The sequence below is a fragment of the Balaenoptera physalus genome, assembly GCF_965194825.1.
Source record: "Balaenoptera physalus genome assembly, chromosome: 1".
Taxonomy (NCBI): domain Eukaryota; kingdom Metazoa; phylum Chordata; class Mammalia; order Artiodactyla; family Balaenopteridae; genus Balaenoptera; species Balaenoptera physalus.
This window is the reverse complement of record NC_138882.1, coordinates 36419156-36549243: the sequence shown is the minus strand read 5'-3', so window position 1 is coordinate 36549243 and position 130088 is coordinate 36419156. Positions and strand designations below refer to the sequence as shown.

Here is a 130088-nt window from a genome sequence, read left to right as displayed (position 1 = left end):
ATAAAGAATAAAAGAAGTGTAAATTCAGGCCTTACCATTCACCATCCATTCCCTCAGGGTTCTGCTATGGTGTATCTTTGAATAAAAAGCACAATTTGATAAGACTAATTAATAGCTTAAATTCGTTAGAATCCCAAACTTTTTATAGTAGAAATGTGATAAAAATTGTGTCAGAGATTCTCAACAAAATGTTAGCAAATTGAAGCCAAAAAAGTATAAAAACAATTATATACCATGACCAAACGGGATTTGTGTCAGGTATGTAAGGCTGGTTCAACATTTGAAAATTAATTAATATAATCCATCCAAGACAAAAAAGGAAAAAAAAAACATATAAATACATTCAGAAGAAACATTTGACAAAATCCAGGGTGCACTCATGAGAAGAACTCTCAGTAAACTAGGAATAGAGAGGGACTTTCTTAACTTGATAAATACGATCTACAAAAAAACCAATAGCTAACATCATACTTACTGGAGAGAAACTCAATGCTTTCCCACTAAGATTAAGCACAAGGCAAGGATGTCCTCCTTTATTATAACTTTTCAGTATTGTGCTGCAAGTCCTTGCTAATGCAATAAGGCAAGAAAAGGAAATAAACGGTATACAGATTGAGAAGGAAGACATGAAGTTGTCTTTGTTCACAGGTGACATGATCATCTATGTAGAAAATCTTAAAGAGTTGACACAAAACTCCTGTAACTAATAAGTGATTATAGGAAGGTTGCAGGATCCAAGGTTAATATACAAAAGGCAATTGCTTTCCTATATACCAATAATGAGCAAGTGGAATAGGTTTAAAAAAACCCCACACTATTTACATTAGCATTGCCAAAAATGTAATACTTCAGTATAAATCTAATAAAATAAGTACAACCTCTATAGGAGGAAAACTACAAAACCGTGATGAATGAAGTCAAAGAATAACTAAATAAGTGGAGAGATATTGCATGTTCATGAATAGGAAGACTCGGTATTATCAAAATGTCAGTTCTTTCCGACTTAATCTATAGAAATTCAGTGCGATCCCAATCAAAATCCCAGCAAGTTATTTTATGGATATTGGCAACCTGATTCTAAAGTCTATATGAAGAGGCAAGAGACCCAGATTAGCTGTGACCTCAATGAAGAAGGACAAAGTTGAAGGAATGACACTACCCAGCTTGAAGACTTATTATGAAGGTGCAGTAATCAAGACAGGGTTGTATTGGTGAAAGAACAAATAGATCAATGGAACAGAATAAAGAGCCCCAAAATAGACCCACATAAATACAGTCAACTGATCTTTGGCAAAAGAACAAAGGCAATACAATGGAGCAGAGATAGTCTTTTCATCAAATAGTGCTGAAACAACTGGATGTCCATAATAAAAAAAAAAAAAAAACTAAAAAAAAAACTAGACACAGACTTTATATCCTTCGTAAAAATTAAGTCAAAATGAACCACAGACGTAAATGTAAAACACAAAACTGTAAAACTCCCAGAAGATAACATAGGAGAAAACCTAGATGACCTTGGGTATGGCAATGACTTTTAAAATATAACACCAAAGGCACTATCCATGAAAGAAAGAATTGATAAGCTAGACTTCATTAAAATAGAAAATTTCTGCTCTATGAAAATCACTAAGAAGATAGTGAAAAGACAAGCCACAGAGCAGGAGAAAACGTTTGTAAAAGACACATCTTGTTAGGGTAAAATGGCAACTTGCAAGCTTCTTACATGTGCAACTGGTGTAATTTATTTTGGTATGTACTGTGAGGTACAGACTTTAGTTTTCAATGGGTGTGTACTTTTCTAGGCATCAATTTTAAAGATTATAACTTGACTTTATCACAATCAAACTTCCCAGACATACTTAGAACTATTTGTGGATATTCTTTTCTGTTTAATTTGTATATGTGTTCATTCATGTAGTAATGCTACAATGTTTGAATTGTAGTGGCTTTATACTTAAGTTATATAGCTGCCTGCTAATTAACAGATACTCAACTTCTAATACAATTTATGACTTGTACCTGAATGCCTCCAGATTATGTTCTTCATTCAGACTCTTTACTATTCACTCAATATAAATTCAGAGCTGATATACATTAAAAACTGAACTAAGGTGGCTAACATTTTTTAGTTTTCATCTATATTCCTAGATTTAAAATATGAGAGTTAGAGTCTGTCATACAGAGTGAAGTAAGTCAGAAAGAGAAAAACAAATACAGTATGCTAACACATATATACGGAATCTAAGGGAAAAAAAAAAAAAATAGAATGCAACATTTTTAAAAACCTCTAATGACTCACATTTTCTATCTCTAACTAAAACAGAATACCCTGTGGAATATCTTTGCATCATTTACACGGTTTCATTAATTCTGGCTGCTGAAGTTAATTTAAATTCACTCTGGTAAAATGAGAGCTCAGTATAAGTTTTAGCACACTCAGTGAGACTTACAAATAGTCATCTGCTAGGTGGTAAACAGTAAACAGTCTTGTTTATTGCAAATAATCTTAGCCAATAAATGTTATTTATGCTCCATTTAAGAATAAAGATGTTAATCTGAGATCACAAAACGATCTTTTTGTTAAATCTAGAAGCAATTCTGCTTTGATTAGTTGCAAATGCAAATATTACCCAACTTCTTTCTCTTTCTTTGATAGTTGTATAGAAATAAAGCTAAATATAAGAATGTAAGCCAAACCCACTACAAATAAAACTGCACTACAGGCCCAGTATCTTCAGTGATTTCTAGATGATTTCTATGCTCAAACCTTCATTCTATCCACTCTTCCTAAACAGAATTGGGTTTTTTTTGTTTTGGTTTTGAGTAACTTTTATTACACAAGGGATTCATATTCTTTATAGAGAAATCATGTAATCAAATAATCCAAAAATAGATTAAAAAGCAGCCAAAATTCTACCTCTCAGATATATTATCACTGTATCTATTTTATAGTATAGCTTTCATATATATATATTTTTAACATGTTTATTGGAGTATAATTGCTTTACCATGTTGTGTTAATCTCTGCTGTATAACAGTGCATCAGCTATACGTATATATATATATCCCCATATCCCCTCCTTTTTGCATCTCCCTCCCACCCTCCCTATCCCACCCCTCTAGGTGGTCACAAAGCCCCGAGCTGATCTCCCTGTGCTATTTGGCTGCTTCCCACTAGCTATCTAGTTTACATTGGTACTGTATATATGTCCATGCCACTCTCTCACTTCGTCCCAGCTTACCCTTCCCCCTCCCCATGTCCCTGAACAGAATTTTAAGAAGTTAGCCAAGATAAAATGAGAAACTGATTTAGACTTAGGTCCCAAATTTACAGCTTCAATGATTTAGGAAAATTTCTTGACAGCTATACTGAGCCTCAGTTTTCACATTTGTAAAAGGGTGAGGATTAAAAAAACTGATACTTCTGAAAATGCCTGTCATTCTGATTGGATATTTTTTAAATGTTAACTGAAATTTAAATGTATAAATTATAAAAAGAAGATGACAAAAAGGACTATTATCATTTTATTACCCAGATAAACCCTGGTGGTCCACTGATAGGAGAAGGGGCTTCTCTAAGTAGTTTTCTTCATCCTGATTTCTGGACACTCCCTTCTTTAATCTGCTTTTGGAGGCAGCGGGAGACATTTTGGCAAGTTTTATTCAATTTCTTTATGCCTTGATTTTAGGAAAGAAGAATAGTAGCTGTGCTGAGCTCTGCCAGGTCAGATAGAATTTTGGAGTACTCTTTATCTCTCTTGTAGACAGCCACTGTCATTTGGTAAGCCATAAGCCTTCCTTTGCTTTGACTGTGGTTAGTGTGTTTGCTGGATTTCTAAAATATATTTTTAGTGTTTACTTGTTTAGATTGAAAAGATTGGGCTATATTTTTAAAAGTTTATCCCTTCATTTTGGAAGGCCTTTTAAGTTGTGATATTGCACGCAAGAGAGCTAACGGAATTCTGGACTCCATATTTTTGTTTCTATCTTTTTTTTTTCTCAGACTTTGAACCAACAATGGCTAAGAATGAAAGGAACTCAGACACAAATATTTTTTTCCCTTGAAAAGCACAGAGAATATGGGAAAAAATGAAATTGGGAAATTGTTTTGCTCGCTTCCTCCTCCTTTTTGGTCAGTTACCTTAGTCATCCACCTCACTTTGTATTTCTAGCCTGGCTTCAGAAAGACCTGAATTTGATGAACTACACACTGTTGGAGTAGTGGATTGCTAGAAGGAACCAAGATCCAGACAACCTTCAATGGTGGCTTCATGGAATTATATTCAAGAAGGATGGTCCAGCCAATTTCCTCACTTCCATTGTGAAAGGAGTTCCCTATTCCTAAGAAAATGGACCTATGTCCGACTGACACAGAAGATGGAGATTTATCCCAGTGCATTTATACATGTATATATATTAAAATTATGTATATATATGTATATATATTTATATATATATAATGCCTAATGGAAATATCTCAGATGGTCTATTTTGTGTTTTTTCTTTAATTTTACTTATAAAATTGTGACCATTTTTTAACTCAAAAGAGGAGAACCTTAAAAATTAATTAAAAAGACATTCTCAGTAGTCTAAGGTTCAGAGTGACTTGGCAGAGAAAATTGCTGAATGGTTAGATAACAGTGCTGGTATGCTTGGCTATTGTAACACTTTACATTTGAGTTTCTCTTCCTTGAAATTACAAGAACTATATGGTACAAGAGAAAGATTGATAATTAGGAATATTCTGCTTTCTTTTTATATAGCCGATTGAAGAACATTTTGATTAATTATTTGGAGGTCATAGGAAGGAACCTTCATGATCTAACTTTTGAACAAGCAGTGTTGCAACACAAAGCTATGACTTCAAATTAAAAAGGAAATTTGAAATGACCTATTTCTTTTGGCATCTCAATCCAGATATCTGTCAGTAAAATGAGTCACTTTTCAGTCAAATGGGTGGTCAGCAATATAATTTTTTATTGGGAAGCTGAAAGACACCATTGCCAAACAGAGCATCTGCAGTGTTAACATCTATATTTGAGCATCTTTCGTTTTCCCAAGGGGTGCAGATGAGAAGAAGGAAGGCAGAGAAATGCACTTGAATAAAGCTTTTCAAGATGGATAGAACAGAGAGCATTCCCAGAGGCAGGTCAAGTTCAACCCAAGAACAACTCTCTCAGTGCTTTCACACTAGTTAAAATACAAGACCAGTAGTAACTCAGCTCTCAAATCAGTGCTGAAATCAAGCAGAAGGTTGTTAACATTGATATGGTTAACATACATCAAATAGGATTACTGAATTTTCTGAATCCAAAAGTTCTCCACAGTGTTGACATTTCCTTACTGAACTGCCAGGATTGTTTGGTTTCAAAGGCTGTTGGGCTCAAGACGCATTTTGTTTTAAATAATCCTTCATAAAAAGTTCAGCTTTCAGTCTAATATGATTGAAACCCAGCTTGAGTGTGTTTTATAATGCACTGAACTGAAAAGACTATGGGCATTGAATTATTCAAAATATGGTAGGCGAAGGAGTGATATGTGGGGAGGAGGTGATCAAAGAAATCAGTGAGACTTGATATGTCTTGTTATCTCATTTTATTTACCTTTTAGAACTCTTCTAAATATCAGAGGAAAGAAATCAATATCAATTTTCACCTGTCACGTTCCACACTTCAATTATTAATGAATGTCAAATTTGACCACAGTTTTCTGTACCACCTGCTCTGCAATAATATTTCTGAGCCTTTATTAAAAATGTAAAATTGTCATTGAATTTCCAAATATGATTCTGCAGTGGCTAATTCAGCTTGTTTTATTAATAAGCAACTTCTGATGAGTAATACTAATTTAATACGCCTGCATGTAAGGTTAAAGTGTAAATTATTCCTGCCAAAGGTGATGAGATATGACTGCGATGTGGTGGTAGGGCACTCACCTTCCTGAACAAACCCTGCGAGCACACAGTTCTTGGGAGAAACCAGTACTTCATATAGTAGCAAATCTGATATTATTTTGCATGTCTCCTGTAGCAGTGGAATGCATGCACACACACACACACACACACAAACACGATCATGGGTGAAAAAACACACATGCGCACCTTAGATGCTTGCATTAATTTCTGAATATAGTTCCCCAGAAAGAAAAAGCTTTACTGATTATTTGTATTTTTATAGTTTATTATTTTATCTATACTAAAACACTTCATGAATCACTTACTGTTTTGTTGTCCATGGAATCCTTTCAATTTTGAGATGCTAAATAGAAATCGAAATAATGATTATAGTCCTTGGTTACAGAGAACCCGGTGACTGGAGGTCAGAGCTGCCACGGAATTATTCCCTGCTCCAGAGACCATTAGAATATCACTGTGTACCCACTTAAGGATAGAATGCTGCTATTGAGAAACTAGCTCTCTTTTATTTATGTTAAAATGAGAGAACAGTAGGGGACCTTGGCTGTGTGAGTGTATGAGACTTTCTCTGTTATGTACAATAAGCCAAAAACGATACATGAAATAGCCTCGGGCCTTTTGTCTTTTGTACCCAGCTCTTTCCTGTATTGTTCCTGATCAATTACACTTAAATCAACAAGAGTTGCTTGAACATTTTGACAGTTATGTTCCCCATACCCTGAAGCATTTTTAAAGGGTTAATGAGATAAAGCTATTTCAAAAAATACTCCCTCCAAATTTTTTCAGGGTGGCATCAATGAAAGTAACTTAGAGGAAAGAAACTCCACCTTGAGTTCCCGGCCTACCACTCTAAGGCCAGGCAAGCATAAACCTTCATAGCAAAACCTAAGTTTGCTCCCAGTTGAGAATTTGGTTTCCATGGTCTTATATAAAAAGTATATGGAGACTTTAATTCTCTATAAACCCTTTCGAAAGAGTAAATACAGTTCATCATTCGTAAGAGATGATGAAAATTACAATTTTGTTGAATAGGTGGAATATATATTATATATAATATATATATTTATTTTTAATATATATATAAAATACATAAAGTTACTATTCAGAGTCCTAAAACATGGATTTTTCTTACTTACTAAGAATGAACAGTAACTTGATCTCTAAACACAATGAAGCACCTGGTCATAGCAGAATCATAACAAATATTTGATATCAGAATGAATTCACTGTTCAGGTGTAAAGAGGGAATACCTTCAGTTTTCCTCTTTCTTGTACCCGATTATTGCATCCTGGACAGAGGGGATTTTCTTGATTTTAATCTAAAGGAGAAATGTTCACTTTTGTTAAGATGGAAATTGACAACCTCAGTAGGCAGAGGCACTGTTTTTATTTGGCTGAATTCATGTTTCTAGAAATAATTCAAGGTGTAATAGGGTTTTCTCTGCCACTCCAAAATCTGAAAATGATAAGCATCTCACCCGAGTTTCAGGATGGCCCTATTCTGTGGAAAGGATATTCAAAATACCATGCTTCATCTATGTCTTCTTTGACTTATTCATCAATGGACAACTACTGAGTTAAGACAGTGTCTTATCCTTGCTTCATAAAAATAAAAAAACCCTACAAACACAAAAAAACTGTTAACGATGAAAACTTATTATGCCAGGCCTTAGTATGGCCTGATGTGAAAATTTAGTTTCAGAGGCTTTTCTGAATATACCAAGGAAAGAGGACCTAGGTGTATCTTATTCCCACAGGCCGCCAATAAATATTTGCTAAATGGAGAAAAAATTAATATATAGTATAGGAGAGAACCTGACAGATCCTTAACATTATTGAGTGATAGCAATGCCCAAACTCATCTGTGATCAAACACTATGAAGTATCCTCCTAAGGATAAACTGATTACAAATAAGAAGTGAAAATTCAATTATGGAGATACTTTCAGTTTCAGCTCTGATATGCAAAAAGCTTGGAAGTTGTCACTGTATCTTGTCCTTACAAGATAATGCTGTACAAAATGAAAATCAAGGACTTTTCTCAGACGTGATTAATAAAACATGTAACTATGAAAGAATTTTACAACTGTAATTATGTATGTGTATATATGTGTCTCTGAAAAATCTGTGTCAAAGAAAACTGAGGCTATCAGTATAAACTCATTTAACTTCTATCTCTTCTTACCTTTATTTCCTCACAAACTTACCAGTATCCATCCAACTCAAAGGATACAAGTGAGTTTTATATACTGTGCAAGGTTTTTTTCTTATTCATATGTCCTTGTTTCCCCAGTTCTCTAAATTATTATCGACATCTTCAGGATCTCCTTTATCGGTTCCTTCATTTCAACATATAAAATATAAGTCCTTCTCATTCTAAAAAATTCTTTTTTGCTCATTATTTTCTCTTTTCATCCAAACTCCTTCAGAGCAGCCTATTCCCACTGTCTTCACTAGCCCCACCTGGCCCCCACAGGCAGCCCTACACCCTCAATTTATTGCAATCTGGCTTTCTTGTCCACCACTTCACTGAACTGCTCTAAGGTCACTGGGGACCTAACTGCCCAAATCCAATGGACACTTACATTCTCTGAAGGATGACACTGTCATCTACTTCCTCCTTCTTGAAACTCTATCACCTCTCTCCTTCTCAGAATTCTTTCTCTGCTTATTACTTAAACGTTGTCAGTACTCACAATTCTCTGAAATCTCATCCATTTTCATGATTTTAATGACTGCTAAGTGCTGATGACATTCAAATTTTTATCTTTCCATGTCTTCACGTGCAGTTCCAGTTATCTACCAGTTTGTCTCCTGAATTCTACAGGTGCTTTAAAATTCAACATGTCCAGAACTAAAGTCTTTTCCCCAATTCAGTTCTTTATCCCCTATTTCCAAACTCAATGATACCACCACCCAACCTTAGTCACACAGATGGGGGTTCAGCCTCCGCCTCCTACTTCTTCCTTACTTCCCAAGATCAAGTCTTGCTTGTAATTTCCTAAATAAAATTAGAACTTCTTTCCTCCCTTCATCTATACCTTATTTCAGACCCCCTTCTATTACCTGGTCTAGAAGTTACCAAATTGCTGTTTGGTGGAACCAGTTGTTACACACTTCTATTAAAAAAGGACTCTAGAGTCAAATAACTTTGAGGATGGCTGTGTACCATACGCCTGCTGTGACGATCCAGAATGAACATTAGCCTACAGCAGCCCCGAGAAGCTGTACAGTAAAGAAACCTGATTACCTTTACTTAAGCTAGGTTCTCCCTTCTGCCGGCCTATAAACCTTTCAGTAGGGACAGGAGAGGAGGTGGCAGCATGAAAGTCCCACTCGAAAATAAAAAACTGCTCCTCAGAAGAGTGGGGCATAATTGTCTCCAGGCTTCTTCAAATTCCTCATCCATACTGACGTCAGTGGTCTAAAATGCCACCTGAACTTGTCCTTTCCATTCTTAGCTATTTTCTGAGGAAACCAGCTCCACGCACAGGGATGGCTAAGACCCGCTCTCCTCCTCCTCGCTGCCTCCTTTAGGGGCGCTTGCCACTGCCTGGTGACACTGCACTGATGCTCCAGAGCCTGTGCCTGTGGCTCCGTAACACACCCCTCGCACACTCACGGCTCTGGACTTCCACTGTCCTCTCTGCCTTGAGTGTCCTTGCCCTTCACCGGCTGACTCACCAGTTTTTCACGAGTCCTTTAAGACTTAGCTTAGGGACTGCCTCTTTCGATGACTTTTCTTTGCCTCACAGCTCCCCCTCTTCTTCCACAAACACTGACGAAACGCCCTGAATATGCCCGTCACAGCATGTCACGTGCAGGATGAGACATCTGCTGTGCGTCTTCCCCTCTCACTCCACTGCTAAAGGGCCAACGCTACATCTTGCTCATTGTTTCGCTCCTCTAACACTCAATCCATGACTAACGAGTTAACTAGTACTCTAGCAGTCCTCTTAGTAACAATTAGGCAGGACCTTTTAGAAGAAATCTGACACTCTAGCTTTTCTCTGATCTCACCTTTCAGTCTGATTGAACTAAAGACTTATCTGTGCATGTTTTACCAGGGAGACATAATTTAATCTAGAGATGTGTCATCACATACTCTTACATACTCTGCCGTTTAAAAATTCTGCTCAGATGGGGGAAGGAGACAGGTGTGCTTTCTGACAGCCCCACTGTTTTGTACTTCTACTGCTCACTGCTCACTGGCTTCTCTCCCAGTGCCTTCCTTAAACCCTTCTTCTCTTAACAAGGAAACATGATAACAAAGTAATTAAGAGCCTGGGTTCTGCCTATCCTTGAAACAGAAACATAACCAAGGACATAGAGAATAGACTGGTGGTTGCCAAGGGGGAGGGCGTGGGAGAGGGTTGGATTGGGAGTTTAGGATTAGCAGATGCAAACTGGTGTATATACAGGATGGATAAACAAAAAGGTCCTACATGTGACTTCCCTGGTTATGCAGTGGTTAAGAATATGCCGGCCAATACAGGGGACACGGGTTCGAGCCCTGGTCCGGGAAGATCCCACATGCCGCAGACCAACTAAGCCCGTGCACCACAACTACTGAGCCTGTGCTCTAGAGCCTGAGTCACAATTACTGAAGCCCGTGTGCCACAACTACTGAAGTCCATGCACCTAGAGCCCGTGCTCCGCAACAAGAGAAGCCACCACAATGAGAAGCCCACGCACCGCAAAGAAGAGTAGCCCCCGCTCACCGTAACTAGAGAAAACCCGCGTGTAGCAACGAAGACCCAATGCAGCCAAAAATAAAAAATTAAATAAATACATTTATTTTTAAAAAGTGGATGTATTTAAAGAAAACCAAAAAGGTCCTACTGTATAGCACAGGGAACTATATTCAGTATCCTGTGATAAACCGTAATGGAAAAGAATGTGAAAAAGAATGTATATAAATGTATAACTGAGTCACTTTCCTGTACAGCAGTAATTAACACAGCACTGTAATTCTACTATATGTCAATAAAAAATAAAATTTAAAAAAAGTGCCATAAAAATAATCACATAAGGGGGACTTCCCTGGTGGTCCAGCGGTTAAGACTTCGCCTTCCAATGGAGGGGGTGAGGGTTCGATCCCTGGTCAGGGAGCTAAGATCCCACATGCCTTGCGGCCAAAAAACCAAAACAAAAAACAGAAGCAATACTGTAACAAATTCAATAAAGACTTTAAAAATAGTCAACATCAAAAAAAATCTTTAAAAAAATCACATAAATCAGAAACAAATGAAACATAATAAAGTCCATACATTAGGGCTTCCCTGGTGGCACAGTTGTTGAGAATCTGCCTGCCAATGCAGGGGACACAGGTTCAATCCCTGGTCTGGGAAGATCCCACATGCCGCAGAGCAACTGGGCCCGTGAGCCACAATTACTGAGCCTGCGCGTCTGGAGCCTGTGCTCCGCAACAAGAGAGGCCGTGATAGTGAGAAGCCCGCGCACCGCAATGAAGAGTGGCCCCCGCTTGCCGCAACTAGAGGAAGCCTGTGCGCAGCAATGAAGACCCAACACAGCCATAAATAAATAAATAAATAAATAAAAAGTCCATACATTTAAAAAAAAAGAGCATGGGTTCTGGTCACATCCCAGTTTACCACTTACTTATAGCTGTGTAATTCTGGGTAACTCACATAATGTCTCCTCAGACTCCTCATCTATAAAATGGGGATGGTAATAGTTCCCTACCTCATAGTGTTGCTGTAATCCATAAACACGGTTAAGTGCCTTGGTAAATGTTTGATGCGCTCTGGTTATTGTGAATTAAAATATGTCAATGGCTTCTGGCCATATGATTCATAATAGTTTGACATTTAACCAAATGGTAAAACTATTCCATTTATTATTCCCATCTCTTTTTACCCCTTACCCTGTTTTGTTGTTTATGTTTTCTCCCACCACAGAGTGTTAGGTCCAGGAGAGTAAAGGCTTTATTTTGTTCACTGTTGAAAGCAATAGCACCCAGAAAAGTATGGTACATATGAAGCCCTCAGTAAAGACTAGCTGAATGAATGGTGCAAAATGTCACAAGGAAAAATACACCAAAACTTTCAATTTAATAAAAAGTATAGATAAATCTTTCTCTAATGGCTTCCAGTCAAGTATTTTAAAACACCATATGCTATAATAAAAACATAAGTAATTTATTAAAATTTGAAGGCAAAAACATAATTTTAAAAGATTTTAAAAGATTTAGACCTATGTTAGGTGTGATGGAGTATGGATGCTTTCTTGAAATTCACAATCAGATCCAAGAGTATCACTTTCAGAATGTTCTAGTAGATTGAGTTTACTTTTAGTTGTCTTTGATGAAACAGTCACTATTCTACTCTCTTTCTTAACAGAAATGTGTTTTTTTGAAGACTCACTTCTAATTGGTTCATTAAGCAAAGAATTATTTTGCCCAATTCCTTTGATTTTCTGCTTTACAGGTGAGTCAGAGCAGGAATGCAGGTCCTTCCCAGGTTGTTTCTTAGCAGAGTATTTTTTGGTTTATTCACCTGCTTTGCTCATTTTCTCTGAAGAAGACCTGCTATTTCTAGATAATTCCTCTTCTTTTCTTTGACTTCCAGTTCCAGAAATGACATCTGCTGAAGGAGAACATGTTCTAGCAATGAAATCTTCAAAAGACTCCTTCTGCTGCTCTGTGACTGGGACCCCCAGGTTGTCTTTGGAAGTTTCTAAGGCCTCCTGAGTATAGACTGGGACATGGAAGGAGTTGAGAGGCAAAGGAATCCCAGCATCACCTGTAATTTTCTGAAACTGGAGGGAAAGACAAAAGACAAGACAAAAATTCAGTGATGAACAAAGCCAACCATTAAAAAGTAGAGTTCAAAACTTCAATGTTATTCTGTGATCTTATTATTAACACAGTAATTGATTATTCCGAAGATTTCAGAGCCAGTTTTTTTCTAATTCTATCTTGCCAAGTGATTCTCAACTTAACCTAGCTATATATCCAAGGCTATGTCCGCTACATTTTCAGACTTTGGTGATTGGGGTAGTTATTACCCATTTCCTTTCCCTCACTAAAAATGAAACCCTACTCTGTAAGAAAATTAATTTCTTTTCTATCCTCCAGGCACATGTAAACAGTATATAGTTTGTGACCAGACTGTGTTCTCAAGCTGTCAGTTCCCAAGACCAGCCTGAGATTGGCTGAGGTGGGCGAAGGGTGCTCCAAGTAAGGCTAGAGGAAAAGCTGACATGTTTCCCCTCCCATTCCCATGACCAGGTGAGTCACTATAATATCTTACATATTAGCTATGTCAAGATTACTTATTTTAAAAATTCTATCAGTATGTGTACCTTCATTAGTGTTCCCTCATTGTAAGCTGACTGCATACAAATAGAAACCTAGATAAAATATGAATAGAATAGACATTTATTCAATTTAAAATTTGGAATATTTTCTGTAATGTTTTCTTTCTTCATTAAGGAGAGTTTGCTTTAACTCATAAATTTTCTAAAGAACTTCCAGTTTTCTTATGTACAACAATACAGTATCATGAAATGGGCCCACATTTACTAATCTCAGATTTGGAGAGGACTCCACAGTCTTCTAGCTCCCGGGCATGTGAACTATTAGAGACTGACCATTATTATTTTCTCTCTGACTTGGTCATTTCCTTTTTGCTAATCACTCTTAGAATCATTAAGTGCTGTCCTGTCCACTTACTTGGAGATTTTGCATTTGTACTGGGGTACTCTGCTTTGATTCTGATTTTTCTTCTTCAAGTGCCTTCTTTTCTTCTTTAGGTGGACTACTAACAGTAGAATTCATCTGGGGACGACCTAGTAAATGAAAATCTGACTGATCTATACCAGCCATTGTGGCCAGCTGCCCAAGCCTGGACCAGAGGAGGAAAGGAGAAAAGACAAAGGTTATTATAATCACATAAGAGCAGTTTAGATTTCCCCAGACCTACAATCATGAAATACTTCTAAAATCTTAAAAGCCAACATCCTACTCCAGACTACAAGCCTCTCTCTCCCCCAAATTCTCAGCCCTTTCCAGATTCATCCTCTAGGAGACATCCCACTGTCTCACTAGCAGCTTCAACAAGTACCACGCACCTCGTCCACTGCCTGTCACACCTCCATTCCCACACTTCTTTACCACCTTTCCTCCAGTTTCCAAGAATGTGTTTGTTCCTTCCTTCCCAACACCAATTCATCACTGACAAAACACCACTCCATCAACTATCAATCTCTACTTCCCTCTTTCAGCAAAATTGCTCCCGGTTGAGAACCACTGACCTATATCTTCCCTGAAGATTAATAATAATTTTTATGTCTAAGACAAAAATAACTTTAATTCAAACTTATCAAACAAGCAAAATAAATGAAAGATAGGAAAATTCTTATCCATTCCCGAAAATTTTCAATGAAAACTGCCTTCAATTTAGTCTTTACAAAAAACTATACCTACTAATTACTCTGTCTACAGGTTACTCTTTTATAATGGGCTCCCCACTCTACCAAAGCAGGCTCCCCTATTTGCATTTCTTAAAAAATTTAATTCCTCATTTTAAAACGTCAACTATATTACCTATAATTACACTAAATTTGGCTAAATATGGCCATGTAAGTGATGAAAATTGCTCCAGTTCCTCAGCAAACTACCGTTATAGTTGCAAAGAGAAGAACGCCATGAAGAGAAATGAACTAACCCAGCATCTTTAAGGAGATCCAAGAAAGCATGGAACTTCTGAAAAGAATTCTCAGTGCTGCCCAAAACACCTTCATCATCCAGGATCATGCTTGTCAATGAGTGGGCATGAAGGCCTTCAGACAAAGAGAAATTTATATTTCTTAACTGGGCATTTTCATGTTCCAGCTATAAAAGAAGACTGAAAATGTCTGACATGATTTTTTCTCATTGTCATCAAAAGTAGTTTTGTCTAGTTTCAAGGAACAAAACTAAAACACTCAAAATGTAATTAATCTGTAATTAACCTAACTCGCCACCAGTAAAGACAGAGACCATATCACATAATAACCAAAACCCCCAGGCACCCAACAAAGTTTCCTATATAACACTTAGGTGGTATATAAATAAACCAAAGTTACCATTTTATTAATGATCTTTCACAAAAGATCCCATTTCTAACTGGTTAAATTCATAATGGAGCCTCATTCCACATTAGAAAATTACCTGCTTTAAGTTTCCCTTAAATTAGAAAGTAAATTATAGAATCTGATTTGAACAAAACATATTACAACTCTGCTGAATGTTAAGAATTAACTTTAGTGAGCAAAATATCTAATGCTTACGTTTAAAAGTCCTAAATCATACCCAACCCAAATTATTAAATGTACGATCACCAATATTTTCTTTGGCTTCTTGAAAATATTCACTCCCGTGCACTCTTCCCCTTCCACTCATCACCTATGCACTTAAAACCCCCTATAAGCTCAACTCTAGTATTTCTCAGAAAGGCTGTTATGTTCATGATGCCCCTTTTGCCTTATATAAGCAGGTGCTCAACATTTATTGAATGAGTGTCTGCCAATTCAATGGATGCACTTTGAAAAATTCCTCCCTACATTCAACCTATGATAAAGTATATTTAGATGGAACTTTTTAGATTATGCCCTGCTTTCATGCACATTACCTAATGTAATTCTTATAGTATATATTTTTATCTTGCATTGCATTCGTACAAGTTTTCCAATATCTTAAATTTATTTAAATGATTCACTTTCCTAATTCATTGCCAGGAGAGTTTCATCATGTCTTTTATGCTACTGTATATACAGTATATGCACAAAAAGTGCTTTCTTGAATCAAAGAATCATGAACAGAAAATAAGCTACTGTCATATGAAAGCACACACATACACACACACACACACACACACAAAACGAGATTTTCACATTTTTAAAAACATGCTTTCTGGAATATAGATCATATAATCACTAAATACCGGTAAATGCAAAAGTCCATATGATACAACCAATTTGCAACATATTACAGTTTTAAAGTTTACAAACTATGCGTATATGGCTTAAAATCAAATCAAAATAAAACGAAAACACTCTCAAAAGTATAAGAAATTGTTTGCCTCATTGACTCATTTATCAGCCTTAAGTCTTATTACTCTTTCCTCCTTTAACTGCTTTAGGCACTCCTCCAGTTTTTCCTAAACAAACAGAGTAAATATTATAACTAATTCGTAGTATAATATCCAAAAGCCTTTCCAGCTATGGGACTCTTCAGGATTTAGGGGCAGAGCCAGAAGTGAACTCAGGTTTTAGTCTGCTACTGGTAATATCATACCATGCTAGTGAAATGAATTATCAAAATCTATCAAATTAGCATAGTAAAGATTTATTTAAATTCCACTTTTTCCAACATAAATTTGTGGCAGCCCACCATAAAAGGCATATGCGTATAACATAGCAAGTCAGAAATAAATAGTTAAGACCAAGAAAGAAAACTTCTATTTTTATTTGTGGGTCTCTTTATAGTAGGAAGTCCTATTAATGAACATGCTTAATATACCTGAATTGCATAATTGCAGATTCAAAAGCACTTTTTTAAAAAGTAATCACTTTTAAAGCAATTTACAGTCAAGCACTGTTCCTGGAGTTCCCTGGGCATTAAATAATCTAATCATCAAAACCCTAAGAGGGGGGCTTCCCTGGTGGCGCAGTGGTTGAGAATCCGCCTGCCAGTGCAGGGGACACGGGTTCGAGCCGTGGTCCGGGAAGATCCCACGTGCCGCGGAGCAACCAAGCCCGTGCGCCACGACCACTGAGCCTACACTCTAGAGCTCCCGTGTCACAACCACTGAAGCCTGCACACATAGAGCCCGTGCTCCGCAACAAGAGAAACCACCGCAATGAGGAGTCCGCACACCACTACGAAGAGTAGCCCCCACTCAACGCAACTAGAGAAAGCCCGTGCGCAGTATCAAACACCCAGCGCAGCCAAAAATAAATAAATAAAATTAATTTATTAAAAAAAAAAAAAACCTACGAGGAAAGAACAATCACTAGCTCCATGTTATTTTACAGATGAGGGAAACAGAGGCAGAGAAGTAGAGTAAGTAGAGCAGCACAGCCAAGGTGACACCACTAAGTAGCAGAGCCACACTGTGGACTCAGGAAACTGGGTGCCATTCCTGTTCACGGAGGTGGTAGTCTTCCCATTCACCAAGGTCAATCAAATAAAATGAACACTGATAAACTCTCTTAGGAGTTTTAGGAAATAAGGCACTTCGGTCCTTGAAGTGGGGACACTGCTTGCAATAGGCTGAATTCTAACAGAGCCCCTAAGACTCCTACTTACTAAAGTACACAAACCTTCCACTTAAACAATCAAACCCTAAATCTGGGTGCTGTAGTGAAGGGATTTTGCAGACGGAATTAAGATTCAAAATCAGTTGATTTTTTAAGATAGGGAGATTATTCTAGGTGAATGTGACCTACTCGGGCACCCCATGAAAAGGACTTGAACTCTTCCTGAATTGAAGTACAAAAGGGACAAGAGGGAGACTCTCCATTGCTGGCTCTGAAGAAGTCCAATGCTGTGGCAGGGAAGGCAAGTGAGAGGCCTCTAGGAGCTGAGACCGTCCCCCGACTGACAGCCAGCAAGGAAATGGGGACCTCTGTCCTGCAACTGCAGAATCTGAATTATGCCAACAAGCCGAAGAAGCTTGGAGGCATTCTTTCCCAGAGCCTCTGGATGCTAACACAGCCAGATTGACATCTTGATTTCAGCTCTGTGACCCACACAAACTATGGTGAACATCCAACATTTGGGGCTCAATGTTTACACTTAAATTTCACGTGCTTTAACACTCTCAGGAGGGAACCCACATGTTCCAGTGTGTATCTGAGCAGGAAATCCAGTCACGCTGTGCCTGGACTTCTGACCTGCAGAACTGTGAGCTAGTCAAATAGGTATTGTTTTCAGTCAGTGAGAGTGCAGTAAAAGCATTAATATTCTACTCAACCTCCAGGTTCATGGACAAAATAAATGATTGTCATTGTTTTGGGCCACTGTTTCGGGGTGGTTTCTTATGCAGCGATAAACAATCAGAATATCTATACTTATGAAAAGAGTAAGGTATATTTATACATTTTAACTGCTTTGAACAATCACTTAAAGAATGAGGAACTCTATTATATGCCATCATTGGGAGAGGAACTGGTATCACTTTCTGGAGAGTAGCTTTTGGTACCTAACAACAGTCCTACATCAGGAGTTTACCCTAAGAAAATCAAAGATGTGGGCAAAAATTTATCTACCAACATGATGTCATAAGATTGTTTATAACCAAACCCTAGAAGAAAGCTAAGAGCCTCCAAATTGGGATTGGTTTCAATAAAAATAGCTCACCGTATGAAGGAATGTGTTGTGAAGCCACTAAGAAAAGAATGACAAGAGGTCTCAACCAGAGTTAATGAATGGGCTTCAGGAGTTCTACATTCAAAATATATCTGTGCGTTTCTCCTGGGAGATGATGCATAAGCTTAATCAAATTCTCTGATGTAGAAGAGTATTTAGTGACATGGCAAAATATTTTTGATACTTTTTTAAGACAAAAGAGCAGATTAGGTGTGTGTACATGCAGAGGTGGCTTTTATTTCCTTCAATAAGTTGTTCACTGTTTTCAAAGATTTGCTCAATGAACATATATTTTTATATTCAGAACATGTTTAAAAAATTGAGAGTCTAAGAACTTCAAATTCTTTAATGTTTCATTACTAAAGCCAGTCAAGTTTTCAATGGGGAAAAAGGGAAAGAAATTGCAAAATTCCTCTACTTTTAGTATAATGGTTTAATCAATCTTCTAAAACTGATTTCAAAGAAATTCTAAGCAAATGAGCAAACAAACAAAAAACCCTCACCACAGTCAGAGGAAAGTAGACTAAAATTCCTGACTGGTTCTAAATAGCACATCAAAGTGCAATTACATGAAATAGTTTCTCCCTCTAATGGAGGGAATTAGAACACAGTGTGAAATTTTTGTGAAAATGTGTACCCTCCTCCTACAAAGTATTAATAATTCATGTCTCTTACATGGAAATATGGAACCAAAAAAGTTAGAAAGTAAAATTGCTTGATATTCTATTACTTAAGTAAGACTAATTATAAGACTTTGGAATAATTTTCCTTCCTGTCATCTGCTCTCCTTCCTCCCTTCTGTACACTGGCTAGGGTGATTTTTCTGGGACAAAGCTCCCATCATATTGGATATCAAATTTTATGTTCAACTTTTCTCCATTTAACATTGAAATCAATCATTTCTCATATAATCAGGGGATTCATAACCTTGATTTTTTTCTGTGGGCTACAATATATTCCACTGAGTGGGTTTACTGGTTAACCATTTTACACATTTAAATTCTTTCCAACTTTTCAATATTATAAGGCAAAATAACCGTTTTTATGCATGAAGGCTTTTTTCCATATTGAGAATAACATTCTTACAATAAATCCATAAAAATGAGTTTGAGATCAAAGCAAATGAATATTTTTAAGGCTGTGAGGTACCTATCTCCAAACTTCTTTCCAAAAGAGTTCTGAGATTTTATACTGCCATCAGCGATGTATCACTTGGTATATAACCTCTACTATAACTGTTGGCTTACTTCCTCACCTAGAGTGCAAGTTATTTGAAGATAGGGGGTGTATTTTATTAAGTGTTTATCCCCAGCACCTGTGCCTAGCACAACGTAGACAGTCAATAAATAATTGCTTAATAAGGAAAATCCCTGCCAATACAAGATGTACGTGTGTGAAAGACAGACTGTGTGTTTTTCTCTAACTGGATAGATGAAAACTTGTCATCTTGTTTAACGTGCAATTTTTTGGCTTATAATTAGTAATTAAATTTCTCTTTTAGATTATATTGTAAAAATTCAGATTCTCTGAGGCAAATGGGCCTGGCACTACCCATTAGCTATATAACCTTGGACAAGTTCTATAACTCTAGGCCTCAACTTCCTCATCTATAAAATGGAGATAAGCTCCCATATCACAGAGCTCTTGTGAGGATTACATGAGTTAAATCACATATAAAATTAGAAGAGTGCTTGGTACACAGCATATGTTCAATTAATGCTGAATGAATGAACATGTGAACACAAGCAGTAGTGAAGGGCTTAAAATAAAATAGTCTCATCCCACTCCCACATCCAGCACTCAAGAAGCAACCGATTCTGTATGCAGGTTTTTAATTGTAAAATACGATATGTGTACTGAGAAGTGCACAGGACAAAACTATCAACGTGACAAATCAAAAGAGAATACTTACATAACCACTACTCGAATCTGAAAGTACTGATACTTGTCAGCATCTCAAAAACCCCCCATATCGTTTTCTCATCACAAGCTCCTTCCCTCTTCCCGGTTAAACACCATCCTCATTTCTCGACAATCATTTCCTTTAACCTGCATGCATCCCTAACAAAAGAGTTTAGTTTTGTCAACATCTAACTTTATCTAGAGGATCATAGTATATGAAGTCTTTTCTATCTTATTTCTTTCACTCAACATTGGTTTAAAAAATTCATCCACATTGCAGCCTGTAGCTCTAGTTCATTCAATTTTATTGCTTGATAGTTTTCCCACTGTACGAATACACATAATTTATTTAATTTTTGACTCTTAATGGACGTTTGGTTTGTTTTCAGTTTGTGCTAATGCAAATCATGGACAGGAATCCTGCTGTACCGGTTATTCTGGTGCATTTACACAGGGCAGGGTGAGGGCTGCTGGGTCACAGGCTATTTATATACCTTCAGTTGATGGAGAGTGCTAAATGCTTTCCAAAATAGTTGTGTCGATTTATACTCCAGTATAAGCAGGGTAGAAGATTCCCATAGTACTCCAGGTCTACAATACTTGATACTACCAGACTTTATGTATTTGTCAATCTGATTGGCATGTAGTTTCATTGGTTTTGGCTCACTTTTCTCTTATTACTTAATGAAGTTGTACACTTTTCTGTGTTTACTGGCTGTTTGGATTTCTTTTTTTATGAGGTTGACGTCAACTATTGTTATTTTTTATTCTTATTTTTAAAATTATTATTTATTTATTTTTGGCTGTGTTGGGTCTTCGTTGCTGCGTGCAGGCTTTCTCTAGTTGTGGCGAGCGGGGGCTACTCTTCATTGCAGTGGCTTCTCTTGTCGTGGAGCACAGGATCTAGGCGTGTGGGTTTCAGTAGCTGTGGCACGTGGGCTCAGTAGTTGTGGCTCGCAGGCTCTAGAGCGCAGGCTCCGTACTTGTGGCGTACGGGCTTTGTTGCTCCGTGGCATGTGGGATCTTCCTGGACCAGGGCTCGAACCCGTGTTCCCTGCCTTGGCAGGCAGATTCTTAACCACTGCGCCACCAGGGAGGTCCAACTATTGTTATTTTGAATTCTTCTCCATTTCCAAGTAATACTCTTACATGATTATTTTCTGACTAAATTTGAGGCATTATCTGTTCACTTTCTAATTTACTAAGTAAGGGTTTAGTTCCTTTACACTCTTTCCTATGTCCACACTGCTCAGTAAAGTTATGTCATCATTAGTTATTCCACTGCTCATGATCTCTTTGACTTGTAGTGATATACTTAAAAACCTACACTGTTGATCCACTATAAACTCTCTCAACGTCACGCTTTGTAAAATGAGGACATTCATACCATCTTCCCTTTTTTCTACCTCCTGTCTACCTTCCAAACCTAGCTTTTACGTTGTCAAAGTTGAAATTTATATTCTGTTCTATGTGCAGTTAAGTCTTCTGTCATTTGAGAGTCAGTAGGGAGTAAGGTTTAAGAGAACAGGCAGAGAGCCTAAACTCAAAGCCTCGATCCAACCCTAAATTCCGTACAGCCTGGGCAAGGTCCTTCCCTGTCTTAGCATCCTTTTCTCAAAAGTGGGAATGATATTAGCACCAACCTCATAAGGCTATTCAGAGGATTAAATGAGTTAATATATGAAAAAACACTTAGAGCCTAATATATACTAAGTACGTACTAGTACACAATACATTTCAGTACATACCAAGTTAATACTAATACATACTAAGTATAGTTTAGGTTAGTTATTTGTTATTACAGGCAAGTTGACAATAAAAGCTGCAAACCAAGACAGTATTGCCATTATTACAATTAAATTAATATTGCCCACTGCAGATGTACTGTGACTCTGTGTACAGACTACACCTCGTTCCATACTGTGTCAGTGTCACTGCCCTTGTGCAGGGTGACCAAATACCCCAAGCCGCCTTGGGCTGTTCCAGTTTATACCTGTTGTCCTGATGTTACAGCATTAGAGCGCCTCCTTACACTATTGAAGTGTAAGGAGTTTGGACAAGTTCTGGTTTGGACAACAAATTAGATTGGTGGTCATTACCCCTGTGTGTCACTGAAAACGGGGGCATCTATAGTGTCAAGTTTAAGTGGATTCTTCTCTTCCTCACCAATAGTAGCTTAAAAATCAACCATAGTTTAGTTTGCTTCATGTTTATGTCAGTATAGCCTTTTCTCCTCTGGAGTTCAAGTTCCTTCTCCTCTTCCTCTCCCTCTTCCCTTCCAACAGTGCCTAATACCTAGTAAGTACAATATGCCTCAAGGTGTTTCTAAGCTCTCAATCATACAATCAATAGAAGCCTCTCCAATCTAGACTAGCTGCTCTCTTCACTGAATCCCCTATTACCTTCCTTCTTGGTTTATTGCCTTATTTTGCTGGATTATTTCTATAAATAGCTTAAGGTGTAGCACAGGAGGTAAATTTTTCAAATTTCTTTGTGTACAAAATATCTCATTCAGCCTCCACTTATGACTGATAGTTTGGCTGGATACAAAACCCTAGGGTGAAAATTATGTGCTGGAAAAGTTTGGAAGTATCTTTCTAATGCCTTCCAGCATCCATGGTTCTGATGACAACTATGATAAAGTCAGATTTTAACTTTTTTTTTTAGGTGACCAGTATTTTTCTCTCTGGAATGGATGTATCCTCTCAGTATTTTATTCTATTTTAATTTATTTTTTCAGTATTTTAAAGTTTCACAATGAAGGGTGCCTAGGTATGAGTCTATTCTTGTTCATCTTGCTCAAAACTTGAGTAACTATTTTCAATCTGAGGCCTGATGTCTACTTTCAGCTGTGGGGAATTTTGTTGCCCTTTGACAGCTTCCCTCCATTTTTTGTCTGGGTCTGGAGTTTCTAATAGTAACATGTTGGATCTCCCAGATGCAGCCTCTCTAACATATTGCTATCACATTTTCCATTGTGTCGTTCTTTTTTATATACTGAGAAATTTTTAAAATTCCTACTGAATTTGTTTCAGCAACCATATTTTCATTTCCAAGACACCTCTCTTGCTTTCTGACCATTCTCTTTTTAATTACCACCCTAGTCTTATTTTATAGTTGCTAGCTCTTTTTAAACCTCTCTCAGGATACTAATTAGGGTTTTTGCTTAAATTATTTTGTTCCCTAAATTGTCCCCGGTCCTACCAGGATATGTTTTCACTCTTTTTCCCCCTCTCTCATGTTGTAAGCTTTACTCAACTATCAGGCAAATGACAGTTATTTTCTATTTAAGAATGAGCGCAGAAAGCTCCCTGAAGTCAACGATTGATTGGCTTCTTATGCAGGAAGAAGTGGGGAGTGACTGTAATAGGATTCCCCCCAAACACTCTTTCCTAGGGTGTAAAAACTCACACTAGCTGCCCTAGTTCTCCCCAGTTTCACTGTTTTCAAAATGAAATCATCTCATTTCAGGAGCGTGAGGGCGGGGCTGGGAGTCCACTCCTCCAAACACAACCCTTCAATGAGCTCCCCTATTTCAGTCACACTTTTAACTAACTCCACCCTCTCTCCTACATGCGCACCTGAGCATGGGGCTACTTCTGCAGGTGGGGTCAGAATCCTCCTCAGTTGCAGGTGGTCCCTGTGCATATTCTAGGTGATGCTTTTCCTCTGTTCTACTGCTTCAGTTTCACACTCTTCCACTTGTCTTCCGTCTTTCAAAACTATGTTGAAATCTCTTGACTGTTGTTGGCTTATGTACTTAAACACTTTGATACCATCCTTGTAGTGTCTTGTCAAAACGGAGAAGAGCTGCAAGGGTTCTCAGTGCATTCTGAATCTGCTATTCTGTGGTCCCAGTGTTTAAAGTTCTTGGTCTTCCCCAGTCTATCACTGCTTTTAGAAATACAATCTCCTGTTCTACTCATGAAGGAAATGAATACAACACATCTAAAATGACAAGGAATGCGGCTTAGATGCTCTAGGGTCTTGTTGTACTCTGCAATTTACTAAGAAACCACTTATGTGCTACAAATTGTAGGTGCTCATTTATAAAACGAAAGGGGGTAACTCTACATGAACTATAGATTTCTCCTACTGTAACATTTCATAATTTTCTAAGTTTTCTTAAAATTTCTCTATATTATCATTAATTTTAATTAAAAACATAAAAATCTAACTTTCTCTTTTGAAAATCAAAGAGTAATTACCATAGTCCTACAATAATGGGATAATTAGTTCTGAAACCTGTCAAGTTTCATGTTTCATACGAAAAGAGAATCATATTAAATAATTTTAAAAAATTAAACATGGACTTTGTAGCACAAAGACAAGGTTCCCCCAAATGGTATTCCCTTATTTACTAGAAATGTTCAGCTCTGCATTAAAGTTGAAATAAAACAAATATATTATTTTTGAGGTGCAAAAGTTTCTTATGAAAATCAATTTTTCTTTTCTGTCCATACAAACAAAAGTATGGAATCACATTAGATGTCAGGTTTATTAGGGAATATAATGTAGCTTCTTGATGTTTTTTATTTTAGGAAAGGAGAATATTAACATCAAAACTTTTTTCAACCTTACTTTTATTTAAAATGAGGCCATATTTTCCTCTTATAAAAAGAGAGTTCAACGAGAACTGTCAATTTTCTCATTTGTAAAACAAGAGCACTGAATCAGCTGACTATATTCATTCAGAACTCAATTTCTTTATCTTATGATCACTAAGGTTCTCCCTAAATTGAATATCCTAAGGTTCTAAGGAAAGGAAACTATATTACTAACAACATGTTTTGATTTTTATTTCTTAGAGTTCAAATGTCCACCATTCACCTTGGTCTAAGCTTAAGGAACCATTCAAGGGGATACAATGCAGATGGGAGGAGAAAACAGAACCCTCACACAAACTGTGCAGTGTTGCAATCAGGCTTCCATTTGAAAAATAATCTCCTCTATAGCTTTAAAGTGATAACTTTGTACCTGCAATGCTTCTTGTTTCAAACTGATTTTCTCTTGCTCTTTCTGAACACTTTCTGAGGAATCTTCGACCTCTTCGATTTCTGAGGAGGAAGGACTCTCTACTGTCACAGTCACAGGAAATTCTGATGGACCTGAGTGTCACAAGAAGAAGATAGGAAACCACAGAGTTGTTAAACTGAAGTACAAAGAAAGAAGACAAGATTGTATAAAAGATAACACAAGCCAGATAACAAATATCCAAATATTAGAGGACATTTAACAAAAGTGATCTGAGGTATCATTATTTATAAATATCTCTCATTGCTCCTTAGTCTAAAACAGGCAATGACTAAGTAAAAGTACAGTAACTTATTTTTGCTATGTTACAGTACAGACCTCTGTTGTACATGGTTAGGATTAGTAATGGGAATTGCCCATATTATTTTATTAAGTTTCTTTCACAGAAGCCAAGTGAAGAGCCAAGGTAAACATTTTTTCTCAGATCAACTTTATACTGCAAATGAAAAATGTATTCTTTACCATCAGACGAAAACAGTCTGGAAGAAAATGTAGTTTTTTGGAGGAAAATACATCAGTAAAGGGACTGATGAATAATCAGAAAGTCAACATATCTAAGCTGTGAATAACAGACGTTAGAATTTTAAAAAATAAATCACATACACATACACAACTAAAACTGACCCATCAAAAATTTCATCTTCTCGTCACCCGTAAGCCAAAACTAGGGTAACAGTAATCCAATTCTCCTGTCAAGCGTCACTGCCACTGCAATGTTGTTCCATAGGACATTTCCAAACATTTAAAAACTGACCTGGCCACAACCCCATAAAAGTCTACAGATCATACAGAAGTGTGCTGGGATTATATAACTACGCAGAAGACAAGTCACTAGGACATCATTTTCACAACAAGCAGCAAACCTGCAGCATAGGAAATTCCCAACAGGAGAACGAGGCACACACCCCTCCCTCTGGGCATGCAAGGGCAGGACTGACACCCAAGGTGCTCTTCTCTCAATCTCAGCAGTGGTGCCTTTCACAGAGCAACTATGCAGTCTCCCAAGACCACTGGGAAGGAGAATCTGATACTGACAGTATTAGCTTGCCATGAGGCCATAAGCAAGGGAATGTGTGTGGCCTTGGTGAGAGAGCAGAGGTTTGGGAGATGTTGCTTTATATTGGCTTTCAGATCAGGAAGTTGTACATATAGCCTGCAAACAACATTTCTTGAAAACATATGAACATTCTTGAGTATGACAGCTCCATGTGAGGGGTCAGAAATGGCAGTCAAGTTCGTTTCACTGGGTAACAGCTGATTTGCGGACTGAAGAACACGCTTCCTTGTTTACAGACATAACCACAAGGCTGCCAGTTGTGTGTGAAATCCACACAACTACACAGTTGCATTGGGAGAGCAACCAGACAAGTTTTACATGGATTTATTTCAGAGAGGGAAATGCTTCTTGTAAGGCTCTGTCAGTTTAAAAAGCAAAAAGAATGACCACCCACCTTTCCCAATTCGACCCCTACATGTCATAAATATGATAGCTACATACCTGCACCTGATTACATACATCACGAGTTTGATGAATGGAAAGCCCCTAAAAGGATATCAACAAAACCAAGTTAGATCTTGATGTAAATACATCACCAGTTAAATCCAGTTAATACAACTATTTAGTATTATGTACAGTATCCATACAGAATTGTGTATAAAAATAAATAAGCTCAAAAGAAGGACCTGGAGGGCTCTGCTACAGAGAAAACTGAACAGAATTCAGCCGACTGGCTTGGTGATAACTCTCTGAACTGCTGAGAGACCCCTTCAGTTCCTATGTTCAGGATGGTTGAGATTTCAGTCTCCCTTCTTTAAATGGTGATATTAATCGTTCTCTAATTTACCACTCTGTGTGACGAGGATGGACCTGAGATTAAGTGTCTCACCAAGAAGATAGGAAACCACAGAGTTGTTAAACTCAAGTGCAAAGACTGGGGATTCAACACTATAGTTTATGCAACAGCAATTCACATTACCATTTGCAAAAAATTAGTTGGTTGTCCAACAGGGATTATAAACATCCATTTAACATGAGCTACTGAACAGATACTTTACACAGTAACTCCTTCAAGTACTATTTAAAATCAATTCTCTCTGTTTTCTTAAGCAATTGTTAACCTCCAATTTCATGAATACTACCAAGTAAGTCACTTGAAAATCATCTAGAGCAATCTATTTCACTTAGCAAGCCTCAAGCTATAATTCAACAATTTTATTTACTGTTCTATGACAAAAATTACTATGAACAGCTATCCCTTGGATAAGTAATCAGCTAAAGCTAGCTTGACTCACTAAATCTGATTTACTGAGTTAATAAGCCAGTTGATTTAGAATAGGTCTAATGCAGATTTCTCATCCATTCTGCATTAAACTACTTCCCATGTCTAAAATATCTTTTTCCCATTCGTACATATCCAAATTCCTACTTCTGTGCTGTAGGGCTTGGCTCAACTACACCTGCCTTTAGTGAAACTTTTCTCACCTGCACAATTGGAGATAATTTTAGTCTCCTCATGACTCCCACGGGGTTACCTCTGTTGTGACACTTGAGAAACAACTTGAAACTCCCAGTTACTTTTTGTTTTTCTTCCTTAGAGGGCTCATTAGGCAGAAGCCATGTGTGAGTTATCTTTTTTCCTCTGTAGAAATCACCAGAGACCGCCCACGTAATAGAAGTTCCAAAATAAAGAAATCTGAACGACTGTAAAGACAGGGAATGCAAACATATTACCTGTTGCTTTTTGCACATTCTGCAGTACGCCAGGGCAGGAAACCAGACACACCAAGTGGTAGAGGTTCAGGACCACAACATTCTTTACCAGCAGAGTGTTTCCTTCCATTACTTACAGGTTTCTTTGTGGCCAACCTTATGTTTGACAAAGCACGAAAGAAGGAATCAAGATGCACCAAAGGTCTACAGAGCAACTCTCAAACGTGTACAGTTTGAAAGGAATCAAACAGGCACTGTACAATGATGCCAAGGCCATTAAAAAAAGGATCGTTTTGTAAAAAGGTTTAACATAAGCCAGCATTTTTTAAAAATATAAGTTCTCTACAGTAACAAGTTATTTTAACTAAAAGAAAAGTATTGAGATGTGCAGAAATGGAAAAATAAATTTTTTAAATATCCCAAAGTATGATACATTTTATGTATCATACAGAAACACTCAAGTTTATTGAATCTTAGAACACCTTTGGCATTTCTGAATCTCAAGGATAGTGAAACACAGGTATACCCATGACTTCTGCCAAACAGAATCTTCAGAATTAGACCAAAATTTCAATTTAAGATGAATTTTTCTATGTAAAAACAATAAAAGTTATAAGACTGCAAGTTGCTGGGTGGTAGGTGAGTCAATGTTACTCTCCTATAAGCCTGTCAACCTTCACTGCTCCTTTGATTTCATATAGAAAACACACAAAAAACAAATGAAACCCACTGGATAAAAGAGTGAAATGTGGAGACTTATCCTATATTTCAGTAGTAAAGAGGCAAGTATCTTTATATGAAATATTTGGTTGCAAAAACTAGACCTATGTGTTAATATTTTATTTAGAACAAGCCATATATTAAAATTCACATTTAAATATTTAATTTGAATTTACTGAAAACAAACATCATAGGTTAAAATGGTTATATTTATCCTTCAAATCTACTATATTTCATATTATTTAATTTATTTATTTTAATAGATCTTTATTGGAGTATAATTGCTTCACAATTCTGCATTAGTTTCTGTTGCACAACAAAGCGAATCAGCCATATGCATACGCATGTCCCCATATCCCCTCCCTCTTGAACCTCCCTCCCACTCTCCCTATCCCAGCCCTCTATGTCATCGCAAAGCACCGAGCTGATCTCCCTGTGCTATGCTGCTGCTTTCTACTACATTTTAGCAGCATTAGGATGGAGTGTAAAATAGAGTGTATGTGTTAATATAGGATAACTATTTCATAGAGTGTAGCTTATTGATAATCACCACATGATCCTGTGTGATTTAACATGCCTCTTAAAAATATATAGGAGCTCAGTTCATTTTGTGCTATTTTATTTTGTTTTTTAACTTTATTACCCTCCCAAAAAAATGTCTGTATGCATGTGGTTTGTATGTGTATACCCTTCCTTTACTTTCAGAAACTAATGCAAATACATTTGTATTAAAATTTTTTTTAATTACACTTTTCGTGTTAGGAGATAAAAAAAATTTCTAATAAAAGTTCCCATCTTTTTTAGGCATACATAGTTACAATATAAATGTGACACAATTCACACCATTATCTTACCCCTATACTCACCTGGATCTAAGTATATACCCAGCTATTGATTTGGCTTACCTCTATGTCTCCAAATAACTGAGGCAAATACAAAAAATAGCCCAAGAAATAAAATTACTCTTAAAATAGCTCAATGAGCTTGTATACTTCAGTTACATTTCCACTTTTTTTAATCACGCTAAATAAAAAAAAATTTTTAATTGTTTTATTCTCATTCCATGATGCCGTATTATATACCACCAGGTACTAATATTACAGAATTCCTAATATGTTTTACATATACATGTTTTATTTATATATATTTCCATTTCTAATATTATAGCAAAAGGCAACTTAGCTATTGTAAGAATGCTTTACATATCATATAAATTTTTAATGATAATATGTAATTAGTGTAATACCACAAATCTTAACTTCTTTGTATGTACTATTTGATTATTAAAATATCACTGTCTTGAAATAACAATTGGCAGACAAATCATAAGCTTTTTTTTTGACTTCATAAACACTCTTAACAACTTCTATTTAATACACTATTGTCCAAGCAAGTTGATTAATGGAGAATCAAAAACATACATCTTTAAGAAGAAAAAGAAAAGTTGTATTTATGAAGATGTTTACAATAGTTTATTTTAGGTTATTTCCAATGTTTCACCAATTTAAAAACTGGACCAACTCAATGAAATCTTCTGAATCCAATGTTAAAAAGTATAACTATGAATCATAAAATTTAAATTTAGTATGAAAAGATAAGAATGGCAAATTATATTGAAGCTATGTGGAATTATGTTTATAGACAACAGGAAGAGAAAATAAAAATGTAAACAATGCTTGATAGGATAATGAGATTAGAGATGGTCTTTTAAATTTTTCATTGTTATGCTAATACAATACCTTTATAAAACCTAAAAATCTTGAAACTACACATTTTTAAAAAATTGTGGTAAAATACACAAAACAGAAAATTTATCATTTCAACCATTTTAAAGTGGACAGTTCAGTGATATTATGTCAACAAATTTTTAAAACTTTCAGATGGCACCTGAGTAAAATATGTGCTGTCCATTGGTGATTTTAATATATCTGGTATATAACTGAAGTCACCACAAAACTTTTTCTGGGAAATTAGCAGATCATAAACATAAAAAATTTATTTTGCTTTATATTAAACCTTATTGTTTTACTATTTCAAAATTCAAATTTACTCACAAGAAAGAGTCAATTTCATATTAGATTTGGTTTAACAAATGCTGCTCCTGCTATTCATTCTTATCACCAAAAAAAAAAAAAAGGACTACTTGTGACTTAACGATAATATATTCCAGAAAATTAAAAGTTAAGGTCTCTTAGAAACAATACAAACGTTATCAGGAAAAGTGAAGTATACCAAATTTATATATTCAGGAGAATGTGAAACTTATACCATTGATTGTTAGAGGGTTTTAAAACCTTTTTATTATATTTGGTAACAAAATTCTAGGCTTAGTTGTAAAATCCTGGGTTAACTATCATTTGGAAATTTAAATATACATTACAGTAAACATTTAGAAAATGTTTTTCTAAAATGTTCCATCTAGGTCAATAAACTTGTCTGTAGAAGTCTTTTATAAGGGTAATACATATTTCAAGTTTTTTTTATCATTGAGAGAAACAAGATATTATCTGATTCAAAAATTTAGGTAAGAATTCCTAAGAAAGAAGCAGGGAACAATGGGAAGGTTGGAACTGGGAAGAAATTTTGTTTCGTATAGCACAAAAGGTAATTCTTCATATAAAAAAAAAAATCATCCCTCAAAAGCACCACTACTAAAATTATCATCAAAGTGCACCCCAAGTTTCAATTGCAAAGTATTAGAAGTAATCATCAACCAGGAAATATTTTCAAAATAATGAACTTTTTATGAAATTCAAACAATAATGTTGGTTAATATGGTTAATATTAACATCTCTTTAAATTCATTTATTATATCTATATTCTATAAATTCTCATAAGTATCAAAATAATTCTAGGCCTCCTAATATGCATGCGGTTAATATTGGCTGTTTTAATTTTAGCACACCGGAAAACATAAGGGGTATAAGTTCTAGTAGCATTAAAAACAAGAAAGAGTTACCAATTCTAATAGTAACTTTTCCTTTTCAAACACTTCCCAAAATTATAGTTTTCTTTTTCTGTCTAGCAGCTTTGGATGGTTCCTTCACGATGGAGAAGTTATCCACTAGTATTGAGACAGAAATGATAAATATGCCATTTCAGTTACAGGTAATTTATGAGGGTTTGATATTAATTGGAAATTAAGATACTTTAAGTTAATAACAGGTTTTCAATCTGCATTTCTGGGAACCGAAATTAAAGCATCACACAATATTTTCAAAAACAGAAAAGCCATTTGATTTGACTAAAAACTTAGTTTTAAGATGGCAGAAAGTACCTTGATAATTTTCTTTAAGAAAGAAAGAAAAACAAGCCATTAAAGAGAAATTCTTCTGAGAGAACAAAAACATGTTATATACCTCTGACTTGGCACTCCTTCCATTCTGGAGACCTTTTTTGATAACTGCTTTCATCACAGAATGATCTAAAGTAAAATAAATTGAAATTAGAGTAATTATTTCCCAATGAGTGGCTATTTCCATTTAAAACCAAAAGCCAACTAATTATTGCTTTTCCCATAAAATTAAACATGAAATCTTCATTATGTAATTATACACTTATTTCCCCCTTTGTGTATTCTAATTTCTTCCTCAGAAATCTATGATGCCATCTTGCAGACTGCCCCCAGTGGCTACTATTTTGGCAGCAGCAAAGGTCAACTTTAAACATTTTGCATCTAAAGTGGCTTTGGATACCTCTGGATACAAAGTACAGTCTGAGAACTGTCCAGACACTTAGATACCTAAAGGGCATCTAAGATATCAAACCAAAGTCCTGATATTCCCTCAAAAGCTGCTCCTCCCATCAGCCCCCTTCTTCTAAGTGATACCACCCAGTTGCACACATAATCATCAATGACTTGTCTCCTTGTTACTATTTCCTTCATACCTCACATCTAATCTATCCACAATTCTTGTTAGCTACACTCTCAAAACACAACCTGAATTCAACCACTTTTCACTTGCTCCAAACTTCCAACCTAAGCTAAGCCATAAACATCTCTTATTTGGACCACTGTGACAGTCTCCTAACTGGTCTCCCTGTTTCTCTTCTTTAACCTTCCCCCCGCCCGAGTCTATTCTCTATAACAGGTCATCTTATTCAGATACTATTTGGATCATGCCTTTTTCCAGTTCAAAACCCTCTACTCATTTAGAATAATCCACATCTTTACTCTGGCCTTCAAGACTTTACAAGATCAGACCCCTGGCTAGCTCCTTGAACTCATGTCATACCACACTCTTCTTCACTCAGTACTCTGGCCACGTTGGCCTCCTTGCTTTTCCTTAAATACTCCACCCGCCTACATGCCTGCATACGCATTGCCTCCTTGTCCTGAAATGTGCTTACCCCAGATCTTCCATGGCTTGCTCCTCTCTTCATTCAGGTCTCTGTTCAAATGCCACTTCTCCAGTGAAGCTGTCCCCTAACAAACCTATCCAATGGAGTCCTACCTGCTCCCCCCCTCCACTCTCCTTACATTAAGATATCTTTGCCCTTCCTACTATCTAAAATTATATTACTTATCTGTTTACTCATTTCTATCTGAACTCCTTCACTAGAATGTAAGCTCCATGAGGGCAAGACTTTTGCCTGTCTGGGTCACTGCTTTATCCTAGTGCCTGAGCCGTATCTGGCACACAGAAGGTATTAAAAAAATTAGCTTGTGAAACTGACAAATGAATAAAGTACTCCTTGCAAGAAGTCACAGGTTGCACGAGAAGGAAATAATGCTCTTGGTGGAAGCAGGCTTAGTATCTAGGCTCACCTCTATTCAGAGTAGAGATAAGAACAATTTAAAGGTATAACTCCCTTTAATTAGTACATTATCTGCTAAAAACATAAGGGAAGTGCAACATTAGAAAAGTACAGTTGACGCTTGAACAACATGGGTTTGAACCTCGCGGGTCCATTGACACACGGATATTTTTCAATAACTATGTACTATCGTCCTACACGATCCAAGGTTGGTTGAATCCACAGATGCAGAACCACTGACTATAAACTTATACCCAGATTTTCAACTGCGTAGGGGTCGGCACCCCTGACCCCCATGTTGTTCAAGGGACAACTGTATACGATGAGGAAAGTTAAACACATGAAGTTTTAAAAACTGTCAATACGTGGACAAACTCTTTTTGTTTTGCTATGTGTTCATCAATTAAAAAAAAAAAAAAAAGTGACCACATACCAACAAGTGGATTTTTTCTTATATCCAGAATGACCAGAGTTCTGTTGGTTTCAAGGGCCTTTAGTAAAGCCTTTACTCCTTCACTGCTGAGGCCACACTGCTGCAGGTCAAGTGCTTTCGATGAAAGACAAAAGGTCACTTGCGAAGTCTATACAGATTTCACATATAGACAACACTCATTTTCTCACGTGTGGAAGAGCCCTGCACAAGACCAGCCATGGCAGGTTTGTAATTTTGGGTATGGAAAAAAACAGAAACGTATATGCACACACACAATGCATAATCCAATCTAAAACCTCTTTTTGGATGTGCAATGATAACCCTGCCTTTAGTACCAATAAATCATCCAACATATTTTACAATTATAGAACTGAAAAATAACTGTATATAACCTATAGCAAAAAAAATCACAAAATGAATCTCAGTTCATAATTAGGAAGGGCGGCAGTGGCATGTAAACCTCACAAGCAAAAACTGGTGGAGCTCAGAAATGCACTGCATTCTTTTGATCATGATCATGAGCTTCAAATCACACTTGAAACTAGTTAAAAGGGGAAAACGAAAGAGAAGAAATGTAATAACTGTTAGTTTAGTACAAAAAAGACAAGTCTAAGAGGATACAAATAATAACAAATTCTAAAAATGTGTGAATACACAATACATACTAAAAACCTATCATGAAAGTATGATGGTCAAGAACTCTCTCAGTAAAAGGTCAGACAAAAACTAGAACAAATGATCATGAATTCTAGTAGTTCTGAGGCGGAACAACCTACTCATTTAAACAAAAGGGATCATCACAAAAGCACAGGTATTAAAACATATTACATGAAAGGCAACTATCATGAGTCATTTTTAAAAGTGTTGTGTGGACCATCACATTAAAATAACTGGAGTCTTTCAACACCCAACGACACACAGAAATCGAAAGTCAGAAATATGGATCTGACAGGATAGGATACAACCATTACAAACTCTCACTACAGAAGAATGGACACAGGGTATAATTAACCAAGTAGCCAAATTAATACAAACAGCCAGTAAACCCACCAGTAAATCAAATGAATACAAAATAAAACAAAATGTGGTTATTCTCCTATCAGATTAAGCCAAGCCTTTAAAATGTGTACACCCTTTTGATCCAACAACTCTCTTTCTAAGTATTTAACCAAAAGAAATAGTCAGAGATATAGGCAAGGATACATATCAGAATACTATTTGGAACTGAAAAACTGGACATAGCTTATATACAAGAATGGATAAGCTATGTGTACTGTGGCATATTCATATAATGGAACATTGAACAGTCACAAAAAATCATGCAGTAGATGCAAATTTACTCACTTGCTAAGATGCTCACACTAAATTAACTGAAAAAAGTTATAACATTTGGAGTAATCCCACTTGCATGAAAAAGGGAGAGGTACTCACTTTTGTAGTTTTACACTTTTTTAAAAGTGCTACAAGCCAGTGTTTGTGTGAGGCAGGCTTCACATCCACTGTTGGGGTGGACTACAAATTGGCATAGCATTTCTGGATGGTAATTTGGCAATGTGTATCAAAAGTCTTAAAAAGGCAGAAGCAAGAAGAACTACAATCCTGCAGCCTGTTGAACAAAAACCACATTCACAGAAAGATAGAAAAGATGAAAAGGCAGAGGGCTACATACCAGATGAAGGAACAAGCTAAAACCCCAGAAAAACAACACAATGAAATGGAGATAGGCAACCTTCCAGAAAAAGAATTCAGAATAATGATAGTGAAGATGATCCAGGATCTCGGAAAAACAATAGAGGCAAAGATCGAGAAGATGCAAGAAATGTTTAACAAACACCTAGAAGAATTAAAGAATAAACAAACAGAGATGAACAATACAATAACTGAAATGAAAACAATACTAGAAGGAATCAACAGCAGAATAACTAAGGCAGAAGAACGAATAACTGACCTGGAAGACAGAATGGTGGAATTCACTGCTGCAGAAAAGACTAAAGAAAAAAGAATGAAAAGAAATGAAGACAGCCTAAGAGACCTCTGGGACAACATTAAATGCAACAACATTCGCATTAGGGGTCCCAGAAGGAGAAGAGAGAGAGAAAGGACCAGAGAAAATATTTGAAGAGATTATAGACGAAAACTTCCCTAGCATGGGAAAGGAAATAGCCACCCAAGTCCAGGAAGTGCAGCAAGTCCCATACAGGATAAACCCAAGGATTAAAACGCTGAGACACATAGTAATCAAACTGGCAAAAATTAAAGACAAAGAAAAATTACTGAAAGCAGCGAGGGAAAAACGATAAAAAACATACAAGGGAACTCCCTTAAGGTTAACAGCTGATTTCTCAGCAGAAACTCTACAAGCCAGAAGGGAGTGGCATGATATACTTAAAGTGATGAAAGGGAGGAACCTACAGCCAAGATTACTCTACCCGGCAAGGATCACATTCAGATTCGATGGAGAAATCAAAAGCTTTACAGACAAGCAAAAGCTTAGAGAATTCAGCACCACCAAACCAGCTCTACAACAAATGCTAAAGGAACTTCTCTAAGTGGGAAACATAAGAGAAGAAAAGGATCTACAAAAACAAACCCAAAACAATTAAGAAAATGGTCATAGGAACATACATATCGATAATTACCTTAAACGTGAATGGATTAAATGCTCCAACCAAAAGACACAGGCTTGCTGAATGGATACAAAAACAAGACACAAAAATATGCTGTTTACAAGAGACCCACTTCAGACCTAGGGACACATACAGACTGAAAGTGAGGGGATGGAAAAAGATAGTCCATGCAAATGAAAATCAAAAGAAAGCTGGAGTAGCTATACCCATATCACATAAAATAGACTTTAAAATAAAGAATGTTACAAGAGACAAGGAAGGACACTACATAATGATCAAGGGATCAATCCAAGAAGAAGATATAACAATTATAAATATATATGCACCCAACATAGGAGCACCTCAATACATAAGGTAACTGCTAACAGCTATAACAGAGGAAATCGACAGTAACACAATAATAGTGGGGGACTTTAACACCTCACTTACACCAATGGACAGATCATCCAAAATGAAAATAAATAAGGAAACAGAAGCTCTAAATGACACAATAGACCAGATAGATTTAACTGATATTTATAGGAGATTCCATCCCAAAACTGCAGATTAAACTTTCTTCTCAAGTGCGCACAGAACACTCTCCAGGATAGATCACATCTTGGGTCACAAATCAAGCCTCAGTAAAGTTAAGAAAATTGAAATCACATCAAGCATCTTTTCTGACCACAGCACTATGAGATTAGAAATCAATTACAGGGGGAAAAAAACGTAAAATACACAAACACATGGAGGCTAAACAATACGTTACTAAATAACCAAGAGATCACTGCAGAAATCAAAGAGGAAATCAAAAATTACCTAGAGACATATGGCAATGAAAACACGATGATCCAAAACCCACGGGATGCAGCAAAAGCAGTTCTAAGAGGGAAGTTTATAGCTATACAAGCCTACCTCAAGAAACAAGAAAAATCTGAAGTAAACAATCTAACCTTACACCTAAAGGAACTAGAGAAAGAAGAACAAACAAAACCCAAAGTTAGCAGGAGGAAAGAAATCATAAAGATCAGAGCAGAAATAAGTGAAATAGAAACAAAGAAAACAATAGCAAAGATCAATAAAACTAAAAGCTGGTTCTTTGAGAAGATAAACAAAATTGATAAACCATTAGCCAGACTCATCAAGAAAAAGAGGGAGAGGACTCAAATCAATAAAATTAGAAATGAAAAAGAAGAAGTTACAACAGACACTGCAGAAATACAAAGCATCCTAAGAGACTACTACAAGCGACTTTATGCCAATAAAATGGACAACCTGGAAGAAATGGACAAATTCTTAGAAAGGTATAACCTTCCAAGACTGAACCAGGAAGAAACAGAAAATATGAACAGACCAATCACAAGGAATGAAATTGAAACTGTGATTAAAAATCTTCCAACAAACAAAAGTCCAGGACCAGATGGCTTCACAGGTGAATTCTATCAAACATTTAGAGAAGGGCTAACACCCATCCTTCTCAAACTCTTCCAAAAAATTGCAGAGGAAGGAACACTCCCAAACTCATTCTATGAGGCCACCATCACCCTGATACCAAAATCAGACAAAGATACTACAAAAAAAGAAAATTACAGACCAATATCACTGATGAATATAAATGCAAAAATCCTCAACAAAATACTAGCAAACAGAATCCAACAACACATTAAAAGGATCATACACCATGATCAAGTGGGATTTATGCCAGGGATGCAAGGATTCTTCAATATACGCAAATCAATCAATGGGATACACCATATTAACAAATTGAAGAATAAAAACCATATGATCATCTCAATAGATGCAGAAAAAGGTTTTGACAAAATACAACACCCATTTATGATAAAAACTCTCCAGAAAGTGGGTATAGAGGGAACCTACCTCAACATAATAAAGGCCATATACGACAAACCCACAGCAAACATCATTCTCAATGGTGAAAAACTGAAAGCATTTCCTCTAAGATCAGGAACGAGACAAGGATGTCCACTCTCACCACTATTATTCAACATAGTTTTGGAAGTCCTAGCCACGGCAATCAGAGAAGAAAAAGAAATAAAAGGAATACAAATTGGAAAAGAAGAAGTAAAACTGTCACTGTTTGCAGATGACATGATACTATACATAGAGAATCCTAAAGATGCCACCAGAAAACTACTAGAGCTAATCAATGAATTTGGTAAAGTTGCACAATACAAAGTTAATGCACAGAAATCTCTTGCATTCCTATACAGTAATGATGAAAAATCTGAAAGAGCAATTATGGAAACACTCCCATTTACCATAGCAACCAAAAGAATAAAATACCTAGGAATAAACCTACCTAAGGAGACAAAAGACCTGTATGCAGAAAACTATAAGACACTGATGAAACAAATTAAAGATGATACCAACAGATGGAGAGATACACCATGTTCTTGGATTAGAAGAATCAATATCGTGAAAATGACTATACTACCCAAAGCAATCTACAGATTCAATGCAATCCCTATCAAATGACCAATGGCATTTTTTACAGAACTAAAACAAATAATCTTAAGATTCGTATGGAGACACAAAAGACCCCGAAGAGCCAAAGCAGTCTTGAGGGAAAAAAACAGAGCTGGAGGAATCAGACTCCCTGACTTCAGACTATACTACAAAGCTACAGTAATCAAGATAATATGGTACTGGCACAAAAACAGAAACATAGATCAATGAAACAAGATAGAAAGCCCAGAGATAAACCCACACACCTATGGTCAACTAATATATGACAAAGGAGGCAAAGATAGACAATGGAGAAAAGACAGTCTCTTCAATAAGCGGTGTTGGGAAAACTGGACAGCTACATGTAAAAGAATGAAATTAGAACACTCCCTAACACCATACACAAAAATAAACTCAAAATGGATTCGAGACCTAAATGTAAGACCGGACACTATAAAACTCTTAGAGGAAAACATAGGAAGAACACTCTTTGACATAAATCACAGCAAGATCTTTTTGGATCCACCTCCTAGAGTAATGGAAGTAAAAACAAAAATAAACAAATGGGACCTAATGAAACTTCAAAGCTTTTGCACAGCAAAGGAAACCATAAACAAGACGAAAAGACGACCCTCAGAATGGGAGAAAATATTCGCAAATGAATCAATGGACAAAGGATTAATCTCCAAAATAGATAAACAGCTCATGCAGCTCAATATTAAAGAAACAAACAACCCAATCCAAAAATGGGCAGAAGACCTAAATAGACATTTCTCCAAAGAGGACATACAGATGGCCAAGAAGCACATGAAAAGCGGCTCAACATCACTAATTATTAGAGAAATGCAAATCAAAACTACAATGAGGTATCACCTCACACCAGTTAGAATGGGCATCATCAGAAAATCTACAAACAACAAATGCTGGAGAGGGTGTGGAGAAAAGGGAACCCTCTTGCACTGTTGGTGGGGATGTAAATTGATACAGCCACTATGGAGAACAGTATGGAGGTTCCTTAAAAAACTAAATATAGAATTACCATATGATCCAGCAATCCCACTACTGCGCATTTACCCAGAGAAAACCATAATTCAAAAAGACACATGAACCCCAATGTTCATTGCAGTGTTATTTACAATAGCCAGGACATGGAAGCAACCTAAATGCCCATCGAGAGACGAATGGATAAAGAAGTTGTGGTACATATATTCAATGGAATATTACTCAGCCATACAACGGAACGAAATCGAGTCATTTGTTGAGACGTGGATTGATCTACAGACTGTCATACAGAGTGAAGTAAGTCAGAAAGAGAAAAACAAATATCGTATATTAACACATGCATGTGGAACCTAGAAAAATGGTACAGATGAGCTAGTTTGCAGGGCAGAAGTTGAGACACAGATGTAGAGAACAAACGTATGGACACCAAGGGGGGAAAACCGCGGTGGGGTGGGGATGGTGCTGTGCTGAATTGGGCGATTGGGATTGACATGTATACACTGATGTGTATAAAATTGATGCCTAATAAGAACTTGCAGTATTAAAAAAAAAAGTCTTAAAAATATGTCACACTTAGTCATTCCACTTCTAGGACCTTATTCTACAGAAGTAATCCCAATGGACACAGAGACGTATATAAAACGTATTCACATTGTTTCTGACAGGGAAAAGCAAACTGTCTAAATCTAATTGCAAAGAATTGATTAAACTATGGGACATCAATATGATGGAATACTACATGATACATCATTAAGTGAAAAAAGCAGGAATATGAAATAGCAAGTATACTACAATTCTATTTTTGTAATCCCTAAGTGTACAAATATATTTATAGAAAAATAAAAGACTGAAAGTGTATGTACCAAAATGAACAGTGATTATGTCTGGGTATTAAGATTATAGGTAATTGTTCTCTTGTTACTCTGTATTTTCTGTAAAGAATATATGCAACTCTTAGAGAAAGTTTAAAAGCAAAATAAAAGCTATCAGTAAAATAAGGCTTTAAAAAAATCCTATCACAATAGTATCATGCCAAAAGCTAAGCATATATCATATTAAAAATTCAATATTTTCAATTTTAGAATTTACCTCTAAGCCATAAATCCTCACTAAGAGATTCTGCTAAAGCACTTGCACCCAGGTCACCAATGAGCGTGCTGCAGTTCAGAGTGATGTGCCTCAAACCAGCCATACCGTCAAGATCAGGTCTCCTGGAATGAAGACTCTCAGCCCAGGTTTCTTCATGCCTTCTGGTAGTCTGATACTTCAAAGATTTAATGGGATGAAATTACGATGCTTGAATAAGGAAACAGGGTGTGCCTACTGAGTATGGTTTATTATGTCAGAGATTTACACACACACATATCAAGCATATATGCCAGGAGAATCAACCTGAGAAATTAAACAGTCAGTTCTGGTTTATGAGTCCAGTGACCCAGATTCTAGTCGGTCAGTGATTAGATTCCAGCCACTGGATGACCTGCTTTTGAACAGTTATGTAAAGTTGGACAACTCAATTACAGTCTATGAATTATTTTCCTTATCTTCTAAGTCAGGGAACTGGTTCTAAATTCTATCATTGCTGAGGCTCTAAATTTCATCATTCTGTCCTCCAATGGTCTCCAAACACCTGACTGGGCAACCCCTAAGAAAACTTTTTAATATGCATCTTATTTTTTAGCAAATTATATACATGAAGTTCTATACATATAATGTATGTACATTATAAACTACACAGATATTTTTTAAATGATACAAAGCTAAATAGGTTCTAATATTTTCTTTTCCTAACTCCTAAGGCATTATTTTATTTATTTTTAAAAAATATGTATTTATTTGTTTGTTTGGCTGCACCGGGTCTTTAGTTGCAGCATGCTGGATATTTAGTTGTGGCATATGGGCTCTTAGTTACAGCAGGCACGTGGGATCTAGTTCCTTGAGCAGGGATCGAACCCAGGCCCCCTTCATTGGGAGCGCAGAGTCTTAACTGCTGGACCGCCAGGGAAGTCCCAAGCATTATTTTAAAAACTATATTTACAAAATGGATCTCACATGCTACCTAGGGTATGCACACAAACTTTAGAGGCCTGGACTATGCAGAGCCAGTTTGATGTGCCTTGGGAAAATAATGGTTTGACATTTAACCACAAGTCTTGTCTTAAAGACATTCAATTCTTTATATTCATAAAATAAATTTGGGTAACAGGCAACACTGACTTTAAATGGAAAAAGTCTTATTACATTCTTGAAAATATAAAAGACTCAAAGTGCCTTTGATACTCTAAAAGGAAAATCATTAGTGTCATTTTTCTATTAACAATAACTTATAAAAGCTCCAAGCAGAAATAACACCAATCACTTACACAGTGCTTAGTATGTGCCAGGCACTATTTATACAAATGAGTTCATTTAAACCTCATAATGAGGCATAGACGTTAAGTGATTTGCCCATGGTCAAATGCTATGAAAAGGGAGAAAGGGAATTTGAACCTAGGCCATTTGGCTTTGGCACCCAAGTTCTTGACTGTTTTCTACCCCAGGGGTTAATGGACTTGCCCTGTATAGGCTCAAAGAATTTTTCAATTTTTCAAATCTAAATCTAAACATTTCCAGCTTTCTGGGCTTTACAGTTTCTGGTGTAACTACTCTGCCCCACTGGTGTAGGGTGAAAGTAGTCACAACTACCATGTAAACAATGGGTGCGACTATGTTCCAGAAACACTTTCTTTACAAAACCAGGCGACGGGCTGGATCTGGCCCACCAGCCATAGTTTACCTATCCCTGATCTGTACCATCAAACTATTAAAAAGGCTTTATGTCAAATTATTAAATAACTTTAGGCCTAAATACAGTCATTATAACCACTGTAAAGTTGTTAAGGCATTATTTTAAAAACTGTATTTACAAATTGCTGATGTAGTGATTTTTATGACTTTATTAATTACAGCAGCTAATAAACACTTGATTCATTTAAGTCTTGAAGACTATAATGGCATACTCTCTTCACAGTATCACAATCAAAGTTTTCAGTAACTAAAAATACATAAAAGTATTATTATGTATTATATATTAAATCTCTTATTTCTAAAATTAAGTGGACTATCTTTACTAAATGGTAGAATCCCAAACTGAAAACTGGTCATATTCTTTCAACAAAATGAAAGCTGCACTCACATGTATTAAAAGACAAAAATTAACTGCCAATTGTATCAATATGTTAATGTGCTTCAATCACATATGTTTTCATGGAAGTTTAAACATAAAATCACCTTTAAGATCTTGACCTTGTGATCTGCTCCCTGCCATTTCAGATTATAGCCCCTGACGTCTACTGTCTTAAGAGTGATAGAGTTCCTTATACCTTGACAAATAACTGAAAGGAAAAAAAAAAACCACACACACAATAAGATGAAGAGCCTATACATTTGTCAGTCTTAACTTATTTGCTTTTCTTAGGTCAATTGGAAGTTTATAGCCACATTCTTAAAATCATTAACTACAATCTTCCCAAACAGGTAATTGACAAACAGATGCATTCTAAAACTTGTCAGTAACAAAGTGTTATTCCACTTTACATCAACAGTTTAATTCTTTTTAGATACTAAAACTGAATACACTGAATACTGGAAACTTAATTCCCAACCACTCAGTAAAGTACTACGTACCTTTTGAGACATAGGAAAAAAAGGAAAAACCTAAAAAGCATAAGACTCTTCCTATTTTCATTTCCAATGATACATCCCAACCTTGATGATCAATCAGTGATTTAAATGTCAACTATAAACCCAGTATGTTATGAGGTGCTATGCAGTATATTAGAGCAATATGAGAGAGAGGACCTCAAACCCTCTCTTCCCTCAAATTGAAAGGCAGGCTTCCTGACCCCTCCAGGCCACTACTGGACACAGGGAACACACACTAATGTTCCAGGACCCCAACCAACAGTCACCTGCTTTGTGATTACTTCCATGACACACCCCCACTAACACCACTGACTTTGCTGCTCCTACGGGACATTACATATATTTCCTATTTTAACACATACCACAGTGCATTATAATTATGATTGCAGATAGATGTTCTAACAATTTAAAGAGAATGATGACTTTTTTGCTCTTTACATCTTGCTATTTCCCTTCTCATAATATTTCTTGAAGAGAAACCATAAAAATATAAACAAACACAAAAAACAGAAAATATACAAAATGTGCACTTTGCAGCTTAACACAAACTTAAGTAAAATTAATTCTGACAGTATCCAGCATGACAAACCTCCATGGTACAAATGAGAATGGACCAAGGTTTGAGCAGGTACAGGAGACAATCCAGGCATGAACAACACCAAGAAAAGGTAGACAGCAAGTAACATGGTGTGTAGGAAATCACGAGACCAGTCTGATGGGTAGGGTTTCAAGACTGAAACTCACTTTCTAAACCTCCATCTCCAATTGGACAATTCGCAAGACACAGGTGCCCCAAAGTGGCCGATTTATTCAGTCCCTTTAATGGGGAGGAACAGTTTAAAATTTTAACCGTTTAGTTTGACACAAACGCAACTATCAAATGTTGACAGGAGACAATGAAGGCTTACCTTTGTTAACGTAGTTTAGTCTCTCTCAGAACTAGCCCATTTAGCTCCAGGTTCCTTAGCACACCCGACGCACTTACACAGCATTTAAGAGCTTTACACAACTGGAAGATCACATCTTTATTTCTTATTGCAGGAACACGACTTCTGGAAACTTTATTTCTGTCAGAACCTAAAGCAAAATTATTGTAAAATGAGTGATTTAAACCATACATTTTATCACCGTTAAAGAGCATCTAAAAAGAAAAAACAGCATCTGCTGTGTGCTAAGGATTAGAAACGACCACTGCCCTTAAAGCCTCATTAAGGAGGGACATGTATAAACTCAAATTTTCAATCACATGAGATAAAGAACCATAACCTTTATGCACAGAGGTTCCTATGGAGGCAAAAAGTTATATCTAAGTGACGGCTTCATGATAACCCTGAAGTACAATCGAGAAAGATGAAGCTATGCAGAGTTGGAGGAGGAGGTGCATTAACTGCAGAGGGAGCACCTGTGCAAAGACACTCAAGCCTGACACCTGCTGCGCACTGTAAATACTGCAGGTGAGGATAACTAAACGCCAGGGGTCCAAGTGTGAGAAGGGACAGAAAATAGAGATGTTGGTCGAATCAAGCCTGGGAGACAGCATGGCTTGTATCCCACAGGTGATGAGCCCTGGGGCTACCACTGGCTGAGTAAGGGTGCCTCCGCTGATTAGAAAAAGGTGCCCCGCTGCTGAAGGACCAATTAGATAAAGGGAGTGATCACAAAAAGCTCTCCTTCCTCAGGGCCAAAGAGCCCCAGGAGGCTTGGCAGAGCACAGTTCAGACTACACGCCTCTGTGCAGAGCACACGCTGGGCGGCTAGTACGCACTAACTCTGTGTGGGCAAGTCATTAGCAGCATTATTTTAGGCGTATCTTTTCATGATAGAAGATCACTCAACCCGAGTAGGCAGATGAACTTAGAGGAACTGAGTCCAGGGGCCACGAAACCACCCAGGAGCTTCTGCCATAGTCCAGGCAAAATGTAATGTGGATGAAGAAGCAAATTTAGGAGGAGGCCAAAATCTACAAGCTAGACCCACTGGATGAAAGACATAAAGAAAGTTCAGTGAAGGAACTCTGAAGAGAATGGGCTCTGCCATAAATTTTTCTTACAATCAAGGTTAAATATTAGGCAAAATTAAGTACAGTGGCCTTTAAGTTCCCTTCCAGCTCTAATTTCTTTTGATTTCTAACTTATTACCCTGGTTAAGTAAAGTCCCTTCAGAGGTACAGAACAGTTCTTGCACCTGAATGGGATGCAAAGAATAATCTGACTTCTCTTCATCCGGGGATGAGTTGAACTGTCCTTGCAGAAGAGATAACACATGGCGAGAACCCCAGATCCTAGAGAAAGGCCAGGCACACAATAAGTATTCAGCTTTTTGAAAACAAATAACAATCATTTCCTCTCCTAGATCTTCACACCCTTTCTCTGCTGGCTACTTTCTTTCAGCTTATAAACATCCTCAATATACCCATTTAAAAAGCCCTCAGACCTATGATTCTTTGGATCTTCTTGTGGGTAACCTAAGTCTCTCCCATGCCGTCAAACACCTGTCCTCCCAAAAAGCCCAGATCTGTACCTTGGGCCCAGACCTGTCTACCAGGCCCCTCTAAAGCACTGAAGATGAAGTAAGATCCTCTCCCCCCGGCCAATCCCTTCGTACTGTGCTCTGTATCTCACAAAAAGATGCAGCTGTAAACTGTCACCCACACTTGCTGCCCTCCCTTTTCTAACTGGTCACCAGGCCACACCCATTCTCTCTCGGATCTGCAAAATCCAGTCCAACATTTTATAACTTAAGTGGGACCCTTAGATTACAATTCACCCTGCACCCAATCAAGTGCTTTCCACATGGAGGTCCGAGTGAGTCTCTAAACCAGAAGTCCATCTCACTGTTCTTTAGGGTTTCCCACAGCCTTCAGGATAAACATCTAAACTTATGACAGGATAAAGAAGGCCGCTTTCTGTTGGACCCCACTAGGTTTCCAGTATCAACTCTCATTTCTTTCCCAAACCCAGAGTTCCAGTCCTGTACCTTAGTATTGCCATATTTTCTTATATTTCTCAAACTTTGACACACACTGCTCCCTCCTGCCACCCCAGGAGCTTCTACATATCCTTAGAAAGGATGGCACCTCCTCCAAGAAGCCTACCCTGAACTTTCCCTTCCAAGATTCTGTGCTCTGCAAAGGGGAAAGGTGGGGGGAGGGATACATTAGGAGTTTGGGATTAACATATACACACGACTCTATATAAAATAGATAATCAACAAGGACCTACTGCATAGCACAAGGAACTCTACTCCATATCCTGTAACAACCTGTATGGGAAAAGAATCTGAAAAAGAATGGATATATGTATAACGGAATCACTTTGAATCACTTTGTGTACACCTGAAACTAACACAATATTGTAAATCAACTATACTCCAATATAAAATAAAAATTAAATTAAAAAAAAAAAGATTCTGTGCTCTGTAGCACCAGATCTCACTTCTTCCAGAGCACTGACTACTGTGCTTGCGTTTCCCTGCCGCCCAGTAGAAGGGGAGATTACCTAGGGCAGAAGCATCGTCTCCAGCAGCCCTTGGTTCTGACAACTCATTCAAGTGCCAGGATACTATACACACATAACCTGCTTAATTAATTCTAAGAACCCACAGAAAGAGTGGTTTTTCATGTCATTTTACAAGTGTGGGGATTGTAGTTCAAAAGTAACCTGCCCAGGCCACAGAGAGCATAAGCCCTGGAATTCAAACCCTAAGCTGCCTTCACACCAGTGCTCTTTCCACTATATGATACGACTATTGAAAAAAATATTTTTTTTCCCTGAGCCCTGTTTTAATGGAAAGGAAATGAAGCTGGGATATATCCATTTCCTAAACGCTTTGGCATGTACCAGGCAAAGTCGTTCAACAGACCAGGTAACATCTGTCAAACAATTAACGATGCTCCAAACTGCGCTAAGCGTTCTACATTGTAGAGTCTACAAGCATTAACAGAATGCGACCTTGTAACCACCACAGAGAGTGAGTCCTGTTCAGCCCATGCTACAGATGAGAACACTGAGACCTAGAAGACTTAAAGCACTTGGCCGGGGTCACCGAGCTGGCAGGAGTCCTAGGCCGCATGCCCCGTCTAGTGCACGCACACCCAGGCACTGGGCACCGGTTCTAGTGCCCACCCTCCACCTTGCACCATCTAAAACCCCGCTTTGCAGCACCCACACGAGAGCCCCCGGAAGCGGGAACTACAAACCCGTCTCGCCAAGCCGTGGCTGGAAGAAGCTCTGGATACAGATCGGGGGCAGAGGGTGCTCAGGGGCGGCGCCCCGTCCACCCCACGGAGGCGGTCGGCGTTGAAGTCCAGCAGGCCCTCCCTCAGGGAGGCGCGCACGGCGGGCAGAGGCACCGAATCCTGCAATGCGCACAGGTCCTCACAGTGCCAGAAAAAGTTGGCCGCGCTGTCGCGGCGCAGCTTCACTGAGTGATTATGGGCCGAGCGTGGCCTCGGGGACTCTGGCTGCAGACACGATGACCACACACGCCTGGAGATCCCAGCTGGCATCCCCGCCCCTCGGGCGGCCACCGCAGTCCAGGGAGTCACAATAAGGAGCAAAGTGGTAAAAGTCCTGCATTCTTCTTCTTGCATTATTTCAAAACCGGCATCGCTGGCGTCAGGCAGTCCGGTAATTGGGTCCGGCGGACCGGTAATTGGGTTCATTTGCCTCGGCCTTATCTGCCTGCCATCTGTTTCCTGAAATGCAAACAGCTACACAGGGTGATTGGCTACAAGAGAGGGCAGGGAGCTTAAGCACCAGATGCAGGATGTCATTTACATAGACAGCTAGGGAGTGATAGGAACAGAATGTAATTTAGCTTTGTGAAAGATAAACCTAGTTACAGACACTACAGATTAGTAACAGTTTAAATAAAACTAGGATCGATTAACCCTTTCAGGCCAGTTTATGTGTCTTCTCTAGCCTGTTCACTGTCCCCTTTACTTTCCTTATTTTCAGGAGAGGAAAAACTTCATTTCTATTTTTGCTGCAACACTATTATGCTTACTGAAATAAGTCAAACAAAGAAAGACAAATACGGTATGTTATCACTCGTATGTGGAATCTAAAAAATAAAGAATAAATGTAACAGAAAGGAAATGAACTCACAGATATAGACGTCAAAGCAGTGGTTACCAGTGGGTAGAGGAAAGGGGGGAGGGGCAAGATAGGGGTAAGGGAGGGGATTAAGAGGCACAAACTACTATGCATAAAATAAATAAGCTATAAGGATAACCAATGTTTTATAATAACTTTAAATGGAGTATAATCTATAAAAATATTGAATCACTGTGTTCTAATATATTATTACAGTATAATACTGTAAATCCACTACACTTCAATTTAAAAAATGATCACCACAGTATGTCTAGTTAACATCCATTACCATACATGGTAGAAATCTTTTTTTCTTGTGATGAGGACTTTTAAGATCTACTTTCTTAGCAACTTTTAAATATGCAATACGATATTATTAACTATAGCCACATCCCCAGGACTTATAACTGCCAGTTTGTACATATTGACCACCTTTACCCATTTCACCCACCCTCCACCCCCTGCCTCTGGTAACCACCAGTCTATGTATCTATGAGCTTTTTTTAAAATTCCATATAAAGTGAGATCATACAGGATTTTTCTTTCTCTGTCTGACATATTTTACCTAGAATAAGGTCCTCAAGGTCCATTCATGTCACAAATGGCAGGATTTGTTTCTTTCTCATGGCTGAATTTTATATATATATATATATATATATATATATATATATAAATAATTTGGCATATATATATGCCTAATGTCTTTTATCCATTTATCCATCAATGAACACAAGGGTTTCCAAGTCTTGGCTATTGTAAATAATGCTGCAATGAATATGGGGGTACAGATTTCATTTTGAATTAGTGTTTCTGTTTCCTTCATACAAATACCAAGTAGTGGAATTGCCGGATCGTATGATAGTTTTATTTTTAAGTTTTTGAGGACCTCCATACTGTTTTCCATAGTGGCTGCAACAATCTACATTCCTACCAACAGTGCACAAGGCTTCCCTTTTCTCCACACCCTTGCCAACACTTGTTAGTTCCTGTCTTTTTGATATTAGCCATTCTAACAGGTATGAGGTGACATCTCCTTGTGGTTTGATTTGCATTTCTCTGCTGATTAGTGATTTTAGGTGTCTTCTTAATTATCTGCTGGCCATCTCTGTATCTTCTTGGTAAAAAAGTCTATTCAGACTCTCTGCCCATTTCTTAGTTGGATATTTTTTCTATTTTTTTGGTATTAGTTCTTCATATAATTTGAATACTAACGCCTTATAGGATATATGATATGTAAAAATTTTCTCCCATTCGGTAGGTTGCCTTTTCATTTTGTTGTTGGTTTCCTTTGTTGTGTTTTTTAGTTGGATATAGCCCCACTTGTTTATTTTTGCTTTTGTTGCCTTTACTTGGATCAACGTCTTTGCATAAGTTCTGGAAACAACTCTTTCATAGTTTCCATGGATCGTTTTTAGGGGAGAGGGTGAGTGAGATGAACTACCAGTGAAAGGAGCGTCAGTGGGTCGAACTATAGCCTCTGTTACTGTAGGTGGCCTCAAGGCCACAACTGATAGTCATTGTCTCCCTCCTGTGCTATCCATTCTCAAGTCCCCTCATCCTTGGATATTATCTCTGCTAAAATGGATGGCTTACTTGGTGGGGTGACCCTCACCCTCGTCCCTGAGTGAGTGTTCTGAGCCCTGGTCATCATTTCTTTCTCAAACCATGGCTGCTGCACTTGACCATTTACTGTGTACTTGACCATTTACTGTCGAAATTGAGAAAGGCAGTACCAAGAAATACCCCACAGACTTCTGTTTTTAATCAATCATTTTCCAATTAAAAATTTTTTTCTTCCCACAAACATTTTTATCACCCCAAACAGAAACTCTGTACCCATTAAGAAGATACTACTTCGCTCTCTCTGCCAGGCCCTGGAGACCACCAATCTGCTTTCTTTCTCTATCGATTTACTTATTCTGGATATTTCAGATAAATGGAATCATGCAATGTATGACCTTCGTGTCTGGCATCTTTCACTTAGCATGATGTTTGCGAGAGTCATCCACACTGTAATATGTAGTAGTATTTCATTTTTTTAAAGAATGTTTTTGGCCGTGTAATTGTTTGATATTTAATTGCTCCATTCCTTTTTATGACTGAATTACTATTCCACTGTAGGTATATACCACAATTTGTTTATTCGTTCATCCATTGATGGACATTTCGGTTATTTCCATGATTTTTCTATTGTGAATAGTGTTGCTATAAACATGTGTGTATGCAGATTTGTTTGAGTGTTTGTTTTTAATGATTTAGGAGTGGAATTGCTGAGTCATATGGTATTTCTATGTTTATCCCAAAATACACACCCAAAGAAACTTCCGGAATGTCTGTCCTTGTCTCAGAATCAGCTTTTCAGGAAACATGACGTGCAACAGTATGGACAGTGTCCCATGAGAGCTTATTTGTGATGCCTGGGGGTCTGGAGTTGGAAAGGGCTTCCCTTAGGAAGTGGCAGCTAAACTGAGGGCAAATTCAATGTTTTTTCCTTCCTTCCTTCCTTTCTTCCCTCCTTCTTTCCTTCAGAGGGGTGACATAGATGTTTTACACAGTATATCCTTTTAAAACTTTTGCATTTGAACCCTGCACTTATTCATAAGACAAATAAATGATTATTTTAAGCAGGGTATTAGGGCTCAAATTATTAATATCATAGAACCATTATAGTGACAACATGGATTGGAAACAATTTATTAGGAAAAAATATGGAAACTTTTTTTATAACAATTTTGATAAATAAAAAAGTTGACAAATCAGAGTGCATAGAGAGAATCTTGGTTATTTGGGCAATTGTATCATAAAATGGATGGGCTCCACAAATTCTTTCATTTACTTGAAGAAAAGAGTGCTAAGTCAGTTTGGGCTGCTGTCACAAAGTACCATAAACGGAGCGGGGTGTGGGCTTGTAAACAACAAAAATGTATTTCTCAGTCCTGGAGGCTGGAAGTCTGAGATCTAGATCTAGGTGCCGGGATCATCACCTTCTGGTGAGGATTCTTTTCTGGGTTGCAGACTGTCCACTTCTCATTGTGTCCTCACAGGGCAGAGAGCAGAGAGAAAAAGCCAGCTCTCTCATGACTCTCACAAGGGTAAGAATCTCATCCTGAGGGCTCCATCCCGATGACCTCATGAAATCCCAAAAGACCCACCTTCTAATACCATCACATTGGAGGTAGGGTGTCAACATGTGAATGCTGGGGGGACCCAAATATTCCGTCTATAACAAGTACTAATGGGGAAATGAGAGCTTCTCTTGAGGATGTTAAGGGCTGCTACAAAGACCAACGGTACATGTGTTTCCAGACAGAACTACAATATAGAATAAGTTCTATAAGGCGTTCACAGAATAGATTCGTCTTTCTTCCCCAAAACAGTCCTTGGTATCCAGGGACCCATTCCTGGAAATTCACTCTTGCTCAAGGAAATCCATCCTCTCATTAAAAAAAAAATCTTATGAAGCTACATGAATGACACAAAGGATTTTCCCAGCTCTAAGATTCTGTGTGTAAAACCTGTTACTCTAAATTTACTTCCAAAACATAGACCCTCTGCGGTGTCTGCTCCTGTGGGGATGGTGGGACCTGCACTTGTGCCGCGGCCCCCAGGTGTGGCTTCCTCAAGTTTGGGGTGAAGCCCCAATCCCCTTGGGCTCTGCAGCGCTGCAGTGGGCTTGGGGGACGGAGCACAGTCTCTGGGGTTTCTCAGCAGGAGATGCCGGGCTGCCGCACAGGAACCCAGCGGCCCTGGGTGGGGCGCAGACTCGCCAGGCCTGGGTGTCCCTGCTGCGCACGGCTGCTGAGAACAGGGTCCACGATGAAGCTCTGCCTGGCAAACGGGGACTGTCGGCGGCTCCATCCTCCCCTTCCGTCGGCACAGCCCCATCGCAGCCCTCCTTTCCGACAGGCAAAGCCTGTGACCTGCGGCCAGACGGCTCCACACCCTCACGCCCCGGTGCTCGCCCCATGCCGGGAACAGGCACAATCCCTGGGCCGGCCTCTCTGGACGGCTCGAGCCGGACGGCTTCTTTGGCGCACCTGTCACCCACCCCGAGCCCAGGGGCCGGCAGGGAGGTCTGAGGGCCGCTCGGGCCTGGGCTGGGTGGAAGCACGGGCTTCGCGGCTGGGCCGGGCCCCTAGCCGCCTCCTGCCTCTGCACCCTGGCCCGGCATGGGCTTCCCGTGGCCCCGTCTCCTTCCCACCCCTGTCGCGCCTCTTGCCACCCGGGACGTGGGCTCCACCGGGAGCAGCACCGCGTCATGAGGGTGCGGGAGGGTGCCCGCCCTCAGGGCTTCACTGACACCTACAGGCTGTTTGGCCATATCCCAGACAGGCACCGGGCACCAGCAGGTCAGTGGAGCAGAGTCGGCCCGGGTCTCCTCCCCGCTGAGGAGGGGCGACCGGCACTGCGCACGAAGCGGTCCTGCCGGGAGGGAGACCAAGGCAGAGGGGGTCGGTGGGGAGCTTGACTCGCAGTCACTTCCAAGGGGACCCTGAGCCCCCAGAGCTGGGGGCTGACTGGCCTCAGCACTCCCACGAGGGGGTGGTCAGGAAGGAGGGACCCTGTCCCTGGGGCCCAGGGCACTCCCGGGTCAGGCGGAGTCGCCAAGTGTGTCGGGTGCCGTGGACAGCTGAGGCACATTTAGCCCAAAGGAAAGTTCCAGCGCATTGCAGAGAGCAGAGGAAATACACGGTGGTGAAAACTCACTGTTGCTAAGGGTTGAAACGAACCAATAATTCCTCCTGTTTCTCAGGGTGTTCCCTTTGGCTGTTAATGAAATGTATTTCCAAGGAAGGCAGGCATGTGGCTGAAAAGGCCAGCAGTGCCTCGGGGTCACAGCGAGACCCTCCCATCTCGCCCCCCTCGGCCATCCTGTGCTCTGGGAGCAGAGCTCTCAGCTACAAGTGAGACACAGTAGCTGCCATATCCGGATTCTAAGATTTTCTAAAGCCCTTTAAAGGCCCCCTTCTCTGAGTGGTGCTTGACCTGCTGGTGTTTGGGGCGGGAAGGTGGGCTGGGTGGAGGGTCTGAGCATCATCCTGAGGGAAGGGCTTTGGTGGCCTGTGTGAGCCTGAGACTGGGGGCCCAGTGCACGTGTCCGAGGGGAGGCTAGCGCTGACTCCAGCCGTGCCAAACCAGACATCGCCCTCCTTCTGGACAACCCCGCAAAGTCTGTTGCTCCCATTCCTGGCTGTGCTGCTTACACTTGCCCTCTGGGAAGGCCAGCCTGGCAGAGCTCACTTCTTGCCCTTTGGGGTGCTGGTAACTGAGTACCTAGCCTGGGTGCTGGAGGAGAAAATCCATAGATGGTGGAGGCCCAGTGCCTGCCCAGGGTGCTGCCCCTCTGCTGAGCTGAAACTTCTAATCAACGTCTTAATAAAACCAAAAGGGGGCTTCCCAGGTGGTGCAGTGGTTGAGAATCTGCCTGCCAATGCAGGGGACACGGGTTCGAGCCCTGGTCTGGGAAGGTCCCACATGCCACGGAACAACTAGGCCCGTGAGCCACAACTACTGAGCCTGCGCATCTGGAGCCTGTGCTCTGCAACAAGAGAGGCCGTGATAGTGAGAGGCCCACGCACTGCGATGAAGAGTGGCCCCCGCTTGTCGCAACTAGAGAAAGCCCTCGCACAGAAACGACGACCCAACACAGCCGAAAATAAAGAAATAAATTAATAAAAAAAACAAAAACAAAAACAATGATTTAAAAAAACCAAAAGGAACGTGATATTGTTCTACCACCTGTGCCCGACCAATGTCAGCCCTTTGTCATATGGGGCAGTGCTGTCTAATGGTAAAGCTTGCAGTATCAGATCCCTAATCCCTTCTCCTACCCCCTCCCATGGGGGTTCAGTGGGTACATCTGTATTTCATAGAACCTGAAACTCTGATTTTACAAAGGAGCTGGAGGTCTGGGGAAAGAACTGGTCTGATCTCAGTTAAGAATGCAACTTTATACCTGGACGATACTATTGCACTTTAGCACCTCATGTGTTTGAAAATGAGACCTTCACGAAGACCTCATGGGCAGGAGACGCAGGCAGGAGAGGGGACAGACTGAAGCTTTGTGACTGACTGATCAACTAGCAGAGGTCCAGCTGACTTCCAGGCCTACCGCTGATTTACTATCACCAGAGCCACATAACACACCTTCCACATAGGGAACCAGCAGAAAAATGAGTTTGAAGAGCATTTTAGTTAAATCCAAGGTCATTTTGATCTTTAGTGAAAGTCATTCTGTTCCTACACGCTCCCCACACCCTGACCCCCCTTCCTAGAACCAAATGGGTTCTGAGATTAAGGTGGAAGTGACAAACCTGGAGGTGACCAGGCTTTACTTTATCATCTCTTTCTTCTTCTTCCACATCTGTTCCTGGTCTTACTCTTCCTGGTTCTTCTGCAGGGAGCGGTCCAGCAACTGTGTCAAGCAAAATCACACACCCTAAGGATGACCTTCACAGACTCCTCCCATGGAGGCAGTTTTCAAAAGGTCTTCCTTCCTACCCCCTCCCCCCACCAAATCAATCTTCATCTCAGGAGCCCTGAAAGGCACATATTACCTCAACATTTAATATTTAATACATCCTTTAGATCTAGTTCTGATAACTTCCAGTTGCCCCCAATTCACTCTTTGTAAGACAATTCTACCTGAATCACAAGGTTAATAACCTGACTGCAAACCCAGCATCCTTAAGCTATCTATGGTCACCCTGGCAACTCACTATAAAGGTCTTCTTTTTAAAAGATTTCAGAAAAGTAATTTCAGTCATCAAGATTACATATTGCACAGAACAAAAAGCTTTATTATTCTTACCGTTCTCTGGATGTAACTTTACGTCTCTTTTCCTCCTATGTGAAGAGAAGGGAAAAAGAGAAAAACAATCTTTCAAAAGAAGATCAAAACCAAAAGCATGAGTCAAAGTATTAAATAAATATATTTGATGTGGTTAAAAACAGGCGTTGGGGGGTAATCTGGGTTTGGGGGAGATCTGGGCAACCTTCAGTCTGGTGTTGATGTCCCACCACCCTCAAAACAAAGAGAGGCCCAGAAGCTGGCCCAGCGCATGTCTGCGCACTAGAGGTCATCTAGTGATGCTACGTAAGTCAAAGATCCACCTCATGTCAGGAATTTGTTAATACTAGAAAAAAACCAAAGTAGTAATTTGGGATTCACAGCAGGAAGTGATGATGACAACCTAAACTGGACACCAGCTCTTCTCTGATGAACACCTTAGTACACTGCTTCCCTAAGTTCACAACACTTGCCAACTCCAGGATATCTGTATTTATGTATTTAAGAGGGATAAAAATATTGTGGTGATGAAACTGATCTACGTCTTGTTTGAGGTGGAGGTTACAAGAATGCATGTGTGCATACACGTGACTATACATGCACAGTGAATAAAGTCTGTAGATTACGCCGATGTCCATTTTCTGGTTTTGCTATTACAGTTATGTGAGACATCACCATTGGAGAAAGTTGGGTAAACTACACAGAACCCTTCTGTACTATATTATACGGAATTCAGCTGTATGTGTATACATAAAATTCTGCCTCCAGACTGCCTTTAGACTTGAGCTACAATATCAACTCTTCCCTGGGTCTGCCTCTCTTGGCCTGTCCTGCATATTTCAGACTCGCCAGCCTGAAGTCGTGTGACTCAGTTGCTTAAATTAATCTCATATACACAGACGTCACTGGGTCTGTTTCTCTGGAGAACCCTAAGATAGATTTTATACTAATATACTACAGTAATATATACATACATATAACCTGAAACAATACAGAAGAAACATAAATGCTCGCCTCCCGAAGGAAGGACAGGACGGAGAGGGGGGAGTACCACCCCTATGTACCAAACAGCCTTTTGTACTGCTGCCAGCCCGGTCGCCCCAGATTCAAGCAGATGTAATGGCGTGTGGCCCAGGCAGTGGCTACACAGCTAAGGATTTTAAGGCACAATGCAGCGAGATGCCAGGGCCACAGTCACACACGTGGAACATTCTAAAGCCAAGAGTGGTTGGTTGCAGGATTCCACACATGGGCCCCCGAGGGCACTCTGGAGGCCGTCGCAGACCCTCAGGTCCCACGTGAGGAGACAGCCCACTAGAACACAGCAGGCGGCCCTCCTCCCAGATCTCACCCGGGTCAGCCTCCCGGGACCCGGCCTCCTCTGCACAGCACGGGGCAGGCTCACAGAGGGAAGAGCGGCCCAAACCCAAAGGTCACACCAAACCCCACGGGAGAAGAGTAAAGCAAGGTGATGAGGGGAGAGGGGAGGGGTCCCTCGGGAAGCTGGCCATTCAGGATTTCCAGCCTCTTCCACAGGAAGCCAGCTCACGAAGCACCAATACCTGTCCTGGGTCACACTCAGAGGACTTGCCCCCTGACCCCACAGCCCCGCTTCCCAAGCCTCCTCAATTCTGACGATGCTGACACGGATCAGCACTGAGGAATGGGGGAGCGCACAGCTGGGGGGCTGCTGGGAACTCAGGACTGGCCCACCCCGAGGCCCTGCCCCAGCAGGCGCCACACTCACCGGATGGTCTCGCTGATTTCGTGAGCAGCATCGTGGGGTTTGTCCTGAAAGACAACAGGACAGGGTTCAGAGCCATCCCTCCCCGCTCCGGAGATTAGGGCTACAAGAGGAGGCGGATGCTGCAGCCGCCGGGACTCCCCGCCTCATTTCCCGACCCGCGGGACCCACCAGAGAGCTCCACCCCCAGCGCTGGGGCCATGTCCTGCCACGTGGGACACGCTGGCTCCGGGAGCGCCTGTTCCTGCAGCGCCCTGCCGCCCAGCGGGCTGCGGGGAAGGGACCGGGACGGACTCAAAGCCCCTGACTCTCCTTCCCCAGGACTTCCCCGGGCACTCCTGCAGCCTGGAAGCCACAGGCCTGCCTCTGAGTCCCTGAACCACCGCAGGCCTCGGTTTCCATCTATAAAATGGAGAAACACCACTCCTGCAACCATCGGGAGCAGGTGAGCAGCTATCCTCCCTCCCGGCCACAGTGGCGCTCTCCTGGCCTCACTGCGCCCGGCGGGCTGGCCTCGCCGCTTTCCCAGAGGAGCACGTCGGAGGTCGCTCCGGCCTTTCGCTGGGGTCTTGGCGGCCAGCTAACCCAAGACCCCGCAGAAACCAAGTGAGGACGACGCATCGTGTGGACGGTCTGTAACTCCAGACTGCACCTCCGCCCCGCCGGTGAAGGTTCCTATCGCGGTGAGGAGGGGCCTCGAAGAGGACGCACAGCGAGAGGAGGGGCCACGAAGAGCAAGGGCTGAAGCCGGAGGTGAGATGGTCAGGCCCAGAGCTGCCAGCCCTGCCCCGGGACAGCGACTGCCCCTCTCAGACCAGGCCACCATTTCCACGCTTCACAGTGGAGGACGGCAATGCGGGCAGAGCCCCTACGGGCCAGGACACGGATGCCCGGAGGGTCCCAGGACAGGGTCCCCCCGCCCTGGCGCAGCGGTCCTAACAGGTCAAACAACTCCGGAAACACCCTTTGTGTCCTAAGCCTCATCTTTGCAACAGCAGCCCTACTGAGATATAATTCACACAGAATGGGCCCCTGCTTCAAGTATACAGTTCAGTGGGTTTTAATACATTCAGAGCTGGGCAACCATCACCTCTATCTAGTTCCAGAACATCCCATCACCCCATTATCAGACGCGCCCCAATCCCCTCCCCAGCCCCTGACAACACTAATCCACTCTCTGTTTCTGTGGATTTGCCCGTTCTGGACGTTTGTAAATAGAATTACGATATGTGACCTTTTGCCCAGAATCTTATTTTTTAAGGCAAAGGAAGAAAACAATCTTCTATCGTTCTTAATAATATCCTCCAACTTACCAAGGACGGAGTAGTAAATATCCATTGAACTCATATTGCTTAGACAAGGCCGGGGGCGGGAGATGGAGCACGCGTGGTCCAGCACAGGACAGCCCTGCAGACCAGTGGTTCCTGACACACGGGAACCGACCCGCAGCATCAGCACCACTGCTGACCCAGAAACCCTGGGGAAGAACCTCTGATGGGAACAATCGGCCCCAAGGCCTCCTGGTAAACGGCAGAAAACAGTGAGGACAGCTGGGTTTGGAAAACACTCTGGCAGCTCCTCAAAGGTTAAACAGTTAGCAAATGACCCAGTAATTCCTCTTCTGAGTGTCTGCCCAAGAGAAATGAGACTATTCATCCACACAAAACCCTGAATATTGGGCTTCCCTGGTGGCACAGTGGTTAAGAATCCGCCTGCCAATGCAGGGGACACAGGTTCGAGCCCTAGTCTGGGAAGGTCCTACATGCCGCGGAGCAACGAAGCCCATGCGCCACAACTACAGAGCCCACGTGCTGCAACTACTGAAGCCCGTGTGCCTAGAGCCTGTGCTCCGCAACAAGAGAAGCCACCGCAATGAGAAGCCCACGCACTGCAACAAAAACTAGACCCCACTCACCACAACTAGAGAAAGCCTGCGTGTAGCAACAAAGACCCAATGCAGCCAAAAAAAAACCCACACCAAAAACCCGAATATTAATGTTCACAGAGGCGTGATTCACAACCGCCAAAAGGTGGAAACCACCCAAATGTCCATCAACAGATGAACGAATAAACAAATGTGTCCCTCCACACACTGAAATATTATCCATCCATGAAAAAGAGTGAAGCACTGACCCTCGCTACAACGTGGATGGACCCTGAGAACACGATGCTCAGTGAGAGAAGCCAGAAGGACAAGGACACACAGGGTGTGATTCCACTGATGGGAAACGTCCAGAACAGGCAAGTGCACAGAGACAAGTGGGCTCCTGGTTGTCAGGGGCTGGGGAGGGGGATAGGAGGGATGCTAATGGGGATGGGGTTTCCTCTCGGGGTGATGGAATGTTCTAAAATTGGTAGTAGTGACGACTGCACTCAACGAATACACTACAAAGCAGGGAACGGCACGCTTTAGGTGGATTAGGTGAGGAGTATGAGAATTACACCTCAAAACAGCTATCAACAACAACAAAAACAGGGACTTCCCTGGCTGTCCAGTGGTTAGGACTCTGAGCTTTCACTGCCGAGGGCCCAGGTTCAATCCCTGGTTGGGGAACTAAGAACCCATGAGCTGCACGACGTGACGAAAACAAACAAACAAAAAACAACAACAAAATCTACAGGAGGAAATGCGAGGTATTGTTAAAAGCACCTCCACCTCAGCAGGAAAATACTGAGCATCTAAGACACTCACGTGGCCGACAGACTCTGTTCCTGGTCCACAACATTCAGTGATTCCAGACAGACAGTCCTGGCAGCCCAGAATTCCCTGGGCTCCTGTACCCACTGAAAGCAGAGAAGACGCCACGCTGTCCCGCAGGGTCTGCTCAGAGACAAACGCACACAGCACAGTGTACAAGGCGCTGAGGTAGTCACAGCATGAGGAGGAGGGTCTAGAACTTTCCACCAATGCTCTCCCGCGTCACACTCCTCCTGAGGGGAGCCGGCCCCCGTGTACTGAGGAGCCTCAGCAGCCCTGCGGGGGCCCACGTGCAGAGGAGCCACGGGAGGGGCCTCCTGGAAGCCAGGCATCCCACCCGGTCCGGACTTCGGATGGGGCAGCCCCGGCTGAAGCCCCTACTGCAGCCTCCTGTGGGACCCTCGGCCGGAATACCCTGGCCTGCCTGCTCTTAATCCCTGCCCTCAGAAACCATGGGAGGTCATCAGTGTGCGTCGTCTCAAGCTGCTAAATTCATGTCTGCATTTAGGCCGATACACTACCTTGCGAGCATGGCCCGTAAGAACAAGTCTTAGAGCCACAGGAGGACGTGACAGTACCCAGGAGAGTCTCATTCCGGTCACCACTGTGGAGTTACAAAACAGCGTGCGCGCTCTGAAAGGACCCCGTGAGCACGCGCGTGTGCCTGAGCATGCGCCGCGTGGCAGGCCCGTGCCGGCTCGGGCTGCGCTCCCTCCCTCGGCGCCCCCAGGAGGCTGGACGCGCCCCAGAGATGCTCCTCCTGCAGGAGCGGCAGGGGCCCTCACGGCACGCGGGCCGCAGTCCTGGCTGAGCCACCGCGTCTCAGGCTGCATCACGCTGACCTGGGAAGACAGGGGCCTGGAATGTGGTCTCATCTGTGATGAGATGAACTCAAGCTTTCCCAAGCTTTACAACCAGAACGAAAGGAAGGAAACAGTTTACGACGTGCCTTCTACGATCTGAGGATGCTGCTTTAGGGACTGGCCAGCTTCCAGCGACCGTCCTGAGTCGTATGATTTAAGATGCCCTGATCACCATCGATGATTCAGAAGCTCTCACAGCTTCTCGGCTGTGGTCTCTTCTTCTGCTTCACAGGCTTTCCGAACAGAGCGACGCCAGAAGCCGACCCAGAAAGGTCCGACTGAGAACAGCCCTGAGGAAGCCCGCGCTTAGGAGCACCCGCACCTCCTCCCCCGGGGGAGCCCTGGAACTCCGGGGTTTGAGGCCAGCCCTGGGCTCGCTGCACGGGACGCCCGGCCTCCCCGTCCCAGCCACAGCCCCGGCCCGCTGCTGGCTGCTTGCTGAGTCAGTGACTCACCCAGGCTCTTCTCACTAACGGCGTCAGAGCCTCCGCAGGAAGCCGCGCACAGGCTTAGCGGAATGCTGCTCACCACAGAGCCGGCGGCCTCACTCCGGGATCCTGGGAAAACAACCGCAATAAGCACAACCGTTCCCACCTGAAAAAGCACCGTGTGCAGAAGCCGGAGGCTGTCATCAGGCCTGAGCCGCCACCAAGCCCGTCCCGTCCGCACGCTCCCCTCCCCGCGGGGCGGGGGAGTCTGGCTGTCCCACTAGGCAGGCCCCTGCCTCCTCCTTGACCGTGAAGACAGGTGTGGGAACAGGAACTCCACCCGGACGCCCACAGGCCTGGCTCTGCCCCCGCTCATCCCCGCAGGCCCTGCGCCCGGCGTGAGGAGCCTGGACAGGAGGCCTCCTGGGTGCTCGCTGCCAGGACATGGCCAACCCCTGAGCACGCAGGCTGGTTCACGGTGACAGGGGCACGACATCTGGAGACATCGTCCCTGGAGGACCCGGCGAGAGGCAGGGGGCAGAGACTAGGGAGGAGACAAGACGTGGACTCCGTCCTCCTCTTCCCGCTTGCAGCAGGAAGACGCCGGGACCCAGGGGGCCTCCGAGGCAGGGGCATCACACCGGGACAAGCATCAGAATCCCTGGTCAGAGCGGAGTTCTGGGGCCCACCCGCAAACTTTCAGAGTCAGCAGGTCTGGGTCCCAGGAACCCGCATTCCTAACCAGTTCCAGCTGGTGGGGAAGCTGCTGGCCCAGGGGCCCCTGGCCTGAAGCAAGCAGGGACCACACTCTCTATCACCATCTGCTGAGGGCACGAGTGCCCAGGAGGTGCCGAGGGGGAGCACCCTGGGCCTCTGCCCGCGGTCCCCGCTCCCCAGCAGGCTGCAGGGGGCACGGCCTGCGGGCTGGGGGTCGCTGTCTTCTTCCCCGAGGCTCTGCACACCTCCGGAGCCCTGGGGTGGGGGCCAAGGCAAGTGGGACAGAGCGGCCAGGGTGGGATGCACACACTGTTTCCCAAAGTGGAGAAGCACAGCGGGAAGAGTCAAAGGCAGGGGAGATGGAACACGGCAGGAGGTCTGCCGGGTGTCTCTCTGTCTCTCCCAGTGGCAGGGCTTTGAGAGCAGAGATCTGGCTGGAAGAGTGGAAAATCCACAGAAGGCTCTCCGTCTGGGAGGAAAGCCAGGCGGGTGAGCAGAGGGCCCTGAGGCCCAGCGAAGGCGCTCAGCCTCACCTCTCAGCCTGCGGCCCCGCTGGGGAGCACCCACTCACCAGGGGGAGGGAGCAGCGGGGGGAGGCGGAGGGCCAGCGCCTGTGGTGGGCCTGAGTATTCAAGAAGCAAACAGGTTTTCACTTGAAAATGAGTGCATCTCACACGGGGCGGGGGTGGCAGAGAGACTGGCTGTGGAGCATCACACGGGTCCCGTCCACAGTCCGCCCCGGACGTCCGCAGGCCCCCAGCAAGGGGGTGCTGCCTGGCCCCAGGACCGTACCGGAGGACAAGCCAGGCCAAGGAGGGGAACCGCCTGGTAAAGCGATGCAAAGGAGAGAGCCAGGAAGGAGGCTCTCCTCCCACCGCCGACCCGGCCCTCTCCCCGCAGGGCCAGGCGACAAACCAGGCTGGTCTCGGGACCGAGCCGCGTCGCAAAACCCTGCCCGCGAGACCGGCACTGCAAGGAACCGTCAACATGGGAAAACAGGAAGGGGCTGACGGGACTCCATGAGGCCAAAGTCCAGCTGGAGGAGGAAGAGAGAAGAGGGAGCGGGCCCGTGGCTCCCAGGGCATGGACACGGTGCAGGACACGGTGGGCCCGTGGCCCTGACCCGGGCGGGTGGGACCCGCTGTGCACACAGGGGCCCCGATGACCAGGGTCCAAGGAAGGAGACCCCACGAGGGAGAGGGGTCTAGAGCCTCACTGTGCCCACAGCGGCCCCTGGCCACCTGGACGAGGGGCAATGTTGTGCGCTGGCCCACTCCAGTGACATGTGCTGTGAGCACAAGATGCACGCAGATTTCTAAGACAGAGCGTGCGCGCGCACACACACAAAGTAAAAGTGCCCTCCATTAATTCTTTAAATGGCACGTTGAAAACTCGCTTACATACAATGCTATGAAAACGTACCTCGCCTCCTCCTTTTGACTCATCACGTGGCTCCCAGGAGGGCACGCACGTGGCTCGTGTGCCACCTCACCTAGCGCCACACCTGCGGGAGCGTTTCCAGACCTGACCCTGACCCTGAGCTCCACGCCTGGGTCCGCAGCTCACGGAAGCCAGTCTGTGCAGAGCCAGGACCAGCCGGGACATCCTGCTGTCCGGGCAGCCGTCCTTCTGCAAGATGGGCATGGGTGTGTCCACAGGAGGACGGGGCGCCATGGGGGCTCCAGGGGTGACAAGACCATTTCTGTTGCTTCAATCCAAACTAGCCCACCTGTAAGAGCCCAGGCCGCCCAGCCACCCAAGGAGCCACTGCAAGTGCTGAGCGCCTGATGCCGGGGTCCGCGTGGAGGGGCCGTCGTGGAGTGACCCCAGTGGGACGGGGTAACGCGACGACCAAAAGTTCACCACCAGAACTTTTCTCGCCCTCACCAAAGAAAATACTTTACTGCCACAGAGCAGTCCGGCCTGAGGCCGAGGCCGGGAAGGGAAGGGAGGGAAAGCCCAGGGACGGAGGAGGCCCTTCCGAGGGGGCACAGCTGGAGAAGGACTCGCCTGGCGCTCCCCGAGCGACAAGCGGCAGCACGGCCTCCACCCCGCGGTCTCAAAGGCCAAGGCGAGCCGCACCCTCAGCCTTCCAGCTGTCTCCCACTCCAGCAAGGGGTCCTGTTAGCACCGTATCAGTTCAACTTGCATCACCCCACCCCAGGACCAAGCCAAACGAACGCCTCTCCAGGGGCCTCGAGACCCCACGACCTGGGCCACACACACGGGAGCATCACTCAGCCACACAAAGAGGTGAAGCCCTGCCATGCACAACAATGTGGACGGACCCTGAGAACACGATGCTCAGTGAGAGAAGCCAGACACAGAAGGACACACAGCGTGTGATTCCATTGATGGGAAACGTCCAGAACAGGCAGATCCACAGACACAGAGAGGGGGTTCCTAGTGTCAGGGACTGGGGCAGGGCACTGCGGGCCCTTTGTGCTGATAGAATGTTCTGGAATTAGACAGAGGTGATGGCTGCACAGCTCTGTGAATATAGTAAAGGCCATTAAATTGTACACTTCATATGGGTGAGTTCTGTGGTGTGTGAATGCGATCTCAACAAAGCTGTTATTTAAAAAGACACAAAACCCACAAGACCCAGCGCGGCTCCTCCTCCCCTTGTCCCGCCCCTTCACCTGGTGTCTGTCCCAGACCAGGTGTGGGCCCAGCGTGTCCTGCGGCCCCAGCACCTGCTCCCCGGTGGGAGCCTCACCCAGCACGCAGGGTGAGCACAGAGCAGACGCCAGGGAGCCACCTGCACACCAGGGGAAACGTGAGCCACCACCACCACGCAACATGCAAATCCTTCCCGAGAGCTCCCCGCCCCGAGCCCCACGACTCCCGCCGTCCCCATGGGCACCACCCCGTGGTGGCCCCCCGCCCCCCAGCACACAGCCTGCAAAACCCCTTCCCCACCCGGGAAAAGACGCGTCAGGTTTTCAAAGGACCAGCGTTCTCAGAGGTAACCTCTCTCACACACCGGCTGCCTGTGCACCTGGTGTGAGTCTGACGTGCTTTGCGGGCATCGGCCGCACACCCCATGACTAACTGAGGGGATTCAAACGGAAGCCCCTCAGAGATGAGGAGGCAACGTCATCCAAGTTCAATACTCCGTGAAGCACACAGCCTCCGACCTCCCAACTGCAGCTCACGGGAACCTGTGACTCGGCAGCCCTGCCAGGCGCCATGGACAGGAAGAGGGCCCGGTCCCACACGGGGGCGCCGAGGAACAGAGCCCCGGGCTAGGCACCGCGACAGCGGCCGTGGGTGGGGAGAGAGAGTCCGGGAAGGAAGAGAAAGGCGGGCGGTGAGGGAGGCACTACAGAGCCACGCATGAGCTGTGGAGGACCACGGACAGACACCCGGCACGTCCTCTGTGAACAGCCTCGGCAGGAGACCCGGCTGGTGGGAACGGCAGGAACAGCTTGAAGGGACAGAGAAGATGCCAAAGAGGCCCCCAGGCAGCACCCTCAGTGGGAGGAAGGAAACAGGACTGTCATCCCACAGCCAGGGAGACAAGGCGCACGCACTGGGGAAGAGCGCCAGGACCACGAGACGTGCGCCGGGCCCGGGACCCAGGGATGCACAGACACAGCCAGTCGCACCCTACAGGTCCCCGAATTCAAAAGGGACACCAAACACTCTGTATCTTGATTGTACCAATACCAATGAAATCATTGCATCGGTGCGTAGCTTTGTAAGATGCCACCATCAGGAGAAACTGAGTAAAGAGAACGTGGGATGTGTCCGACTTATTTCTGACGGCTGTGCAAGAATCTATGATCATCTCAAAATAAAAAGTTTAATTTAATTAAGGAAAAAAGGACGCAGCTCCTAGAGGTAGACTGGGGGCGGGTCCCCTGCAGCTCTGCCGCCTCCTGCCTAGTGAATATCCAAAGGGCAGGCTGCCTCTGGCTCCTCCCACCAGGAACAGAGCATACAAGCGGCATTTGGATGTTAGGGACCGAAGCACGAAAGCTAACAGCCACGTACGTAAGGAATACCAGGCTTTTCTGGTGATCCCTTCCTCTTTAAAGAGGCTACTTCACCCATGGAAAGTCATCAAAGGGTTAACCTGCCTTCCACCTGAGCTTAGATTAGGCAGGACTCACACCAGCAGAGGTCAGATCAGAAAATATTTTCTGAGTCACAGGGAGGGATGACTCACTCCGCCGCCCACTTCAGCTACTACTCACAGTCGAGTGAAGGGCGTGACTGCTCAGCGGGCATTCATCAGAGACTCATGGGGTCTCAGGAGGAAGCCAGAAGCAGCAGGGGACAGTCACGCTGGGGCCGCTCCAAGCCCACAGCCTCAGTGAGTCACGGAGGGGAAGGACCGCTGCACGCCCTCGCTGGCTCCTGCCCTGCCATCAGGCAGCCGAAGATACCACCTGCTTCCTCCTGAGCTGAGACCCGGTTTTCCCACCAAAAGAAGGGCCATCCTGCTTTAGAAATGCCACCGTGAGCTATAAGTGGATATCTGGGAACTCTCAGTCACAGAAGGAACAAAACTCGCCCTGCACCCCGCCCTCCTATTTGTCAATTGCGCAAAAGCCCATTTTAGAGGCTGGACATTTCCGCGTACAGGCGGTTGTGGCTGTTTGCACTTCCTCCTGCGGGTTTCCCCTCCTCAGAGAAGCCACCCACACCTCCCCCAGGGGCAAATCTGGCAGCCCCACCCTCTGGGAACTCAGCTGATCCCATATACGGGGCACTACACCTCAGCTGAACTTCTGTGTTTATAGATCACCTACCGTCCTTAGTTCATAAGTTTCTTGAGAATAAGAATACTGTCACCCTCAGAATGGGAGAAAATATTTTCAAACCAATCAACAGACAAAGGATTAATCTCCAAAATAGATAAACAGCTCATGCAGCTCAATATTAAAGAAACAAACAACCCAATCCAAAAATGGGCAGAAGACCTAAATAGACATTTCTCCAAAGAAGACATACAGATGGCCAAGAAGCACATGAAAAGCGGCTCAACATCACTAATTATTAGAGAAATGCAAATCAAAACTACAATGAGGTATCACCTCACACCAGTTAGAATGGGCATCATCAGAAAATCTACAAACAACAAATGCTGGAGAGGGTGTGGAGAAAAGGGAACCCTCTTGCTCTGTTGGTGGGAATGTAAATTGATACAGCCACTATGGAGAACAGTATGGAGGTTCCTTAAAAAACTAAAAATAGAATTAACATATGATCCAGCAATCCCACTACTGGGCATATACCCAGAGAAAACCGTAATTCAAAAAGACACATGCACCCCAATGTTCACTGCAGCACTATTTACAATAGCCAGGTCATGGAAGCAACCTAAATGCCCATCGAGAGACGAATAGATAAAGAAGTTGTGGTACATATATACAATGGAATATTACTCAGCCATACAACGGAACAAAATTGAGTCATTTGTCGAGATGTGGATGGATCTAGAGACTGTCATACAGAGTGAAGTAAGTCAGAAAGAGAAAAACAAATATCGTATATTAATGCATGTATGTGGAACCTAGAAAAATGGTACAGATGAACCGGTATGCCGGGCAGAAGTAGAGACACAGATGTAGAGAACAAACGTATGGACACCAAGGGAGGAAAGCCACGGGGGAGTGGGATGGTGGTGTGCTGAATTGGGCGATTGGGATTGACATGTATACACTGATGTGTATAAAATTGATGACTAATAAGAACGTGCTGTATAAAATAATAAATAAAATAAAATTCAAAAATCAAAAAAAAAAAAAAGTATACTGTCTACTGTCCTCAGCGCCCCCTGGAACACTCACTGTAAATATCCAGGAGGTGCTTGCAGAATGAATGAATCAATGAACAAACAAGCTCACTCATTTCAAACGTGCGGTCACATGAGTAATCTGACCTTCTCAGAAGTTAAACTTCTGGAAGGAGCCCATTTTCTTAATGTATTCAGCATCGAGTCATCACAAAATATGAACTCTTATAAAGTACTGCCCCCTCACTTCCCATGAGAAAGCAAAATTCCTCAGCAGGGAAATGGGAGGGTAACAGACGTTACCCACAAAACTTTAGGAAGGCTGCGGCTCGCTGAGCACTTCACTAGGGCCCCTGACCGCCTGCCTGGTAGTAGGACAGACACACCAGGAATGGCTGCTGACCGGCAGAAAGAGCGCCCGGCCAGGCAGGCAGCACACCCCGCACCCTGCCAAGCGAGGTCCGGCCAGCAAGGGAAAGACACTCTCCACTTCAGAACCGCCCACCACTAGAAAGCCAGGTCCTGCCAAGGCCTGGGCACACAAGGCCTCCCTTACAAGGGTTACAAATCTGTGGCCTTGCTCTGCCTCGAATAAAAGACAGTGATGGGGACAACGTGACCATCTCCAGATGAACTTTCAACTTCGTTTCAAGTGCCTGGGTGCTGGGTCACAGTGGATTTCTAAACTCTTCCAATACTCAAAAATACCAATTTCTAAGATGCAGAAGGGTTGTTAAACATACACTTAGCACAGACCCTAGTCCCACTCCCGGGTATTTTCTCAAGTCAGGTAAAAACCCAAGTTCACGTGGAAACCTGCCCTGGGATGTTTACTGCAGGTTTATTCCTGATCCCCTCAAAACTGGAAACATCCCACAAGTCCTGCCACCCGCAGGTGAATGGACAAACGGAAAATGGAATACAACACAGCAAGAAAAAGGAGTGACTTCTCATACCCGCAACACAGGGATGACGGACTTCCCTGGTGGTCCAGTGGCTAAGACTCTGCGCTCCAAATGCAGGGGCCCGGGGTCCAACCCTGCTCAGGGAACTAGATCCCTCACGCCACAACTAAAACATACTGCACGCGGCCATGAAGATCCCATGTGCCACAACTAAGACAGCACAGCCAAGTAAATAACTAAATAAATAAATATTTAAAACAACAACAACAACAACAGCAACAAACAAACCAGGGATGAACCTCGCATAGGTTTTGCTGAGCCAAAGCAGGCAGAATCTAAAAGCTACATGCTGTTGTTCCGTTTATCTGACTTTCTGGAAAAGCCAAAACCTTAGGGACAGAGAGATTAGTGGCCAAGAGGCTAGAGGCGCGCTGGCGCCAAAAGGCAGCAAATGGGATGACGGGATTGCTCTGCCACCTGACGGCAATCATCTGTCAAAACTCCTACAACTGTGCACTACAAGTGAACTATGCTTCACGGCTACTAAGGATAAACAAATTATTACATTTTGAAAAATGTGCCGGCCAGCCAACCCATACATGACAAGTGCAGTAAGAGGGCTGGGGAGGCGAGGCAAGTGGATCAGCTGGAGTTCTGAAGGTTGTCCCCACTTTCAGTTTCCCACCCCTGGGATGTCTCCCCGCCCTGCCCAATGCTCAGGCCGCCCACCCGGGCCACCCAGAGTTACCCAACCGGAAAAGCCAGAACCCAGGCTCAACCGCGCCTCCGGGCACAGGAAGAGCAAAAATAGAAAGCGCCAGTGCGCAGTGGCGGGCTGGAAACCCTCCGACCTCGGAGAACTGCGGAGAACCGGGACCGGAGTCAACAACGGCTCCCAGGCGGTCCCAGCGTCCCGACCCCGCCCCCGGCCTCGACACGCTTTCCACAAACTGACACACACGGAGCCCGCGCGAGGGGTGGGTCGCGCGGGCTTCCCCGCCGGGGCCCCTGGAGGCCAGTCCCCTGAAAGCCGAGCGCACGAAAGGGCGCCCCAAAGGTGCCGGCCCAAGGCGCCCGCTGCGCTTTCCCTCCTGAAGGTGGGCTGTGGGGCCCAAACGTAAACCCTGAGACAAGAACACGCGCACCACGCCGCCACGGGGGACGAGATGCTGGGTGCCCACCTGCCCGGACACCCTGCATTTCTGGAATCACCGGACGCCTGTGTAAATTTCCGTTTGGCGTGTCATTTTCCAAAGGCCACTCAAGATCAGGGGACAGGATGCCTCCTCTCCAAGGGTCCAGCCAGTCCACCCACTAAAATTACGGGACACAATGCCTCCGTTCCAAGGGGCCTGCCAGCCCACCCATTCAAATTAGGGGAGACAACGCCTCCTCCCCAAGGGTCCAGCCAGCCCACCCACTCAAGATCAGAGGGACAAAATGCCTAACTAAAACAAAACAAAACAAAAACACAAAAAACTGGAGAGAGGGAGGAAAGGGTGTCCTCAAAAATAAAAAAACTAAGCACGTTGACAGCGCTAAGAATAAACTACCAGGAAAAAGAAACCCGACGTGTCAGATCATAAAGTACGGAAGGGCAAGCCCGCCGGCAGTCCAGGCCCAGGGGGACCGGGATCCCCAGCCCTACAGAGCCAACGGCAGCCCGGCTCGGGCGCCCCTCGGAAGCGCGGGGTCCCCGCGGCCAAGTCTGCGCCCCCGGCCGGCCCCGGCTCCCTTCTGCCCACTATGCGCGCGGGGGCTGGAAACGGCCGCGGAGAACTACGGCGGGGCGGAAAGGGGGGCTCCAAAGAGGGTCTGGCGACTCGAGTCGCTCCGTTTCTCGGTGGGCTCAGCGCGCGCCGTGGGGGAAGAGGGGCGGGAGTCCGGGAATAGGGGACGGGCGGCACTCACGTAGACTGGCAGCGGCCACGGGTAGACGGCGGGCTCGGCCCACACGGGCGACTCCAGCCTCAGCCCCAACTTCTCCCCCATGTTTTCGCGCACGCCCCCCGCACCAGGCTAGTCTGGCGGTTTGGGGAGGGGCGGGGCGCCGCCGGCGGGGGCGGGGCAGGAGGGGCAGGCGGGCGGGTGGGAGGCTGAGGGGAGGGGGCCTGGCCTGGGCCTCAGCCGCCGCCGCGGCGCTCCCGTCCAGCCCCCGGCTCCCTCTTTGTGCTCACAGGCCCGGGACCTCCAGCGCTGCCGCCAACTCGGGCCAGCGTGAGGCGAGCACAATGAGCCGGGGCCGGGCTGAACCACTCACTCATGGCGCGCGCGCCGCCCGCCCCGTGGACTCGCCCGCTCTCACGCACGCACGCAAGCACACACGCACGTCTTCAGCTGCCCCCTGCCACCCCCACCGGCCCGAAGTGGGGACCAGGGAAGACCCCCTCGGGGCCTGGGGTGGCAGGTTCGGCTCCCGCCCTTGACGTACCGTGACACCTCCCCCCCCAATAATAAGACTATAATTCCTCATTAAGTATGACAGCCGGAATCCCGGCTTCTGTTCACAAAAATGCCAAGTGTTTAGCCTATGCTAGGCACCAGACCCTGGACGCTCAGTACTGGAAAAAAAGGAAATGCCCTGCCCTCATGGCACTGCCATTTTAATTGGAATAGTAGTGACAATGGTCAAGGGAGAAAATAAAGTGTCATCATCGCCACGGGGATGGTTAATCTCATGTGCGCACTGCGTGGGGCCCCGGCAACCACAAACATTATTCCAGCTGTGGCCAGGAAGGTATTTTTCAGAAGAGATGAAAACTGAAATTGGTCCACTTTGCGTAAAGGAGATTGTCAATGCCGCGGCGTGGGTGGGCATCGTCCATCAGTTGAAGGACTGGAGAGAAAAATGAGGTTCCGTAGAAAGAGGGAACTGTTCCTCCAATGGCCTTGGGACATGAGCTCTTCCCAGTGTCTCCAGCCCAGAGTCCTGCCCTGACTTGCCTGCCTCACGGTCACATGAGTCAACTCCTTAAAACAAAACTATATATGTAAAAATACTGAATATATACAAGCCTATTAATTTGTATATGTGTGTATACATATTATATATATGTATACACATATGTTTATATGTGCGTGCGTTTGTAGTATATGTGTAAGTACTATATACAGTATACATACAAGCTTATATATTTGTGTGTATATATTGTATACATGTATGTATGTGTATATATATAGTATACATATTATAAATATGAACATGCTGTATATATACACACACCCATATATTGATATATGGGTGTGTGTATATATACAGTATATGTGCATTGTATGTATGTATGTATACAGTGTATATTTATATATAGGTGTGTATATATGTTGTATACCTGTATGTGTATATGTTTCTAGGTATTATATGTATATATGTATATACTATTATATACACACTTGCGTATGTATTTATATGTGTATGTACATGCACATATTTACATATAGGTGTGTATGTGTGTGTATACATTGTATATATGTATGTGTATATATCTTATATGTATGATATATGTATGTATATATACGATGAATTTATATATACAGTACATATATATTTTTATGTTATATGCTTTTATATGTAGGTGTATATGTGTGTCTATATGTATGTACGTGTATGTATTGCATATATTATATGTGTATGTATGTATACTATCTGTATACACACCTAAATATCTTTGTATGTGTGTATGTATGTATGATATATATGTACCTAGGTGTGTATATTGCATATGTTATACGTATGTGTACATACTGTATATATACAAACTATGCATTTTATATGTGTGTATGTATAGTGTATATGTATGTGTGTATTGTATATATTATGTGTATATGTGTGTATGCATACTGTATATATACAAACTATGCATTTTATATGTGTGTATATATGTATGTGTTTATTGTATATACTATATGTGTATATGTGTGTATGCATACTTCATATATACACAGCTGTATATTTTTGTATGCGTGTACATATGTACGTGTGTGTGTATATACACACACACACCCTATGGATTCTGTTTGTCTGGAGAACCCTCACTGATACGGACACATATGACAATTGAGCACCTGCTCTTTGCCAGCCAGGGAGCCAAAGGCTTGTCCTTTCGGTGTCTCCCTTAAGTGTCACAAGTCCCAGGAGGGAAGGTGATGCGGCTCCTACCAGTTGAGGTGCCTCAGGGTCAGTTAGGTGGACAGGGCGGGGGGCTGGAGCCTGGTGGAGCCCAGGTGGAGTTCTAGCAGCAGTACAGCCTAGCAGTCCCACTTCCCCGGGTGCTTCTCACAAAGACGCCGAGGGAGAGACGGGATCTGAAGGAGGGGATGAGGAAGCTTCCGTGGGTCCGCAAGCCCAGACCAAGGCTGACTCGTCAAGGGTGTTAGAGGTCAGGACTGTGGTTACCCTGGGGGTGGGCTTACACAGAGCCATTCACATTCTGAAAAAGTATCCATTCTGCTCTTGTTTGTATGTTTATCCCCCTCCCCCAAATCTTTTAAAAACAGATTCTCTTGGTTGCTGGGAACACACACGGGGAAGCTGTGTGTGAGGGGTTATGATCCAGGGGACAGGGAGGATAAGCCCCCCACTCGTAGGGCCGGGAGTGGCTCAGCTTTGTGAGCTGAGGATGGCCCACGAGGTCCCAGAGAGAAGGGTCCCTGCTCCGTCCCTGCTCTGTGCACCCCATTCCCAGCCTGAGAAGCCCAGAGCCACCCCCCACTCCACACACACACACCAGGGAGGAGAGCCAGTCACCCTGGCTTCCAGGCTCCGGCTCCAAGGCTCCCGGCACTAGGAGCTATTTTCAGCTTTCATGCTCTGTCTGTCTCTCGCCCGCTCCCTCCCTCCCTCCCTCCCTCCTCCGCTTCTTCCCCTCCCGCTCCGTCTGTCCTCCCCTCCACCCTGCATTTCTACACAGGATGGCTCACAGACAGCTGGTCCCCGTGCCCACTTGCCACCATTCGATGGATGTCAAAGCAAGCCCTGGGGATTTCCCTGGAGGTCCAGTGATTAAGACTCTGAGCTTCCACTGCAGGGGGCGCGGGTTCGATCCCTGATCAGGGAAATAAGATCACACATGCCGCACGGCACGGCCAAAATAAATAAATGAATAAAAAATAAAGTTATAGTGATGAAACAGCCCTAGTGGTGCAAGGATGGGACGTATAGCTCTATGGTATAGAATAAAGGTCCAGAAACACATATATAAGAACTTGATATGACAGAAAGTGGGGAAATTAAGGAGTTTTCAATAAATGGCATTAGGACAATTGCATATCCATGTAGGAAAAAGTAAATTAGAAAAAAAAAAAAAAGCAAGCCCTGGTCAGGTGTGACCTTGGGCCCAGGGCCATTGGCACACGTTGTCATGTGGGACGTTCTTCCTTAGACTCCTCCCTCCCTCCTGTGTCACTGTCACTTCCTCCAGAACCTTCCTGGACTCCCCTACACAAGCCCGGGGTGTGCCCTCACCCGCCCTGGATCACCAGAATTCCAATCCCGGCCCACCCTTCCCCGCCAGGTAAAGAACTGTGCATGGTCAATAAGACCGTAGAGGTCATTGGCCATTGCTATTGCAGCTGGAATTGTTACTGTGTTTAGATAGGGTGACCAACACCCGCCCCCAGTTTGCCCAGGACCGCTCAGGTTTGAGCGCTGGAACTCTGGGGAAACCCTTAGTCCCGGGGAACCCCAGAAGGCTGGTCAGCCTATTTAGGATGGATCTTTCACTTGATTTCCCAACCCCCGAGAGCCAGAAAGGGAATCTCCCCCCTCCTTCCATTGTAACCTTCATTCATTCATCCACTCATCCCTTTATTCAACTCCTTTATTCAGCAAGTATTCAGAAGAGTGTCTACACAGCAGACACTCTTCTAGGTGCTGGGGACATAACAGCATCCCTGTCCTCAAAGAGCTCACGTTCTAGCGAGGGCAGCAAACAGTAAACTGAGAAGGTGTGATTTATTACATGGGGATGATGTCTCAGAGACCACTGCAGGGCAGGGGAGGTGGGAGAGGAAAGGGGCAGTTCTAAATGCAGGCGCTGACGGGATTGGGGCAGACCTTGCCCTGTGCCAGGCTGGTTGCTTCAACACAGCTGTCCTCGCCCAGGGCCATCCCGCCCCCGCCTCACCCAGTTCTTCCGTGATGTGTGGGGAAAATCTGTGGTTGTCACAACTGGGGGTGAGGGGCCCCTGGAATCAAATGGGTGCGGCCAGAGATGCTGCTGAACCCCACACAGTGCCCAGGAGGGGCCCTCAGCAGAGGATGACCCGCCCCGAATAACCCCAGTGCCGCGGGGGAGACCCTGCACTAATATTATTCAGACCCGCTGGTGCCCCCAGATTCCTGCACAGGCAAGGACTCTAACCGGGTCACCTCTGTATCCCGAGGTGACCTAGAGTGGGGCAGCCAGGAGGGCTGAGATGAGTATCGGGGGTGAAATGACAAATCTCTGTGCCCACTCTCCCCACCGCACCCCAGGGCCGATGGCCTCTATCTCCTCCCTGTGCAGGTAGCTTTTCCCTGAGCCATTTCTTCTTGTCAAGGTCCCTGTCTCAGGTTGGGTTCCCCGAAGATGACATTGAGAGCAAGGGTTGGAGTGCAGGTGGTTGATGTGAGACGTGCAGGAACAGATACAGCTGCCAAAGGGTCCCGCAATTCCACTCCTGGGCATAGATCCGGAGAAAACTCTATTTCAAAACCATACATACACCCCTGGGATTTTCCTGGTGGTCCAGTGGATAAGACTCTGCGCTTCCAGTGCAGGGGGCATGGGTTCCATCTCTGCTCAGGGAACTAAGATCTCACATGCTGTGTGACAAAAAAAGAAGAAAGAAAGAGAGAGGGGGGGAAGGAAGGAAGGAAGAAAGAAAGAAAGAAAGAAAGAAAGAAAGAAAGAAAGAAAGAAAGAAAGAAAGAAAGAAAGAAAGAAAGAAAGAAAGAAAGAAAGAAAGAAAGAAAGAAAGAAAGAAAGAAAGAAAGAGAAAGGAAGGAAGGAAGAAAGGAAGAAAGAAAGAAAGGAAGGAAGGAAGAAAGAAAGAAAGAAAGAAAGAAGAAAGAAAGAAAAAAAGAAAGAAAAGATACATACACCCCAATGTTCATTGCAGCACTATTTACAATAGCCAAGACATGGAAGCTACCTAAATGTCCACTGATGGATGAATGGATAAAGAAGATGTGGTACATATATACAATGGAATATTATTTAGCCATAAAAAGAATGAAATAATGCTATTTGCAGCAATGTGGATCAACCTAGAGATTATCATACTAAGTGAAGTAAGTCAGAAGAGAAAGACAAATATCATATGATCTCACTTATATGTGAAATCTAAAATACGACACAAATGAACTTGTCTACGAAACAAAAACAGACTCACAGACATAGAGAACAGACTTGTGGTTGCCAAGGGGGAGAAAGAGTGAGGGAGAGTTGGATTGGGAGTTTGGGGTTAGCAGATGCAAACTATTAAATATAGGATGGATAAACTACAACGTCCTACTGTCTAGCACAGGGAACTATATTCAGTATCCTGTGATAAGCCATAATGGAAAAGAAAAAAGTTTTATTTATAGGTTCCATCCTTAACTGAGCTGGCCAATCCCCTCCCATGGTTCTAAGTGCAGCCTGAGGCTGCAGACTTCCCACCGTGGTCTTCAGCTCCAGAGCAAGCCACCTGCAAACCACCCACATCTTCCCATGGGCTGGCAACTCTCCTTTGTTACTGATTCCAAGACACATCCAGATAGCAAAAATGTGACCATGAAAAGAAACTCAGGCATGTTCAAATCAGGGAAATAACATTCTTATCTCTGTTGAGTACTCGCTTAATTTTAGAATAGCTTAGAGTTACAGAAAAGTTGCAAAGATCTGTACAGAGTGTACAGAGTGCTGTGGACCCTGACCCAGTACCCCTATTTCCAACACGTTAGTACGTTAGTACGACATGTTTATCCAACTAAGGAACCAAGATGGATACATTGTTATTAACTAAAGTCCACACTTTATTAGAATTTCCCTAGTATTCCCCTAACATCCTTTTTCTGTCCCAGTCTCCTCTGGGCTGTGACATTTCTCCGATGTCCCTGGGTTTTGATACCTTGAAAGTTTTGAGGAGGACTGGTCAGGTATTCTGTCCCTCAATTTGTTTGTCTGTTTGTTTTCTGATGTTTTCTTAGGGTTGGTCTGGAGTTATGGGGTTTAGGGCGGAAGATCCAGACAGAGATAAAAATGCCATTCTCCTCAGGTCACATCAAGAATACACACCATCAACGGGACTTATGACAAATGATTTTACCCTTGATCACCTGGCCAGTTGCCGCAGACCGGCTGCAGAAAGCTAGAAGTTCCTGGCGGTGAGGGGTAAGGAACTGAAAAGCACCAGTATGGGGTCAGAAGGGCCAAGACAACTGATGGTTGCAAGGCAAGTTTATTCAAAGAGCATGAATGTATATATAGGTTTAGTACGGAAGGAATACTAAACAACAAATCAGTAAACCTTGTATTTCCACATAATTCTGTCGCCACTATCTATGCGCCACTATCTATGCACCACTATCTATGCACCACTATCTATGCACCACTATCTATGCGTCAGCATGCCTTATGGGCCATTCTTTGGAGATACAGACTTCCCCCTCAGGGCAGCACGTCCTTCTTCTGGGGAACAACCAGGGGCTCTTAGATTCAGAGCAGGCACCTGGAACGAAACTGGCCGCAAGCCATTTTCCTTTTTTACGCTCAATACCGCAGCGTCAGGAGTGCATACCAAGAAAGAGATAAGCAGTTCTCCGGAAAGCAGAAAGCTGAATAAGCTTACAGCTTGGGGGCCACCACAGCCAGTATCGTCTTTTTTTTTTTTTTTTTTTTTTTTGCTGCATTGGGTCTTCGTTGCGTGCGGGCTTCTGCAGTTGTGGCAAGGGGGCTCAGTAGTTCTGGCTCCCAGGATCTAGAGCGCAGGCTCAGTAGTTGTGGCCCACGGGCTTAGCTGATCTGCGGTGTACCTGGGATCTTCCCGGACCAGGGCTTGAACCTGTGTCCCCTGCATTGGCAGGCGGATTCTTTTCTTTTTTTCTTTTGCAACCAAAACTTTAATCCCAAGGATTCTCACAAAACATATTACAAATGACAGCATGAAAAAAAAAATTGCACAGTAACTCAAAGTTCAGCTCTACAATATACTCTTAATCTGGCAGGACATTGGTATCTTGATAATCTCAAATTTCCAAAAAATATTACAAAGAGCTATGTATTCATGTACAGCAATCACAGAGGGGACTTATGACCTAACTCAAAGGTAAACTAACTTCCTTGAAACTTCTTAGATTCTAAACTCCCTGGACAACCTCTTGTCCGGTGTGAGGACTAGTGGAATTTTTAAACCTCTAATCTAGGGTAAGGGTGAGGCTTTCATTTTTACCTGCTGGCTTGTGTTCACAGCACCTTTTAAAGACTGCTTGCTTAATTACAGCTGCATACCATATCCCAGCTACAGAAAGTCTTTTCAATGTTTGCCAGTGTTGTTTCCATAATAGTAAACATCACACTTTAGGTGGGCAGGAGTTAGAGTTTTATTATCAGTCTAGGCAAGACCAAAAATTCAAAGCAAATTCATTTTGCTTAAGGGAACATTGTAAGGTAACAATTCTTCATATTACATGACTCATATGACCCATTTCAAACCATAGAGAATGACACCTTTATGTGTCACTGTCCCAAGAGACAAACAAATGTGAACAGCTAAAACATTTAAAAAGTGCACCAAGCTTCGGAAGTCTCAAACAAAACTTGAATTTTCTGTACATACTCCTGTCAAATGAAGTTATTGCCTGAACACCACTCCTCTTGCAAAGTGGTCTTCTATTTCCTTTCATTTGACCTAGATCAGCTAGAAGACCTAGAGAAAGATCGGGACGGCTTGTGATTTCTCTCCTGGGACAATGATCTCTCTCTTCTCCTATATCTAGAAAGGGACCTGCTCTGGCTGACGGAGAAGGCTCTCCATCTTGGAGATGTGTGGGAGGTGGAGGACTCCTCCTCCGATAATCATCTCGAGGGCGATGACCCCAAGAGGGAGGCGGTCACGATTTCGACTTCTCTTCTCCCCATTTGACAGGTCCACTCTTACTCGGCAGCCACATAGCGTTCTCCCATCTAGTTCTCGGACAGCATCGGCTGCATCTCGGGGATCTTCACATTCAACAAGAGCGAAGCGGGGAGGGTTTTTAGCAACCCACACACTTCAGAGTGGTCCATAATAGACTAAAGCTCGTTCCAATTCAGCTTTGTTACCACTGTTTCCAAGATTCCCTACATAAACTTTGCAGTCCAACGGACAGGAATCACGATGCAAGACCCTTGTGGCTCCTGGGTTTCACGGGCCACAGGGTGGTCCTGGGCCTCTAGAATCTGGCAGCTGAATCTGCTCGCACAAGCTGTCCTGTGGGGATGCTTTTCCCCCTATGTGTCCAGCACGGGGCCCCGCTGTCTTGACCCGGCCTCCCAGGTGAGAGGGTGAACCCCCAGCTCCCTGGAGCAGACACTCAGAGCCCTGGTGACCGGACTCACGGCTGACGGGGCTGGAGCGGCGGCTGGACATGTGTGGCCAGCCTGGTGGTGTTTGGCCCCGTCTGCAGTTCCAGTTCCAGCTGAGAAAGAACCTCCCTGTGTTATTTTCTCCTGGTTGTGTAAGGATCCCCGGTGTCATTTGACAGAAATGTAGATGGTGTGTTCATTCTCTCTTTTCTCCCTGCTTCCTCTCCTCCCTCTCTCCCTCCCTGTCCCTCTTTCCCTGTTCCGCTCTCCCTCTACCTCTTGCCCTCTCCCTCTCTCTCTCTCCCTCTCTCTCTCTCTCCGTCTGTCTCTCCCTCTCTCCCTCCCTCTCTCCCTCTCCCTCTCCCTCTTCCCTCTCCCTCTCTCCCTCCCTCCCTCTCTCTCCCTTCCTCCCTCCCTCTCTCTCCCTTCCTCCCTCCCTCTCCTCCCTCTCCCTCTCCCTCTAACACTCCCTCTCCCTCCGTCTCTCCATCTCCCTCACTCCCTCCCAGAGAGGGAGAGATGGAGGGAGAGGTAGAGACAAGGGAGAGGGAGAGAGGGAGAGGGAGGGGGGAGAGAGGGAGAGAGAGAGAGATGTCTCTTCCTCTCTCCCTCTCTCCTCCTTCTCTCCCTCTCTCCCACACCGTCTCTCCCTCTCCCTCCCTCCATCACTTTCCCTCCTTCTCACTCTCCCTCCCCCTCCCTCTCCCTCTCCCTCTCTCCCTCCCAGAGAGGGAGAGACAGAGGGAGAGGGAGAGGGGGGAGAGAGGGACACGGAGAGGGAGGGAGGGAGACAGAGAGGGAAGCAGGCACGCTCTCTCCTTCTCCCTCTCCCTACCTCCTTCTCCGACTCCCCCTCTCCTTCGCTCCCTCCCTCTCCTCTCCCTCCGTCTCTCCCTCTCCTTCCCTCCCTCTAGGAGAGGGAGAGGAAGGGAGGGAGAGGGAGAGGGAGAGAGGGAGGTGGAGGGAGAGGGAGAGGGAGATACGTCTTGCCATCCCTCCCTCTCCCTCCCTCGTCCTTTCCCTTCCTCTCTCCCTCTCCCTCCCTTCCTCTCCCTCTCCCTCCCTCTGTCTCTCCGTCTCCATCCGTCTCTCCCTCTCCCTCCCTCCGTCTCTCCCTCTCCCTCACTCCCTCCCAGAGAGGGAGAGATGGAGGGAGAGGCAGAGATGAGGGAGAGGGAGAGAGGGAGAGGGAGAGATGGAGGGAGAAGGAGAGGGAGAGAGGGAGAGGGAGAGGGAAGGGGGAAAGAGGGAGGGAAGGAGGAGAGAGGGAGAGAGATAGACGAGGAGACCTCTCTCTCTCTTCCTCTCTCCCTCTCCATTGTCTCTGCCTCTTCCTCCGTCTCTGGGAGGGAGTGAGGGAGATGGAGAGACGGAGGGAGAGGGAGAGTTGGAGGGAGAGGGAGAGGGAGAAGAGGGAGGAGAGGGAGGGAGAGAGAGGGATAGAGGGAGGGAGGGAGGGAGAGACGTCTCTCCCTCCCTCCCTCCCTCTATCCCTCTCTCTCCCTCCCTCTCCTCCCTTTCCCTCTCCCTCTGTCTCTCCATCTCCCTCACTCCCTCCCAGAGAGGGAGAGACGGAGGGGGAGGCAGAGACAAGGGAGAGGGAGAGAAGGAGAGGGAGAGAGAGGGGGGAGAGAGGGAGAGAGAGAGAGGTCTCTTCCTCCCGCCCTCTCCCTCTCTCCTCCTTCTCTCCCTCTCTCCCTCACTCTCCCTCCCTCTCCCTCTCTCCCTTCCAGAGAGAGAGAGATGGAGGGAGAGGCAGAGACGAGGGAGAGGGGGAGAGGGAGGGGGGAGAGAGAGAGAGGGAGGGAAGGAGACAGAGAGGGAAGCTGGCACCCTCTCTCCTTCTCCCTCTCCCTACCTCCTTCTCCGACTCCCCCTCTCCTTCGCTCCCTCCCTCTCCTCTCCCTCTGTCTCTCCCTCTCCCTCCCTCCCTCTAGGAGAGAGAGAGGAAGGGAGGGAGAGGGAGAGAGGGAGGTGGAGGGAGATGGAGTGGGAGAGACGTCTCGCCCTCCCTCCCTCTCCATCCCTCGCCCTTTCCCTTCCTCTCTCCCTCTCCCTCCCTCTGTCTCTCCCTCTCCCTCCCTCTGTCCCTCTCCCTCCACCTCCTTCCCTCTCTGGAGAGGGAAGGAGGTGGAGGGAGAGGGAGAGGGAGCAGGAGAGGGAGAGAGGGAGAGGGAAAGAGGTAGAGGAAGAGTGGAACAGGGAAACAGGGAGACGGAAAGAGGGAGAGGGAGAGCGGAGCAGGGAAACAGGGACAGGGAAACAGGGACAGGGAGAGAGGGTGGCAGAGAGGGAGAGGGAAAGTGGGAGAGGGAGAGAGGGAGGGATAGAGGGAGAGGGAAAGAGGGACAGGGATGGTGGGAGGGAGAGAAGGACAGGGCAAGAAGGACAGGGAGAGAAGGAGGGAGAGAGGCAGAGGGAGAGATGGAGAGAGAGGGAGAGTGAGAGGCAGGGAGGGAGGGATGGAGGGAGAGAGGGAGAAGGGCTGATGGGGGCTCCCTCCCCGTCCCATCCTCTCCCCACTGCTTTCTCTTTTTTCTGCTTCAACAAACACCAGGCGCCATTTAGATCAGCCCTGAAGTCAACGTTGATGCTTGGACGGCCTGACCTCCCCGCTGCCTTCAAGCCTGGGACCACAGCTGGGAGATGAAGTCTGCAAGGCCCTGGGCGGTGGCGGTGGGCTGCACAGGCACCTCCTCTGACGCCCAATCTCTCCTCGTTTACGAGGCAGCCACCAGCTCCCCTCCCTGACTCCCCAAGATTTGGGGCCTTTTTAATATGTGTCGATAATGCCATGAGCTACTATTTAACTTTTCCACGAGGACCCATCTCCCGAAATGCAGTGGTTTTCAGCCTTGGCTGCACTAGAGAACCCCCAGGGAAGGGAGAGAAGTCCGTACCTCCCTCTCTCTCCCTCTCCCTCCGTATCTCCTTCTGGCTCTCTCCCTCTCCCTCTCCCTCTCCCTCTCCCTCTGGGGTGATGCCTGATGAGCTCAGATTCGCAGATGTTCCCCCCATCCCCTCTCTGCGCCTTGCGTGGGGTCTGGGCCTTCTCACTGTGGCCCGGGTACAGCCTTGACATTCAGACATCGGTTCCTGCAAGGACACTTGCGTTTGGTCCATACCGCATGTGGCTGCAGTCTGTGCTTCTCCCGTTTAGCATCTTCAGTAGATGGGGGCTGTGCATGAGCCCTTCATCTTCCCCGCAGACACCACTGGTGCTTGCTCGGCCTCGCGGGTGATGCAGGGGGCACGGGAGACAGTCCTGTGTCCCCACCTTCTTGGTCTGCAGACAGGCCACGTTGGTCCTGTGGTGGCTGGGGGCTTCCAGGAGAACCCCACCTTAGACCCGGAGAGGTGGCCCCAGAGAAGGTGGCGTACGCCTGGGGCCGGGCCTCACCAGCCAGCCACGGGCCACCTGCGGCAACAGGCATCTCACCGTCCAGGGGCTGGGTGTTCGGGCGCCGTGGGGATGAGTTGCTGTCTGCACAGCAGCCGAGCTTGTATTGTTGAGCCGGGGAGGCCCTGGGTGGCTCCTGGAGAGCCTGGTCGCATTTCTTCCTGCCCTTGGCCTTAGAGCTCATCACAGTTCATGCCGTTTCTGGTTCCAAAAGGACCTGTGTTCATAAAGACCACGTGTTAGGACAGCACCAAAGTGTCTACAAATCCGGGCCAGGAGGAGGAGGGAGGGTGATTGGCTGTGCCCGCCAGTGGCCTGAGAGCCCTGCCCGCCCTCAGAGACCTGGCCCGGGGCCCGTGGGGAGGGCGTGGCCCACGGTCCCCAGCGCTGGCCGTCTCTGGGTTCCAGGAGAACTGCGCGATCCTCGGCGAGCTGGTAAGGCTGCAGGCTCAGAAGTCCCGCCTGCTGGGGTTCAGCACGCGTGCCGACTCCGTGCTGGAGATGAACATGGCCAAGACCAGCCAGGTGGTGGCCACTTTCCTAGGTAACCTCGCCTCCCCGAGTCTCAGTGGGGACGGGGGTCAGGCGGACCTTGACTGGACGTGGTGCTGCCTGAGACCCCACTGTGTCAGCCCTTGGGGGTCGCCTTCCCCAACCCTTCATTCTGCCTCGAGGGGTGTGGGGTGTGGGGTGGCTGGGGGGCTGCAACAGGGACATAGCCGAGCCTCTCCTCTCCGGCCGTAGATGAGCTGGCCCAGAAGCTGAAGCCCCTCGGGGAGCAGGAGCGGCCGTGATCTTGGAGCTAAAGAAGGCCGAGTGCTAGAGGCGGGGCCTGCACTTTGACGGGCCCATCAACGTCTAGGACCTGTGCTACTACATGAACCAGGGGGAGGAGATGCGCTACCACGTGGACCAGTACCTGCTCAATGAGTCCTTCCCCATGCAGGTGGTCACGCGCGGGCGGCTGGGCATCTCCCAGGAGCTGCTGGGGCTGACCTTCGACCTGGAGGAGGGCGCCAACATGTGTCACGAAGATGTGAGGCTCTACACGGTCCGGGACGCGGCCGCGGGCAAGGTCATCCATTGGCAAGTTCTACCTGGACCTCTACCCTCGGTGCATGCGTGGGGGAACCTGTCGGCCGTGGGCCGGGGCTCCTCTGTGGAAGCGGGGCCTCACCCGTGTCCCTCCCCAGGGAAGGGAAGTCCGGGCACATGGCCTGCTTTGGCCTGCAGCCGGGCTGCCTGCAGCAGGATGGGAGGCGCCAGATCGCCATCGTGCCCATGGTGGCCAACTTCACCAAGCCTATGCCCAACCCGCCCTCCCTGTTGCAGCATGATGAGCTGGAAACCTACTTCTATGAGTTCTGGCAAGCGATGCACCAGCTCCCCTCCCAGGTGAGTGCGGGCGCGGGGCTGCAGGCAGGTGGCGGGGAGGGCCCGGGCTCTCCCGTGGTCCTCAGGCAGGCCCTCGCCACGGGATTCTTCCGCTGATCTCACGCCACACGTGGCGACGCCCTCGGTGTCAGTTTCCATCATCAAACCCCACGCACTGGGCACGTAAACAACGGAAGTGGATGTCCTCGAGACTCTGGAGGCTGGAAGCCCCAGATCAAGGAGTCAGGACTGGTTCCCTGCATGTTAAATACATGTATTCAAGAGTTGCCTTTAAAAAAGACAAAAGAAAAGAAAGGAATATTGCATGCAAGTCTGGTGACAAGCGGTGATGAGAACCAGAGGGTAGGCTCTGGGGCCTGGAGCGCCGCGACCTGTGAGGCCCTGGGGCTGCTGGCAGTCTCGGTGGAGGCTCAGCAAGTCCCAGTGACTTCCCCACGGGGGGGGGGGGGTCCCCAGCTGAGCGTCTGGGCCCAGGACCCAGTGCTCGTTCAGTCTTCCTGCAGTCAGCCCTTCATCTTGAGAGCGACGCTCTCACAGGCTGCACCAGAGCGCGTGGGGACACTTTACTGAGCTGTGCAGCCGTCACTACTGCCCTGTTTTGGAACATTTCCCTCAACCCAAAAATGTCCCTCACGCCTTTATTTATGATTCCCTCCCCTCCCCTGCCCCTGACAACCAGGAACCCACTCTGACTCTGTGGATCTACCTGTTCTGGACGTTTCCCCTAAGTGGGGTCACACCCTGTGTGTCCATCTGTGTCTGACTTCTCTCGCTGAGCATCGTGTTCTCAGGGTGCATCCACGTGGCAGCGAGTGTCAGGGCTCCACAGCTTTGCGTGGCTGAGGGCCGGAAAAAGACAAACGAAAAGAAAGGCACGTTGCCTGCGAATCTGGTGACAGCTGGTGATGAGAACCAGAGGGTAGGCTCTGGGGCCGGGAGCGCCGCGCCCTGTGAGGCCCTGGCACTGCTGCCAGTCTCGGTGGGGCACGGGCAGCGCCATCCCCCAGGAGCTGCTGGACAAGCTCATCAAGTCCCAGCTGGCCAACCCCAGTGCGGCCGGGCCAAGGGAATGCAAAGGGGCTTCCAGACCGCCCGGCTGCAAAGCGCGCCCTGGACTCAGTGCCAGCCCCCCGTCTCCTTCCTCCTGCCTTCCAGGCCTCTTCAACCTGCGCCAGATCGTCCTGGCCAAGGTGGACCAGGCCCTGAACACGCAGACGCCCGCCGACCCGGCCCAGGAGAATGCCCGCCTCTGCCAGGAGATCCTCGGGGTCCCAGCCACGCCAGGTAGCCAAGCGCGCGCCGGGCCCACCTTAGCGGTCGGTTGGCAGCTACTGCCCAGGTCAAGAGGATCCTCTGGTCGTGTGTGAAGGGGGACCGACTGACGGGCTCTGGCCAAGGCCCACTGACCTCTGGCCTCTTCCTGCCTCGGTTCCTGGGCTGGTCCCTCCAGCTGTGGCCCACAGAGTCCGAGGGTGGGGTGGGCGTATCTGCACGTGCTTTCTGGAAAGCCTGGAAGAGACAGGAGAGGGCTTCATACCCTGGACGGAACACGTCGACGAGGTTTGCCCATGCGTGTCAGTGCGGAGACGCAGTTCACTCCCTCGTGAGCGCTTTAACCCGCGCTCTCTCCATGCTGGAGGGCGAGCCCTGACTCATCCCTCGGAGCCTCGGGCAGCTGACCTTGTAAGAGGCTTAGGGGTGAACCCTCGTGAGCTTCAGCAGAAAGTCGGCAAAAATTTATTTGTGTCCCTCCACTGAGTTGCCACCAAGGTCCCCGTTTCCTAGAAGTGTTGGGCCAATACTCCCTCTAGTGGCAGGGGACGCAGACAGGGATGTTTTGAGGCCCCAAGCTCTGGGCTCTGGGGAAGGGGCACGGAGTGGCCAGGGGGCTGGGCAGGAGTCTCTCCGCATGTGTCCCAGGGACCCACCTGCCTGCGACCTTCGGCCACCTGGCAGGAAGCTACGACGCCCAGTCCTATGGCTACCTGTGCAGCGAGGTGTACTCCGCGGACACGTTCCACACACGTTTCAAGCAGGAGGGCGTCCTGAGTGGCAAGGTGAGAGGCCGGCCTGCCGTGCAGACCAACACGGAGGTCCTTGGCCTGGGCCTAGATGCTTGTGCCGCCCGCCTGGGCCTGCCAGGCTCTGAGGGCCCTGCCCTGGACCCCCTGCTCCCCTGCCCTTTGTTGAGTCACGGCAGAGGTGGCCACACCCACACCCTCAGTGAAGGGGGTGCTCCACCCTCCTGCAGCCCCGCCCCCTCTCCTCAGGTTGCCATGGACTACAGAAGCTGCATTCTGAGGCCAGGGGGCTCCGAGGATGCCAAGGGCATGGTGAAGCTCTTCCTGGGTTGTGACCCCACGCAGGACGCCTTCCTCCTGAGCAAAGGGCTGCAGGTTGAGGGCTGCAAGCCGCAGGCCTGCTGACGGCACGGGGTTTTGCCCCCACAGGCGGGCCGGGTGCCTTAGCGCCCCATCGGGGCGGGGGAGGGGCCGCGTGTCCTCCCAGCCCCCAAGTCCCCGGCGGCTGGCCTAGGCCAAAAGTCTCCACCTGGAAGTGTCTGGAAAGCCTGGCATCAAGGCTCCCCCTTGTTGCACTAATGCAATCCCTTCCTGGGGAGCTTTCCTGGTAAAAAAACGGTTCTTTGAAAACGCAGCCATTAATAAAAAGACTCTACTCCTGGTCTCTGCCTGCCGTCCCTTCCACCACAGGAGTGGCATGGGGGCCGTCACACTGGGGGGAGTTCTGACCTTGGTCGGGGATCAGCCCTGGGGCCGTGGTGACGCGTCTGGGTCACTGGGAGATGGCTGAGGTGTGGGGTGAGTTCAGACGGGGATGGTGTCTCGCACCCCAGCCGGGCAGGCTCTCCAGTGAGGGGGTGTCAGTTTCCTGCCGGCCTCTCGCCCATCACTGTTTGGCATCTCGGGGGCTGTGATTGGCTGGAGCTGGTTCTGGCGGTGGGCACAGCTGCGGGAAGCCCGGCTGTCCCCGTGTCCTGTCCTCCTGCCCACGGCCGGCCGGCTGGCTCCCTCTGGTCATCGGCAGCTGCTGAAGTCTGGACCACAGCAAGGGGCCGCCTTCCTGGGTCCTAGTGATTCTTCCCAAAGGCCTTAGGGATGTGTTTTGGTGGCAGTAGGAATTCAGAGAGGGTGCTGCACCACTGGAGCGGTAGGGTGTCTCTGGACCGTCCCGTGTGTCCTTCCCTGGCCTTTGAGCTCCTCGGGAGCCCTGCCTCCGGCCCTTCGACCCCACAAAGGATGTCAGGCAGCAGAGCGAGGGCGCGGGTGGCGCCCCGACCTTCTCCCCGTGGCCCAGGCGGACAGGCCGTGCCACACTCTGTCGCCCCCTCAGCCTGCCCGCCCGTTCTCACCCACCCTAGGCCAGTCAGTTGTGAACCAGGCTGTGGTGTCTGCCCTTCTGCAGACCCGGCTCAGCTCCCTGCACCCACTTCAGTGTCTTCTGTGTTCTGGGCTGGTTGCAGGCCCAGAGCCGGTGGGCAGGCACCCCGTGGCCGGGAGGGCTGTTCGTGTGAATTCCCTGGGGCTTGAGAAGGAGCACAGCCGGCCTTCCATCAGGCACCTCTCGATGGATATGGAAGGGGCGTGTCGGGGCCTGGGGGCTGCTCGACTTCCCGTGCACCGAGCCCCCAGATGGTCCCCGTGCAAAATCCAGGTGTGGCGTTGACACCCCAGCCGTGTGCCGGGTAGTCCGTGGCGGGCGCCACAGGCCTCGGGCTGGTGGGCCACAGGGTTCCCGAGCGGCAGGTCAGGACTGAGAGGGTGAGGCCTTTCCCCGGGTCCAGGGCCCAGGCTGACGCCGGCTGGAGGCCCCTCCGCTCACCGCCCGCACCCCCCAGCCCCTGCCCTCACGTGAGCCCCCAGGGCTGAGCTCAGGTGTTGGATGCCCAGGCTCCCCAGCAGCCCAGCCCGTTCCCAGTCCTCCGTGGTCACTGAAGGACTTGCAAGCAGGTTGCCTCACAGAGACTGCTGTTCTCCGAGCCCTGGGCAGGGGGCAGGGAGGACGGGCACAGGGCCCTGCAGGGGTGTGGGCGCCGGGGCAGCCGGAGCAGCTCCACACAGTAATTAAGAGCATCTTACCAAAAACAGTGCGTTTCTCCAGCCGCCCCGGGACCTGAGCTCAGGTCCTGGGGCAGGAAGGGGCAGCAGTGCAGCTGTTAGCTGTCACTGGGGGTCGACTGTGGCCCGGTGCCACCTCTTAGATCCTCCCCCGTCCCCTTCCGGGGTTGCGACCGGACCCCTGCCAATCGGGTTCTCACTCCTCCCCATCCCCTATGCCTGCTCCATGAAGGTGGAAGGAACACATTTTTAAAAAGGTTGGAGCCTGGGCTTCCCTGGTGGCGCAGTGGTTAAGAATCTGCCTGCCAATGCAGGGGACAAGGGTTCAAGCCCTGGTCCGGGAAGTTCCCACACGCCGCGGAGCAATGAAGCCCGTGCGCCACAACTACTGAGCCTGCGCTCTAGAGCCCAAAAGCCACAACTACTGAGTCCTCGTGCCCCAACTACTGAAGCCCACGCGCCTAGAGCCCGTGCTCCGCAACAAGAGAAGCCACCGCAATGAGAAGCCCACGCACCGCAACGAAGAGTAGTTCCCGCTCACCGCAACTGGAGAAAGCACGCATGCAGCAAGGAAGACCCAATGCAGCCAAAAATAAATAAATAAAACAAATAAATAAATTTTTAAAAATCATATTAAATACCTATTAATGAGATTTTTAAAAATAGTCAGTTAGTTAGTTAGTTAATTGTGCCGGGTCTTAGTTGCCACAGGCCAGCTCCTTAGTTGTGGTAATGAGATATTTTATATTCTTTTTTGTTCCTGAACAAAGGCCTCAGAATCCAGTATCTATTTGATAATGCTCACAGCATAGCTCAGCACGGAATAGCCACATTGTTTTTCTTTGGCTGCTATGTACCAAACAGCCTTTTGTACTCTTTTACCAAATGCATGTATTTAATACCTGTTTTAAAAAACATAGGGAGATCTCAAAACTTTAAATTGACTAAAGTAAGATTCTCTCCGTAGTACTACTTATTTGACCAACACCACCTGATAACACTGGTGTGGTGCACTGAGCCTTACTCTAGCATATCGGGATAAACCCTGTTTCGACAAGTGTTCATCCTCCAAGTCTCCAAGTCCTCTCACACACTGCCAGTGAAACTGCTTCTTGCTTGGGAAAGAGTGCCCCAGTTTGTTTCTTTAGAAGCTTGAAGGCTATGTAAGCCCTCCAAAAGGTTAGAGGGCAAAGAACAACTCTAAAATTGGCACATTTGTTTAAAAAAAAAGACTTGTCAATATTACAAGAGCCAGCTTGCTTTCACTTGTGACACGTTTTCTTAGGAGGCAAGGGATGTGGCCATGTGACTTGGACAAGCTGCTTCCCTCTGTCTCAGTGTCTCACCTGTGAGTGGGTAGTCTGACTAAACTTAATTACAGACATCTGAATAAGGATCATGAACAGTGGCATCTAATTTCCAAAATGAAAACAGGAGAATGAGTATGTCTTTTACAACAGGACGTCAAGTCTACCTCAAAGATATTGGTAGCCTTGAGTCCACTGCTTCTCACTGACTGCAAGTGTGCCCCCCAGGGGACATCTGGGAAAGTCTGAAGGTGATTTTGGTTGTCACAACTGGGAGGAGAGAGAGGGAATGTTACGGGCACCTAGTGAATAGAGGTCGGGACCTTGCTAAACACTCTATGATGCACAGGACTCACACACCACAGCAAAGGTTTATCTGGCCCCAAAAGTCAATGCCTTGGTTGAGAAACCCTGCCTCAGAGCCAACCACAGATACTCATCTTTAGCAGGTAACAGGGCATTTACTACCCACCTGTAAACCTACAGACTTCCTGACTTACACAGCTAATCCTGTGGCAGGAATAAAATAGATAGCGTGTGACCATCTGGTATTATCTAGGTTTGCCCCTCAAGTCACATGGGACAGTGCTAGAGACTGACATTTTCTATATTGGAGGTCTTTGGCAAGCCACCAGTTTTCTAACCTAAAAAGTCTAAGCAGCATTATTACAATACACATAATAACACGACAATTCTGCTTTTACAGAGAAATCAGATGTGGGAAAGGAGCTTATCTGACATCAGAAGCAAATGCTTTGAACACATCAACATCTGCTGGTTCAAATCTTGACAGCTGGAGACGTAGGAAGGTAGACAGGAGAGAACAGACCAAAGTTACGGGCCTGCTGAGTCCTCGGGTCTAACCATAATACACTTCGTACTGTCCTGGGTCCAGGGATGTGTTCTAACACCCTCTCAGTCACTTACGGTCCATAGATAGACCAAATATAAATTCACAATTACCAGCAAGTGTAACAAGAAAAAAGCAGAGTTAAGAAACTTAAGTGCGAGCCCTACCTGGTCTTTTTCTTCTTCATCGACAGAATCATCTGATTTTGCTTTTTCAGAGTCTTCCTCAGGTTTCCGTTTGGCAGGGCTGTCACACACAGTAAAGCCAACTGTTAGCTCACCAGACCCTAGACCTCCAGTGGGCACGAAACAACTCATATTCCTCCCTATCAAGAGTACCCTCTCTTTGGAAAGATTCAGGGCATGGTCCCCTCTTCCCTCTGAGAAGCCCTTTTTGCCAGGACATTAAAAGAAGCTTCGAGCTTAATGCTTCTTTGGATGACAGGTTTAGAATACCACCATTTTGCAAACCTTAAGAAATAATGGATCTAGACTATGATCAATGGCTGCTAGAATCACCGAAGAGACATTACATGCCTCTGATGGACAGCCCCATACCATCAATGAAGTCTCACAAAATAAAGCTGGAATCTGATCAAGACTCTAGACCTAACTACCAGTTTACAGAAAACTGGAGGCAAGGGAACACATTAACCACCAAAACGATGCAGTCAGCCAGACCTAGAAGCTATTAGAAAAAAGACCTATTTTCTTTAAATAAATGGCAAGAAAATAAGGAATCTATCACTTGAAAGGCTTAAGGAGCAAATCAACCAAACTCTGTTACACAAGGGGAAGAATGAACACTGCTATATATTTGTTAGTAAGGAACTGTTACACTTTATAAGGCATGTTTTGTCTTCTTCAAAAGACTGTTTGCTAGATGTTAGCAATTATAGCAAAATATGAATAAAAAACTTGTCAGAGAAAAAGACCTTGTCATCTAGAAATATAGTATGTGTGGATAAGATGACATGTCCGATTTGTTTCAAAGTAATCCAACTGGGAGGATATGGGTGTGTATGGAGTTGTAATCCATTTGGATTAATTTTCACTTGGAGCATATGGGGGTATAGATGAAACAACAGCCAGGAGATGTTAACTGTTGACACTGGGTGATAGGTACACAGGGGTTCATTTTACTATCCTTGGTAATTCTGTGTATGTACATTTGAAGTTTCCTATGTGAAGAGTAAAAATGGATGAGATCTTCAGAAATGCTGTTCATGAATGTCTAATAACAGAATATCAAAAGGAAAACCTAAGCAATGTGGAAGTCAGAATTACTAAGTTACATCCTACTAATTTATATGTTTTACCAAAAACAGTTGGCCCCTAAGATGGGGGCTGTCCATTCATTATATACTGACCCTCTTGTGAAATGAGATGTGATGGTGGTCTGCCTGGTAGTTTGCCTTCTAATTCTGGGGCTAGATGAGACTTTAGCTGCTTAAAGAAAAAGAAACAAAAAAGCCACTATGAATAAAGAGTTCACAGCCAAGGTACAGTTCTTCAGCATTACCAAGCTGGTGCAGAGACCAGGTTCTGAGGATTAAGTAACTTTCTCTTCTTATTCTAAGCAACCACCATCTTGATAAACTCATCAAATTAGCACCTGTCAGTTTGCTGGGCCATTTTAACACAAGCTCTTGTATGAGGGGCCCAACCCTGAGACGCACAAGGAAACAGAGCCTCCCTTTATTTCGTCAAAAGATGAAGTGGCCAAGCACCTGACCTGAGCTCAAGTCCCATGCTCTTTTTTTAAAAATTCCAGAAGAGTTACTCTGACTACAAGTGAGGAAGGGGTCTAATAATAAATGTTTAGCTTAAACAGGCATGTAACTTAGAAGTCATAAATATCAGCAGCTCCTGTTATCTTATACCTCATAAATTCAACCGCATTTGGGGATCTAACGCTCTATAACTTGGCTGAAGACAAAAATTTAAAGTATATATCTAAGCTAGTTAGAAGTATACACAAGAGGGAATTCCACGGCGGTCCAGTGGTTAAGACACGGCACTCTCACTGCCGAGGGCCGGGGTTCGATCCCTGGTTGGAGATCGTACAAGCCGAGCAACACAGCCACCGCCCCCCCCCCCCCGCAAAAAAAAAGATACACAAAAAACAAGTACTGCCGGTGGAGGGGTTGTGTGGTGGGGGAACAGACAGACCCTATGGTGCCAAGTCTGTCCTCCCCTTAGGTGGTGCCAGATTCCAACGAGGTCAAACGAGTCAAGCGCTCTTACAGTTTGTTTCTCCATCGGACTTGCTTCTCCTGGGCATGCAAAGTTTGGAAACAGGTTTGGGGGACTTCTTTTTCTCTACTATTTCCACTCTGCGCTCCTCACCACTTGTCTGGCTCCCGTTTTCTAGACAGCCATTCACTTCCCGACTGAAAGCATGAGCTCCGTTCTCCAAGGACAAATCTTTATTTAAAAGGGATCTGACTTTAGCCAGGTAGCCCTCCTACAGCAGGAAAGGATAATTTAAGTAGCAGTGAATGTAAACAAGGGGCCATGAGAGAATAAGGAAACACATGCGCTTCCTTTATAACTATCAGGTAACAGGGAGAGGTGGGATTATTCTGCATCCCTGGTCACAGACAAGTTACATGGGAGGAAACGTTTTCTAGCCGCTGGGATGCTGACGACTTACCTCTGATAATTCTTCTTTATGTAATTTGGTTTCCAAGTCACATAACTGATTCTTTATTTCTGTCTGCAGAAATTCATGCAAGAGATTCCATTTCTCCTTCATGCATTCCTAAAGGAAGGATATAGGTTTACAAGTCTCCACATTCCCAAGGTAGGAACCAATGGACTAATACACAAATAGTTACACTGCCTGGTCACATAACAATGACTGAATGGCAGGCAATGCTGAGTCGGCCAAAAAGAAAACGAAATATTCACAAGACATGTTCGTGATGTTTCCGTTAAGATCATATCACAGCATCTCCAGAGTGGTGAAAAATGGAAAGATTAGAGGTGAAACAGACACATAATAGAGTACTAGAACAAAACTGATTTTGAAAACCAGTGTGACCTGGACAAGTTATAATCCGGACTTGATGGTACGGAACCCAGACTGGGAAACTCGATGAGTTACCAAAAGCTAACACATAATAGCCTATTAGTACAGCACGTTAGACAGAAACATCCATGTTATCCTCAACTTTAGGGAAAAGAGAGCCAATTCCACTTAAATTTGTTTTTATGAACTACATAGTATCTGTCAAATGGTCACATTTGATCATATATTTTGTTAAGGTGGAGATTACCTTACCTTTTCTGTTAACTATCTCCTTCCAAATCTTTGAGCCTGGGGGAAGAAAAGGGAAGAAACAAACGCTTGTTCAGCAACATTGTCTACCTGTAAGAGTACCACAGTTTAAAGAACTTTGGAAATAAGTTTAACATGAATGTTAGAAAACAATACAATGGTTTTTCCCTCCCCCAGTGTCTAGAATGCCCTACTGTAATGCCTGCACGTTAAGAAGTTATTTTCAATATGAATGAGGTCCCCCTTTTGGGGGGTGGTTTTCTGATGGTGGTAAGAGATGATATAGGAGCTCTAGAACAACATTCTTTCTTTCTTTTTTTTTTTTTTTAACGTTATTTTAAAGACACTGGGAAAGGGGAAGCAGGTCACACAGTTGGGTTCCTTCCCAAGCTAACTGACCTATAGGTGGTCTTCCTCCAGTTGGACCTGACAAGATTTCATAGAAGGGCATACAGAGGTTAGAAAGAGTGGACCAGGGTGACAGGATGCTGTGGGGAACAGCCAGCTAACATTCCCAAAGGCCAGGATGTGGTGGTGGCAGCATTCTGAGGAAGAATATAGGAAAATGGAGGAGTCAAGGCATCTGGGGCAGCAGGGGGTGCCCACACACAAGAGAGATGAAGCTAGAAAAGTTGGCTGGCGCCTCACCCAAGAGCTCACCCTTGCAAATGTTTGTACCTAGTCATTCAGAAGTGCAGAACTGTCATGAGTTTAGCTGGAAAATCATGGTCTGATTTGGTTCTTGAAGATGAGTATCTTCCCTCTTTGGGGAGGAAGGCAGCGAAAAGAAGAAAGGAACAAAACTAGAGGACACCGAGGAAATGGGGAGGCTGCTGGTCCTAGCCTGGGTGCTGACTGTGGGCAGTTGGGTGCGAACAGGTCTAACCAGCTGGGCGAGCGTCCCTCAGCAGAGGGGCAGCACCCTGGGCAGGCGCTGGGCCTCCACCATCTACGGATCCTCCCCTCCAGCACCCAGGCTAGGTACTCAGTTACCAGCAGCCCAGAGGGCAGGAACAGAGCTCTGCCAGGCTGGCCTTCCCAGAGGGCACGTGTAAGCAGCACAGCCAGGAATGTGAGCGACAGGCTTTGCTGGGTTGTCCAGAAGGAGGGCGATGTCTGGCTCGGCAGGCTGGAGTCAGCGCTAGCCTCCCCTCGGACACGTGCACTGGGCCCCCTGGTCTCAGGCTCACACAGATCTCCAAAGCCCTTCCCTCGGGATGGCGCTCAGACCCTCCACCCAGCCCACCCTCCCGCCCCAAACACCAGCAGGTCAAGCACCACTCAGAGAAGGGGGCCTTTAAAGGGCTTTAGAAAATCTTAGAATCCGGATATGGAAGCTACTATGTTTCACTTCTGGCTGAGAGCTCTGCTCCCAGAGCACCGGATGGCCGAGGGGGGCGAGATGGGAGGGTCTCGCTGTGACCCCGAGGCACTGCTGGCCTTTTCAGCCACATGCCTGCCTTCCTTGGAAATACATTTCATAACAGCCAAAGGGAACACCCTGAGAAACAAGAGGAATTATTGGTTCGTTTCAACCCTTAGCAACAGTGAGTTTTCACCACCGGGTATTTTGTCTGGTCTCTGCAATGCACTGGAACTTTCCTTTGGGCTAAACGTGCCTCAGCTGTCCCAGGCACCCGACACACTTGGCGACTCCGCCTGACCCGGGAGAGCCCTGGGCCCTACGCACAGGGTCCCTCCTTCCTGACGACCCCCTCGTGGGAGTGCTGAGGCCAGTCAGCCCCCAGCTCTGGGGGCTCAGCCTCCCCTCGGAAGTGACTGCGAGTCAAGCTCCCCAACGACCCCCTCCCCTCAGGTCTCCCTCCAGCCAGGGACGCTTCGTGCGCGGTGCCAGTCGCCCCTCCTCGGGGGGAGGAGACCCGGGCCGACTCCGCTCCACTGACCTGCCGCTGCCCGTCCGGGACGTGGCCGAACAGCCGGTAGGTGTCGGGGAAGCCCCGAGGGCGAGCGCCCTCCCGCACCCTCACGACTCAGTGCTGCTCCGGGTGGAGTCCGCGGCCCAGGGGGCAATAGGTGCGATGGGGGTGGGAAGGAGACGGGGACATGGGAAGCCCATGCCGGGCCAGGGCGCAGAGGCAGGAGGCGGCGAGAGGGCCCGGCCCAGCTGCGAAGCCCGTGCCTCCACCCCGCCCAGGCCCGAGTGGCCCTCAGACCTCCCTGCCGGCCCCTGGGCTCGGGGTGGGTGACGGGTGCGCCGAAGAAGCCGTCCCGCTCGAGCCGTCCGGAGAGGCCGGCCCAGGGGTTGTGCCTGTTCCCGGCATGGGGCGAGCACCGGGGCGTGAGGGTGTGGAGCCGTCTGGCCGCAGGTCACAGGCTTTGCCTGTCGGAAAGGAGGGCTGCGATGGGGCTGTGCCGACGGAAGGGGAGGATGGAGCCGCCGACAGTCCCCGTTTGCCAGGCAGAGCTTCATCGTGGACCCTGTTCTCAGCAGCCGTGCGCAGCAGGGACACCCAGGCCTGGCGAGTCTGCGCCCCACCCAGGGCCGCTGGGTTCCTGTGCGGCAGCCCGGCATCTCCTGCTGAGAAACCCCAGAGACCGTGCTCTGTCCCCCGAGCCCACCTCAGCGCTGCAGAGCCCAAGGGGACTGGCGCTTCACCCCAAACTTGAGGAAGCCACACCTGGGGGCCGCGGCACAAGCGCGGGTCCCACCATCCCCGCAGGAAGAGACCCCGCGGAGGGTCTATGTTTTGGAAGTAAATTTAGAGTAACAGGTTTTACACACAGAATCTTAGAGCTGGGAAAATCCTTTGTGTCATTCATGTAGCTTCATAAGATTTTTTTTTTAATGAGAGGATGGATTTCCTTGAGCAAGAGTGAATTTCCAGGAATGGGTCCCTGGATACCAAGGACTGTTTTGGGGAAGAAAGACGAATCTATTCTGTGAACGCCTTATAGAACTTATTCTATATTGTAGTTCTGTCTGGAAACACATGTACCGTTGGTCTTTGTAGCAGCCCTTAACATCCTCAAGAGAAGCTCTCATTTCCCCATTAGTACTTGTTATAGACGGAATATTTGGGTCCCCCCAGCATTCACATGTTGACACCCTACCTCCAATGTGATGGTATTAGAAGGTGGGTCTTTTGGGATTTCATGAGGTCATCGGGATGGAGCCCTCAGGATGAGATTCTTACCCTTGTGAGAGTCATGAGAGAGCTGGCTTTTTCTCTCTGCTCTCTGCCCTGTGAGGACACAATGAGAAGTGGACAGTCTGCAACCCAGAAAAGAATCCTCACCAGAAGGTGATGATCCCGGCACCTAGATCTAGATCTCAGACTTCCAGCCTCCAGGACTGAGAAATACATTTTTGTTGTTTACAAGCCCACACCCCGCCCCGTTTATGGTACTTTGTGACAGCAGCCCAAACTGACTTAGCACTCTTTTCTTCAAGTAAATGAAAGAATTTGTGGAGCCCATCCATTTTATGATACAATTGCCCAAATAACCAAGATTCTCTCTATGCACTCTGATTTGTCAACTTTTTTATTTATCAAAATTGTTATAAAAAAAGTTTCCATATTTTTTCCTAATAAATTGTTTCCAATCCATGTTGTCACTATAATGGTTCTATGATATTAATAATTTGAGCCCTAATACCCTGCTTAAAATAATCATTTATTTGTCTTATGAATAAGTTCAGGGTTCAAATGCAAAAGTTTTAAAAGGATATACTGTGTAAAACATCTATGTCACCCCTCTGAAGGAAAGAAGGAGGGAAGAAAGGAAGGAAAAAACATTGAATTTGCCCTCAGTTTAGCTGCCACTTCCTAAGGGAAGCCCTTTCCAACTCCAGACTCCCAGGCATCACAAATCAGCTCTCATGGGACACTGTCCATACTGTTGCCCGTCATGTTCCATGAAAAGCTGATTCTGAGACAAGGACAGACTTTCAGGAAGTTTCTTTGGGTGTGTATTTTGGGATAAACATAGAATTACCGTATGACTCAGCAATTCCACTCCTAACAAACACTCAAACACTCAAACAAATCTGCATACACACGTTTATAGCAGCGTTATTCACAATAGAAAAATCATGGAAATAACCCAAATGTCCATCAATGGATGAATGAATAAACAAATTGTGGTATATACCTACAGTGGAATAGTAATTCAGTCATAAAAAGGAATGGAGCAATTAAATATCAAACAATTACACGGCCAAAAACATTTTTTAAAGGAATGAAATACTAATACATATTACAGTGTGGATGACTCTCGCAAACATCATGCTAAGTGAAAGATGCCAGACACGAAGGTCATACATTGTATGATTCCATTTATCTGAAATATCCAGAATAAGTAAATCGATAGAGAAAGAAAGCAGATTGGTGGTCTCCAGGGCCTGGCAGAGAGAGCGAAGTAGTATCTTCTTAATGGGTACAGAGTTTCTGTTTGGGGTGATAAAAATGTTTGTGGGAAGAAAAAAATTTTTAATTGGAAAATGATTGATTAAAAACAGAAGTCTGTGGGGTATTTCTTGGTACTGCCTTTCTCAATTTCGACAGTAAATGGTCAAGTACACAGTAAATGGTCAAGTGCAGCAGCCATGGTTTGAGAAAGAAATGATGACCAGGGCTCAGAACACTCACTCAGGGACGAGGGTGAGGGTCACCCCACCAAGTAAGCCATCCATTTTAGCAGAGATATTATCCAAGAATGAGGGGACTTGAGAATGGATAGCACAGGAGGGAGACAATAACTATCAGTTGTGGCCTTGAGGCCACCTACAGTAACAGAGGCTATAGTTCGACCCATTGACGCTCCTTTCACTGGTAGTTCATCTCACTCACCCTCTCCCCTAAAAACGATCCATGGAAACTATGAAAGAGTTGTTTCCAGAACTTATGCAAAGACGTTGATCCAAGTAAAGGCAACAAAAGCAAAAATAAACAAGTGGGGCTATATCCAACTAAAAAGCACAACAAAGGAAACCAACAACAAAATGAAAAGGCAACCTACCGAATGGGAGAAAATTTTTACATATCATATATCCTATAAGGGGTTAGTATTCAAATTATATGAAGAACTCATACAAAAAAAAAAAAAATCGAAAAAATATCCAACTAAGAAATGGGCAGAGGATCTGAATAGACATTTTTACCAAGAAGATACAGAGATGGCCAGCAGATAATTAAAAAGACCTAAAATCACTAATCAGCAGAGAAATGTAAATGAAACCACAAAGAGATGTCACCTCATACCTGTTAGAATGGCTAATATCAAAAAGACAGGAACTAACAAGTGTTGGCAAGGGTGTGGAGAAAAGGGAAGCCTTCTGCACTGTTGGTAGGAATGTAAATTGTTGCAGCCACTATGGAAAACAGTATGGAGGTCCTCAAAAACTTAAAAATAGAACTATCATATGATCCAGCAATTCCCCTACTTGGTATTTGTATGAAGGAAACAGAAACTCTAATTCAAAATGAAATCTGCCATATGACCCAGCAATCCCACTACTGGTCATATACCCTGAGAAAACCATAATTCAAAAAGAGTCATGTACCAAAATGTTCATTGCAGCCCTATTTACAATAGCCGGGACATGGAAGCAACCTAAGTATCCATCATCAGATGAATGGATAAAGAAGATGTGGCACATATATACAATGGAATATTACTCAGCCATAAAAAGAAACGAAATGGAGTTATTTGTAGTGAGGTGAATGGAGTTAGAGTCTGTCATACAGAGTGAAGTAAGTCAGAAAGAGAAAAACAAATACAGTAGGCTAACACATATATATGGAATCTAAGGGGAAAAAAAAAAACAACAACAAAATGAAATCTGTACCCCCATATTCATTGCAGCATTATTTACAATAGCCAAGACTTGGAAATCCCTATGTTCATCAATGGATAAATGGATAAAGGACACTAGGCATAATATGCCAAATTATATATATATATATATATATATATATATATATACACAGATATATATATATATATATATATATATATATATATATATATATATAATTCAGCCATGAGAAGGAAGCAAATCCTGCCATTTGTGACAACATGAACGGACCGTGAGGGTGTTATGCTAGGTAAAATATGTCAGACAGAGAAAGAAATATCCTGTATGATCTCACTTTATATGGAATTTTAAAAAATACTCATAGACTGGTGGTTATCAGAGGCAGGGGGTGGAGGGTGGGTTAAACGGGTAAAGGTGGTCAATATGTACAAACTGGCAGTTATAAAATAAACTAGTCCTGGGGATGTGGCTATAGTTAATAATACCATATTGCATATTTAAAAGTTGCTAAGAGAGTAGATCTTAAAAGTCCTCATCACAAGAAAAAAAGATTTCTACCATGTATGGTAATGGATGTTAACTAGACATACTGTGGTGATCATTTTTTAAATTGAAGTATAGTGGATTTACAGTATTATACTGTAATAACAATATATTAGAACACAGTGATTCAATATTTTTATAGATTATACTCCATTTAAAGTTATTATAAAACATTGGTTATCCTTATAGCTTATTTATTTTATGCATAGTAGTTTGTGCCTCTTAATCCCCTCCCCTACCCCTATCTTGCCCCTCCCCCCTTTCCTCTACCCACTGGTAACCACTGCTTTGACGTCTATATCTGTGAGTTCATTTCCTTTCTGTTACATTTATTCTTTATTTTTTAGGTTCCACATAGGAGTGATAACATACCGTATTTGTCTTTCTGTGTTTGACTTATTTCAGTAAGCATAATAGTGTTGCAGCAAAAATAGAAATGAAGTTTTTCCTCTCCTGAAAATAAGGAAAGTAAAGGGGACAGTGAACAGGCTAGAGAAGACACATAAACTGGCCTGAAAGGGTTAATCGATCCTAGTTTTATTTTAACTGTTACTAATCTGTAGTGTCTGTAACTAGATGTATCTTTCACAAAGCTAAATTACATTCTGTTCCTATCACTCCCTAGTTGTCTATGTAAGTGACATCCTGCATCTGGTGCTTAAGCTCCCTGCACTCTTTTGTAGCAAATCACCCTGTGTAGCTGTTTGCATTTCAGGAAGAAGATGGCAGGCAGATAACGCAGAGAATGAACCCAATTACAGGGCTGCCTGACACCAGCGATGAAGGTTTTGAAATAATGCAAGAAGAAGAATGCAGGACCTTTACCACTTTGATCCTTATCACCAACCCCTGGACTGAGGTGGGCGCCCGAGGGCCCGGCAGGCGAGCCGGGGCCCCCAGGCGTCTGTGGACATCGTGTCCCCGGCCAGCGACCCCGAGGCCACGCTCAGGCACGCCGACTTCTCGCGCTGTGAGGATCTCTGTGCCTTGCAGGACTTGGTGCCTCTGAGCGCCGTTTGCACCTCCCTGTGGGAGGGCGTGCTGGACTTAACGCCGACTGCCTCCGCGGGGTGGACTGGGCACCGCCCCTGAGCACCCTCTGCTCCTGATCTGTATCCAGAGCTTCTTCCAGCCACGGCTTGGCGAGACAGGTTTTTGCTTCCTGCTTCCAGGGGCTCTCGTGTGGGCGCTGCGAAGCGGGGTTTTGGATGGTGCAAGGTGGAGGGTGGGCACTAGAACCGGGGCCCATTGCCCGGGTGTGCGTGCACTAGATGGGGCGTGTGGCCTAGGACTCCTGCCAGCTCGGTGACCCCGGCCGAGTGCCTTAAGGCTTCTAGGTCTCAGTGTTCTCATCTGTAGCATGGGCTGAACAGGACTCACTCTCTGTGGCGATTACAAGGTCACATTCTGTTAGTGCTTGTAGACTCTACAATGTAGAAAACTTAGCACAGTTTGGAGCATCGTTAATTGTTCCACAGATTTTACCTGGACTGTTGAATGACTTTGCCTGGTACATGCCAAAGCGTTTAGGAAATGGATATATCCCAGCTTCATTTCCTTTCCATTAAAACAGGGCTCAGGGAAAAAAAAATCTTTTTTTCAATAGTCTTATATAGTGGGAAGAGCACCGGTGTGAAGGCAGCTTAGGGTTTGAATTCCAGGGCTTATGCTCTCTGGCCCTGGGCAGGTTACATTTTTTTTTTTTTTTATTTCAGGTGTTGCAATATATTTTATTTTTTTTTATTTTTGGCTGTGTTGGGTCTTCGTTGCTGTGCAAGGGCTTTCTCTAGTTGTGGCAAGTGGGGGCCACTCTTCATCGCGGTGCATGGGCCTCTCACTATCGCGGCCTCTATTATTGCGGAGCACAGGCTCCAGACACGCAGGCTCAGTAGTTGTGGCTCATGGGTCTAGTTGCTCCACGGCATGTGGGATCTTCCCAGACCAGGGCTCGAACCCATATTCCCTGCCTTAGCAGGCAGACTCTCAACCACTGCACTACCAGGGAAGCCCAGGTTACTTTTGAACTGCAATCCCCATACTTGTAAAATGACATTAAAAGCCACTCTTTCTGTGGGTTCTTAGAATTAATTCAGCAGGTTATGTGTGTAAAGTATCCTGGCACGTGAATGAGTTGTCAGAACCAAGGGCTGCTGGAGACTATGCTTCTGCCCTAGGTAATCTCCCCTTCTACTGGGCGGCAAGTAAACACAAGCAGAGTAGTCAGTGCTCTGGAAGGAGTGAGTTCTGGTGCTGCAGAGAACAGAATCCTTATTTTTTTTAATTTAATTTTTATTTTATATTGGAGTATAGTTGATTTACAATATTGTGTTAGTTTTAGGTGTACAGCAACGTTATTCAGTTATACATATATCCATTCTTTTTCAGATTCTTTTCTCGTGCAGGTTATTACAGGATATGGAGTAGAGTTCCCTGTGCTATGCAGTAGGTCCTTGTTGATTACCTATTTTATATATAATCATGTGTATATGTTAATCCCAAACTCCTAATTTATCCCTCCCCCCCCCTTCCCCTTTGCAGAGCACAGAATCTTGGAAGGGAGAGTTCAGGCTTCTTGGAGGAGGTGCCATCCTTTCTAAGGATATGTAGAAGCTCCTGGGGTAGCAAGAGGGAGCAGTGTGTGTCAAACTTTGAGAAATATAAGAAAATATGGCAAAACTAAGGTACAGGAATGGAACTCAGGTTTTGGGAAAGAAATGAGAGTTGATACTGGAAACCTACTGGGGCCAAATAGAAAAGGGCCTTGTTTGTCCTGTCAGAAGTTTGGATGTTTATCCTGAAGGCTGTGGGAAACCCTAAAGAACAGTGAGATGGACTTCTGGTTTAGAGACTCACTCGGACCTCCATTTGGAAGGCACTTGATTGGGTGCAGGGTGAATTGTAATCTAAGGGTCCCACTTAAGTTATAAAAGGTTGGACTGGATTTTGCAGATCAGAGACAGAATGGGTGTGGCCTGGTGACCAGTTAGAAAAGGGAGGGCAGCAAGCGTGGGTGACAGTTTACAGCTGCATCTTTTTGTGAGATACAGAGCACAGTAGGAAGGGATTGGGGGTGGGGAGAGGATCTTACTTCATATTCAGTGCTTTAGAGGGGCCTGGTAGACAGGTCTGGGCCCAAGGTACAGATCTGAGCTTTTTGGGAGGACAGGTGTTTGAAGGCATGGTAGAGACTTAGGTTATCCACAAGAAGATTCGAAGAATCATAGGTCTGAGAGTTTTTTAAGTGGGTATATTTGAGGATGTTTATAAGCTGAGAGAAAGTAGCCAGCAGAGGAATGGTGTGAAGATCTAGGAGAGGAAATGATTGTTCATTTGTTTTCAGAAAGCTGAATACTTATCGTGTGCCTGGCCCTTTTCTAGGATCTGGGGTTCACACCATCTGTTATCTCTTCTGCAAGGACAGTTCAACTCATCCCCTGGTGAAGAGAAGTCAGATTATTCTTTGCATCCCATTCAGGTGTAAGAACTGTTCTGTCCCTCTGAAGGGACTTTTCTTAACCAGAGTAATAAGTTAGAAATCAAAAGAAATTAGAGCTGGAAGGGACCTTAAAGGCCACTGTACTTAATTTTGCCTAATATTTAACCTTGATTGTAAGAAAAATTTATGGCAGAGCCCATTCTCTTCAGAGTTCCTTCACTGAACTTTCTTTATGTTTTTCATCCAGTGGATCTAGCTTGTAGATATTGTCCTCCTCCTAAATTTGCTTCTTCATCCACATTACATTTTGCCCGGACTATGGCAGAAGCTCCTGGGTGGTTTCGTGGCCCCTGGACTCAGTTCCTCTAAGTTCCTCTGCCTACTCGGGTTGAGTGATCTTCTAACATGAAAAGATACGCCTAAAATAATGCTGCTAATGACTTGCCCACACAGAGTTAGTGCATACTAGCCGGCCTGCGTGTGCTCTGCACAGAGGCGTGTAGTCTGAACTGTGCTCTGCCAAGCCTCCTGGGGCTCTTTGGCCCTGAGGAAGGAGAGCTTTTTGTGATCACTCCCTTTATCTAATTGGTCCTTCAGCAGCGTGGCACCTTTTTCTAATCAGCGGAGGCACCCTTACTCAGCCAGTGGTAGCCCCAGGGCTCATCACCTGTGGGATACAAGCCATGCTGTCTCCCAGGCTTGATTCGACCAACATCTCTATTTTCTGTCCCTTCTCACACTTGTACTCCTGGCGTTTAGTTATCTCCACCTGCAGTATTTACAGTGCGCAGCAGGTGTCAGGCTTGAGTGTCTTTGCACCTCCTCCTCCAACTCTGCATAGCCTCATCTTTCTAGATTGTACTTCAGGGTTATCATGAAGCCGTCACTTAGATATAACTTTTTGCCTCCATAGGAACCTCTGTGCATAAAGGTTACGGTTCTTTATCTCATGTGATTGAAATTTTGAGTTTATACATGTCCCTCCTTAATGAGGCTTTAAGAGCAGGAGTCATTTCTAATCCTTAGCACACAGCAGGTGCTTTTTTTCTTTTTAGATGTTTTTTAATGATGACAAAATGTACGGTTTAAATCACTCATTTTAAAATAATTTTGCTTTAGGTTCTGACAGAAATAAAGTTTCCGGAAGTTGTGTTCCTGCAATAAGAAATAAAGATGTGACCTTCCAGTTGTGTAAAGCTCATGAATGCTGTGTCAGTGCGTCAGGGGCGCTAAGGAACCTGGAGCTAAATGGGCTAATTCTGAGAGAGAGAGACTTAACTATGTTAACAGAGGTAAGCCTTCATTGTGTCCTGCCAACATTTGATAGTTGCTTTTGGGGCAAACCAAACGGTTAAAATTTTAAACTGTTCCTCCCCATTAAAGGGACTGAATAAATCGGCCACTTTGGGGCACCTGTGTCTTGCGAATTGTCCAATTGGAGATGGAGGTTTAGAAAGTGAGTTTCAGTCTTGTTTAAGCCTCTTCCCATCAGACTGGTCTCGTGATTTCCTACACACCATGTTAATTCCTGTCTACCTTTTCTTGGTGGTGTTCATGCCTGGATTGTCTCCTGTACCTGCTCAAACCTTAGTCCGTTCTCATTTGTACCATGGAAGTTTGTCATGATGGATACTGTCAGAACTAATTTTACTTAAGTTTGTGTTAAGCCGCAAAGCACACATTTTGTATATTTTCTGTTTTTTGTGTTTGTTTATATTTTTATGGTTTCTCTTCAAGAAATATTATGGGAAGGGAAATAGCAAGATGTAAAGAGCAAAAAAGTCATCATTCTCTTTAAATTGTTAGAACATCTATCTGCAATCATAATTATAATGCACTGTGGTATGTGTTAAAATAGGAAATATATGTAACGTCCCGTAGGAGCAGCAAAGTCAGTGGTGTTGGTGAGGGTGTGTCATGGAAGTAATCACAAAGCAGGTGACTGTTGGTTGGGGTCCTGAAACATTAGTGTGTGTTCCCTGTGTCCATTAGTGGCCTGGAGGGGTTAGGAAGCCTGCCTTTCAATTTGAGGGAACAGAGGGTTTGAAGTCCTCTCTCTTCTATTGCTCTAGTATACTGCATAGCAGCTAATAAAATACTGGGTTTATAGTTGACATTTAAATCGCTGATTGATCATCAAGATTGGGATGTATCATTGGAAATGAAAATAGGAAGAGTCTTATGCTTTTTAGGTTTTTCTTTTTTTTCCTATGTCTCAGAAGGCTCTTTGATGGGGGACTTTTTATTCTCCCATACAATTCCATGAATACTTTTACCCGGGCACTTATTTTAATGGCATTTTCAATTTATAAATGTCTTTGGAACACATATTGTAAACTATTTGAGGGTAATGACCATGGCCATTGGTGGCACATCTTCAATGTGCATTGTGTTAATTTTTGAGTGTCATGTGGTCTACCATCAGTGCTTCCCTCTTTCACCCAGTTTTCTTCCTCATTTCCTTCTCCAAATTTGTCTCATTTTTCTGCTTTCCCTTTTGCTTCTCTATTCTTGCTTTCTCTTTCCATTGCATCTGTCATTTTTCTTCTTCTTCTCCTTCTGGCTTCATTATTATGGCCAACTGAAGCCTTTTCTAGTATGTTCTCTATCTTCCTTGCCTCTTTATTACCATCCACAAACTCTTACAGAATATTCTTGGTTGACTCCCTTACTTCCTAGCATACCCTTGTACTTCATGATCACTTTAGAACATTGAAAAGGGTTGGAATTTTTAAAAATAGGTAATTATAATCAGTCTTCTTTCACCTCTGGCGTAAGACTCTTCTTCCTCAATCTGACCATTCTCAAATCTAGAAGTACTCCAGCTCATTGGTCCTCCTTAACCCCATGTTTAGGCCAAAGAACTTGTGAAACCTTAGCCCTGTTTAATACTTGAATTTATCAAAACATAAGAGAGCTAATTCTGCCTAAGGGCACCAAAGAAGAATAAAGATGCCACAGATAAACGTTTAGTCCAGATTTATAATGGAATCTAAGTGCCTAGTTGAGTGCTAACCATTAACTCACTTGAGCAACAGGGAGCTCATGACAGAAACTAACATGTTAATTGTATAGACACTTCACTTCACCATTCCTCAATGTAGCTGATAAACTGCATCCAGTTAGCTTAAATAACATGAATGATTAATTTCCCTGTGTATGTAAATTGGGAGTTTGTAAAGTTATCTTTTTCCCTTTGTACAACTACTGACTACCACCTCGCTTGGTCATGGCAATAGAAAATGATGACTAAGAAACACATTGTCTCAATATCAGTGGACATAATGTCCTAGTATTCTACAAAAATCTCTAAATTCTTAATCTAAAAGATATATCTGCCAATATCTTATATCCTTATCCTTTGTTAATATAAATATCCAATCTATGAACATCTCAGTTTCCTTACTTGGAATATGAGGTGGATAGATTTGCTAATATCTAGGGACCTTTCCAATTTTAATATTCCCTGGTTATAAGGGCTGAGCCAAATACAGTGGCTCCTTAATCATTAACCTCGCTCATAATGAAAGTTATCAGCAAGATCTACATGTAAGAGATCAAATATTCATATCCATATATATTGTAGCACATTGACTTTTACAGAACTCAAAGTAACACAACATAGTTACATTCATAGACTTAAGGTCACTGTGGTATACTTTACAATTTTTCTTTTCCCTAGGAAGGAAATGTAGATTCCTGGGAAGGGATTTCTTTCTCTGCCTTTTAGTAATATAAGCCTTTTATTATCTCTTGGACCCTAAAAATGGGTAGGGTTTTGGCAGATGGAGCTTAGGAGAGACCTTCCAGGTCGCAGGGACAACATGAGAAAGGGCAGAAGGAAGAATGGATTTTGAGAAGGACTTGATATCTTACATGATGAGAGCAGCATTTCACAATCTCTGTCCTGCAGAACACTGGTTTTAGATGATGTTGATGTAGTTACAAGACAGAAGCATTTGGGAAGAGCCGTACTCTACATCCCGACATGAAATTCAAGTTTCACCTTGTTACGTTACATACTCTGAAAAGTTTTGGAGGAAGGAATTGATTTCATTTTTTTAATTCAGTCTTACTCACACTTACTTGACAAACCTATATTCAGCTGATGAGACTGTATTTTGTGAAAGGCCAATCGGAGAAATGCTGAGATGGAGCTTAGGATATTTCTGTGTTGGGACAGGCATGTGATTATTTTTCTTATAATTCTTTACTGTTTGTCCTAACAATTGTTACTTTGCAGGATTTTTTTTTTTTTTACATCTTTATTGGAAAATAATTGCTTTGCAGTGTTGTGTTAGTTTCTGCTGTATAACAAAGTGAATCAGCTATATGTATACATATATCCCCAGGTTTCAGTTTTAAGCCTTCTGTTTTTACCTGAGTCATTGGGCCTCTTAGAAAGCTCAACAATTCTGGGGTCTTCATCTCTTTTGTAGTTTCCAGGAGCTCCTGGCACTTACCACTATTTCCTCTTGATTCTTTTCCTCCGACTTCAAACTTCTTCTTTTTTTTTTTTTAATAAATTTATTTATTTATTTATTTTTGGCTGCATTGGGTCTTGATTGCTGCATGCGGGCTTTCTCTAGTTGCGGCTAGCAGGGGCTACTCTTTGTTGCAGTGCGTGGGCTTCTCATAGTCGTGGCTTCTCTTGTTGCAGAGCAGGGGCTCTGGGCACACAGGCTTCAGTAGTTGTGGCACATAGGCTCAGTAATTGTGGCTTGCAGGCTCTAGAGCTCAGGCTCGGTAGTTGTGGCACATGGGCTTAGTTACTCCGTGGCATGTGGGAGCTTCCCAGACCAGGGCCCGAACCCGTGTCTCTTGCATTGGCAGGCAGATTCTTAACCACTGCGACACCAGGGAAGCCCTGACTTCAAACTTCTTACGATTATGAGCTGATTGTTTTCTCAGCCTCTAGTGTCAAAACCAGCTACCTCGCTCATCTTCATTGTCTCAGTTACAAGGTGCAATATTTCCCACGTTTATATGTGTCAAAATATAAGTCAGGGATTGATACATAGCATATGCTTAATAACAATTGTATTTCCTTTTTTTCTTTGTTCAAAGGTATCCAAACACTTGCCAAGTTCTTAAATTGAAAATAGAGTGATCTAATTTATTCAGTTCATCCAACCATCAATATTGAATATTTGTCTTTTTTCTTACACATATTTCTTGTATTCCAATCATGACAGTCTAGAGCACAGTGAGCACATGTATAACTTATTACTGCATTACTACCTTGGCTATTCCTTGACCAAAATTTACTTCTTACAACTGACAGCCTAATTAACCTACTAGAGTTTTTTTTAATGTATGCATACAAACAAACACCAGTTGCATTGCTAATGACTGAATTTTTACATCTCTATGCACCCATGTATCCAACACCAGGTCAAGATATTATGAAATATTTCTAACACCCTACAAGGTTCTCTGTTACTTCTTTCTGTTCCATACTCCCCGAGGGCAACACCTAAACTGACCTCTATCACCATATATGACATACATGGAAACACACAGTGTGTATCCTTTGGTATCTGGTCTTTGGTTACATATCATTATATCAGTAGTTTATTCTTTTATTGTGTTTTCCTGAGTTTTTAAACCTAGACATTCATACAGTGTCAAAGTACCACTGATTTCTTAATATTATTATGCTGACCTCCATCTTCAGAGGCTTTCCACAGTCTTCCATCTGTCTTTCTACCTACTTTCTCTTCCGTCTAATTATGTTTCATTTAACCAACCTCAGTCAACCTTTTCCCCATATTCCCCAACACGTAGCACTCCTGTGTTCAGCCAGTTTTGTTCCCTATTCCATAAGCCCTCTGTGCCATTCCTGACACTGTGCCTGTTCCCTGTCCAGAAGGCCTGTTCCGTACCCTCTATATACTTGTTCAAGTCTCAGTTTAAATGCTACCTGTTCTAAGAAGTCTTCTCAGAAGAAGCCAGTGCTTTTTGTAATCCTTCTTTAATGAAACCCCATAGCAAGTGTAATCTGTCCTCCCTGATCTGGTAATTAATTATCCATTGTTCCTATCATATAGTGTTTGTTTTTCTTATGTGCTGTTATTATTTATTGAAGCAGATTATAGTGACTTGAGCCAGGAACTGGGTCATTTTCCTCTTCATTTTAGTGCAAGTTTCTGTGATATGAAGTTAAACTCCTTTTCCCTCACTTCCCATTCACCCTCAGCACTTGTTAAACATAAAGTACAAGTGAAACTTATTGGTTAATGGGTTTTTGTGGTCCTTGGTTCTGGTCCCTAGGTCTAAGCTGCACTTCTCTAGTGCTAATTTGACTGATTTCTTATTGTCACATAACTCAGGAATTAACTAAATCATTACAAATTTAGATACATATAAGATATTATAAGAAAACCAGTGGATGTCACAAGTTTAGGCCTGGGGGAGAGTGTTGTAGGAGTCCTAGTTTTGTGGGGCTCACACTGCATGATCGCGCCTTCCAGTATTCCATTGTAAGTAAGAAAGAGGTATGCAAATATATGCTTAATATTTAACAGTGTTGATAAAAAAGAGAGGAGAGAAAGGGACGACAGGTACTTTGAGGGCTTTTTGGAATTCATGAACAATTATGATTGGATGGGGAAAAAGAAAAACCGAGGGCTAACCTCCCACAAGTGAGCTCAGGAAAGAGAGAAGGGCTCATCTGGTATGCAGGTAGAGAGGTTTGACCTACAGAATCTTAGAAAACCTCAACAATCTGAGCAGTGATGGCAAGATGCAAACTAAAGGGATAACAAAAGTCTGCAAAAGTCTCACACAAAGAGCTTTGGCATGGTGTTCATCATGTAGCTAATCCTAACATGCAGACATTTATGAGAGTAAAGTCAGGTCTTTGCCAGAGTGGGTTCCTTATTTGGGCAACTGGGTCAAATGAAGAAAGGCAAATGTAGGCTGCCAGAGTAAATAAGGAGAGGAAAAACAAAATGAACGAGACCTATCATTCATCAGTGGTTTCCCCCCAATATTCTTAGCCTCCACCTTATCTCCATCTTACTGGTAACACAGGAACTAGACTGAACAATCAGGTAAAAGGTCTCTACAGAAACTGAGGTAATATAGAAAATAAGAAAATAAAACATAAAATTGTAAATTTTCTTCCTAGAGGTAATTGAGATGATAGTTGAATAATAATGTAAGATCAGGTGAAGTCTAAAGACATTTTAGAAAAGCTGAATAAAGTAAGAAAACATCTGTTCACTGGCATCTGAATGTTAGAGAGGCACCAAGACATGTGGGCCAAGTTCTGGAGAGAAGGGAAACACAGACGCAAGCTTGACATTTGGTGCAGCTTTTCTCCTTGGGGCATTTGCTGATTCAAACCTTACAGCCTAGGAGCTGAAAAGCCAAGGAGTTCAAAAGACTCTGACCACAGAAGCCAAACGGCAAGAGCTCAAGCTAAAGGCAACAACTAATGGAATGACAAGCTAAGTGTATCTTTAGTCTCACAGGGCTGCAGGAACCATTACATTTAAAGCCTAACAAATACATGGGTAGTTGGGAACAGGGAGAATCCAAACGTTCATATGGTAATCCCAAAGGGCAACACCCGTAGAGGAAGGACAAGACAGAAATAGATCAACCTTCACACAGACTGAAAAACAGCTTTGAAAGAGCTCAAACTGAGAATGGACCAAGGTTACCAGTCGCTATAGTGACTGTCTGCCATGGGCAAAAGAAAATCTTTTCAAGAGAAAGATAACATCCAGAATGTGGAGGTATCTTTATAGTTTCCTAAAATAAGTTAAACCCAATTTTAGTATAAAAAATAATTTGATATACCAGGAAAAAGACTAAATGATCAAAAGCTCAAAAAAAAAAAAAAAAGAACAAGAAAGAAAGAAGACAATATAAATAGACACAGAAGGACAAGAGTTACCAGACGTTGGTTAAAAAAAAAACAAAACAACTATGATTAAACAAAGAAAATAGACACATGGCAAATAAGCGTATGAAAAGATGCTACACATTCCATGTCATCAGGGAATTTTAAATTAGAACAATAATGAGATACCACTACACACCTATTCAAATGGCTAAAATCAAAAAACTGAAATACCGAAGTTGGTGATGATGCAGAACAATTGGAATTCTCATTTGTTGCTAGCGGGATACTTGGCACTTTCTTACAAAACTAAACGTACTTTTACCATACAATGATCTAGTAATCATGCTCTTTGGTATTTACTCATAGGAACTGAAAAGTTATGTCTGCATAAAAACCTGCACATGGATGTTTACAACAGTTTCTTTCATAATTGCCAAAACTTGAAATCAACCAAGATATTTTTCAATAGGTGAATGGATAAACAAACTATGGTATATCCGTACAAAGGAATAGCATTCAGCAATAAAAAGAAAAGGCTATGAAGCCATGAAAAGACATGGAAGAAGCTTAAATGCCTATTGCTATGTGAAAAGAAGCCAATCTGCAAAGGCTACATGCATATTATATGATTGCAGCTATATGAAATTTAGGAAAAGGCAAAACTGTGGAGACAATCAAAAGATCAGTGGTTGCCAGAGGTTGTGGGGAGGGAGAAAAGGATGGGTGAAGCCCGGAATTTTAAAGGCAGAGAAACTCCTGTGTATGGTTCTGTAATGGTGGATACAGGTTATTGCACATTTGTCAAAAATCATATAATGTACAAAACAAAGAGTGAAGTCTAAAGTAAATCATGGACATTAGTTAGTAATAATGTATCAATATTGGTTCATTAACTATAACAAATATATTATGCTAATGTAAGATGTTAATAATAGGGGAAACTGGGTTGAGAGGTAAGGAAGTATGAGAACTCTGTCCTTTCTGCTTAATTTTTCTGTAAACCAGAAACAGCTCCAAAATAGTCTATTAATTTAAAAAACAAATCTAGACCTGCATACAAAACTTGCATGTAAATCCAACCACAGCAGCATTATTCATAAGAGCCCCAAAGTGGAAATAACCCAAATGGCCATTTACTGTGAATGATCAATGAAACACAGTAATATCCACACCATGGAATATTATTCAGCCATAAAAAGAAATCAAGTACTGATACATGCTACAACATAGATGAACCTTGAAAACATGCTAAGTAATTGTATGATTCCATTTGTATGCAATGTCCAGACTAGGCAAATCTGTAGAGACAAAGTATATTAGTGGCTGCCTAGGGTTTGGAGAAGTGGGGGAGTGAGTGACTTATAGTAGATTATTTTGGGGGGGGTGGATGAAAATTTTACAATTGATTGTGGTGGTAGATGCATAACACATTAAATTGTACACTTTAAATAATATGGAAAGTAAATTATATCTCAATGAAACTATTATTTAAAATTATGATTTTACAGAAATTCAGTCCTTAACTCTATTATGTATCTGTCTATCTATCTATCTATCTATCTATCTATCTATCTATCTATCTATCTATCTATCTATCATCTCTCTGTCTATCTATCCATCTATCTATCTATCCCTCTATCTATCTGTCTCTCTATCTATCTGTCTATCTATCTATCTATCTGTGTATCTATCTATCTGTCTATCTCTCTCTCTATCTATCTCTGTCTATATCTATCTATCTCTCTGTCTATCTATTTCTCTCTCTATCTATCTGCCTATCTATCTATCTCTTTCTATCTATCTCTCTATCTCTCTCTCTATCTGTCTATCTCTCTGTTTATGTGTCTCTCTATCTATGTATCTATCTATCTGTTTATATATCTATCTATCTCTGTGTTTATCTATCTCTCTACGTATCTGTCTGTCTAGCTATCTATCTCTCTATCTGTCTATCTATCATCTCTCTATGTATCTATCTATCTATGTATCTATCTATCTATATCTACCTGTCTACCCATCTATCCTTATGTATAGAACAGTAACAATGGCTTATAAGTCACTTTCCTACATTATTTTATCCTTCCAAAACTCTTGAGAGGTCAATAGGCCATAGGAAAAGCACTGAGTTTACTGAAACACTTGAAGGTTGAAATAACTGTTTGTGATCACTCAATCAATAAATGGTGATGCAGGGAATTCCACACACATCTTCTCTGTCCTCCTTTCCTCCTTCCCTCCCTCCTACTTGCTGACTCTATTCCAGCCACATTATTTACTAATTCTTCCCTGAGGACACTGGCATCCTTCCTCTGGGCCTTGCAGAGGTTATTCCCATGATCTGGAATGCTTTTCCCTCAGATGTCTGACTCATCTGCCTCCCTCTAGACTGTTCAAATTCCACCTTCCCAGTAAGACTTATCCTGTCTACCGTTTAAGTTGAAAGCCTTGCTTCTCTCTGCCCACAACCTCACCTCACCATATAATGCTTAACCTCCATAGCATTTATTACTGGCGAACCTACCAGATAATGTACATGGGTTTCTGTTCTCCCCTCCAACTGGAAGATAGGCACAGACTCAGGAATTTTGCCATTATGAAACCTAGTGGAGGCCCAGCAGAACTCTAGGGTCAGCCAGAACTGGGCACAATTATAACTCTTGTCATTTGATATTTTAGTGGGTTAGCTCAGAGCCAAGCCAATTATTAAAGAGGATCTTTTCTGCTATTTTAAGCAGCATGGTACATTTGAGGTCAACTTAAATTTTCAATAATTACAGAGCAGGTATGAACTCTTCCTTTGTTTCTCCAGACACATGAACCTGGATGCCAAATCCATCCTCTCTGGGTGTAGTGGGAATGTATGAAGATGACTGGCCTAAGTCTCAATTGAATAAAAAGATACCCCAAAAGACATTTCAACATTTTCGAAAAGTTCAATCATAAAGTGTGGTTCCTTATCACACATCAGGGATTATCTAGCCTCCAGTGTAGTTTTTTTTGGGTTTTTTTTTGCAGTAAAAATATGTCATTTTATATTTTAAATTTGCATTATGAAAATAAGTCTGTACACGAAGTAATACATATTTAATGAATATGAATCATGTAAATTTGGTCATGGTATTTAAAGTTGGCTTTGGCTTTGAAGTATTTTTAAATTCATAGAAAATATTGAACTTCTAATAAAATAAATAAAACATTTTAATAATTGATATTAATAATCAACTTCAAAATCTCTTTGCATTTTCTGTTCAATTTTAAAAGAGAAGTCACTTTCAGTAGTGTTCCAAAGTGAGTGATTGATTGCACCTTCTATGATGTGAAAAAAGATCCGATTGCCATTAGCTGTTCTTAAGTGCTGAACATTACTGAGAGAAATTGTAACAAGACACTCTCTGTCACTGGCAGGAAATCCATCTCTCTCCTTTGCGGGGGCAGTCCCGAGCTCATGTTTTAATGGACGCGAATGCAAATCGTGGTTCTCACGTGACTTTCTGAAGAGCCCCCGCAGCAGGCCCAGGTACCTTGAGTGGACTAAGTCTCACTTTATGGCAATGGCATCAGATGGTGGCTACAGAAGGTTGCTGACGTCCCTGTGTGCGCTTACAGGCTCTGCAGACCGGGGGACGAAAGGACCAAGGAATTCTGACTGCCCTCAGGAATCCCAAGTGACTGGAGGGACACAGCGTCAGGGCCCGAGGCAGTGTCGCCCACTATTCAGGAGGTAGGCGGAGGCTCCGCAGCTTCATTTCGTCCAGTCCCTTCCAGTATTTAAAATTGTTGTCAAGATGCTGCATTAACTCAGGCAGGTCTACAAAGGCGTCCCAAGCAGCAAACATGTCTGTGATGAAATAGTCAATGAAAGAGATTTGGGATTTGGGGATGCTGCAGGTATTTCTGTCAAAAACTGGCATCACCACAGGCAAGTCCTGTCGCTTCTCTTCATCAGTCTGAGAAAAACATTCTTCTGAGATACATGTGGCCCACTCAATGCACTGCTCCAGGGGTCAGCAGGGATTGGACACATCAGCACACTTAATCAGTCAGGGTGAGTCACCCCAACTCTCCCTCCTCTAGACCTTAGTTCCTCCTGATTGTCACTCGTTACACTGAAAAAAGATTTCAGGAGTCAGCACATGCAGCCATAATGTGTGCCTAATTCCACATCCCAGTCACTGGGACACAAAATTTTGGTGTCTTAAGTCTGGCTCACACATCACCACTCACATACGTCAGTTCTTCCTCTACAGCTGAGTTAGTGAGTAAAGACACATAAACAGAAGCAGATTAATATGAACAAGGTTTTATTGACATATATGTATGTACATAGAGCTGGGAAAGAGAAGGGCCCATTGAGGCAAATGCATAGGGGCAGAGGAAGCATCTGAAAACAACAGTGGGCATCCTGCCAGTTCCAAGTCTAGGGAAAACTGGCCAGGAGCTTGGGTCCACCAAGTTAACAGTCAAGCCAGGGATGGCACAGTGGATGATACAGCCAGCTCTCTTCCATTCTCCTAACTGGAGCTTCTCAAATCTGGTGTAGTTCTGAAGTGGGCTCATATGCTCCTCACCCTCCAGCACACACACACACACACACACACACACACTTGCACACCCCTGAGGTGTGGCCCTCCAGCTTGCTGTAGGAAGAGAGGAGGTTAAGTTTCACTTCAAGGGGTTGAGCCGCTTTCCAGTGAGGCAAAGTCCATTCATGGTTACACACAGTTTGCAGAATAAGACCTGCTCTTCATTTGTTGAGTTTCTTCATAGAAGAAAGGAATTCGCTGGTGGCTCCTATGAAGCCCTGGGCAGGTTATGAGGCTGCCAGACTCCGACGAGCACAGGCACAGCTGCCCTGACCAGGAGCCTCCAAACACAATGCTGGCTCGTCTAAGTCAGAGGGGTGTCCTGACTTGGGGACCCCAGTGTTCTTTCTGAGAGTAGAGGTTCCTCTCTAAATATGGATGGTGCTATCTCCCATGGCACCACCTGGGATTTGACCGGGGGGGGGAGGCCAGGTGCTTTGTATGAATGTGGCACCAGAAGTGTATCCAGTCACAGCAGGTGTGGTGCTGTCCCCCATGCCCCACCCCCCGTTCTCTGCACAGATGGGTTCCAAGTCTGATGGCAGTTATTGACACAGGGCCTCCCAGCACCGGTGATGTTGTGCCCTCCATCCACACCACCTGTGTATTGACCAGGTGGGTCTCAGTTGTAAGCGGGAATACCAGGTCCTCCAGTCATGGGCATGATGTTGTTCCCTCCTAGACGACCACCACCTGGATTGTGGGCAGGTGGGCCCCTTGTGCTTGGAAATAAGGTAGAACTAGAAGTGTGTTGAAACCCACGGGTGGTAAGCACACTTGCAACTCCAACAGATGTGGTGTGCTCTGATGGAAGGTGGAAACTGACATGTCCCTTGACACAGATTTCTTCTCCTTGGTGATGGAACTTTTTTTTTTAATTTATTATTATTATTTTAAATTAATTTATTTAATTATTTTTGGCTGTGTTGGGTCTTCGTTTCTGTGTGAGGGCTTTCTCCAGTTGCGGCAAGCAGGGGCCACTCTTCATCGCGGTGCACGGGCCTCTCATTATCGCGGCCTCTCTTGTTGCGGAGCACAGGCTCCAGACGCGCAGGCTCAGTAGTTGTGGCTCACGGGCCTAGTTGCTCCGCGGCATGTGGGATCTTCCCAGACCACGGCTCGAACCCGTGTCCCCTGCATTAGCAGGCAGATTCTCAACCACTGCGCCACCAAGGAAGCTCCGGTGATGGAACTTTTAAATGTAGATTTTCTACTTCCAGATGGGCCCTGTGTGCAGTGACGGCAAGTTGAAACACTAGGGCCTCCCATCGTGGGGATGGTGTTGTCCCCTGCCATCACCGTAGCACCTGTATTCAGCCCAGGTAGGCCCCAGGTATTTGGAGTTAAGGTGGAATCAGGTATGTTCCCAAATGCTGAGATGGTGCCTGCCCCTCCTACTGCAGCAGCCTTGCCGTGGTCAGGTAGATGGCAGGTTGTCTGGCCCAAAGTAGGAACAGAAGCGGTGCTGGGTGCCCCACTTAGTCCTGCCCCAAAGTTAAGTGGTCTGGATGCCTCTGAATGAGTGAGGCCTGGGGCTGACACACCGACTTCAAGGCTCCCACCGGCCATAGGGGCTGCAGGTCCCATGAACAGTGGGCCCGGTGTGGTGTCGGCAAAGAGTGAGCTACTGTCCCCAGTACTGGGCATCCTGGTGGCAAGTCCAAAGCCAGTAGCAATGGACACAGCCCCTGAGAGAATGCCTGGGTTGTCGCCAAAGGCCGGCTGCGTGTTGCTGATGGTGACGAATAGGGAAGCTGGCAAAGCTGACTGCATGATGCTGACTCACGGTGGCTAGGCTGCAGGAGCGACTAGGACTTTCTCTTGTGCTGAGGCTGCTGGGTTTCCCAATAGAAAATAATTGTTAGGCCTCTGCCCATCGTTGGCCCCCAGTTTGGCCTGAGACGGGAGACCTGGGTCCAAGGAAGCTTGAAGTGTCGGTCTTATCTGTTGACCACGTTGCAGGTAAATGTGTCGATGCATGGGCTGAGGCATTGCTACTACTGGGTGGCGTGTTCCCAGAACTAGGAACAGCCCTGTGAAATGGCTATTAGTTCTGCCTGGAGACAGGGGCAGACTGGAAAATGACAGCCTGGGAAGGAGGTGTGGTGTCCATAGGTACAGTGTCAGAGCTGCTGCCTGCTGAAGCACCGATGATGGCTGAAGCCGTAAATGGGGGTCTGGGGAAAACAGGAGCCAAATGGAAAATGACAGCCTGGGAAGGAGGTGTGGTGTCCATAGGTTCAGTGTCAGAGGTGCTGCCTGCTGAAGCACCGATGACAGCCGAAGCCATAAATGGGGGACTGGGGAAAACAGGAGCCGAAGCTGTAAATCGGGGGCTGGGGAAAACAGGACCTGAAGCCATAAATGGGGGGCTGGGGAAAACAGGAGCACCAGGGAGAGAGGCCCTCTGCTGCCCATCAGAGGTCCCAAATATGGGCTGAGGGTTGGTTTGGGGGCCAAAGAGATGGTTAAAAATTGGGGTGGCGCAGGGGACCATCGGCACAGGTGGGGTGATGGACACTGGTACCCCTGCAGGGTGCCTCTGCTCCACCCTGAAACCTGGGGGTGACCTAAAAATGATAGCTTGGGAAGGGGCAGTAGTGTCCGTGTAGACACTAGGCTGCAAGGTCAAACTTCCAGATGCCATGACCATGCTGGTGGAAGGGATTGACATAGAAGTCATGGGCTGCCCAGTTAAAATAGGGGGATTGATGGTAGGGACTGGAAGAGGGGTAGGTAAGTATAAAGGAGGGGCAGAATCTACACAGATGGGTGTTGGGGGTTCCTTTTTGTGGGATGGTGGCTAGAAGGAGAAAGCTGGGATGCTAGGAGGTGTGGGGAGGTCAGAAATAAGAGGTGTTGTGGCTATGACTGAATTTGGAATTCCCAAAATGGGATCAGAAGCTGAAGGAGGAAGAGAATCAGCAGGACTGGCAAGAGGAGGGGACTCAGGGACTGTGTATCTTGTTTCCTGATCAATATTAGGTGTCAGGGAAGGTGGAGGGACAGACAGGATGGGGGACGTGGAATATAGGTCGGCCAAGTCGGTGGTAGTAGCAGGGACCTGCAAAGTGTGAGTGGCCGGGGGCAGGGAGTCTGCAGTCTGTGAGGCAGGTGGGGAGAGAGAAGGGGCAGACTGAGGGGCACTGCAGCCTTCCTTGACCTTCCTTATATTATTCAGGCTCTTGTTCCACTGACACTCAGTGTTCTTCTCCAAGGTGCCTGGGTTTTTGGCAGCAGCTAAGCGTGGAAGCTTAGGAGGAGGGGGCAGCTCACCTCGATCCCATGTCAGTGCCTCGGTCCCCGATGGGGGCGACCTCAGCCCTGGCAGCGGCAGAAAAAGTGGCAGGTGAATCTTCCGCTTGCAGAGCCTACTGCTGGTAGATAGAAAGGAAGAGGAGTTTCTTGTTGGGATGCGTGAAGACTCTTCACGCTGCAGCTCCTTCCCAGACATCAGTGAGCCTGGTGATTTGGGTCGGTGGTCTTCACCCAGCACTTTTTTTGTTGGCCTCTCCAGCAGCAGGGAGCAGCATGCGGTTGGGGCAGAGGACACCATGGCATGGGATGGGACCTTCACCTCCCTCTTCTCACCTCCTTCCCAGGCTGTCATTTTCCATTCTGCCCCTGTTTTCCCCAGCCCCCCTCTCCTCAGTGGGAGGTGACTAGATGGTACCGGCTTCCTGACATTGACTCCCTGCTCAGGGCAGATGGCAGGCGCTGGAGCAGCAGGGTGGTCCCGGTCAGATGTGGCAGCCTCCCAGGAGGGCAAAACCAGCGGGTGACAGCCCACCTGGGCCCCACGGCGGGGCCGGTGGCAGTGGCGGAGCCAGGTACGAAATTTGCATAGTAAATTGCCCATGTAGGACCGGTTGTGCGCCAAGCCATCCGAGAACAGAGTGAAACTGGGAGAGCTTCTCCTTAGCTTCACCTCCTCTCAAGGTCTAGCACACACTGGACACTGGATGGCTCAGCCTGGCACTTGTGACATGTCCATTTTACCTGTCACAGAGAAAGGGCGGGTGGGGCAGGGGGTGGGGCGGGGGGCGCATGCCAGCCCAGCCCGTGGAGAAACCCCGGCCCAAGGGCAAAGGGCGGGGCCCCATAGCCCAACCCCTTCTGGACTTTCTAGTGGCTGGGACTTCTCACTGTGGGTGGCAGGTGTTTGGCACCGGATGGGCCACCATGCGGAGAGTGTTGGGGACTGTGGAAGGCTTCTCCTGCAGAGTTCACCCTGCCTGGGCACCGGCTCTGCAGGCCCCTCAGCCCTGTGTATGTATCGGCCAGCCCTTCCCCCACAAGGGGCCCAGGGGCCAGAGCCTGTTCAGAGCTGAGTGCAGGAGGCACCCAGAGCTTGCCAGGCTGTGGCCAGCCTCCTCCAGGGACCTCCCCAGCTTCTCTGCGAGGCCTGATGACGGGAGCACCTTCTCCAGGGCTGCTCAGCTGCCAGCATCACCATGAGCCAGGTGGCGAAGGTTTCTGAGCAGGGGATGCAGAACGCTGACCCGACTGGATGCTGCACCCCACGATGTCCCTGCCTGGCAGATGGGTTCTTTCTTCACTTCTTTTTCGAAATTTGGTAAAACAACATTTAAACCTTCGACTGTTCTTCAGGGTATACAGATGGTAGTGGCTTAGCTAGGATTCGAAGCAAGCTTGTGTGATTCCAGAGCTCGTGCTCTGGACTGTGGCGCCTCCTTATCATATATGCTTCCTGTGTTACTTTTTTTTTTTTTTTCTTGTAGTCCTTATGGTACTTAGCCCTAAGTGCCATACGTGTGATGAACACATACACTGCCCTGTAGGAGGTCTTCTTTTGTTCAACGCATGAATTGGTCATCCACCACACTGGGTTCTAGTCTCAGAAGATACAGGTCAGGGAGCACCAGTTGTCAGCATAGCAGCACCCCACATTTCTAATTGAGGCTTGCAGCCCAGATTTTCCCTTTCGTCTAGTTTGAAGGATACAGATATGTAAAGCTTATATTCTAGATAAATCATGGGCTATCCAGAAAGAAATCCACCAGTTAATTATTCCAGTTTCTCTGGCCTTCCTGGAGTATATCCAGTAAGGCATCTCATTCATGTCTGGAAAGCAAATATATCATTTATTGCAACTTCATCGTGGAGCAATGTATTGGTTTAAAGTACGATCAACACAATTTGGTCATTGTGAGTATGCCAGCTGGGTCCACTGTTTACTACACATATGTAACTCTAGCGATTCTTGTGCCCAAGAGAGGAGACACACTCTTGGGTGTCTAGGGCGAGGGAAACATGTGTTGTTATTCAGGAGCTGGAAGCTTCAGCATGACAGGAAAGAATTGAAAAGTCCTGGTCTACACATCACTTTACCTTGTTTGAAACTTGTTTCTTTGGCTTGCTTCATTGGAGTGTTTTCTCTCTCCTGGGACTGACATTGTGTGTTATGTATCACGCATGTGACATGTAGAAGTTTCAGAACCCAGAGTCATATAGATCAGTAAAAATTTATTTATATATGATATAACCCACATGATAGCAAAGCTGGCTCCCAGCAGTTGCAAGCATGAATCCTACCAGCCTAGCAGTCCCAACAGATACCTTTTAAGTATTTTTTCCCCAAAGCCCCAGATAAAAGTCCTAGGCTGATTCCAATTTGACCTGCTCTGGACATTCTCTTTAGAACCAAGAAGGTTGCCAGACACAATACAGGATGCCTGCCTCGTTAAAGCTGAACTTCAGATAAACAGTCATTTTTTTAGTAGAAGTATGTTGCAGGCAATACTGAAGACACCCTTAAAAGTCGTGGTTTTCATATGAGGTTGAGCTTTAACTGGGCGCCCTGCGTGGGCTTTGCCGGCTGTGGTCGCTCTGTTGACTCTGGCAACCTAACAGCCAGTCGTGGGCGCCGAGCGGGGTCGGGGGCCGGGGGTGGACAGTGGGGGACTGTGGCCCGAGCCGGGTTGCACACCCAGCCCACAGCGTGCAAGGAGAGAGGGGCAGCGTCGTCTCCGCTGCAGGAGCTGAGACGGGGAGAAGGGGAGCGCCCCAAAAGGAAACCAGCTGCCTCTCCCAGGAGAGAGGAGAGGGCTGTTCAGCAGCCAGAAATAGCAGAGGAGCCCGAGCACCGGAGCGGCGGCCTCTGAGGACGAGGCGCACACGTTTCTGGTGGGCGAGGGGCCCGCGGGCCGTTCCGTGGGGAAGAGAGGAACCCGCGGCGGCTCCTCCGCCTCCCGAGCCTGTGTGTTTCCCTAAAAAAGCAGCAGCTGTGCAAACTGACGGTTCGCAGTTGTGATAAATCGCCTTAGGAAAACACTCCGATTAAAGTCACATCTAACTAGAACGCAAGAAGTCATCCCTGAACAAATCAATTGCGACTGGAATTTGCGGAGTCTTTGAGGGGCATCTCTGGGCGCTCACCCACCCCGCTGTTGTTTTGCTTTCCTCTCATGATGAGGGCCACTCACTGGGTCATGGGGACAGCGCGCTGTCTCAGCTGGGGAAGAGGCGCTTCCTCAGGACACATGCAAAACCCAAAGTGTGAAATGAGGCCTTTATTCCATTCCTTTGGGGGATTTCTTAATGACGTAAAGCCCAACTTGGTTTCAGAACTGCCTGTCATTTCCATGCCAGAACCTTCCTGGGGGGTCCACCCAGCAGCGGGGTGTCCAGGCGCCACAGGGCTGTGCTCTCCTTCCCAAACCAGTTCATCTCCATCTGTAGCATTTTCAGAGAAACTCATGGATAGGTTTTCTCCAACAGGTTCTTTTTCCTTCAATTTAGAAAGTCATTCACCTGCACAAAATGAATGGCCTGAAGACATCACTGAGCCTCTTTTTCTCCCAGGGTCAGGGCCAGCACAGGCCCCAGACCACAGGGGCCCAGGGCCTCACAATGGGCTTCAGACCGGCCTCCCCTCCCGCCCCTCCCACCCCGCCCTACCCCTCCCCTCCTCCCACAGAAATCACATCCCTTTCTCCAGACGCCCCACTTAAGCTTGATTTCCAGCAGGTCTTTACATTGCCAGTTAGTAATTCGGGACTAATTAGATAATTGCCTTCATTTATGGTAGCAGTTGGGGGGGGGAATGAAATGGCTTTGCCCCTATTCTTGTTGGAAAAATAAATTACACCCACTGTCACTTGAGATCTTATTTTTCCCCCCAATCAAGCAAATAAGCAGCGTGGTTCATTTTCCCAGCATTCACTCCTCAACAGACGGCAGTGCCCTGGAACATGGCTTAGAGCTGTGTGGTCAGTGCAATTGTTTGGGGCTGTTTGTGCCGACAATGAGAGGAGACGCCTGTCTCCCAAAAGAAGAGCGGCCCTTGTCTTGCTTAGGCCAACTAGCTGCCCTGAGCGCTGCCCGCCTGGCTTCTGAGGAAGATGTACACCGCCATCTAGTGGATATTGGGGCTCACTGCAGTGTGCTCGTTCTCCCCCTTTTCCTTCTGGCCGGTAAGGACAAGCAATAATGTTTCTTGTAAGTTCCTACAAATAGGGAGGTCTCTTTATATCACCAGGAGTGAAATGTTTGCCTCAATGTCTGTAATGAAAGTGCAACCCCATGCTTGCACAGCGTCTGTCTTGTCAGTAGCCCTCTTTCATCCCGATGTTTAGGTCCAAGACAGGATTGTCATTGTCTGAGCAATGGGTATCTCTGTGAAGCTGGGTAGTTCTCCCCTGTCCTAAGTAGTGTGGGAGAAGACAGTCAGCACCTTCACAGGCGCCTTCATCTCTGCAGCCTCGTCATCACTCCTCATCTCGCCCACAGCAAGCCCGATTCCAAAGTGCACAGGGGTAGAGGTGTTCGAAAGTTGGCTTGCTCAACCAGGGGCATTGCCACTTCCCAGCGGGAGCCAGAAACACACCCACATCCTAAGACTCTTTTCAGTCTTGGCATTGAGGGGGTTCCCACTCTGTCTCCTGACTACACACAAGTCAGTGTCTTTTTCCTTTCCGCTCATTCTACCTACATGAAGAGCACGTTGATCTCCCCAGTTTTAACACAGGAACCATGATTTTCTTGGGTTTTGTGTACGGGGGGAGAGAGAGCAAGTACATCCCAGTATGGAAGGGCTTGGGGCCATGGTTCTCAACCAGGGGCAATTTTGCACCCAGGAGACATTTGAAAGTGTCTTGGGACACTTAGGATGGTCACAGCTTAGCGGAGGCTAAAAGTCCTTCCATCACAGGACAGGCCCACAGCAAAGAAGCATCCAACCCCACCCAGAAGTCGTGCTGAGGCTGAGAAAGCCTGGTTTAGGCTCACAGATATCGCCCTCCAGCAAGCCGATGAGAACACTGATTGTCCTCAAATGAGCCACACTGCAGAGGCTATGGATAGATAATTCATCCTCTCCCAAGTCAGTACTGACCACCGTTTTTCTTCTTTTAGACTCTTCCATTTTAAACATAATTTAGCTGTCTCTTTTTGCTCCCTCTGCTTTGCTGGGAAGAGAAAGGATTGGAAAGGGGGAGGGGAAAGCGACAGCAAAGGAGCATTAGAGGCCTGACCTGTTTCTCCTGGAGAAGCTGGGCACATTCCTCTCTCACACGTGCTTTGTGACCGAGCAGGGTACAATTAAAAGCACAATAACTTGCTTGTTATTCAAGTCAGGCATTAGTCCGGTAATGGCGTGCTTGGTGGAGAGATGGATTTCCTTGTTCGGAGCTAAGCACAGGATTAGCTGAATTCTCCATGGAGAAATCTTGATTTGTTCAGGTCTTTCATGTTTTCTACAGAGAAGGGATTATGTCTTCCTAAAGAGGGGACTTGCTTAAAAAGCTACAAAGTATAAGAAAAGGATTTAGGGCAGAGGTGCCTGTGGCTACCTAGCTGAGGGGTACAGGGAATTTCAGAGCCAAGGATTATTTAAAGCCATAAAGTTCAAAAAATAATTGTTTAGGGACTTCCCTGGTGGCGTAGTGGTTAAGAATCCACCTGCCAGTGCAGGGGACATGGGTTCGAGCCCTGGTCCGGGAAGATCAGACATGCCGCGGAGCAACTAAGCCCGTGCGCCACAACTACGGAGCCTGCGCTCTAGAGCCCACGAGCCACAACTACTGAGCCCGAATGCCACAACTACTGAAGCCCACGTGCCTAAAGCCCGTGCCCTGCAACAAGAGAAGCCACCCAATGAGAAGCCCACAAACCGCAATGAAGAGTAGCCCCCGCTCGCCCCAACTAGAGAAAGCCCGTGCGCAGCAACAAAGACCTAAGGCAGCCAAAAATAAAAATAAATAAATTTTAAAAAATTTATTTAAAAAAAATTTGGTTTAGCACTACTGCATCAGTGCTGGTGAGTACGCTGTAAAGGCAATTAAGCATGAGCTAATAGTCATTTTACTTTGGCTAATTACTGCATGGATCCAGGAGAGGGAGAGGAAAGAAAACATGCCCCCTCCCTGGCAATCAGGGAGGACGTTGGTTTTGGTTTCTTTGCCTCATAGGCACGCTTATTAGTTGGGGTGCCCAGAATCCAGCCATCACAAGGGCCTTATTAGTTAAAACACAGGAAAATTGTTCTCTCAAGGCAGAACAGTGAATGCTTTGCTGTCCCAGTGACCAAGCAGAAGCCACTATTAGTTTTAACTTCATCGATTATTGTTAGCCAGAGAGGACATGACATACACAGTCCTGACTTCACCCATGTGCCTGCTGAGCCTGGGTCAGGGGCTCTCAACCCAGAGCAACTCTGCACCCCTCCTCCCAGCTCCCCAACCCCGGGACAATTGACAATTTCAGGAGACATTTCTGCTTGTCACAGCTGGGGAAGGACTACTGGCGTCTACTGGGCAGAGGCCAGGGATACTGTAGGAGTATCCTACAATGCCCAGGACAGCCCCACAGCAAAGAATTATCAGACACAAGATGTCACCAGTGGCAAAGGTAAGAGGTCCTGGTCTAGACAGAGGCAATTTCCTCTCCTTGAGTAGGTGAAGGTCTTCAGAATCTCTGCTTCCTCAAATACATAACGGACAAGCCATCAGATGACCATATTTCATGTTAACTAACACGCTTTTCTTCCCCCTTTTCTACACTGGGTATTCATTCTCCCAATTCAGGAAATCGAGTGACGCTAAGAAAAACTTGCCCTGGAAGAATGGTCCGCGGGGGCAAACCGAGACCCAAGTCGGTGCCCGCCCTCTCCTTCCCCGATTCACACACACACAGCCAAGAGAGAAGACAGCGAGCTTCTCTGCAGTCCCCTGGTTCGGAGTTTTGAAAAGTTTTATTCCCTTTTCTGAGATTACCCACTCCTCCCTGCATGAAGCACGTTCAGCGAAGTCATTTGTCCTGCAGCTTTACAGGAGTTAAGAGCCCGCAGCTGCGAGATACCCATTTCCTCCCTGGAGAATGAGGACTCCCCCTGAGGGAGGTTAATGCTCAGGACAGGAGCATCCGTGGAGCTGGTTACAGCCAAGGGGCTGTGACTCAGGACCGTCCCAGGCAGGCCATCAACTCTCTAGGAGAGCCTCAAGGATGCACTTAGCCTCCGTTTACAGGAGGTGAGGAGGGCAGAGTGCTGCAGACGGGGAGCGGGGCGGCCACACCCAGACTAAACCCTACCCGGCACCCTGCAAGAGACGGAAAACCTCTCCCCTCAGGTCCCACCAGCCCTGCTCTCCCCTTCTGTGCACCCTCTCCAAATGCGTTTTCCTGCTTTGCCCCTTCCCATTCAATCTGTTCTAGGTACAGCGGTCACGGTGATCCTGGTAAGTCCCAAGTTTGATCATGTCACTTGGAGCTCAAAACCCTTCAGAGGCTCCCATCTGGATTCCCATAAAGGCAGTCTTCTCCCTCTCTCCCCCTCCCCATCCCTCTCTCTCTCGCGCTCTCTCTCTCTCTCTCTCTCTCTCACACACACACACACACACACACACACACACACACACACACACACACTGTCCCTCCCCTTCCCTCAAGCCCTTCCAGACACACTGGCGCGCTGTCCCTGGCTGTTCCTAGCAGCTCCCTCCCCATAGCCTCCCGCGCTTACTATTCTCTCTGCCTAGAATGTTCTTTCTCTCTGTATCTACAGGGGCTGCTCCCTCCGGTCTGTCCACATGTCCCCTTCTAATTAGGGTAGCCTTCTTTCCCTTTGATGCTTTATTGTTCCCGTAACCTGCATCATCTGGTAACACGCTAAAAACTTCCATGCTTTTATTTGGGGGTCCTTCCCTACCCCACCTCTCACTCCCAAATTGCAAGGATCTCTGTATAACATTTTCACAGCTGTCTATCTCGAGGACCAAGTACAGTGCCCGGCTCCAGCAAGCACTCAGATATTCGCTGAAGAAATTAGGAAATGGACCAGGCTACTTAGCTTCAGAAGCTCTTTCATGGAAGTTCCCATCCCCTCCGTAACTGTTCTCAGCTAGTTGACTGAAGACTAGCACCCTGACAATGAGGCAACTCTAAACTGTGAACGACAAAAATATTTACTGTGTCTCCGAGGGGCACTTGTGTTTGGTGTTTTTTTTTTAATAATTTTTTAAATTAATTTTTAAATTTATTTATTTATTTATTTTTGGCTGCATTGGGTCTTCATTGCTGCACGCGGGCTTTCTCTAGTTGCGGCGAGCGGGGGCTACTCCTCGTTGCGGTGCGCGGGCTTCTCACTGAGGTGGCTTCTCTTGTTGAGGAGCACGGGCTCTAGGTGCATGAACTTCAGTAGTTGTGGCACACGGGCTTCAGTAGTTGTGGCTCACAGGCTCTAGAGCACAGGCTCAGTAGTTGTGACGCACGGGCTTAGTTGCTCCGCAGCATGTGGGATCTTCCCGGACCAGGGCTTGAACCCGTGTCCCCTGTATTGGCAGGCGGATTCTTTTTTTATAAATTTATTTATTTATTTATTTATTTTTGGCTGTGTTAGGTCTTCATTTCTGTGTGAGGGCTCTCTCTAGTTGCAGCGTGCAGGGACCACTCTTCATCGCAGTGTGGGGGCCTCTCACGATCGTGGCCTCTCTTGTTGCGGAGCACAGGCTCCAGACGCGCAGGCTCAGTAGTTGTGGCTCATGGGCCTAGTTGCTCCGTGGCATGTGGGATCTTCCCAGACCAGGGCTCGAACCCGTGTCCCCTGCACTGGCAGGCAGATTCTCTACCACTGCGCCACCAGGGAAGCCCCCGCATTCTTAACCACTGCGCCACCAGGGAAGTCCATGTTTGGTTTTTAATTGTAGTGAAATGCACATAAAATTGTATCATCGTATCATTTATAAGTGTAGAGTTTAGAAACGTTCAGGACATTCACGTTGTTCGGCAGCCAATCTCCAGAACTCTTTTCTTCTGGAAAAACTGGAACTCTCTGCCCTCCAGCAACCCCTACTCCCAACCCCCAGAGCCCACCATTCGACTTTCTGTCTGTATGAACTTGACCACTCTAGGTGCCTCATACAAGTGGAATTGACAGCATTTGTCTTTCTGCGACTGATAGGTTAGCATCATGCCCTCAAGATTCATCCATGTTGTAGCCTGTGTCAGAACTTCCTCTTTAAGGCTGAATAATATTCTGTTGTGTATACACCCCGTTTTGCTTATCTAGTCATCTGTCAGTGGGCAGTTGGGTTGCTTCCACAGTTTAGTTATTGTGAACAATGCTGCTATGAACCTAGGTATAAAAAGTATCCTGGAAAACCTGCTTTCAATTATGTTGGGTATATACCCAGAAGTGGAATTGGATCATATGGTAATCCTACTTTTAATTTTGAGGAACCACCATAATATTTTGCACAATGGCTCTACCATTTTACATTCTCACCAGTAGTGCACAGGGTTCCAATTTCCTACATCCTCATCAACCCTTGTTATTTTTTGTTTTCATAGTAGCCACCCTAATGTGTGTAAGGTGGTATCTCACTATAGTCTTGATTTGCATTTTCCTAATGATCGGTGATGCTGAGCATCTTTTGATGTGTTTATGGGCCATTTATGTATCTTCTTAGCAGAAATGTCTAATCAAGTCCTTTGCCCATTTTTTAACCAGGTTGTTTGCTTTGTGGTTGAGTTTTAGGAGTTCTCTGTACACTCTAGATATTAATCCTTTATCAGATATATGATTTCCAAACATCTCCTCTCATTCTGTGATTGCCCTTTTCCTCTGTTGATAGTGTCTTGATGCACAGATTTTTAAAAATTTTCATGAAGTCCAATTTCTCTATTTTCCTTTTGTTGCCTGTGTCTTCGGTGTCATATTCAAGAAATCATTGACAAAATCTAATGCCATTAAACTTTGGGGCACTTGTGCTTTTTAAAAGGACCTTTTAATGACAGGTTCCCCAGTTTGGGGCGTTCAGAGCCCTGAAACCTAACTGTAAGTGTTCCCAATGCAGAAAATACATAAGAACCAGAGTGCTTAATCAACATTTCTGTTGGCAAGCGAGGTCCCAAGGAGCGTGTGGAAGCACAGCGGAAGTAACATGGAGGACTTTTAGGAATGCTCTCTGCCACCTTTGTTTCCTCCCTCTTTCTCCATATATCCCTCCCATTTTTCCTTCCTTCCTTCCTAACAGATAACATGTCTGGGGCAGGATATGGTGAGGAAAATGCTTTTACCTCACTCCCCTATAAGAACACTGACCACTCCATGAGTCTTGAAGAAACAATTTGCCTAATTTGGAGAGAAAAACTCCATTCAAGCCCTGCTGGGATTCAAGTTCAAATCTGCGTGACCACAAAACCCACGTTCATGGACCCACTTGCCTCTATTGCTTTTTTAAGCTATAGGAATGCTGGATGAGGAATGTTGTCTGTTATTAACTAGAAAAACATGATCCCCCTTTGAGCCTTCATGTCATTACCTATAAGATGAAAATGGACAAGCACAGCACTTTTACAGTGTTACTTCTGAAATTTTCAGTGCTATCTTACATGAAAATAACATGAAGACACAGAAGCAAACCTGCCTGATTCTCCCTTATGCCTTGACTTCTTGGCCTGCAAAGAGGTCTCCAAGACCCTCCTTGGACAATCCAGGGTTCTGCCCAGCACTGAGCTAGATGACCACTGGCTCCCTTCCAGCCCAGTGAGTCTTTGCATGACTGTTTTGGGTTTTTTTCCTAGACTCCCATTTCTTAAAAGTTTAACAGGAGAGCCAATCACAGACCTACATTTCACCCGAGGGCTGGCATGCCATGAGGTCACCAATATTTGTATTATGTACTGCTAAGAGGTTAAGTGGCAGTATAATTTCAGAGAAAAGTTAGGTTCCCTGGAAGTCAGGAACCCCAGCATCCTGCCCTTAAACACTCGAATGACCTTGAGCAATGAAAGGTCTCCAGACCTTCATTTCTCATCTTCAAATGAGAAGACAAATTGGACTACATCACTGTTTCCTAAAGTGTGGTGTGTACACCGCTGTGGAAATTAAGCAATAGGGAGAAAAATGTTAGGTGCTTTTATTTTATGTGTATATCTATAAATACTTAAATAGCCTCTCAGCTCTACAGTATCTTAGCTATTATTGCTACAGCAAGGCTGAAATT

General features: G+C 44.9%; 1 protein-coding gene and 1 pseudogene across 2 annotated transcripts; one reads left to right on the top strand and one right to left on the bottom strand.

Annotated features, from left to right (window-relative positions):
- Window positions 1-12053: 12053 nt before the first annotated feature.
- Window positions 12054-70884, bottom strand: LOC309663182 (centrosomal protein of 78 kDa-like). Its single transcript, XM_082466722.1, is given in 18 exon segments — window positions 12054-12693; window positions 13610-13781; window positions 14604-14718; window positions 25169-25343; window positions 26724-26768; window positions 27708-27926; window positions 32015-32079; window positions 33847-33960; window positions 41010-41184; window positions 43191-43294; window positions 44349-44421; window positions 44513-44529; window positions 44532-44681; window positions 47803-47847; window positions 47850-48300; window positions 55015-55546; window positions 57238-57281; window positions 70503-70884. Coding segments are annotated over 15 exon segments (2157 nt in total). The 5' UTR covers window positions 48268-48300; window positions 55015-55546; window positions 57238-57281; window positions 70503-70884; the 3' UTR covers window positions 12054-12423.
- Window positions 70885-82811: 11927 nt separating this feature from the next.
- On the top strand, window positions 82812-87139 carry LOC309648800 (thimet oligopeptidase-like; annotated as a pseudogene). The gene is made up of 7 exons (XR_014268484.1): window positions 82812-83061; window positions 83262-83631; window positions 83711-83969; window positions 84887-84962; window positions 85068-85196; window positions 85833-85969; window positions 86183-87139. The product of XR_014268484.1 is annotated as a thimet oligopeptidase-like (transcript).
- The last annotated feature ends 42949 nt before the right edge of the window (window positions 87140-130088 follow it).